The sequence below is a fragment of the Salvelinus alpinus genome, chromosome 11 (genome assembly GCF_045679555.1).
Source record: "Salvelinus alpinus chromosome 11, SLU_Salpinus.1, whole genome shotgun sequence".
Taxonomy (NCBI): domain Eukaryota; kingdom Metazoa; phylum Chordata; class Actinopteri; order Salmoniformes; family Salmonidae; genus Salvelinus; species Salvelinus alpinus.
Window position 1 is genome coordinate 53912591 of NC_092096.1, and position 109975 is coordinate 54022565.

Here is a 109975-nt window from a genome sequence, read left to right on the forward strand (position 1 = left end):
AATTTAGCAGACGCTCTTATCCAGAGCGACTTACAGCAGTGAGTGCATACATTTGTTTTCGTAGCTCCCACGGCAACTGAAGACTGATGTAAGTGACAACAAATTCCTCACATATCTGTCCAGAGAAAGAGAGAAGAGAAAGGAGGAGGAAGATAAAGTTTTTTTTTAAACACGACAACAGTAGTAGTTCGGTACTTTAAAATACTCCATCTGAACCTAGCAGGATAGACACGATTCTGCCTATTAAGCGAAACATACCGTTAACATACCACATCACTGTGTTCTGTTACAATATCATTATTCAGTTCCACACAGTAAAAATGGTTGAAAAACACTTTTACTTGTCTAGTAAATGTGGTTTAGTAGTACTGAACCACATTTTACCAGTTGTGTTAAAAAAAGAAAGTAACAAACATAGTCACTTCGTAGTTCACACAACCAACACCCACTGGATTCACCCCCCCCCCCCCCCCCCCCCACTGGATCAGTTTAAATCAGCAATACGCCATGAAGAACGAGAGGGAGCATGAGCACAAGCTCTAAACTGCAATGACATTCAATATTAGTATCATTAAAAGTCTTTACTTTAATTGTTTAATTAGCCCCGTACCATGTTAGTTTTATAGAGCAGTTTAAAGTGTGAGAACACACACTGAGATCTGGGACTGAATGACATAAAAACGTGTGTATACTGCCACACCAACAACCTCTTTTTATAAAGCTGTGTTTTAGTTATTTGGGTCACAGAGAAGCTATTAAACGACAACTCCCCACAAAGATTGGAAATTGGAATTTGAAAATAAAGACCTACGTTACACTGCCATCTCCAGGTCAAAGGGTGTTACTTCACTGTGTTTTCACCTTTCAACGGCGGTTATGCTGCTCCTGGCTCGTCTTTGGACCCTCATCGGGTTGATCGGGCCGATCCGAGCCAGGTGGTATAACACTATGCACTGGTCCTGTCTCTACAGCTGCCCACAGCCACAGCGATGCCAAGATGCTTTGACCATGGGAACTTGAATCTCATTCTAGTTCTGTGGCTTTGACACCGTGAAGGGTAAAACATGTCTCCCAACAGGTAGGCAGGCAGGAAGAAAAGTAGTCCTTTTTAGTGCAAAATGGTGATAGGCCTATGTATGTTCAAAATAATGGTAGTGGTAGCAATGGCATGATTAAATAAGAATGTTGGCAAAAATGGGCAGATATCTAAATTATACTTCAAACTGGGTCTGACCTAGAATCAGGCTGCAGGCACTGTAGACTTACATCACAGACTACTACCCTACCCTCGTGGACACACTAACAAACAAATATTACAGACCACCGGCAAAGTCAGGTAAAAATAACCAAAAATAACCAAAAGTAGCCATTCCTGCTACTCCCTGGGCAAAACCCTTGCCTTGTTTACAAGCTGAGGCTATACACGCATCTATCATAACCCTAAAAGCGCCAAAAGGGGTCATTTTTTTTACCCCAAATTGGTAATGATTGCAAAGAGACACTGTCTGTCAAGCAGTGAAGCGTTTTATTTTATTAACCGTTTGTAACACAAGTAAATTGTTTAAATGCCCCAAGATGTTTTTTTGTGTGTTTTCAAAGTTATTTGGATCAATTTCATTCATAGCCGATTTTGTGTTTCTGTGTTACTCAGAGGCTGAGAAATTGGCGATTTGAGCTAATCTGACATAACGGTACAACCTAAAATGGCCATCGATAGCGATATGGGCGATATGGGCGATATAGGCGATATGGGCGATATGGGTGATATAGGCGATATGGGTGATATAGGCGATATGGGCGATATGGGTGATATAGGCGATATGGGTGATATAGGCGATATGGGTGATATAGGCGATCTGGGTGATATAGGCGATATAGGCAATATGGGTGATATGGGCGATATGGGCGATATGGGTGATATGGGCGATATGGGCGATATGGGCGATATGGGTGATATGGGCGATATGGGTGATATGGGTGATATGGGTATTAGTGCCATCAGAGTTTTAGCTCTACCTTTGGAACGCTATGGTCTATCAACTCAGTTGCCTCTGATCTGGTGGACTCACTAAACACAAATGCTTTGTTTGTAAATGAATGTCAGTGATGGTGTGTGCTCCTGGCTATCCGTAAATAAAGAAAAAATGATTGTGCCGTCTGGTTTGCTTAATATAAGGAATTTTAAATTATTATTACTTTTACTTTTGATATTTAAGTATATTTAAAACCAAATACTTTTAGACTTTTACTCAAGTAGTATTTTACTGGGTGACTTTCACTTTTACTCAAGTCATTTTCTATTAAGGTATCTTTACTTTTACTCAAGTATGACATTTGAGTACGTTCCCCACCACTGGTAAATACCACCTTCCCGCTTGGTTATGAATGCAGGGTAAGTCCGACAATTTCAGAAGGACAAAAAAAAAGGTGTTCGAAATGATGACATGTTGACCCCTTGGGGTCAAAATTGACCCCATTGGCGTTTCGAGGGTTAAGATCACGTAACATTCACAGACCTTTCTCAATCAATAATACATTGACAAAATGACAAAATCTATTGATTCGTTTCTTTGTATTGACACGTTTCTTTGAATTGAGAGACGAGCTAAAAGTTTTCTTTACTGACCATCATTTTCACTTCTCTGACAGCTTGCACGATGACTAGTTTCTCACATGACTGGCCTATCTGGGTGATGTTCTTTCTCACCTGAATGATCTGAATCCAGGATTACAGGGAATCTTCGCAACTATATTCAATGTGCGGGACAAAATTGATTAAGAAGTTGGCGCTTTTCTCTGTCTGCATTAACAAGGACAACACACAGGTCTTTCCATCATTGTATGATTTTTGTGTGCAAATAAACTCAAGCGTACGGAGAATGTCAAATGTGATATATAGAAGCAGCTAAGTGAGTTGGGTGCGCAATTACGCAGGTACTTTCCCGAAACGGATGACACAAACAACTGGATTCGTTATCCCTTTCATGCCCTGCCTCCAGTCCACTTACCGATATCTGAACAAGAGAGCCTCATCGAAATTGCAACAAGCAGTTCTGTGAAAATGTAATTTAATCAGAAGCCACTGCCAGATTTCTGGATTGGGCTGCGCTCAGAGTATCCTGCCTTGGCAAATCACGCTGTCTTTGCAACCACGTACCTATGTGAAAGTGGATTCTCGGCCCTCACTAGCATGAAAACTCAGATACAACCCAACATTGCAGAGTTATGTGCATCCTTTCAAGCACACCCTTCTCATTAACCTGTGGTGAGTTATTCACACATTTCGATGAACAGATAAGGTTTTATATGTAAGATGGTGAAATAAAGAGCAAAATTATTGATTATTATTATATTATTATTTGTGCACTGGTCCGATACGAGCTCTTTGTCACTTCCCACGAGCCGGGTTGTGACAAAAACTCACACTTTCATTCATATGTTTAATAAATGTATCTTATAGTGTTTGTGTGGCAGGCTTACAATGATGGCAAAAAACAACATTTGAGAGTGCGCTGACCCTGGTGCTAGAGGGGGTACGCAGCTGGAGGTTGAATGTTTGAAGGGGTACGGGACGGTAGAAAGTTTGGGAACCACTGTTAGAGCATAGTAACTGAGTGCAGACCTGCCCGAGAAGCAGCAACGAGCGAACACAGGACAAACGCAAAGCACTCTAAATGGATGATACTCAATTTTATTTTTTATAGATTCTTCTTCTTGTCTAAAACATTAATTTTCCTCAGTCTGGGTACTCAGACAAGGCTTTAGATATACCATACAGTCTTTCAATGACTCCTTTCAAATACTCCAAGCGTTCAATGAAACCTATGTAATGGAGTTAGAAGGGCTAAGTATGCCTCTCAAAGTAGTCATGTCATAAGTTCCTATTGAACGCACAAGAGAGAATGGGCGTGGTACTCACGCTGAGTGTGATGCGCACAGGCATGCCTGTCGAATCACACACTCTTTGTCCACTAGGTGGCATAGTAGCTATAACTGTCTAAAAAAATCAAATGGGTAACAAACAGAGCAGCATACAGTAGGTGACAGTTTCCTTTTGAGAGAAAAGCCCATTGTAGCTGCCTTTATCGCTAGAGTCCAGCTGTTCGACAACAAACTGAGTGATGGGCCTGGAGAAATGTAAGCACTCTCAAATTCATACGCACAGGGCCGGATTACCGAATGGGAGCCCCCACCCCCACCCAACAAATACATAATAACAAATAAATGTTATTTTGGGGAGTGGGGTTGCAAAATGTGTAGAATTTCAAATGTGTAGATAGCAAAATGTTGTAGAACTGCAGGAAATTTGCTGTGAAACGGCAACATTTTCTCTTAGCCTCATGAAAATGTGTATAATGGCACTCTAAAACAGCAAATTTTTTCTCTGCACCATGGCAAAATGTGTTGAAACACAGTAAGTTAGCTGATAAGTAAGAGGCCCCAAATGCAGTAGTCCGGCCGTGCATAGACAGAGCTATGGATGCGACATCCATGATATCAAAATTCAAAATTAAATATTACATTTACATAAGTTTTCAGACCCTTTACTCAGTACTTTGTTGAAGCACCTTTGGCAGCGATTACAGCATCAAGTCTTCTTGGGCATGACGCTACAAGCTTGGCACACCTGTATTTGGGGAGTTTATCCCATTCTTCTCTGTAGATCCTCTCAAGCTCTGTCAGGTTGGATGGGGAGTGTTGCTGCACAGCTATTTTCTGGTCTCTCCAGAGATGTTTGATCGGGTTCAAGTCCGGGCTCTGGCTGGGCTGCTCAAGGACATTCAGAGACTTGTCCCGAAGCCACTCCTGTGTTGTCTTGGCTGTGGGCTTAGGGTTGTTGTCCTGTTGGAAGGTGAACCTTCGCCCCAGTCTGAGGCCATGAGAGCTCTGGAGCAGGTTTTCATCAAGGATTTCTCTATATTCTTTGCTCTGTTCATCTTTCCCTCGATCCTGACTAGGTTCCCAGTTCCTGTTGCTGAAAAACAATCCTACAGTATGCCAGGTTTCCTCCAGACGTGACGCTTGGCATTCAGGCCAAAGAGTTCAATCTTGGTTTCATCAGACCAGAGAATCGTGTTTCTCATGGTCTGAGTCCTTTAGGTGCCTTTTGGCAAACTCCAAGCGGGCTGTCATGTGCCTTTTACTGAGGAGTGGCTTCTGTCTGGCCACTCTACCATAAATGCCTGATTGGTGGAGTGCTGCAGAGATGGTTGTCCTTCTGGAAGGTTCTGTCATCTCCACAGAGGAACTCTGGAGCTCTGTCAGAGTGACCATCGGGTTCTTGGTCACCTCCCTGACCAAGGCCCTTCTCTCCAGATTGTTCAGTTTGGCTGGGCGGCCAGCTCCAGGAAGAGTCTTGGTGGTTCCAAACTTCTTCCATTTAAGAATGATGGAGGCCACTGTGTTCTTGGGGACCTTCAATGCTGCAGACATTTTTTGGTACCCTTCCCCAGATCTGTGCCTCGACACAATCCTGCCTCGGACCTCTACGGACAATTCCTTCGACCTCATGGCTTGGTTTTTGCTCTGTCAACTGTGGGACCTTACATAGACAGGTGTGTGCCTTTCCAAATCATGTCTAATCAACTGAATTTACCACAGGTGGACTCCAATCAAGTTGTAGAAACATCTCAAGGATGATCAATGGAAACAGGATGCACCTGAGCTCAATTGCAAGTATCATTGCGAAGGGTCTGAATACTTATGTAAATAAGGTATTTCTGTTTTTTATTTGTAATACATTTGCAAAAATTTCTAAAACCCGTTTTCACTTATGGGGTATTGTGTGCAGATGGCGGAGGATACTTTTTTTTCAAATCCATTTTAGAATAAAGCTGTAACGTAACAAAATGTGGAAAAAGTCAAGGGGTCTGAATACTTTCTGAAGGCACTGTAAGTCATATTCTTCAAGAATGGGTATATATCAATAATTTATAAGTCCAAAAATGTACATTTTAACTATGGATTCTAGCTTCAAGAAATCTTCAAATTCTTCCAAAAGAGGACAGTGTTTACCAATCTTTTTGACCCATATAATACTGCCTACCACTAGCCAGTGAAAGTTTCTTAGGAATCACCATGTGTGTGTGTGTGTGTGTGTGTGTGTGTGTGTGTGTGTGTGTGTGTGTGTGTGTGTGTGTGTGTGTGTGTGTGTGTGTGTGTGTGTGTGTGTGTGTGTGTGTGTGTGTGTGTGTCAAGGGAAGTAAGATTAGATGACTAAGGTGCAGTGAGGGGAATGATGCCACAGAGAGATTTCACCTTTAACTCTGCTTACTGAATCACATACACTCACACACACACACACACACACTCTATTCAGCTGCTGGAAAAGCACACTACATCACGTTCTGTTCGCCTGACTGGGGCTTTGATTAGAACTTTCCGTTTCACTTTAGTAATGATTGCTATGCAGTTGCTAATATTAAAGATTAAAGATGGGGTGGCAGGTAGCCAAGTGGTTAGACTGTTGACCTAGGAACCGAAAGGCAGCAAGATCAAATCCCCGAGCTGACATGGTAAAAATCTGTTGTTCTGCCCCTGAACAAGGCAGTTAACCTACTGTTCCCAGGCCGTCATTGAAGATAAGAGTTTGTTCTTAACTGACTTGCTTAGTTAAAATATGAGGAAGAGCATATAACTGAAACATGAGGCCTCCTTGTTTCTTCCTCAACTTGTTTTGATTAAAATATGATAATAATTACAATAATAATTATAAAATATAATAGAAATATGGAAACCACATGTTTGACGCCGTTACATTACTTCAATTCAAGCCATTACAATGAGCCCTTCCTCCTATCGCTCCTCCCACCAGCCTCCAGTGAGTCACACGTAATGCATATTTCATATTTCGCACCATGAGCAAGTTGTCTATAACATGACGTCATTTCCATATATGTACTTTCTAGACTGCTTGCATCCATGCATACAAGCAGCACATGTGCAAACACACACACACACACACTCATTCAATAACACACAGGTGAACACATGGAGAGCTGTATCGTGGGAAACGTACACACAAATGCATAGTGTAACATTTCACAGATAAATTACATCTCTACAGTGCCACTACACAGACAGGAGCACACACACACATGTACACACACACACACACGCACACACACGCACACACACAGACACGTACACACTCATTCATTGTGAAACATCAAAACATTCACATTCACCTGACACTATAGCACAGGAGGTTGGTGGCACCTTAATTGGGGAGGATGGGCTCATGGTAATGGCTGGAGCGGAATCAGTGAAACGGTATCAGATACATCACACACACACACTTCATCAATTCTATTTACTCAGTTCCAGCCATTATTATGATCCATCCTCCCCTCAGCAGCTTCCACAGCATTATAGGTAGCCTACACACACACACACACACACACACACACTTCACCACATTCTGCAGTTTAACTCTCCATCTTCCGCTTTTTCTCGCTCATGTAGAGCAATTTGTCAGTTTGCTGACTAAAGAAATCCTCACGCTAGTGCTAAAGTCACATGGTGTCAGAAGGAGGGAGAGAGAGAGAGAGAGAGAGAGAGAGAGAGAGAGAGAGAGAGAGAGAGAGAGAGAGAGAGAGAGAGAGAGAGAGAGAGAGAGAGAGAGAGAGAGAGAGAGAGAGAGAGAGAGAATTGAAGGAAGAGAACGCGAGAGAGAAAAGTCAAGGAAGAGAAAGAGGATAGAGACAGGGGAAGGATGAGAGCGACGGTTAAGGAAGCGAGAGGGAGGGGGGGGGGGGGAGAGGGGGGCAGGCGAAGAGACGCAGGGGCCCTGGCAGAAGGAAGTGGAAGTGGGAACTGGATTGAGCCAGACCTCCATGAAAACACTCCTATCAACCCGTACATGCGGAGGAGGGAGAGGAGAGGTTCGGCGGGGGCATCTGGGGTGAATATGAGACACAGACACACACAGCAACACACACACACACATACTCAGCCTGGTACTGTATAAGGTACATTATACCTCTCAATAGGTGAAAGAGAAACAAGTGGATTTAGGTTAATCAGCTATAGCTAGTTGCTTGACAAAAAGCATCAGACCTACACTGCCTTTTGTCATATACTGGCCAAAATTAAGCTAGATGAAAAGTGAAATACTATTAATATAACCCTGTGTCAAGATATAAACATGTGCAAACACTGCCAAAAGTACCACCCACTAACCAGAAATACACACACACACACGCACACACACACACACACACACACACACACACACACACACACACACACACACACACACACACACACAAATAACAGGTGCTAATGGTGCCTGACATACAAACAAACAAAAGCATTGGCAGACAAACACAGACAAACACATTTTCACTTCGTGCAGAGGCACAATACTAACTATACACACACGCACACGGCACACACGCACACACAGTACACTCTTAGCACTTTTGTTCTAAGCGTGTACTGCATCTCAGTTTGTTTTGGTGAGAGGGTGATTAAGTGAGTGAGGGGTGAGGTGTGTGCGTGTGTGCCGTGTGCGTGTGTGTATAGTTAGTATTGTGCCTCTGCACGAAGTGAAAATGTGTTTGTCTAGAACCTAAAAGGGTACTTCGGATATCCCCAAGGGAAGAAGAACCCTTTTTTGGTTCCAGGTAAAATCCTTTTGAGTTCCATGTAGAACCCTCCACAGAAGGTTCTACCTGGAACCAAAAAGGGTTCTCCTATTGGGACAGCCGAAGAACCCTTTTGGAACCTTTTTTTCAATGAGTGTTGGAAAACAGAGCAGACGAACAGATAGTGGAAGATGACGATGTGATCCATACGTTTGCTTGAGGAAGGATTTGAACATATTGTTCCTGGACCTTGGCGTTCCTCAGCAGCATGGTAAACACAAGGCTCGAATTACGCTCCTCCACTCCTCCACTACACGCCTCTTACACTCCCTCTCCCCTTCATGGAGGAAGGAGAGAGAGAGTGTAAGAGGCCTGTAAAGGAGAGAAGGAGTGTAAGAGGTGTGGAGTGTAGGAGCGTAATTCGAGCCATGTGTTTACCAAGTCGCTGAGGAACAGGAACAACCCTCTCTCTCTCTCTCTCTCTCTCTCTCTCTCTCTCTCTCTCTCTCTCTCTCTCTCTCTCTCTCTCTCTCTCTCTCTCTCTCTCTCCCTCTCTCTCTCTCTCTCTCTCTCTCTCTCTCTCTCTCTCTCTCTCTCTCTCTCTCTCTCTCTCTCTCTCTCTCTCTCTCTCTCTGACGACACAACAGTGGTAGTCCTGATCACCGACAACGATGAAACAGCCTATAGGGAGGAGGTCAGAGAACTGGCAGTGTGGTGCCAGGACAACAACCTCTCCCTCAATGTGAAGAACACAAAGGAGCTGATCGTGGACTACAGGAAAAGGCGGGCCGAACGGGTCCCCATTAACATCAACGGGGCTGTAGTGGAGCGGGTCGAGAGTTTCAAGTTCCTTGGTGTCCACATCACCAACAATCTATCATGGTACAAACACACCAAGAGAGTGGTGAAGAGGGCAGGAGACTGAAAAGATTTGGCATGGGTCCCCAAATCCTCAAGAAGTTCTGCAGCTGCACCATCGAGAGCATCCTGACCGGTTGCATCACCGCCTGGTATGGCAACTGCTCGGCATCTGACCGTAAGGCGCTACAGAGAGTAGTGCGTACGGCCCAGTACATCAAGGGGGCCAAGCATCCTGCAATCCACGACCTATATAACAGGCGGTTTCAGAGAAAATCCCATAAAATTGTCAGAGACTCCAGTCACCCAAGTCATAGGCTGTTTTCTCTGCTACCGCACGGCAAGCGGTTCCGGAGGGCCAAGTCTAGGACCAAAAGGCTCCTTAACAGCGTATACCCCCAAGCCATAAGACTTCTGAATAATTAATAAAATGGCCACTGGACTATTTAATATTTACATTGACCCCCCCATTTGTTTTGTACACTGCTGCTACTCGCTGTTTATTATCTATGCATAGTCACTTCACCCCTACCTACATGTACAAATGACCTCTAACCTGTACCCCCGCACACTGACTCGGTACCGGTGCCCCATGTATATAGCCTCGGTATTGTTATGTTATTGTGTTACTTTTGTTTATTTGGTCAATATTTTCTTAACTCTTATTGAACTGCACCGTTGGTTAAGGGCTTGAGAGTGAGCATTTCACGGTAGGGTCTACACTTGTATTCGGCGCATGTGACAAATAATGTTTGATTTGATTTGATTGGAACTCCGTGTGGCCGTGGCAGATCCCTCTTGTGTTTCGGCAATTAAAATATTTATACCACCAGGTGATGAATCATTATTTGTCACTAGTCATACTGTGGATAGCCCACGTGCTGTAACACCTCCCCCATGTCTAAATAGGTAGACAGGGTTCTGAGAACACATCCGCCCTTCCATGGAAGCAGCTGTATTTTATTTATACTGAGTCATCCCTTGACTTCTTCAGGGCCCATGTTCATACAGAGTCTCAAATGAGTGCTGAGTGTGAGTGCTGTTCCAGACACAGTGTTGCCTTCAGATCATAATGAACAACATATCATGGGCAGAAAAGGACCTGATCTAAGATCAGCACCATTACTCTGAGACACTTTATGGACACGGGCCCTGATGATTTGATTTTCATTCAAATCACAGAAAATGCTGAGAACATACACTACATGACCAAAAGTATGTGGACACCGGCTCGATGAACATGTCTTTCCAAAATCATGGGCATTAATATGGAGTTGGTCCGCCCTTTGCTGCTATAACAGCCTCCACTCTTCTGGGAAGTCTTTCCACTAGATGTTGGAACATTGCTGCGGGGACTTGCTTCCATTCAGCCACAAGAGCATTAGTGAGGTCGGGCACTGATGTTGGCGCAGTTGGCGTTCTAATTCATCCCAAAGGTGTTCGATGGGGTTCAGGTCAGGGCTCTGTGCAGGCCAGTCAAGTTCTTCCACACCGATCTCGATAAACCATTTCTGTATGGCTCTCACTTTGTGCACGAGGGCGTTGTCATGCTGAAACAGGAAAGGGCCTTCCCCAAACTGTTGCCACAAAGTTGGAAGCACTGAATGGTCTAGAATGTTATTGTATGCTGTAGTGTTAAGATTTATCTTCACTGGAACTAAGGAGCCTGAACCATGAAAAAAAGCCCCAGACCATTATTCCTTCTCCACCAAACTTTACAGTTTGCACTATGCATTGGGGCAGGTAGCATTCTCCTGGCATCCACCAAACCCAGATTCGTCCGTCGGACTGCCAGATGTTAAAGCGTGATTTATCACTCCAGAGAACGATTTTCCACTGCCCCAGAGTCCAATGCTCTGGGGCTTTACACCACTAGAGCCGACACTTGGCATTGTGCGTGGTGATCTTAGGCTTGTGTGGAGCTGCTCAGCAATGGAAACCCATTTCATGAAGCTCCAGACAACAGTTATTGTGCTGAATTTGCTTCCAGGGGCAGTTTGGAACTCGGTAGGGAGTGTTGCAACCAAGGACAGATCATTTTTGGACTCTGCGGTCCCATTCTGTGAGCTTGCATGGCCTACCACTTCGCGTCTGAGCCGTTGCTGGTCCTAAACGTTTCCACTTCACAATAACAGCACGTACAGTTGACTGGGACAGAAATTTGATAAACTGACTTGTTTAAAAGGTGGCATCCTATAACGGTGCAACATTCTACTGCCAATGTTTGTCTATGGAGATTGCATGGCTGTGTGCTTGAATGTATACACCTGTCAGCAACGATTGTGCCTGAAATAGCCGAATCCACTCATTTGAAGGGGTATCCACATACTTTTGTATATATAGTGTAACTGCGTGTGATAACAAGGGCCAGGAGATTTTCCCTGCTAGGTCACATGAAGAGGAAACACTCCTGGCCCATGTGATGATGACTTCCACAGCACTACTTATGCTATACACAGTGAGTGTGACTCTCCCACCCACCCATTCCTCCTCCTCACCCCAGCCCCAGCACTCTGCCTATTGCATCATAGCAGTTCCAGGTGGAAACCACAGTGGAACAACTATCATTCACTTTTACAATGGGCCCATCCAATTTATCACCTCAATCAGCCCACAGATTGACCAGATGATGCACATTCCAGTCATAATGGATGGTGGATGTTACTGCAAGTAGTAAAACACACTTGTATTAACAATAAGCAGGTTTCTTTTCTTCTTTCCTTGTTATTGTAGGTAGTTACAGGGAATGGCTTCAAATGCGATAAGATGATATGGACAAAATCGTCTTGCTCTTTTTCCACAAATATAACCCTGATATACAGCCATTGGAGCTTTGCGGCTGGGTCTGGTAGGGACGGTTGTGATTGCTGTAGAACTAACTAATCGAATGGCTTGTTAGGTGAGGTTCGGTTGACTACTTGGCATTCTCTCGGGTCTCAGTGGCACCACAGCCATTACCTTTGTGTTTGCATGTTATTGTTCCAATTTTCCAGCCACTGAGCAGCAAACGAACTGAAAGGCCACGGTTACACATTAACCCTCCATATCTGGAGAATATCCCCGCCTTTCACCTGGTGTTTCATCACCCATAGTGGGGGGTGTGTGTGTGTGTGTGTGTGTGTGTGTGTGTGTGTGTGTGTGTGTGTGTGTGTGTGTGTGTGTGTGTGTGTGTGTGTGTGTGTGTGTGTGTGTGTGTGTGTGTGTGTGTGTGTGTGTGTGTGTGCGTGCGTGCGTGCGTGCGTGCGTGCGTGCGTGCGTGCGTGTGTGTGTGTGTGTGTGTGTGTGCATATTGTTATATGTTATCACTGTGATAAAAGCAGAGGAACCGCTGAGTCAGGACAGGCCGTTGGAGTTCACACTCAGAACACAGAGCACAGCACTGCCACTCACAGTAAAAAGAGAAGCACAGCCACATAAATGTAGATGTTTCAACTAATTATTAAGTGGGTCCACAGCCTTATTTTTATTCAACTTTTCAGTCCAAGTGTTAACTGAACAACAACAAAATGTTGCCCCAAACATAGCTCCAACTTGAGAAGCATTTGGCAAAAATGCAGTCAGTTTAAAATGATGTGTTTTCTCAACTTGTTTCATATGTTCATTCAACTCTAAATTATTATTTGGTAATCTTAACTAAAGATGGCTGTGCAACTGGTTACACACACACAGTGCTTTTATCTTACATATTTGACACACATGCTTACTTTGTGCATGTTCATTTAGACTGTCATTATTACCCAAACATGTCCTCACCTGGGACTTGAACTCACAGAATTCCAATCTTCCAATCCAATCCAATCCACCATGTCTGTGTCAATTTATAAGTTAATTTGACTATTCTTTCATCATTTATTTGATTTACTTATTTAGCCAATTTTAGGTTTTTCTGTATAGTTGTCTAATGTTGGTGGGGCATATTTCTCTGTTTTAATGTTAATCCTTAATCACTATGATCAATTCAATCGTTTTTCTTGAGTGTACTTTTAACAGAGCTGAGATTTACTTTGAATTGCGAAGTGTATCAAAACAGGTGAAATCAGTTATTGGTGGCAAAGCAGAAGGATTGGCATGCTGTGATCCAAGAGGAGTTCAAATCCCAGGTGAGGACATGTTGAATAACAATTACTGTACACTCTTAGAAAAAAGGGTTCTGAGGCTGTCCCCATAGGAGAACCATTTTTGGTTTCAGGTAGAACCCTTTTGGTTCCAGGTAGAAGGGTTCTACCTGGAACCAAAAGGGACTGGGGACCGTCGCTGGAGGGTCCGGACTGGGGACCGTCGCTGGAGGCTCCGGACTGGAGGCCGTCGTGGGAGGCTTCGTGCCATGACTCCTCACTGGAGGCTTCGTGCCATGGATCATCACTGGAGGCTTCTTGCCATGGATCATCACTGGAGGCATCATGCCATGGATCATCACTGGAGGCTTCGTGCCATGGATCATCACTGGAGGCTTCTTGCCATGGATCATCACTGGAGGCTTTGTGCCATGGATCATCACTGGAGGCTTTGTGCCATGGATTATCACTGGAGGCTTCTTGCCATGGATCATCACTGGAGGCTTCTTGCCATGGATCATCACTGGAGGCTTCGTTGTTGGCGGAGGCACCGGATACACTGGGCAGTGGAGGCGCACTGGAGGTCTCGAGCGTAGAGCCTGCACAACCCGTCCTGGCTGGATGGTTATCTTCGCCCTGCACATGCGGGGCGCTGGCACAGGACGCACTGGGCTGTGCAGACGCACCGGAGACACTGTGCGTAGAGCCGGCGCAGGATATACTGGGCCGAGGAGGCGCACTGGAGGTCTGGAGAGCAGGGCTGGCACAACCCGTCCTGGCTGGATGCTCACCCTAGCCCGGCAACTGCGGGGTGCTGGCACAGGACGTACTGGGCTGTGGACGCGCACTGGAGACACCGTGCGCTTCACCGCATAACACGGTGCCTGAACAGTACCACGCTCCTCAAAGCGACTATCTTGCTCCAGACTCCAACCTTTCCAAACTCTTTCGTCCCTCTCCACTGCCAACCACTCCTCGCTCAAACGGTCCAAGAATTCCTCCTCGGTCTCGGACTCACCTCTCAGCACTGACGCCCATGTCATATGCCCCCCCCCCAATAAACAATACAAAAAACAACCGTGAAGCTAAAGGGCTATAGTGCCACAAACAAAGACAACTACCCACAACGAAAGGAGGGAAAAAGGGCTACCTAAGTATGGTTCCCAATCAGAGACAACGATAGACAGCTGTCCCTGATTGAGAACCATACCCGGCCAAAACATAGAAACACAAAATCATAGAAAACAAAACATAGAATGCCCACCCCAAATCACACCCTGACCAAACCAAATAGAGACATAAAAAGGCTCTCTAAGGTCAGGGCGTGACAAAAGCAGTGTGTGTAACTAGTTCCACTGCCTTTTTTTTTTTAGATAAGATGCCCAAATAATAATTTCTAGTTGAATTAACATATGACACAATTTGAGCTAACACATCATTTTAGGCTGACAGAATTCATATGTTTTCTCATGTTAGAGCTAAGTTTGGGACAACTAAAAACATTAAGTTCAGGTAACACTTTGACAGAAAAGTTGAGTATTAAAAGCCCGTGGAGCCAGTTACTCAATAATATTTATATAATATTTAGATTTGTTTTACAGTGCTCCTTTATCCTTACTCTACACTCCTTTCTGCTTCTTCTTCTTCTTCTTCTGCCTTTTCTTCTTCTTCTACACTCCTCTTTGCTTCTAGCCTCATTTCTTCCCCTCTACACTTCTTTATGGTTCTCCTTCTACACTCTTTCTTCCCCTCTAGCTCCCTCCCTGTAATCTTTTTGTCTTAGATATTTTGTGGTTTTCATTTCTCATTTTTGCACGGATCCCTCTTCCCGCCTATCATTCTTCTCTCTATTCATTTCTCATCTGCCAATTATTTCTACCCTCTGTCTCTCCCTCTCTCTCTCACCTCCATCTCCTGTGTGTTAGCAGGCATTGTCTTTCCTTATCTCGTTGCCCTAATGGTCCAGTGGAAAGATCATCAAGCCATAAACACACACGTGCGCACACACTCACGCACAACACACACAAACACACACACACACATGTGCGCACACACTCACGCACAACACACACAAACACACACACACACACACATGTGCGCGCACACTCACACACAACACACACACACACACACATATATACACACACACTGTAGGAGCCTGTCTCTACCTCAGGTCTGTTATGTGAGCCAACAAGCCACTGTGCAAACAGAAAGATCCTTCTTAACCTATTCACTGCTCTGATGCTATTATTCAAAAGAGAAACATTGTACAATGTTATCATTGGCAGACACTCTCATCCAGAGCACGTTACTGTAAGTGCATTAAAATAAGGAAATATACTGTGTTGATCAATTACGGACTATCGTAACTGATTTCGGAGCAACAAAAATAGATTCTCATCATTTCTGATGAATGTTGAAAATTCTTGAAGAAAGACGATCTTAAGCGCTCCAGGGTGTAACCGGGTAGCATGTTAATATGTTGCATGTTTACTTTCTATGAATCTACATGAGCATATTATCATTATGAGTTCCATCTTATATAAGCTACCCAGGAAAGGGTTGAAGTTAGCTGACATAAATATATGTAGCCTCAAAAACAAAGTTCATGAGATGAGTAATTTGCTAATCTTAGAAAATATTAATATATTAGCCATTTCTGAGACTAACTTAGATAGCACCTTTGATGATACAGCAGTAAGAATACAAAGATATAACATCTATAGAAAAGACAGGAATGTCTACATGGGGACTGTTGCTGTATATATTCAGAGCCATATTCCTGTAAAGCTCAGAGAGGATCTTGTGACAAATGAAGTAGAAGTGCTGTGTTCACCTGCCTTATCTGATGCCATAGGCCACCAAGTGCAAACGGTCAGTATCTGGAGAATATGTGTGTGATGTTAGATAAGATCTCTGATGCTAACAGAGAAATATATTTTCTTGGTGACCTGAACATTAACTGGTTATCATCAGGTTGCCCTCTCAAGAAGAAGCTTCTTACTGTGACTAATGCCTGTAACATGACTAAGGTTATCACTCAACCAACTGGAGTGTATATGTAACGGAGACGCTGGGGGTCAAGAAGGAGACGCTGGGGGTCAAGAAGGAGACGCTGGGGGTCAAGAAGGAGACGCTGGGGGTCAAGAAGGAGACGCTGGGGGTCAAGAAGGAGACGCTGGGAGTCAAGAAGGAGACGCTGGGAGTCAAGAAGCAGGTGCAGGGGGTGAGTTTAATAATACAAGAAACATGGAACAATACAAATCAAGAGTAGTGTTTGGACATGAAACACATAACCATCCCTTATCCCCATGGGAACGTAGATGCGCTCAGAAGGACAGGTAGTGGGTGCGGGTTCCCTCTCCAGAGCCTGGCGAATGTCCACATCTATGTCCCAGACCACAGGGGCTACGACTCGAGAGAGGACGGGAAATCAGGTCGTCCGGCATTCGGGTGACCAGTCCATAAGATGGTCGGGTTATGGCGTTGGAGCCATAGGAGGCCGAGGATGATCTTGTGAGCTGGTGTACTAATGATGAAGAATGGAATGTTTTCCTTATGAATGGACTTCAAGGTGAGTGGTGTGGTGATGTGTGATGGTTACGGATCCTAGTGGCTGATTACCAAGGGCTTGAAACGGAAAGGAGAACGGTTATGAGGTGATGTTCAGAGAGGAGGCAAGGGTCTGGTCAATAAAGTTCCCCATGGCACCGGAATCCACTAGCGCTGTAGAAACAGTACATAAGGGACAGCCGGCTAGTGTGATCGACACTGAAATGGGTTTGGCAGAAAAGGATGAAGATGGGATACTCACATCTGCACCAGGAGGTGGAACATAACGTGACTGTCCCTCTGCTCTCGTGGATCCCAAGTTGGGACGTACCAGACACTGCTGAAGATAGTACTCCCCTTGACCACAATAGGGACAGAGTCCCAGCAGCGGGGGTCGTTTGACCCTTAACTCCATGGGTTCAGGCTCTGAGCAGTCACTGAGGGAGGCAGAGAAGCGATGAGGGTACCGACGCTCCCGAAGTAGGTCATCCAGACAGATGGCCATCGTGATGAGTGTGTCCAAGGAGAGGTTATCGTCTCGACATGGCAGTTCTGTCTGGACCTCCTCGCGCAGTCCTCATCTGAATAGCGTACGGAGCGCCGGCTCATTCCATCTCCTGGATGCTGCTACTGTCTGTAAGGTGAGCGCCTACTCGGCAGCGGTCTGGTCATCCTGCCGTAGTTGGAATAGGCGCTCACCGCCCTCTCTGCCCTCCAGTGGATGATCAAAGATACCTCTGAGCCAACAGAGCCATGAACCCCTCATACGAACCCGGCTCCTCCTCTCCTCTCTCCCAGACAGCCGTAGCCCACTCCAACGCCCGCCCAGTCAGCAGAGAAATAATCATGGCAACCTTGGACTTCTCGGTGGTGGGAGCTCCCATCTCGTGCGCAAAATAGATGGAGCACTGGAGTAGGAAGCCACGGCATTTAGATGGAGTTCCGTCATATTTGTCCGGGAGGGACAAACAGACATCACTAACATGGGTGGACTGCTGAATGGACTGGTGTGCTGGCTCGCTGGGTTGAATGGTGGTAGAGTATCCTCCGCTAGTTGAAGGCAACGCCTCTCAGTATGTTCGAGACGTTGAAGAATGCGAAGGACCTCCTCCATAGCCGTCCCCAGTTGCGCCAGCTGGTCGTGGTGCTGACAAAGTAGGTATCCCTGTTCGTTGACCGTCTGGGAGATGTCCAGATTCCCTGCTGCTTCCATTTGTTGAAGCAGTATTCTGCAACGGAGACGCTGTGAGTCAAGAAGCAGGTGCAGGGGGTGAGTTTAATAATACAAGAAACATGGAACGATACAAATCAAGAGTAGTGTTTGGACATGAAACACATAACCAATACTGCCTGGGGAATGAACATAGTGACAGACATAGGGGAGGTAATCAGTGAAGTGATGGAGTTCAGGTGAGTCTCATGAGGTGCAGGTGCGTGTAATGATGGTGCTAGGTGTGCGTAATGATGATCGACGTTGAGCGCCGGAGAGGGGGAGTAGACGTGACAGTATACCAGGACTCTTTTGTTGAAGATGTAAAAAATGTATGTTGGTCTGATTTGTATTAATTGAGAAATGTGACTAAACTGAAATTATATGACCAAAACAAGATAAATGACATTGTAACAGTCCTGACCTGTTTTATGTTGTTTTTTATGTGTTTATGGTCAGGGCATGTGTTTTGGGTGGGCAGTCTATGTTATCTGTTTCTATGTTGGTTTTGGGTTACCTGGTATGGCTCTTGATTAGAGGCAGGTGGTTTGCATTTTCCTCTAATTAAGAGTCATATTTAGGTAGGGCGTTCTCACTGTTTGTTTGTGGGTGATTGTCTCCTGTGTCTGTGTTATGTCTTTCACCATACGGGATTGTTTCGGTTGTTCGTTTCGTTTCGATGTCGTCTGTTACCTGTACGTAAGTTTATGTTTAGTTATGTAAGTTTATGTTCAGGTCTCGTCAACGTCGTTTTGTTATTTTGTAGTTTGGAAAGTGTTTTGTTTTTTCGTGTTGCCATCATTCTTCAGTTTTGTCGTTTATAATAAAGATGGCTTATTTCCCTGTCCCTGCTCCACGCACTAGTAGGAAGGTGCTTATCATTAGCCCGGTGCCTCCAGTTCCGGCACCACGCACCAGGTCTACAGTGCGCCGTATCCGGCCAGAGCCATCCGTCTCCCCAGCGCCATCTGAGCCATCCGTCTCCCCAGCGCCATCTGAGCCATCCGTCTCCCCAGCGCCATCTGAGCCATCCGTCTCCCCAGCGCCATCTGAGCCATCCGTCTGCCAGGAGCCTGCAAAGCCGCCCGTCTGCCATGAGCCTGCAAAGCCGCCCGTCTGCCATGAGCCTACAGAGCCATCCGCCAGACAGGAGCCGCTAGAGCCGTCAGCCAGACAGGAGCCGCTAGAGCCGCCCGCCAGACAGGATCTGCCAGAACCGCCAACCAGACAGGATCTGCCAGAGCCGCCAACCAGACAGGATCTGCCAGAGCCGCCAACCAGACAGGATCTGCCAGAGCCGCCAACCAGACAGGATCTGCCAGAGCCGCCAATCAGACAGGATCTGCCAGAGCCGCCAGCGTGCCATGAGCAGCCAGAGCCGCCAGAGAGCCATGAGCAGCCAGAGCCGTCAGTGAGCCATGAGCAGCCAGAGCCGTCAGTGAGCCATGAGCAGCCAGAGCCGTTAGAGAGCCATGAGCAGCCAGAGCCGTCAGAGCGCCATGAGCGTCGAGAGCCGTCAGCCTGCCATGAGCGTCGAGAGCCGTCAGCCTGCCATGAGCGTCGAGAGCCGTCAGCCTGCCATGAGCGTCGAGAGCCGTCAGCCTGCCATGAGCGTAGAGAGCCGTCAGTCTGCCATGAGCGTCGAGAGCCGTCAGCCTGCATGGACCTGCCAGAGCCGTCCAAACAGGACCTGCCAGAGTCCTTCAGCCGGGATCTGCCCCTTGTCCCGGTGTTGCCCCTTGTCCCGGTGCTGCCCCTTGTCCCGGTGCTGCCCCTTGTCCCGGTGCTGCCCCTTGTCCCGGTGCTGCCCCTTGTCCCGGTGCTGCCCCTTGTCCCGGTGCTGCCCCTTATTCCGGTGCTGGTCCTTATCCTGGTGCTGCCCCTTGTTCTGGTGCTGCCCCTTGTCCCGGTGCTACCCCTTGTCCCGGTGCTACCCCTTGTCCCGGTGCTGCCCCTTGTCCCGGTGCTAGCTGTTTATTTAGGGGATGGTAGTGTTAGGGTGGTCAGTAGAAGGGGTAGACAGAAGAGGGGAGTGACTATGGTGGTATGGGGACAGCGTCCTGAGCCGGAACCACCACCGTGGTCAACTGCCCACCCGGACCCTCCCCTGGACTTTGTGCTTGTGCGCCCGGCGTGCGCATCTTGAGGGGGGGGTACTGTAACAGTCCTGACCTGTTTTATGTTGTTTTTTATGTGTTTATGGTCAGGGCATGTGTTTTGGGTGGGCAGTCTATGTTATCTGTTTCTATGTTGGTTTTGGGTTACCTGGTATGGCTCTTGATTAGAGGCAGGTGGTTTGCATTTTCCTCTAATTAAGAGTCATATTTAGGTAGGGCGTTCTCACTGTTTGTTTGTGGGTGATTGTCTCCTGTGTCTGTGTTATGTCTTTCACCATACGGGATTGTTTCGGTTGTTCGTTTCGTTTCGATGTCGTCTGTTACCTGTACGTAAGTTTATGTTTAGTTATGTAAGTTTATGTTCAGGTCTCGTCAACGTCGTTTTGTTATTTTGTAGTTTGGAAAGTGTTTTGTTTTTTCGTGTTGCCATCATTCTTCAGTTTTGTCGTTTATAATAAAGATGGCTTATTTCCCTGAGCCTGCGTTTTGGTCTAAAGATCCTTCTCTCCTCACCTCTTCCGAGGATGAGGAGAGCGTCAGCCGTTACAGACATATAAAAAAAAACTTTGGAGCACCTTAACAACTTCTTGGAACTATAGGGGGTGCTGTTCTGCATTAGCATATTTTGGTCTCCAAATTAAACTGCCTCGTGCTAAATTCTTGATCGTACAATATGCATATTATTGTTATTATTGGATAGAAAACACTTTCTAGTTTCTATAGCCGTTGGAATTTTGTCTCTGAGTGGTACAGAACTATATCTACAGCACTTTTCATGACAGGGGTCAGATTTCAGACATTTTTACCCCTGATCTGGAGTCTGTTTTTAAGGTGACAGTGAATGCTATGAAGAAACCGACACTGCCTACGTCTTCCTCTGGGTGTCTGTACGTCATCACGTTTTGAATGGAATCGATTGCACAATCACAGCCACTATAAAAGAACAAAACGTAGAGGTACCTCCCTTTCTCGTCGCGCGCCTGAAGCGTGAAGGACATCGGACTTGCCTCATTCCAAATCGTTGTTTAGCCAGCAATATTTCTCTGGTCATGTTTTTACTCGTTATAGTTGTTAAAAACATCATAATGTAGTTAATTTGAACCGTTTTATAGCAATTTATATCCGTTTAGTGCGATTCTGAGGAATTTCTTTGTCGTGCACTTTCTAGCTTTGGGAACGTTTCGGGGTCTCGGTCGTTGTTAGTGGACATTTCGAAGGACAGAGGACATCTATCGACCAAAAGAAGATTACAACATAGAAAGGATACATTGCCCAAGAATCTGATGGAAGAACAGCTCAAAGTAAGCAATATTTAATATGATAAATCGTTGTTCTGTCGAAATATTTTAAACGCATATTTCGCCATTTTGTTTGTTATCGCGTCACTTGGCGAACCCTGTATTGAAAAGTAAGGATAATTTTAAAAATGTCAGCGGTTGCATTAAGAACTAATTTGTCTTTCGATTCCTGTCAACCCTGTATTTTTTAGTCAAGTATATGATTAGCTTTCAATTAAACTAGATCACTCTGAAAGATGACGTCAGACATTTTGAGGCTTGATTTCCTAGTATTTTCATTGTGTAACCACGGTTTTGTATGGCTAAATATGCACATTTTCGAACAAACTGTATATGTATGTTGTAAAATGATGTTACAGGAGTGTCATCGGAAGAATTCTGAGAAGGTTAGTGAAAAAATTAATATATTTTGGCGGTGATTACGTTATAGCGCTCTTTGGCTGGAATCGATGCTCTGGTAACGTTTTCACATGTGGTATGCTAACTTATCGATTTATTGTGTTTTCGCTGTAAAACGCTTAGAAAATCTGAAATATTGTCTGGAATCACAAGATCTGGGTCTTTCCATTGCTATGCTTTGTCTATTCTTATGAAATGTTTTATTAAGAGTAAATTGGTCATACACGTTGCTCTCTATAGTAATTCTAGTCGTCTTGTGATGGTCGGTGCAATTGTAAACTGTGATTTCTACCTGAAATATGCACTTTTTTCTAACAAAACCTATCCTATACCATAAATATGTTATCAGACTGTCATCTGAAGAGGTTTTTTCGTGGTTAGTGGCTATCAATATCTTAGTTTAGCCGAATTGGTGATAGCACCTGAAGTAGTAAGAAACTGATGGAGTTAGAAAAGGGGTGTATTTTGCTAACGTGTTTAGCTAATAGATTTACATATTTTGTCTTCCCTGTAAAACATTTTAAAAATCTGAAATGGTGGCTTTATTCACAAGATCTGTATCTTTCATCTGGTGTCTTGGACTTGTGATTTAATGATATTTAGATGCTACTATCTACTTGTGAAGCTATGCTAGCTATGCTAATCAGTGTGTGGGGGTGTGGGGGGTGATCCCGGACCCGGGGTAGAGGCTCGTTAGAGGTTAAATTATATAATGGAATGAAACCCCAATTCATCTCCATCGTTTAATGAAGTTGATGAGTCATTTATAACTAAACTTTTTGATATAGACAATAATTTCAATGACTATTTCACCGGTAAAGTGGGCAAACTGAGAAGTGAAATGACATCGTATGTGTGTAATGAAGATCTAATAATGAAAGAGAAGGATTTCTGTTTTTGAATTTGGTCAAGTTTGTGTCAGGTTTTGGCCAGGACTGTTCTGGTTTTTGTCACTAGATGTCCCCATTGCACCTTTTTTTTTAACCTTTTGTTTTTTCCTTGCTCTATTATTGTTTGCACCTGTGTGTCGTTCCCTTGTTGGTATTTAAACCCTGTGTGTTCCTCAGTTCTTTGCTCAGTGTTTGTATGTTAGCACCCAGCCCCAGCCCAAGCCTTGTTGTGAACATATATTTTCTCTTGTTGGATTTTCCAGAGGTTCTCTGGTTTTGTTCTGGTGTATTTTTGGATTAGTCTTTTGAGGTTTGTTTTTTCCCTTGCTGTTCTTACCACTTTGTGGATTTTCTTTGTATTTTGGAAGATATCCATTTTTTGCCTCTTGGCTTTATTTTGGACGTTGTGGATTTATATTCTTTGCCTGAAGATCTTGTTCTTTTATTAAACCACCATCTCTAGTACTGCTGTGTCTGCCTCATCTTCTGGGTTCTGCCGATTATTAGAGACTGTTTCTCGCACCGGGTCCTGACAGAAACACTGAGCCATTAAAATGAACCCAGAGGCAGCCAGTACCCAGGACTTTTTTCCCATGCTGTCCCACCACGAGGGGACTGTCCAACGTCACGAAGCTGCTCTGGTTCAGCAAGAGGCCTTAATGGCTGGACATTCTCAACTTCTGTCGGAGATGATGACTTCCATAAAGCAGATTTCTGATCAACTTTCTCCTGCAACTGCTTCTGCTCCAGTTCATCAGATTCAAGTGCCCGTGGCCGTTAACCCCCTGGCTGAACCTCGTCTGCCGCCTCCCCAACGGTTCTCAGGTGATCCGAGTGTTTGTAAGGGGTTTTTCACCCAATGTTCTCTCTCCTTCGAGCTGCAACCCTCGTCGTTTCCCACCGACCGGTCCAAGATAGCATTTATCATCACCCTGCTGTCGGAAAAAGCCCTAGCCTGGGCTACTGCTGTGTGGGATGCCCAAAGTCCCTGCTGTGCAAGCTACTCTACCTTTGCTGAAGAATTCAAGCGAGTGTTTCAAGGTCCTACCAGCGGTCCTGACTCAGCCAAACAGCTCCTGACTCTCCGCCAAGGTCGGCGCAGCGTGACGGACTATGCCATCCAGTTCCGCACGGTGGCAGCAGCGAGTGGCTGGAACGACGAGGCGCTCACAGTGTGCTTTTTGAAGGGTCTTTCCGACACCATCCAAGATGAACTGGCCACTCGGGAACCACCGGACAACCTCGAGTCCCTGATCAAGTTGGCTTCACGCATAGACCAGCGTCTGAGAGAGAGAGAGCTCAACCGTAGATCTCTCACCCTAGCTCCTATCGGTCCCAGCTCCGAGTCTCCACCTTTATCCTCGCTGACTCCACCGGAACCCATGCAGGTTGGACGCATCTCCCAGGCTGAGAGAGACCGCCGGATGAGGGAGCGATGCTGTCTATATTGCGGCAAACCGGGCCATTTCCTCTCCACGTGTCCCGGGCTCCAGGGAAAACGCACTCTCCCGTGCAGGCCTGGGAGGACTGTAACGGGAAACATAACCTCCTCCCATCCATCCAACTCCCGCCTGCTCATTCCAGTTACCCTTTCATGGGACAACCACGAGCTTCCCCTTCAAGCCTTGGTAGACTCTGGAGCCGCAGGTAACTTCATGGATGGTGTCTGGGCGAAGGAGAATGGCGTTCCCTCTGAACCTCTAAGTGACCCCATAAGGGTTACTACGTTGGATGGAAGCCCTTTGGGATCTGGACTTGTCACTCGTGTCACTACCCCCTTGCGACTTTCAGTTTCCCAACACCAGGAAGTGATGAACTTTCATCTGACCTCGTGTTCCGAGTTCCCTCTCGTCCTTGGATACCCCTGGCTTCACAGCCATAACCCTCACATCGACTGGTCTGTGGGCACTATCAAGCAGTGGGGTCCTACGTGCCAAGCCACTTGTATCTTCCCAAGTTCCCCGAGTTCCCCTCCCGAGTCTCTAGAATCCATCGACCTGTCCCGAGTTCCCGAGTGTTACCATGACCTCAAACCGGTATTTAGCAAACAGAGGGCCACCAAACTACCACCCCATAGACCTTACGATTGCCCCATCGACCTGTTTCCCTGGCACCTGCCCCCCCAGGGGTCGGATCTTTTCCCTATCTCCTCCCGAACGAGCTGCTATGGATACCTACATCAAGGACTCTCTGGCAGCAGGCCTCATGCGTCCATCCACCTCGCCGGCGGGAGCAGGGTTTTTCTTTGTGGCCAAAAAAGACGGGGGATTACGTCCTTGCATCGACTACCGGGGACTTAATGCCATAACCGTCCGTAACCGCTACCCGCTACCCCTTATGGCCACAGCCTTTGAGCTGCTCCAGGAAGCAGTGGTCTTCACTAAGCTTGACCTGCGGAACGCATACCATCTTGTGCGGATCAAACCCGGTGACGAGTGGAAGACCGCTTTCAACACGCCTACTGGTCACTACGAATACTTGGTGATGCCCTTCGGCCTGACCAACGCCCCGGCTGTGTTCCAAGCGCTCATAAACGATGTGCTTAGGGATATGCTTAACATTTTCGTGTTTGTTTACTTGGATGACATCCTCATCTTTTCGAGCTCCCTTCAAGAACACACTAAGCATGTCAGACAAGTGCTCAAACGCCTTCTAGACAGCCATTTGTACGTTAAGCCGGAAAAGTGTGAATTCCATTCCTCTCGAGTACAATTCCTGGGATTTGTAGTGGAACCCGGTCGAGTCCAGATGGACCCCAAGAAGGTAGGGGCGGTAGCAGATTGGCCCACCCCCAAGTCCGTTAAGGAAGTTCAGCGTTTCCTGGGCTTCACTAACTTCTACCGCAAGTTCATCAAGAACTTCAGCTCGGTGGCAGCCCCTCTCTCAGCGTTAACCAAGGGTGGCAACACAAGGTTTCTGTGGGGAAGAGAAGCTGAGACGGCCTTCCAAGGACTCAAGCAGCGCATCCTCTCTGCTCCCATCCTGACACTACCGACGGCGGATGAACCTTTTGTGGTGGAGGTAGACGCATCAGAGGTTGGTGTTGGAGCTGTCCTGTCTCAGAGGGGTGAAGACAAGAGGCTTCATCCTTGCGCCTTCTTCTCTCACCGGCTTACCCCGGCCGAGAGGAATTACGATGTGGGGGATCGTGAACTCCTAGCGGTTAAGATGGCATTGAAGGAATGGAGACACTGGCTCGAGGGGGCTTCTCAACCGTTTCAAGTGCTTACGGACCACAAAAATCTGGAGTATATCCAGCAGGCGAAGCGGTTGAACTCCAGACAAGCTCGATGGTCTCTTTTCTTCAGCCGATTCCAGTTTATTCTCACCTATAGACCCGGGTCGAAGAATCTCAAACCGGATGCCTTGTCACGAGTCTACTCTCCTGCCATTCGAGAAGATACTGACATGACTGTTCTTCCTGCCGCTAAGATCGTGGCTCCAATCTCGTGGCAAGTTGAGGATACCGTGAGACAAGCTCAAGCCATCGAACCGGGTCCTAAAGGAGGTCCTGCCAATCGGTTGTTTGTTCCCAAGGCAGCAAGATCCCAAGTCCTTCTGTGGCGGCACTCCTCTCGCCTCACCTGTCAACCGGGCGTAGGTCGCACCTTGGAGTTCATTCAGCGTAAGTTCTGGTGGCCTACCATAAAAGAAGACGTTGCCACTTTCGTCAAGGCCTGTCCCGTGTGCTGCCAGGGCAAATCTTCTCACCTCCGCCCTCAAGGACTCCTTCACCCTTTATCTATTCCCCACCGACCCTGGTCCCATATCTCGTTGGACTTTATTACTGGCCTTCCTCCGTCCCATGGTAATACTACTATCCTAGTCATCATCGACAGGTTTTCTAAGGCGGCCAGGTTTGTTCCCTTGACCAAATTACCTTCTGCCAAGGAAACAGCTGAGTTGGTGATTAACCATGTGTTCCGAGTCTTTGGCATCCCGCAAGATATGGTTTCCGACAGAGGTCCCCAGTTCGCCTCAAGGTTTTGGAAGGCCTTCTGCCAACTCATAGGGGCCACGGACAGTTTATCTTCAGGGTACCATCCGGAGTCCAACGGCCAAACTGAGAGGATGAATCAGGAGCTGGAAACCACCCTCAGATGTATGGTTTCCAACAACCCATCCACATGGTCATCCTTCATTGTTTGGGCCGAGTACGCGCACAACACCTTGTGCTCCTCCTCCACTGGTATATCCCCGCACGAGTGTCAGTTTGGCTATGCTCCTCTATTGTTCCCGGACCAGGAGGCAGAAGTCAGAGTGCCTTCAGCCTTGAGGTTCATCAGACGCTGTCGGCTTACGTGGAAGAAGGCCCGTCTTAATCTTCTGCGTTCCTCACAGCAGTACCAACGACAAGCCAACAGACGTCGCCGTCCCGGTCCTACCCTGTACCCCGGCCAGAGAGTATGGCTCTCAACAAAAAACTTACCGCTACGGGTGGAGTCTCGCAAGCTGTCCCAGAGATTTATCGGTCCCTTTAAGATTGCCAGGAGAGTCAATCCCGTTACTTTTCGCCTGCACTTACCCAGATCCCTTAAGATCAATCCCACATTTCACATTTCTTTATTAAAACCTGTTGTTTTTTCTCCCCTTATCCCGGCAGGCAGACCTCCCCCTCCGCCCCGTGTCATCGGAGGCCAGTCGGCTTATACCGTCCACCGGATACTGGACTCCCGCCGGGTGCAGCGGTCCTGGCAGTATCTGGTGGACTGGGAAGGCTACGGTCCCGAGGAGCGCTCCTGGGTTCCTGCCAAGGACATACTGGACCCTGACCTCATTCATCAGTTCAGGGCCCTCCACCCTGAGAAGGCTGGTAGGAACATCAGGAGCCGTTCCTAGGAGGGGGATTCTGTCAGGTTTTGGCCAGGACTGTTCTGGTTTTTGTCACTAGATGTCCCCATTGCACCTTTTTTTGAACCTTTTGTTTTTTCCTTGCTCTATTATTGTTTGCACCTGTGTGTCGTTCCCTTGTTGGTATTTAAACCCTGTGTGTTCCTCAGTTCTTTGCTCAGTGTTTGTATGTTAGCACCCAGCCCCAGCCCAAGCCTTGTTGTGAACATATATTTTCTCTTGTTGGATTTTCCAGAGGTTCTCTGGTTTTGTTCTGGTGTATTTTTGGATTAGTCTTTTGAGGTTTGTTTTTTCCCTTGCTGTTCTTACCACTTTGTGGATTTTCTTTGTATTTTGGAAGATATCCATTTTTTGCCTCTTGGCTTTATTTTGGACGTTGTGGATTTATATTCTTTGCCTGAAGATCTTGTTCTTTTATTAAACCACCATCTCTAGTACTCCTGTGTCTGCCTCATCTTCTGGGTTCTGCCGATTAATAGTGACTGTTTCTCGCACCGGGTCCTGACAGTTTGTGTGGAAGAGGTGGGAAAACAGTTCTTATCCATCAATAATGGTAAGCCACCAGGTAAGGACAACCTAGATGGGAAACGGTATTGCCACCGGTATTTGCCATTTCTTTAACCAAAGCCTAAAGGAGTGTGTGTCCACAGGCGTGGAAGGAAGCTGAAGTAATTCCACAGCCTATAAATAGTAAAGCACCCTTTGCTGGCTCTAACAGCCAATTGCTTCTTAGTAAATTGATGGAGCGAATTGTGTTTAACTTTGAACAAATACAATTATATTTTTTAAAGAACAAGTTAACTACTGACCTTCAGCATGCATATACAGAAGGGGACTTCAACTGCACTAACTCAGATGACTGATGATTGGCTAAAAGAAATGGATAATAAGATTATAATTGGAGCTGTATTGTTCGATTTCAGTGCAGCCTATGACGTTATTGATCATAATTTGTTATTGACAAAACAAGTTGAAGAAGCTGAGGTCCTAGGAGTAACATTGGGTGGTCAGTTATCATGGTCCAGTCATACTGACAAAGTTGTTGTGAAGATGGGGAGAGGTGTGTCTGTTGTAAAAAAATATATGTTCTTTGTTTTTGACACAAAGATCATCTGTACTATTTGTTCAGGCTCTGATCTTGTCCCGTCTTGATACATGTCCGGTAATGTGTTCAGGTGCAGAAAAGACAGACCTGGCTAAGCTGCAGCTGGATCAAAACAAAGCAGCACGCCTTGCCCTTAACTGCACACACAGAACTGACATCAACAACATGCATCATAGTCTTTCATGGTAGAGAAGAAATGGACTACTTCTCTTCTAGTCTTTTTAAGAAACATTTGTCTGTTGAAAATGCCTAACCACTTGTCTAATCTATTTGCATACACTTCAAACAGACATACATACCCCACCAGCCATACCACTATGTGTTTCTTCACGGTAAACAATAAAAAAAAAAAAATTTAATATGCCGCTCAGTTATGTGTAGAACCATGACATCATGGAATGCTCTGCCACCAGAGGTTACTCAGGCAACAAAAAAAAGCTTTAAAAAACAGATTAAAAAAACAATTGTATCCCCAATGCCTCTCCTCTTTCTAAAGATCTACTTTAACTGTACTGTACATAAGAATATGAAGATGTATACGAATCGTGTGTGAATAGTATTTTTGATGTCTCTTGGTGTCTTTCCTACATATCTCTTATTAACATTTTTATTTTGAATTTAATGTAATATCTTATGTAGTTCTTGTCTATTACTGTTCTGTACTTTGTCATGTATTTGTACATGTGGACCTCAGGAAGTGTATCTGCTGCATGTGCGGTAGCTAATGGGGATCCTAATAAACTAAACATGTCATACTAATTTAAACAAGCCAAGCAGGTTTAGCTCCTCACCTTCGCATACAGTGTTGAAACAAACTGAAACATCAGAATCACATTTAATCCTTTCATCACTAGAGCTCTAAGCACTCAGAACAAAGAACAAGTTGCATAACCTGGACTAATGATTTCTTACAATAGCCTTCAGCGAGGTTCTGTCCCAAATGGCACCCTATTCCTTATGAGACCCTGGTCAAAAGTAGTGCACTATATAGGGAATAGGGTGCCATTTGGCATGCCTGCTCTCTGTTGAGTGGGACAGAACAGAAGTATCACCTACGCTTAAAAAAAATGCTCAGTTAAAAAAAAAAAAGGGTTATTTGGTAACCCAGCGCTGGGTAAATATTGGACAGATCACACGCTGGGTTATTTTGACCCAGACAGTTGGGTTGTTTGGATTAACCAAACATAGGTTAATTTAACCATCAGTTGGGCCTTTATTCACTTTCATACTGGGTTGATCCAACAGCTGGGTATTTTTAAATATAATCCACAGGTTATTTTCAAGAAGCTTGGCTTATTAGGACTGTGTAACGACTCTCGTCGTTGGATGAAGGAGAGGAGGACCAAATCGCAGCGTGGTACGTTTCCATATTTATTGGAACACTTATTAAACACGAACAAAACAATAAACAGAACAAAACCAACGACGCTACAGTGCTGAACATGTGAACCTAGTGAAAACAAAGAACGCAACGAACAGGAACAATCACCCACAAACAAACAGTGAACACAGCCTACCTAAATATGGTTCCCAATCAGAGACAACGTAAAACACCTGCCTCTGATTGAGAACCATATCAGGCCAATCAGACACACCTAAACCAATGAGACACAAAACATAGAATATACCCACCCAGCTCACGTCCTGACCAACTAAACAAAGACTAAACAAAGGGAATAAGGTCAGGAACGTAACAGACTGTGGCTTTCAGATAGTTGTTTTTGGCCACTCGTGAGAGTTAATGTCATTGCTGCTCATGTTAAGATTGTACATTGCAATGTTCTATTTTCCATGAATATTTTTGCACGTTACATGTTTTAATATACAGTTCATAACATTATTATTAACATATTGTAACAAAGTGGTAACTTTCCCTACATTTGGGATATGCATAGGCTCTTGAGGAATCCATACACTTGTGTAAGCCTCATCAAAGCCTCATTCAACCTTAACATGTGATGACAATACAACAGAACAGATGAACCGGAATGACATTTACTCATTAATGACCCAGGATGAACAACTCAACCTTGCTATATTTTAAGAAAACAACCCAACTAAGTGACCCAATGTCTGCAACTCAGCAGTTGGGTCTTCCAAACAACCCAGCATTTTTTAGAGTGTAGTAGGTCTTATTTAAAGTGACGGCACACTGACACACACTGACACACTCACACACACATAAACACACACACACATACGCAACCAATTTGATAGAGCTCGAAGAATTTAAAAAATAATAATGGGCAAATGTTGCACAAACCAGGTGTGGAAAGCTCGTAGAGATATACCCAGACAGATTCACTGCTGTAATCGCTGTTAAAGGTGCTGCTACCAAGTATTGACTCAGGGGTGTGAATAATTATGTAAATAAGATATTTCTGTTTTTCATTTTCAATAAATGTTTTTTAAAACATGTCTTCACTTTTTCATTATGGGATATTGTGTCTAGATGGGTGAGGAAATAAATATCTATTTAATCCATTTTGAATTCAGGCTGGAACACAACAAAATGTGGAAAAAGTCAAGGGGTGTGAATACTTTCTGAAGGCACTGTACACACTGACAGGCACGTATGCACAAACACACAGACACACACACACGCAGAGACACGCTGACACACACACAGACCTAAACACCCTAACTGGCACGCACACACGCACACACGCAAACACCCAGTGACACAAGCACGGACACACATACACATACACACATGGGTGGATTGGCCAATGGCAGATGTGCCGGACAATCTTTTTGTTGGGTGGGACAGTCGAAATGGACAAATAAAAATTACAAACATTTACCAAAAAAATAAGGGACAAGATTTTTTTCAATGATATTTGAGCAATTTCTCTGTTGTCGTTATTATATATTTGAGCATTTGCCTGATCAGTGGGAAACTGCTTGCCCCCCCCCACCCCCACCAAGATGGGCCGGCAATTTCCACAACAATTTGGCGTCAACAAACAGTATGATTGATTCTGCCTGCGGAGCTTTCCAGTGGGATCTGTGAGAAAAACCGGTGGTGCATTTGATGAAGCGTGAGGGAAATTCCCGTCTGACCAAAAGAGGACGAGGACCCACCCAGACCAGACCCTTACTGTGAGCTGCCCAGTAGGAGACACATCATCCGCGAACAATTGAGGGACGGCAACTGATTTCAGTAGGTCAATTTAAATGAATCTGTATAAAAAGAAAAAAAATGATAAAAAATAATATCAAGGCAAGTAACGCATAAAAAGGTACCCATAGTCTTAACGAGAGAAGGCTATTCACTAGTTTTATGAGAAAACTAGAACGAGGGCGTAATGGTACCATGGAAAGCCCCGCTGACAGCTGTCTGTAGATATTTAGAAGAAACAAACTGAGGATGGATTAACAACATTGTAGTTACACCACAATACTAACCTAATCATCTGAGTAAAAAGAAAGAAGCATGTACAGAATAAAAATATTTTTTAAATGCATCCTGTTTGCAACAAGTCACTAAAGTATACTGCAAAAAAAATTCTCAAAGCAATAAACTTTTTGTCCTGAATACAAAGTGTTATGTTTGGGGCAAATCCAATACAACACATTACTGAGTACCACTCTCTATATTTTCAAGCATAGTGATGGCTGCATCATGTTATGGGTATGCTTGTAATCGTTAAGAACTGTTTTTCAGGATAAAAAAGAAACAGAATGGAGCTAAGCACAGCAAAATCCTAGAGGAAAACCTGGTTCAGTTTGCTTTCCAACAGACTCTGGGAGATTAATTCACCTTTCAACAGGACAATAACCTAAAACACAAGGCCAAATCTACACTGGAGTTGTTTACCAAGAAGAAAGTGACTGTTCCTGAGTGACAGTTTTGACTTGACTTAAATCTGAATTGACTTAAATCTGCTTGAAAATGTATGGCATTTAGCCCTTGGCAACGCAGATGCTCGTTGGCGCTCGGGAGAAGTGTGGGTGCAATAATTGAATAACATAGATTTCAAAATGTATTTTGCAACGCTCGTGCACGAGACACGAGCGGTGTGGTCAGCCTGTTAGAGACTTACAGTACCCGGAAAGACTCACAGCTGTAATCACTGCCAAAGGTCCTTCTACAAAGTATTGACTCAGGTGTGTGAATACTTATGTAAATTTGATATTTCTGTATTTCATTTTCCAAACATTTGCAAAGAAAATCTAAAAACATGTTTTCAATTTGTCATTATGGGGTATTGTGTGTAGATGGGTGAGAGAAAAAATATAACACAATGTGGAATCGTTTTTAAAAAAACATGATTTTTTTCAGAATCTCTCACTATCACTTTGTCACGCCCTGGCCATAGAGAGGTTTTTATTCTCTATTTTGGTTAGGCCAGGGTGTGACTAGGGTGGGCATTCTAGTTTCTTTATTTCTATGTTTTCTATTTCTTAGTTTTTGGCCGAGTGTGGTTCCGAATCAGAGGCAGCTGTCTATCGTTGTCTCTGATTGGGAATCATACTTAGGCAGTCCTTTTTCCCTCTTTCATTTGTGGGTTCTTATTTTTGCATTGATTGTTATTTTGCTCTGCAGAACGTCACGTTTGTATTTTGTTTTGTTGTTTGTCGGTGTTCATTAATTAAATAAATAGAATGAACACGTACCACGCTGCGCTTTGGTCCACTTCTTCCCATGACGATCGTGACACTCTTACTCAATTTTAGACATACAGTACACACATCAGACCTGGGTTAACTATAGGTTTAACTATGCTTTGTGGAAAACGTAACTATTTTACCCACGGAACAAATAGTTCGTTTGGAGGTGACTACAACTATACAGATGCCCAAAAATGATTACTTTTTTAAACTATTTGAATACAGATCCCCAAAAATGATTACTTTTTTAAACTATTTGAATACAGATCTCAGAAAGTGACTACTTTCCAAAACTATTTTAATACAGATCTCAGAAAGTAACTACTTTTCAAAACTATTTAAATACAGATCTCAGAAAGTAACTACTTTTCAAAACAATTTCAATACAGATCTCAGAAAGTAACTACTTTTCAAAACTATTTTAATACAGATCTCAGAAAGTAACTACTTTTCAAAACTATTTAAATACAGATCTCAGAAAGTAACTACTTTTCAAAACAATTTCAATACAGATCTCAGAAAGTAACTACTTTTCAAAACTATTTCAATACAGATCTCAGAAAGTAACTACTTTTCAAAACTATTTCAATACAGATCTCAGAAAGTAACTACTTTTCAAAACAATTTCAATACAGATCTGAGAAAGTAACTACTTTTCAAAACAATTTCAATACAGATCTCAGAAAGTAACTACTTTTCAAAACAATTTCAATACAGATCTCAGAAAGTAACTACTTTTCAAAACTATTTTAATACAGATCTCAGAAAGTAACTACTTTTCAAAACAATTTAAATACAGATCTCAGAAAGTAACTACTTTTCAAAACTATTTTAATACAGATCTCAGAAAGTAACTACTTTTCAAAACAATTTAAATACAGATCTCAGAAAGTAACTACTTTTCAAAACAATTTCAATACAGATCTCAGAAAGTAACTACATCTTCCTGGGGACATGCAAACTAACATCATTTTTCACCTTGGCTGTAGTTGATTCAAGAAGGCCGTTTTGGAATATTTAGTATCTATTTGACACTTAATAGCCATATTTTGGTACTGTTTGCATTCTCAGTAACAATAAACATTATTTTTTTTATCCCAGGCCCCCTTCTTATCCCAGGAGGCCTTTTGCCTTTTGGTAGGCCCTCATCGTAAATAAGAATTTGTTCTTAACTGACTTGCCTAGTTAAATAAAGGTTAAATAAAAAATGTATAAATAAAAAACATTAAACTGTTATTGTGCCTTTAATAAAACTGTAATTACATTTGGACCAATGTTTTATTAGCATGTTGTTACATGATACTTTGGAAATTGCATTTTAATTGCATAACAATGAGCGGAGCGTTTTTGTAACTACTGTACACAATAGGAATAGTGACTGTTCCTTAATCCACTTATGTAATAACTCCATTATTATGCAATTATAAAGTCCTCTATAACTACAATGTTGCTATTGTAATAATCACAAAGTTACTACACATGTACAGTATAAGAACTTTATGTCAAGCGTTACCGTATTACCTTATGTCGCACTCATTATGGAAATATATTTGTTAGTCATTTTGAAGCTGCGTAAGAGGTGATTCCATGTCCCTCGTGTATTTCATTCTAGGCTGTAGGCTATATTAAGATTCATAGCTAAGAGCCGTCCAAACCATGTGCTTATGCTCGTATATTTAGACTAATTCAACTAACTGTTGTAGTTTTTGGTTCTTCATCAAATATTTGGCAGCCATCAAATAAATATAAATATATTTTTACTTCTTATACTTGTTCCTGTCATCAGCCGTAGCTGATGGTAGTCCTGTGTATAAACTATATTCGACTACCTCGAGAATTTGAAAAGTTGGTATTTTCAAATAAACTGAAAAAGACAACTATTTTCTGCCCAGGTCTGACATACAAACACACACACACACACAGCATATAATCAAGGATACAAAGAGCAGCACGTCAGCCACACCCAAGAGACACATTAAATGCATTCATAGTGTGCACGGTGTGTTGGGTGTCTGCGTGTGCATGGTGTGTGTAGTCTGTGTGTGCAATGACAACAAGGTCATAGTGGAATTTCATCACCCTGAAGTCAGAAAAATTCACTCTCCACAAGAGGTGCAAGTGAACATGCTACACTTAGACTCTGGTTGCACCTTGAAGAATACGTATGAATGAGAGGGAGAGAAAGGTGGAGAGAGAGACAGTGTAGTACTACGTTTGCTGTGTGTTTTGGGGGGGGGGGATATGGTAGTGTACTGTATGGAGCAGAGGTGGGTGAAGGAACAGCTGATTGCTTGAATATGGGGGAGGAGGGTTTGGGTATATGGAACAGGCTGAACTGAAGGAAGAAAACAAGCTAAGGAAATAGTGGTGGAGAGAAGAGGAGCGGGCTAGAAGCGGTAAAGGGGCGGTCCTACTGTACTCATATGAAGGGATATGTATATTTACCCAATATCTTGCTCACTGCTGAGTCAAACCAAAGCGGAAAGGATACAGCTCGTGTCTGAAGACCAGAAAGGACATTTTTATTGAGGGTCGATTTTGGGGTGGGAAGACACAGCCGTGTGTTTTTCAACAAGTTTTGTTTGTGAGTAAAAAAAAAAGGGATGCTTTAGTCGGGTCTCTCGAGCTCTTGCCTGGAAACAAGGAAGCAGTGAAAGCTATTGTTTTGTGACAGGAGGTTTCTTTCGCAGTATGTCACTGGAATACGCAATTCTTGTTCACTAAATGTACTATTGAATACGTGTTACTTGTTTGCTTAGCCATTTTCAATAAGACGTCAAACAGTGAAAATATATTATATCACAATGAAATCACAAATGTGCTAGTCGCATTACTGGTCAAACGAGATAGAAAGCTATCTCATCTAATGTTTTGTTGTGGTTGCCCGTAGCGCAAACTAGGCATTTGTTTTTTTATTTGACAAAATTCCTTAGTGCGCAAGTAGCGCACGAGTGCAACATTATAACAACAAATACATTGGCATTCTGGACAACAGAAACATGACGATGATACAGAGCTAAAAACAAAGTTTACATAAAGTGTAAGTGCACTGACTTTATGTATATATAAATTACCCATTTGTGTAGTGCGGTGCCCATAATATCTGAAATCTCCATTCGATTTGTTAAGGGTTGAATAGCTATACCAGTATACAGCAACAAGTCAAAATAACTTGTATCTGATCATCTTCGACAACTTTGGGTGAAGTGTCTTGTGCTGTCTTACCAAAGCGCAAATTGAGCCCCTGCGTCCAAGCGCTCTTTAGCTGTCAACTGAGAGCGGCCACAGGCACAGCTGCAGCAGCAAGTGTCAACGAGGACTGAACAACTCTTATCAGAAAAATGACGGACGGACCAAGGCAACGAGGATGTTCATCGGCGTCTGGCGGGGATGCTGTCCCCGGGTCCGGGAAAGAGTCAGGAGAAGGAGGGGTGGCTCTGAAGAAAGAGATCGGTCTTGTGAGCGCTTGCGGAATTATTGTTGGTAAGTAAAAAATAAAATAAAATGGGTATATATAATGTCCTAATTTTGATGTATATTTGCAAAGGTTTGATTGTATGTGAATTATGAATAGGCCTAGTAGAAAATGTAACTGACCACTGCTGCTCAGGTTTGCTGAGAGTTGGTTTGCAGTCAGGTTTATATAGTGAGTTCACACAGACTAGAACAAGGTTTGGGTTAAGTAGCATAAGGTCACCTACTCTATTACTTGTTATTGATCACTTTCAACTTATAATGTAGGTTTTTAAGCTTCTAATGAAGGCTAATTATCATTGATGCCTATTGCATCACTTCAGCAGTTAACGGTCATTCTTTATCTCTCTGTGAGGTGGTTTGATAATCTCTTTGATCTTCAGCGCAAACCGAAACTGTCATGACATTATCCCCATCATTACTGTAAATTAAGATGACTGAACTGACCTTTTTTTGTAAATACAAGTTATTTACACCCACGTTACCAGTAGAATTGGAAACCCGATGTAACCAGCGAACTACGCTACGTATGATTTCTAAATCTGATCACTAAATCTGATCACCAGAGCTACTGTGCCTTCGGAAAGTATTCAGACCCCTTGACTTTTTCCACATTTTGTTAGGTTACAGCCTTATTCTAAAATGTATTTAACATATTTTCCTCATCAATCTACACACAATACCACATAATGACAACGTTTTTTAGAAATGTTTGCTAATTTATTTTTAAAAACTAAAAAAATGAAATATTAAATTTACATACAGTACAGTCAACAGTTTGGACACACCTACTCATTCAAGGGTTTTTCTTTATTTTTACTATTTACTACATTGTAGAATACTAGTGAAGACATCAACACTATTAAATAACACATATGGAATCATGTAGTAACCAAACCACAGACAGTATCACCAGCAAAGCTCCAGGAAGAGTCTTTGTGGTTCTGATCTTCTTCCATTTAAGAATGATGGAGGCTTCTGTGTTCTTAAGGACCTTCAATGCTGCAGAAGTGTTTTCATACCCTTCCCCAGATCTGTATCTCGTCACAATCCTGTATCGGACCTCTACGGACAATTCCTTCGACCACATGGCTTGGTTTTTGCATTGTCAATTGTGGGACCTTACAGACAGGTGTGTGCCTTTCCAAATCATGTCCAATCAATGTAATTTACCACAGGTGGACTCCAATCAAGTTGTAGAAACATCTCAAGGATGATCAATGGAAACAGGATGCACCTGAGCTCAACTTCGAGTCTCATAGCAAAGGGTCTGAATACTTATGTAAATAAGGTATTTCAGTTTTTTTTAAATGATAAATTGGCAAAAATTTCTAACAACTTGTTTTTGCTTTGTCATTATGGGGTATTGTGTTTATGCTGAGGATTTTCATTTTTTTAATCCATTTTAGAATAAGGCTGTAATGTAACAAAATGTGGAAAAAGGTCAAGTGGTCTGAATACTTTCCGAAGGCCCTGTAAGTAGTAGACTCTCCATCATTGGAACAGAAGCATTCAAAAACCCATATGGCACCCTATCCCTTCATAGTGCACTACTTTTGACCAGAACCCTTTGGGGCCTGGTCAAAAGTAGTGAACTGTATAGAGAATAGGGTAACTTGGGACACAGCCTTTGTTGTTTATATTCCAGAAGAGATGAAGAGACAAGAGTAGTGAATTGCTCCCTCTCGGTCTATAGATTCTTCATCATTTAAATATAATTATTCGTTAAATCCACATAGTTTAACCCCCAATCATTAATGTTTAAAAGGATAATGTTTATGACCATCCATATTCATTCAGCCATAGTGGCGGTTGATCACCAGAACCAACCTTGCCTAAACTAGTGTCCTTGATACGGTCACTCATTTACAAACACATCTGGGCCGTATTCATTAATTTCCAAATCATGTGCAATCAGCTGTTATAGACCTATATCCATCCTGCCCTGCCGTTCTAAAATCTTCGAAAGCCAAGTTAATAAACAGATCACCGACCATTTCGAATCCCACCGTACCTTCTCCTGTCATAGTAGTGTGTATAGGTGGCATGGAAGTCAGACGCAGGAGAGTTAGACGGAGTGTAAATGTAGACTTTTACTAAATGTCCACTCGATATGCTCCAAGCACGAAAATATACATATATCAAATAAACATGGGTACGAGGACCCGTCGCACACCTATACAACAAGAAAACAATACTTGACATAAAACAATCTCTGACAAACACATGAGGGGAAACAGAGGGTTAAATACACAATAGGTAATGAATGGGATTGAAAACAGGTGTGTGGGAAGACAAGACAAAACCAATGGAAAATGAAAAATGGATCGATGATGGCTAGAAGGCCGGTGACGTCGACCGCCGAACACCGCCCGAACAAGGAGAGGCAACGACTTCGGCAGAAGTCGTGACATCTCCACTATGCAATCTAGTTTGTTAGCTGGTCATGGGTGCACCTCAGCCACGCTCAAGGTCCTAAACGATATCATAACCGCCATCGATAAAAGACAGTACTGTGCAGCCGTCTTCATCGACCTGGCCAAGGCTTTCGACTCTGTCAATCACCCCATTCTTATCGGCAGACTCAATAGCCTTGGCTTCTCAAATGATTACTGCCTCGCCTGGTTCACCAACTACTTCTCAAATAGAGTTCAGTGTGTCAAATCGGAGGGCCCGTTGTCCGGACCTCTGGCAGTCTCTATGGGGGTGCCACAGGGTTCAATTATCGGGCCGACTCTTTTCTCTGTATATATCAATGATGTCGCTCTTGCTGCTGGTGATTCTCTGATCCACCTCTACGCAGACGACACCATTCTGTATACATCTGGCCCTTCTTTGGACATTGTGCTAACAAACCTCCAAATGAGCTTCAACGCCATACAACACTCCTTCCGTGGCCTCCAACTGCTTTTAAATGCAAGTAAAACTAAGTGCATGCTCTTCAACCGATTGCTGCCCGCACCCTCCCGCCCGACTAGCATCACTACTTTATGCTACTGCTACTCTCTGTTCATCATATATACATAGTCACTTTAGCCATATCTACATGTACATACTACCTCAATCAGCCCGACTAACCGGTGTCTGTATGTAGCCTCGCTACTTTTATAGCCTCGCTACTGTATATAGCCTCGCTACTGTTATTTTTCACTGTCTTTTTACTGTTGTTTTTATTTCTTTACTTACCTATTGTTCACCTAATACCTTTTTGCACTATTGGTTAGAGCCTGTAAGTAAGCATTTCACTGTTGTATTCGGCGCAAGTGACAAATAAACTTTGATTTGATTTGACTACCCTGGACGGTTCTGACCTAGAATATGTGGACAACTACAAATATCTAGGTGTCTGGTAAGACTGTAAACTCTCCTTCCAGACTCACATTAAGCATCTCCAATCCAAAATTGAATCTAGAATCGGCTTCCTATTTCGCAACAAAGTCTCCTTCACTCATGCCGACAAACATACCCTCGTAAAACTGACTATCCTACCGATCCTTGACTTCGGCGATGTCATTTACATAATAGCCCCCAACACTCTACTCAGCAAACTGGATGTAGTCTATCACAGTGCCATCCGTTTTATCACCAAGCCCCATATACTACCCACCACTGCGACCTGTCTGCTCTCGTTGGCTGGCCCTCACTACATATCCGTCGCCAAACCCACTGGCTCCAGGTCATCTATAAGTCTTTGCTACGTAAAGCCCCGCCTTATCTCAGCTCACTGGTCACCATAGCAACACCCACCCGTAGCAGGCGCTCCAGCAGGTATATTGCACTGGTCGTCCCCAAAGCCAACACTTCCTTTGGCCGCCTCTCCTTCCAGTTCTCTGCTGCCAATGAATGGAACGAATTCCAAACATCTCTGAAGCTGGAGTCTTATATCTCCCTCTCTAACTGTAAGCATCAGCTGTCAGAGCGTCTTACCGATCACTGTACCTGTACACAGCCAATCTGTAAATAGCACACCCAACTACCTCATCCCCATATTATTACTTACCCTCTTGCTCTTTTGCACCCCAGTATCTCTACTTGCACATCATTATCTGCACATATATCACTCCAGTATTAATGCTAAATTGTAATTATTTTCGCCTCTATGACCTATTTATTGCCTACCTCCCTACTCTTCTACATTTGCACACACTGCACATAGATCTTTATTTTTTTATTTTATTTTGTGTTATTGACTGTACGTTTGTTGATGTGTAACTCTGTGTTGTTGTTTTTGTCGCACTGCTTTGCTTTATCTTGGGCAGGTTGCAGTTGTAAATGAGAACTTATTCTCAACTGACCTACCTGGTTAAAAAAAGGTGAAAGATTTTTATTTTATTTTTTTAATTTACACCATAGCACAAGGTTTTGCAACATAATACAAAAAGGGCCGTTTCTTATTGGATAAGTTCAGACAGTGCCCCTCCCTGTTTTCTTCTGTTCGTTTGGTGCCAAATGAAAATGACCCTGATCTCTCCTGCTATCTCACGTGAGAGGCCTTATCGTCAGATCACTGAACTCAAACTGCCATGTTCAAACTCTTCCCTTTGTTCTCTGTCTGCTTCGCTGAGTTTCCTCAAAGTGGGCTGAGGGAGTTCTTTATGAGCTTAAGGTACACCTATTTTCCTTCAAGTCCACCTCCACCCCCTTCTTCAGCCCACCCCCCCTCTCCCCTCCTCCACGCAAAGCTGGGATCAGAAGTGAACTTTTGCAGATTTGGAGGAACTAAGATTCCTGAGGTGATACTGCTGTTTTATTAGCTGAGCTGGCTTAGCTTATGTAGCCTGTGAGACCTCTATGGCTTCTATTCATAGCGTTTATGGTAGTGCACTATATGGTTATAAGTAGTGCACTAAATCAGTATAAGTAGTGCACTATATCAGTATAAGTAGTGCAGTATATCAGTATAGGTAGTGCATTATATCGGGTATAAGTAGTGCACTATGGGTGTCATTTCAGACATAGTTAGGGTGACAGTAGGGGAAATCATCATCATCTCTATGGTGAGGTTGGTGTGTTTTGGACTGGGATGAAAGGGAAAGGAAACGGGCAGGTGGGTGAGGACTGAGAGGGGTGAGGAGGGTGAGGTGGGCGAGGAGGGTGAACACTGAGAAGGGTGAGGTGTTTTGGACTGGGATGAAAGGGAAAGGAAACGGGCAGGTGGGTGAGGACTGAGAGGGGTGAGGAGGGTGAGGTGGGCGAGGAGGGTGAACACTGAGAAGGGTGAGGTGTTTTGGACTGGGATGAAAGGGAAAGGAAACGGGCAGGTGGGTGAGGACTGAGAGGGGTGAGGAGGGTGAGGTGGGCGAGGAGGGTGAACACTGAGAAGGGTGAGGTGTTTTGGACTGGGATGAAAGGGAAAGGAAACGGGCAGGTGGGTGAGGACTGAGAGGGGTGAGGAGGGTGAGGTGGGCGAGGAGGCCTAATCAAAGCAATGCAATCAGGAGAGCTCAGAGTCAGGTGGCAGGAGTCACAGTCAGGCGGATGGATGATGGGGATTGCAGTAGCTCGCTGCATTCTTCACTTACTCCTCCTCCTCCTGGTCAAGACCAACTGAGGAGTTTATTTACAGAGTGGAGCAGCAATGCTGTTTGTGTGTGTGTGTGTGTGTGTGTGTGTGTGTGTGTGTGTGTGTGTGTGTGTGTGTGTGTGTGTGTGTGTGTGTGTGTGTGTGTGTGTGTGTGTGTGTGTGTGTGTGTGTGTGTGTGTGTGTGTGTGTGTGTGTGTGTGTATTAGTGAATGTACATGCATGCACCTGTGAGTGAGTGTGTGTGTGTGTGTGTGTGTGTGTGTGTGTGTGTGTGTGTGTGTGTGTGTGTGTGTGTGTGTGTGTGTGTGTGTGTGTGTGTGTGTGTGTGTGTGTGTGTGTGTGTGTGTGTGTGTGTGTGTGTGTGTGTGTGTGTATTAGTGAATGTACATGCATGCACCTGTGAGTGAGTGTGTGAGTGTGTGAGTGTGTGTGTGTGTGTGTGTGTGTGTGTGTGTGTGTGTGTGTGTGTGTGTGTGTGTGTGTGTGTGTGTGTGTGTGTGTGTGTGTGTGTGTGTGTGTGTGTGTGTGTGTGTGTGTGTGTGTGTGTGTGTGTGTGTGTGTGTGTGCGTGCGTGTGTGTCCTCGGAGAGGTTGGACAATGTCCAAGCAGTAGTTGGCCCCAATCCTAAACTCAACCATTAATGGGGAAAATGCAAAACTACCAACAAGCTCTCACTACAGAATTAGACGTTCATCCGCGTTCTCCAAACTTCAAATTTGAAAGCGTTTTTGTTGTTCCTGCTGCTCTGTATTGTTCTATTTCTCCGAACATCAAATGTAGAAGTTAAGGGTAAAGTTAAGGCAGTCATTCTGAATGTTTAAAGCAAGGGTTAAGGTTTTGGATAGTGTAAAATAAAAATAGAAAACAGTGTCCACGGGATGACGCGATGCCCGTCCACAACACCCAAGCAAAACCCAAGCCCACTTGATGGTGATAGTGCTCACTGTTGCCCCTAGTGGCCGATTTCCAAGGCATTTCCTGAAGTCCTCAGGACATGGATAGAAGTCCAACCTTGACACCAATCATCAGCGATCTCCCCGAAACTACACCATAGTACTACACTGCTGCTGACACTATATGTATCATTACATTTCATGTGCAAAAGCCTGAGTAGGCACACGGTTGGACCGAGTCTAAGTCGGAGGGCTGGATAGTCTTGTACACATTACAGCTGTGCTCAGTCTTTGTTTTTCTGGGCTGTTTGTTTGTTCCTCATAGCTTGGTGCTTGGAAGCTGTGGTTAGGACTCTGCTTCTGCTAAAGGAATAGTAGACTAGTGCACACAACACAGCACATTGTTCATGAAAAGGGGATCAGAAAGCTGAAGTAAACAATGTCTGCTTCCCAAATGGGACCCTATTCCAAAGTGGGCACTTGCACACTCCCGTGATGGATTTAAAAGTGTAGGATTGGTGTAGACATTGGCTGGAGGTAGTTTCCGCCATTGTTAAATCTATGACGGGGAGTGTGCAGCCGCACACTTCTTGAAAAGGGTGGATAATCTCTGGAAGCACCAGAGCAGGTAAGAGCCAAACGCAACATGTGTAATCTCCAGGAGAATATAGCCAAAACATCACTGACCTTAAAACGAAGCTACAGTAGTAGGCCTAAAGCTCAGACAAAGCTGTTCAAGTCATGGACGAGGCTTACTTACCAAATGCACCCTATTCCCTACATAGTGCACTACTTTATTTGGAGAAGGGTGGAGAATCGCAGCCTTGGTATCAGAGGTAGGAAGGGAACTCACCCTGGAGGATGAGAGGAGGGAAAGAGGGAAGAGGAGAGAGGAAAACCGCCCGTTCTGGAGCATTGTGTCAGAGTGTGTCAGGGATGTTTCTTTCTCGTACAGTTCACACAAAGGGCACCAGGGGGAAAGTGAGAACAGGAAGCAGGAAGTGGAAGCAAGTAGACAGAGAGAACAAGAAATGTGTGTGTGTGTGCGTATGTGTGTGAGTGAGTGTGTGTGTGCATGGTTGTGTGTGCATCAGGGGTGTTCCTATCCGGTACAATTCACACAAAGGGGAAGCAGGGCGAAAGTGAGTGTGCGTGCGTGTGTGTGAATCGGTGTGCGTATGCGTGCATGCGTGTGTGTGTGCGTGTATGCATGTGTGTTCCACTTCAGTCAGCACTCTGCACCCTTCACACACAGACACACACACATTCCGAATAGGGAAACTAGAAGCTCATCCCACAGATAAGGTGTCCCGTAGTTTAACCAGTCTAAACCAGTCTCTTTTACACTGCTCTCACCAGCTCACCAGTGACACTATAACCTAACCCAGTCTCCTCATTGTCTTATCATCAGTGTCACACACAAAGTTGCTGACCTGATGCATTATAAAGCCGACACAGTCACTGCTCATACAGCAGAGTACCAAAGACCACTGGAGTCAACTATCTTGGAGCAGTCACTTGCTTTTGTCAAGGTTGAGATTTATCATGCTTTTACCTTTCGCCCACTAAGTTAACCTTGCTAAGGAATAATAGAGGAGAGGGGTTTAGGCTAGACACTGCACATGTGATATGTACATACAGTACCAGTCAAAAGTTTGGACACACCTACTCATTCAAGGGTTTTTCTTCATTTTTACTATTTTCTACATTGTATGTATGAAATAACACATAAGGAATCATGTAGTAACCAAAAAAGTGTTAAACATATCAAAATATATTTTACATTTGTGATTCTTCAAAGCAGCCACCATTTGCTTTGATGAAAGCTTTGATGAAAGCTTTGGCATTCTCTCAACCAGCTTCACCTGGAATGCTTTTCAAACAGTCTTGAATGAGTTCCCACATATGCTGAGCAATTTTTGGCTACTTTTCTGTCACTGCTGTCTAACTCATCCCAAACCTTCTCAGTTGGGTTGCGGTCAGGTGATTGTGGAGGCCAGGTCATCTGATGCAGCACTCCAACACTCTCCTTCTTGGTCAAATAGCCCTTACACAACCTGGAGGTGTCCATTGTCCTGTTGAAAAATAAATGATAGTCCCACTAACACGCAAAACAGATGGGATGGCGTAGTGCTGCAGAATGCTGTGGTAGCCATGTTGGTTAAGTGTGCCTTGAATTCTAAATAAATCACAGACAGTGTCACCAGCAAAGCACCGCTACACCATCACACCTCCTCCTCCATGCTTCACGGTGGGAACCACAAATACAGAGATCATCCGTTCACCTGCTCTGCGTCTCACAAAGACACGGCGGTTGGAATCAAAAATATCACATTTGGACTGATCAGACCCAAGGACAGATTTACAACGATCTAATGTCCATTGCTCGTGTTTCTTGGCCCAAGCAAGTCTCTTCTTCTTCTTGGTGTCATGAAGGCCTGATTCACGCTGTCTCCTCTGAACAGTTGATGTTGAGATGTGTCTGTTACTGGAACTCTGTTACTGTTACTGTCTGTTACTGTGAAGCATTTATTTGGGTTGCAATTTCTGAGGCTGGTAACTCTAATGAACTTGTACTCTGCAGCAGAGGTAACTCTGGGTCTTCCTTTCCTGTGGTAGTCCTAATGAGAGACAGATTCATCACAGCGCTTGATGGTTTTTGTGACTGCAATTTAACCTTTATTTTAATTTAACCTTTATTTAACTAGGCAAATCAGTTAAGAAGAAATTCTTATTTACAATGACGGGTTACCCCGGCAAACCCTAACGCTGTTGGGAAAATTGTGCACCACCCTATGGAACTCCCAATCACGGCCAATTGTGATACAGCCTGGAATCGAACCAGGGTCTGTAGTGATGCCTCTAGCACTGAGATGCAGTGCCTTAGACCGCTGCAACAACGTTTTTCATTTTCCGGATTGACTGAATTTCATGTCATAAACTGTTGTTTCTCTTTGCTTATTTGAGCTGTTCTTGCCGTAATATGGACTTGGTCTTTTACCAAATAGGGCTATCTTCTGTATACCACCCCTAACTTGTCACAACACAACTGATTGGCTCAAACGCTTTAAGAAGGTAAGAAATTCCACAAATTAACTTTTAACAAGGCACACCTATTAATTGAAATGCATTCCAGGTGACTACCTCATTAATCTGGTTGAGAGAATGCCAAAAGTGTGCAAACCTTTCATCAAGGCAAAGGGTGGCTACTTTGAAGAATCTAAAATCTAAAATACATTTTGATTTGTTTAACACTTTTCTGGTTACTACATGATTCCATATGTGTTATTTCAAAGTTTTGATTCATTCACTATTATTCTACAGTGTAGAAAATAGTAAAAATAAATAAAAACCCTTGAATGAGTAGGTGTGTCCAAACTTCTGACTGGTACTGCACGTGTAGAGAAATGTTGAAGTGAAAGAGAACATATGACACACACACACACACACAGACACACGCAAACCCTCATCAAACTACACCACTAGCACATTCAAATCTCAAACAGTATCAATATCTTTGACTTTGATCTTTAAATTCTCCACACTCAGCTCCGACTGCAAGCTCTAACATATAACCTTTGGCCCTGAAGCCCTATTGGCTGTCAATGTTTATGAGCCAATCAGTCAGCTTTCTGATTCTCAACCCCTGACCTCTGATCCCTACTGCTTTGTCAGATCTTTGATGGAGCGCGAGTAGTGAACCTGTCTGAACCAGAAACACACACACACACACGCATACAGGCACACACACAGTCTCTTTCGTGTTTCCTTGCTCTATAAACTGACTGACAGTCTGATGCTTATAGAGGCTGTCAGTGCATTGTTCTGATGTTCAGATGTAGTGGTGGCTCCTCCCTAGTACACACTCATACACACGGGCCTCTCGTTCCTCATTGTACTCTGTAACCCCTCTCCCCCTCTTTCTCTCTCTCTCCCTCTCTCTCCCTCAGTCTCTCTCTCCATGACTCCTCATCCTCAGTGCTCACTCAGCACATTGCGTTCCCACTCTGTCTGCTGGCGGGCTGCTCATTGCTTTTGAAACAACATTTTCTCTCTATCTCTCTGTCTCTCTCTTTATCTCTCTCTGTCTCGCTGTCTCTCTCGCTCTCTCTCTGTCTGTCTCTCTCTCAATTCAATTCAATTCAAATCAAGGGGCTTTATTGGCATGGGAAACATGTGTTAACATTGCCAAAGCAAGTGAGGTAGATAATATACAAAAGTTAAATGAACAATAAAAATTAACAGTAAACATTACACATACAGAAGTTTCAAAACAATAAAGACATCACAAATGTCATATTGTATATATACAGTGTTGTAACAATGTACAAATGGTTAAAGTACACAAGGGAAAATAAATAAGCATAAATATGGGTTGTATTTACAATGGTGTTTGTTCTTCACTGTTTGCCCTTTTCTTGTGGCAACAGGTCACAAATCTTGCTGCTGTGATGGCACACTGTGGAATTTCACCCAGTAGATATGGGAGTTTATCAAAATTGGATTTGTTTTCGAATTCTTTGTGGGTCTGTGTGATCTGAAGGAAATATGTGTCTCTAATATGGTCATACATTTGGCAGGAGGTTAGGAAGTGCAGCTCAGTTTCCACCTCATTTTGTGAGCAGTGAGCACATAGCCTGTCTTCTCTTGAGAGCCATGTCTGCCTACGGCGGCCTTTCTCAATAGCAAGGCTATGCTCACTGAGTCTGTACATAGTCAAAGCTTTCCTTAAGTTTGGGTCAGTCACAGTGGTCAGGTATTCTGCCACTGTGTACTCTCTGTTTAGGGCCAAATAGCATTCTAGTTTGCTCTGTTTTTTTGTTAATTCTTTCCAATGTGTCAAGTAATTATCTTTTTGTTTTCTCATGATTTGGTCTCTCTCTGTCTCCTTTGTCCAATTTTCTCTCTGCCACCATTCTTTTTCCCTCATCCATTTTGCACTACACCAATGTTAATCTCCCATTGTTCTGTTTTTCTCTCCTCCTCTTTCCACACACTCTCATTAGAACTGAGAGGCGGAGCAATGAGGGGCCTTAACGGCCTCTGGTGCAAAGCTTACTCTTCCCCATGGGCATGGTAACAGAGTACTCCCACTGGGCACAGATGTCAATTCAATGTCTATTCCACATTGGTTTAACGTCATTTTATTGAAATTACGTGTAAACAATGTTGATTCAACCAGTGTGTGCCCAGTGGGTGGTCTCTCAGTGATATACACTGAGTGTAAAAAATATTAGGAATACACCCTCCTAATATTTAGTTGCATCCCCCATTGCACAGCCAGAGTTCTTGGCACAAACCAGTGCGCCTGACACCTACTACCACACCCCATTCAAAGGCACTTAAATCTTTTGTCTTGCCCATTCACCCTCTGAATGGCACACCTACATAATCCATTTCTCAACTGTCTCAAGGCTTAAAAATCCTTCTTTAACCGGTCTCCTCCCCTTCGTCTGCACTGATTGAAGTGGATTTATCAAATCAAATCAAATTTTATTTGTCACATGCGCCGAATAGGGTAGACCTTACCGTGAAATGCTTACTTACAAGCCCTAAACCAACAGTGCAGTTCAAGAAGAGTGAAGAAAATATTTACCAAATAAACTAAAGTAAAAAATTATAAAAAGTAACACAATAACATAACAATAACGAGGCTATATACAGGGGGTACTGGTACCGAGTCAGTGTGGGGGGTACAGGTTAGAGGTAATTTGTATATGTAGGTAGGGGTGAAGTGAATATGCATAGATAATAAACAGCGAGTCGCAGCAGTGTACAAAACAAATGGGGGGGGGGTAAATGTAAATAGTCCGGTGGCCATTTGATTAATTGTTCAGCAGTCTTATGGTTTGGGGGTAGAAGCTGTTAAGGAGCCTTTTGGTCCTAGACTTGGCGCTCTGGTACCGGTTACCGTGCGGTAGCAGAGAGAACAGTCTATGACTTGGGTGACTGGAGTCTCTGACAATTTTATGGGCTTTCCTTTGACACCGCCTATTATATAGGTCCTGGATGGCAGGAAGCTTGGCCCCAGTGATGTACTAGGCCGTACCTCTGTAGCGTCTTACGGTCAGATGCCAAGCAGTTGCCATACTAGGCGGTGATCTGACCGGTCAGGATGCTCTCGATGGTGCAGCTGTAGAACTTTTTGAGGATCTGGGGACCCATGCCAAATCTTTTCAGGAGAGGACTAAGTACACACCCCTGAGGGGCCCCATTGTTGAGGATCCGAGTGGCAGATGTGTTGTTGCCTACCCTTACCACCTGGGGGCGACCAGCCAGGAAGTCCAGGATCCAGTTGCAGAGGGAGGTGTTTAGTCCCAGGGTCCTTAGCTTAGTGATGAGCTTCATGGGCACTATGGTGTTGAACGCTGAGCTGTAGTCAATGATCAGCATTCTCACATAGGTGTTCCTTTTGTCCAGTTGGGAAAGGGAAGTGTGGAGTACGATTGAGATTGCGTCATCTGTGGATCTGGGGCAGTAAGCGAACGGCAGTGGTACTAGGGTATCCGGGAGGATTCTGTTGATGTGAGCCATGACCAGCCTTTCAAAGCACTTCATGGCTACCGATGTGAGTGCTATGGGGTGGTAATAATTTAGGCAGGTTACCTTCGTGGTCTGCTTGAAACATGTAGGTATTACAGACTCGGTCAGGGAGAGGTTGAAAATGTCAGTGAAGACACTTGCCAGTTGGTCCGTGCATGCTTTGAGGACATGTCCTGGTAATCTGTCTGGCCCCGCGGCTTTGTGAATGTTGACCTGTTTAAAGGTCTTGCTCACATCAGCTACCGAAAGCGGTATCACACCGTCATCCAGAACAGCTGGTGCTCTCGTGCACGCTTCAGTGTTGCTTGCCTCGAAGCGAGCATAAAAGGCATTTATCTCGTCTGGTAGGCTCACGTCACTGGGCAGCTCACGTGTGGGTTTCCCTTTGTAGTCCGTTATAGTTTTCAAACTCTGCCACATCCGACGATTGTCAGAGCCGGTGTAGTAGGATTCAATCTTAATCCTGTATTGACGCTTGTCTTGTTAGATTGTTCGTCTGAGGGCATAGCGGGATTTCTTATATATGTCCGGATTAGTGTCCCGCTCCTTGAAAGCGGCAGCTCAAGCCTTTAGCTGGATGCGGATGTTGCCTGTAATCCATGGCTTCTGGTTGTGATATGTACGTACGGTCACTGTGGGGACGACGTCGTTGATGAACTTATTGATGAAGCCGATGACTGAGGTGGTATACTCCTCAATGCCATTGGTCTGTGCTAGCAAAACAGTCCTGTAGCGAAACATCCTCGTCATCTGACCACTTCCACTTTGAGTGAGTCACAGGTATTTCCTGCTTTAGTTTTTGTTTGTAAACAAGAATCAGGAGGATAGAATTAATGTCATATTTGCCAAATGGAGGGCGGGGGAGAACTTTGTATGCGTCTCTGTGTGTGGAGTAAAGGTGGTAATGAGTTTTTCCCCTCTGGTTGCACATGTGACATGCAGGTAAAAATTTGGTAAAACTGATTTAAGTTTGCCTGCATTGAAGTCCCCGGCCACTAGGTGCGCCGCTTCTGGATGAGCATTTTCTTGTTTGCTTATGGCCTTATAGAGTTGGTTGAGTGCGGTCTTAGTGCCAGCATCGGTCTATGGTGGCAAATAGACAGCTACGAATAATATAGATGAGAACTCTCTTGGTAGATATTGTGGTCTACAGCTTATCATAAGGTACTCTACCTCAAGCATACCTCGAGACTTCTTTAATATTAGACATCGCGCAACAGCTGTTATTGACAAAAAGACACACACCCCCCACCCCTCGTCTTACCACACGCCCCCTTTTCCTTCGTCTTTTCTTCACGCAAATAATGGGGATTCGGGCCTGTTTCCGGGAGAGCAGTATATCCTTCTCGTCGGACTCGTTAAAGGAAAAAGCTTCTTCCAGTTCGTGGTGAGTAATCGCTGTTCTGATGTCCACAAGTTATTTTCGGTCATAAGAGACGGTGGCAGCAACATTATGTACAAAATAAGTTTAAAAATAAGTTACAAAAAACGCAAAAAAAAATACAAAATAGCACAGTTGGTTAGGAGCATGTAAAACGTCAGCCATCAAGTGACATCGTTAAGGGATCATAGCTTTCACCTGGATTTCCCTGGTCAGTCTATGTCATGGAAGGAGCAGGTGTTCCTAATGTTGTGTATACTCAGTGTAGATTACACTCAAGGTTGGAATAGGGATTCTGTAGGAGGTGGAACTGTGCTTTTGTTACACATATTGATTAGAATCCCTCTCATTGTTTTCACTCTGTTCCACTCCCCCAAATTGAGCTCCTGATTTGCACCCTGTGACAGATGCTGGTGTCCCATTGATAACGGTCCCCTCTCCCCTCATCATTAGGTGGTGGAACAGATGTTTTTATTTTATTCATTTAACACCTATTTAGCTAGGCAAGTCAGATGTTCTCTCACTTAAAATGTTCCAACCCCCCTTCAGCTCTTCCAGCTTATGAATGACACTGGTGTCACACTAATAATCGTTCCCCTTTCTCCTCAGTGTCTCAAATAACTGTTTGTGTCACATGAATAACCATCCCCCTCTTCTTCTCTCTATCCCAGGTAATATCATCGGCTCTGGGATCTTTGTCAGCCCTAAGGGCGTGATGGAGAATGCTAGCTCAGTGGGTCTGGCGCTGATCGTGTGGATTGTCACCGGCATCATCACGGCCATCGGAGCGCTGTGCTACGCCGAGCTGGGTGTCACCATCCCCAAGTCAGGGGGAGACTATTCATACGTCAAGGACATCTTCGGAGGACTGGCAGGGTGAGTGACTAGAGCTGTGGTGTTTGGTGACCTTTGACCCACAGCATACAGTACCAGTCAAAAGTTTGGACACACCTACTCATTCCAGGGTTTTTATTTATTTGTACTATTTTCTACATTGTAGAATAATAGTGAAGACATCAAAAATATATTTGCACACTCTTGGCATTTTCTCAACCAGCTTCATGAGGTAGTCACCTGGAAAGCATTTCAATTAACAGGGGTGCCTTGTTATAAGTTCATTTGTGGAATTTCTTTCCTTCTTAATGTGTTTGAGCCAATCAGTTGTGTTGTGACAAGTTAGGGGTGGTATACAGAAGATAGCCCTATTTGATAAAAGACCAAATCCATATTATGGCAAGAACAGCTCAAATAAGCAAAGAGAAACGACAGTGCATCATTACTTTAAGACATGAAGGTCAGTCAATCCGGAAAATGTCAAGAACTTTTAAAGTTTCTTCAAGTGCAGTCGCAAAAACCATCAAGCGCTATGATGAAACTGGCTTTCATGAGGACCACCACAGGAAAGGAAGACCCAGAGTTACCTCTGCTGCAGAGGATAAGTTCATTAGAGTTACCAGCCTCAGAAATTGCAGTCCAAATAAATGCTTCACGGAGTTCAAGTAACAGACACATCTCAACATCAACTGTTCAGAGGAGACTGTGTGAATCAGGCCTTCATGGTCGAATTGCTGCAAAGAAACCACTTACTAAAGGACACCAATAAGAAGAAGAGACTTGCTTGGGCCAAGAAACACGAACAATGGACATTAGACCAGTGGAAAAATTTCCTTTGGTCTGATGAGTCCAAATGTGAGATTTTTGGTTCCAACCGCCGTGTCTTTGTGAGACGCAGAGTAGGTGAATGTATGATCTCTGCATGTGTGGTTCCTACCGTGAAGCATGGAGGAGGAGGTCTCTCTCGCTCTCTCTCTCTCTCTCTCTCTCTCTCTCTCTCTCTCTCTCTCTCTCTCTCTCTCTCTCTCTCTCTCTCTCTCTCTCTCTCTCTCTCTCTCTCTCTCTCTCTGTGTCACTCACTCGCTCACCCTCTTATCTTCTCTGACAACTTCTACCCAGAACATATCATCAAACCTTTGTCCACATTGATTGAAGACTGTCTGTGTGTACATAGTGTTCTCCCAGACGGTAAACACACTGAGATTGAGTTTTGACCTTGTCTTGTAACAGTCTCATGGATACATGAGTATTTTCAGATAGGAATCCACCCAGACAAAACAGCACCTCAGGCTATTGTTAGTGTCCCATTATAGACATCAATACATCAAGAAGAAATGTACAATGAAACATGAACTTCTACCCAGAACCAACTGATATTCTCTGTTTGAAGGCTTTGTTTGGTATGTTAGAAATGGTCTCGAACTGTTTCCTCCAGGTGCCTCAGATGTTTTGGTTTGAAGTTTTTCGGGTCGCATACTGTTTCCCTGTTTCCTTCTCTCTGTGATACCAAGCTACAATCAACGAGTGTTTGTTTGGATGGTGTACTGTATAGGAGTAGGAGGAGGGTGTCGATAAGGACACCCCTGTGTTCCCGGGGGGGGGAGACTCTCCACAGGTCTCCATAGAGGTTTGTGGAAGTGCCCACTCACCCCAGCGGTGCAGGGCCACGCATTCCAGGGGCCAGACTTGGTGGTGGTGGTGACATACAGTCGTGATGACACGCTATCCGCAGTGTTAGCAAATAAAGTCCTTAACTGATGGCTCAGCTTTGGGGCTTTAGTTCAATCTTACAGACTTACTGCTTTGTGAACATTTGTTAACACACACACACACACATACACACACACACACACACACACACACACACACACACACACACACACACACACACACACACACACACACACACACACACACACACACACACACACACACACACACACACACACACACACACACACACACACACACACACATATAGAAACACTTAGACATACATTGGCTCAACACTCGCTCACACACACGCATAAACACACACACATTCTTTGTGAGGGACAACCAGGCTAACAAGGTGGACGCAGCGAAGCGTAATGCTCGCTCCATAAGCTTGTGGAGAATTTGTGGAAAAACCATGTCCTAATGTGGCCTCCTCTCTAGTCAGCTAAATCTCAACTCCCCATTTCCCCCTCCCTAACACACACACACGCACACGCACGCACACGCACACACACACACACACACACACACACACACACACACACACACACACACACACACACACACACACACACACACACACACACACACACACACGCACACACACGCACACACACACACACATTCTAAGTGAATAACCTGTATTCTTCTAAGTGTAGACTCTGCCCCCTTAATTTCATATTTGATACAATGTTATCCAGTCGACCTACTGTATGTGTTACCACACTCTGACCTGAAGCTAGTGTGTGTGTGTGTGTATGTGTGTGTGTGAGTGTGTGTGTGTGTGTGTGTGTGTGTGTGTGTGTGTGTGTGTGTGTGTGTGTGTGTGTGTGTGTGTGTGTGTGTGTGTGTGTGTGTGTGTGTGTGTGTGTGTGTGTGTGTGTGTGTGCGTACATCAGTGTCTAAATGGTGTTCATAACCCTAATTAACCCCTCTGCCTCCATCTCTCCCTCCCTCCTCCTCTAGGTTCCTGCGTCTGTGGATCGCGGTGCTGGTGATCTACCCCACCAACCAGGCAGTCATTGCCCTCACCTTCTCCAACTACGTCCTACAGCCCCTCTTCCCAACCTGCTTCCCCCCGGAGAGCGGACTGCGCCTGCTGGCCGCCGTCTGCCTACGTGAGTACCCTATATCCTGGAGAGAGAGGGGGATGGTGGGGGATGGAGGGATGTTGAAGAGTTGAATGGATTGAATGTGACCGACAGAGAGAGAGAGAGAGAAAGAGAGAGAGGGAGCGTGAGAAAGAGAGAGAGAGAGAGAGAGCAAGGGATGGAGGGAGGGAGGGAGGAAGGGAGACACTTTCAGCTGTGCAACAATTACTGAAAGTCTGAAAAACTCTTTAAACTTTGACAACTTTAAATGAGTTATCCTGTCAACTCTCTGCATGCCAAAGATTCTTTGTTTGTGTTGTAGTAGCGCCACTTGGTGTTTTCGCCATGATCCGAGTTCTCTGACCATGGGTAAAGTCACACATGGATGTGAAAGAGAGAGAGATAGAAGACTGGAAAGGGCGGGAAAAGGACATAAGAAAGAAAGAGGAGTGAAACATCAACAGACTGTTCTTTCACAAATCTAAGAATACGGGATAGGTGCCAGCAGTAGCTACACCTGGTTTACGCCTTATAGCTTTCACCTATCCAATCATATCAGATCTGTGAATGAGAGTGAAGGGCAAAAAGAAGGGAACAACTTTGTGAGGTCACCCAGGGTCAAAGAGCATGTAAGGAAGAGAGTGGGTAAAAGAAGGTAGCAAAAAACACAGCAAGAGTGTAGCAGAGTGGGAGAGCGTTTTAAGACAAACGGATACTTGTGTTTGCTCCACTCTGAGAGTCGTAGTGCCGGACCTCTCTAAGAACTTCACACACGCTGCCCAAATACCACAAGCAGTGCTCAGACAGTCAGAGAGAGACAGATACACCTTTCGAAACGAGACGTTTTGCCGCCAAATTTTTGCCGACATTTCTTTACATCTGAAAAGGTGTTGCCGGCGACAAATGATGTACTTTTATTTCCTCCAACTGACCTAGTAATCATTGCAGTATTGTGTTTCAAATTCCCGCCAACCTCTCAGTATAAATGTCCCCTTTCATCTTACCGGCTTTGGCATGCATTAAATCATGAACATTCTATTGTTGTTCTCCGATTTCAAACTTGTAGCTCATTTAAATAGCAGTCTGGTCCAAATAACAACACTACCTGCTCTATTTTGTGCACACAAAAAAACATCATTTTAAAAATGTATTTAGGAAAGCTAAATCTAGCAAATCTTTATAGAAATGTCTTTGGTTCGTTGCTAACGTTAGCTTCTTAGGTGCCCAATTGTTTTAATAGGCAACATCCCGTGAATCCTATGTGGGTAAAGTAAGAGAGAGGGAAAGAGAGAGGGAGAGAGCGAGATGGGGGGAGAGAGAGAGACAGAAAGATGGGGAGAGAGAGAGAGACAGAGAGGCACGGTTTCTTACTGCCCCTGAACGTACAGTGCACTCTGGATCTGTGACTGGCTGACTGTGTCTTGGGGAGGGTGGGTGTCAGAGATATTCTGTAGGTTGTGTTATACAAGAGGTTTTATGTGTCTAAGAGAGTCGTGAGAGTCCAGACGTCCTTGCTGTCTGTTTTCTATCACAGAGGCCCTAGAAAATCAATATACAATCTATAGCAGGTATGGGGATGTTTTTTTGTGAGGGTACATGTGTTTCCAGTACCTGAATGGTGCTGTGCAGTCACTTACTCTGACTATACACCAAAAAAAATCAAATATACAATACAGTATATATATACAGTGGGGAGAACAAGTATTTGATACACTGACAATTTTGCAGGTTTTCCTACTTACAAAGCATGTAGAGGTCTGTAATTTTTATCATACGTACACTTCAACTGTGAGAGAAGGAATCTAAAACAAAAATCCAGAAAATCACATTGTATGATTTTTAATTAATTCATTTGCATTTTATTGCATGACATAAGTATTTGATACATCAGAAAAGCAGAACTGAATATTTGGTACAGAAACCTTAGTTTGCAATTACAGAGATCATACGTTTCCTGTAGTTCTTGACCAGGTTTGCACACACTGCAGCAGGGATTTTGGCCCACTCCTCCATACAGACCTTCTCCAGATCCTTCAGGTTTCGGGGCTGTCGCTGGGCAATACGGACTTTCGGCTCCCTCCAAAGATTTTCTATTGGGTTCAGGTCTGGAGACTGGCTAGGCCACTCCAGGACCTTGAGATGCTTCTTACGGAGCCACTCCTTAGTTGCCCTGGCTGTGTGTTTCGGGTCGTTGTCATGCTGGAAGACCCAGCCACGACCCATCTTCAATGCTCTTACTGAGGGAAGGAGGTTGTTGGTCAAGATCTCGCGATACATGGCCCCATCCATCCTCCCTTCAATACGGTGCAGTCGTCCTGTCCCCTTTGCAGAAAAGCATCCCCAAAGAATGATGTTTCCACCTCCATGCTTCACGGTTGGGATGGTGTTCTTGGGGTTGTACTCATCCTTCTATTCCTCCAAACACGGCGAGTGGAGTTTAGAGCAAAAAGCTCTATTTTTGTCTCATCAGACCACATGACCTTCTCCCATTCCTCCTCTGGATCATCCAGATGGTCATTGGCAAACTTCAGACGGGCCTGGACATGCGCTGGCTTGAGCAGGGGGACCTTGCGTGCGCTGCAGGATTTTAATCCATGACGGCGTAGTGTGTTACTAATGGTTTTCTTTGAGACTGTGGTCCCAGCTCTCTTCAGGTCATTGACCAGGTCCTGCCGTGTAGTTCTGGGCTGATCCCTCACATTCCTCATGATCATTGATGCACCACGAGGTGAGATCTTGCATGGAGCCCCAGACCGAGGGTGATTGACCGTCATCTTGAACTTCTTCCATTTTCTAATAATTGTGCCAACAGTTGTTGCCTTCTCACCAAGCTGCTTGGCTATTGTCCTGTAGCCCATCCCAGCCTTGTACAGGTCTACAATTTATCCCTGATGTCCTTACACAGCTCTCTGGTCTTGGCCATTGTGGAGAGGTTGGAGTCTGTTTGATTGAGTGTGTGGACAGGTGTCTTTTATACAGGTAACGAGCTCAAACAGGTGCAGTTAATACAGGTAATGAGTGGAGAACAGGAGGGCTTCTTAAAGAAAAACTAACAGGTCTGTGAGAGCCGGAATTCTTACTGGTTGGTAGGTGATCAAATACTTATGTCATGCAATAAAATGCAAATTAATTACTTAAAAATCATACAATGTGATTTTCTGGATTTTTGTTTTAGATTCCGTCTCTCACAGTTGAAGTGTACCTATGATAAAAATGACAGACCTCTACATGCTTTGTAAGTAGGAAAACCTGCAAAATCGGCAGTGTATCAAATACTTGTTCTCCCCACTGTATATTAACTGCCCCCCCACCCCCACCCCCACAAACACACACACACACACTCCCGTACCCCACTCCTGTTTTTGTAAACACACAACCACTAACCATTCATTGGTCACTGGCGATAGACTCGTGCTGCAGCTACTTTAGGAAAGTGTTAGTGGTTGTGTGCCACAAGCCAGCTCCTCCCCTCTCTCTGTCTCCGTGGCCTGGAGTTGCGTGGTGCCTTGTTATGGACCTCCGAATGTCCCAGTGTGTACTCAGCTTACAAACAGCTGAGAATGACTCAGGTTCTCAGAACGCGCCCGGTTTCCCAGGTGTCAACCATGTTCCTCTTAGCCTGACCACATGTAGAACAGAGAGGAGTGGGATTCGTGCTGTTTTGAGAATGAGAGTATGAGACAGTAGGCCTACAGTAGGCTGATTTAAAAAGTTTCCCTGCCCTGCAGCACAGGTAAAAATAAAACGCATGTGCTGCCAAGTGGATATGACTGCACTGTCAGGGGCATTTTGCAGAAATGTCACCGATGTATTCCATTACGTATGTTATTGCTACTGTAGTGATTGCAAACGCACTTGCCGCGTGACATCACCCTGGGAGAGAGCACATCTGTACTGTTCGTTCTTTGTTACATATAGTTCTCGTTTAAATTTAGATGTGTGGTTACACACACACACACACACACACACACACACACACACACACACACACACACACACACACACACACACACACACACACACACACACACACACACACACACACACACACACACACACACACACACACACACACACACACACACTGCTCAACTCATATGTGTGTGTCTGTATTTCCTGTTTATCAAATGAGAGTGCAGAAACAGCACAGTCTTACACTGGCTCTCCCACACACCACTACCACTGTTGTGTCTACAGTTTGTTGCAGCTGTTATTTTGTTAGCCTGATCCAAGATGTGTACTTTATGCGCTTTTTACACTCTATTGTACAACAATAGACAACAGATCTGGGACCAGACTAACCATGTGTTACCGGCTGACAACATGCCCACAGATCAGGCCAAACAGCCCCCTACCCCCTTTCCTCTCACTACCCCCTCGACTTCCCCCAGACCTCTAAACATCACACACTCTTTCACAACTATAAACTACTAACAAGCCCCTCCTCTCTTCCCCTGTTCCTCTCCTCCTCTCCATCTGTGTCTGGCAGAGCAGCCCGTCACTGTTCCTTGGCAGACTGACCAGATCAGCTCGGCGGTATTTCTAGTGTGACGTGTGTGTCATGTCATGTGTGAAACAACAGGGTCTTGACAGGGTTCTGTAAACCGTATTCGGCCCAGACGGCTGCCAATAGCTGCACTAATAATACATCAATTGGCGGGTGCTTGTAGTCATTCTATTTCACACATGTACAAGTGTGTGTTATACACACACGTGTGAATTGGAAATGTTTATTCTGCATATCACAACTACCCCTGAGACACCCACTACCGACGGCGACCCTGCAGCAATTAAGGTTAAGTGCCTTGCTCAAGGGCACATCGGCAGATTTTTCACCTTGTCGGCTGGGGAATTTGAACTAGCGGCCTTTCAGTTACTGGCCCAACGCTCTTAAACGCTAGGCTACCTGCTCCCCCTATCGTTACTATCACGTCTAACATTACCCGAGTAAGTAAGTATCCCTACCCTTGCAACAGTAAGGAAGCAGGTCTGCCAGAACAGCCCATAGACCAGAAGCCTATCTCCTGTTTCTGTAGCGTAATGCAGCTTGATGTACAAGTACACCCCCTGGACAGGACGTTATTCCATTGCGGGACCATGGTGACATGTACTGTACTGCAGTACGAGAAAGGTGGAGGTGGGACAGAGTGCAGGACAGACACGCTGAACCCCAGTCAGTGTCTGTGGATGAACTCAGACCCATGAGCCTTTGGCGCGTGGTACGTGTCAATTGTGTCCGAGAAGTTGAGAGGCAAGGAGAGATGGGGTCCTAGTTCGTTGTGATAGTACAGCCCCACTGGGCACACACTGGTTGAATCCACGTGATTTGCACGTCATTTCAATGACGGTAGCAAAGGTAGCTGCGCGCGTCACCTTTCATGACACGTCACGGCCAGTTGTAGCACAATGTGTGTTACTGTATCTCCCGTCACACACACACCTTCTTCTCCCTCCTTCCGATTCTCTATCCATCCGCTCCTACTGTTTCTGTTTCCCAGTCTCTCTCTCTCTCCCTCTATTCTTCTCTCCTTACGTCACCATTTATAGTACTGTGACCACTAGCTAGTGTCCGTGCACTCACACTGACCGCTGTTGGAAACCCTTCAAAAAAACAGAACAGAAGGGAAATATAGTGTAGTCGTGTACTTCTCCCTTTGTGCATTGTTAGCAACAGATCTATGCTGAGTTGATGAGAATTCTATGGTGAGAATTCCTCCAATCTACTATGTTGTTTATTGTACTGGGATTCGCCATTGTGTTCCTATGTTATTCTGGCCTGGCTAGTGTAATGTAGCAGAGAGCAGTGGAGGACATGAATGAACGGAGCACAACGCCCAGCGTGAATTGTATTGTGTTGATCTCTGTTGTGTAATATTTCTTGTAGTTCAATTTAATTCAAGCTTTATTGACAATTGAATCTTTCAATTGAATATAATTCAAGCTTTATTGACAATTGAATTCAGTTTAATTCAACAAGCTTTCGTGGCATTATAAGTCCCTATCTTATATTTCCACAGCAAAAACGCATAATGATAATAACACATTTAATCAATTGTAACACTCTTTCTTATCTCTCTCTCTCTCTCTCTCTCTCTCTCTCTCTCTCTCTCTCTCTCTCTCTCTCTCTCTCTCTCTCTCTCTCTCTCTCTCTCTCTCTCTCTCTCTCTCTCTCGTTCAGTGTTGTTGACGTGGGTGAACTGCTCCAGTGTGCGATGGGCCACCAGAGTCCAGGACATATTCACAGCCGGCAAGCTGCTCGCCCTGGCTCTCATCATTATCATGGGCATCGTGCAGATCTGCAAGGGTAGGACTAGGCACCGTGTGTGTGTGTGTGTGTGTGTGTGTGTGTGTGTGTGTGTGTGTGTGTGTGTGTGTGTGTGTGTGTGTGTGTGTGTGTGTGTGTGTGTGTGTGTGTGTGTGTGTGTGTGTGTGTGTGTGTGTGTGTGTGTGTGTGTGCGTGTGTGTGTGTGTGTATCACACTCCATACCACAGAGTCTGCCCATCTCGCCATCTCTCTCTCGGTCCAGAGACACCACAAAGACACCAAACCCCACTGACATCCTATCACTGGGTCACTGTGGACTCAAAGTCTGTGTCCCAAATGACACCCTAATCCGCATATAGTGCACTTCTTTTCACCACAGCCCTATGGGCCCTGATCGAAAGACTTCTTTTCACCACAGCCCTATGGGCCCTGATCGAAAGTAGTGCACTACATAGAGAATAGGGTGCTGTTTGCGACACAGACATAGCTTCCCTATTCACAGAGATAAGAGGTCACAGTTCTGGGGCCTCTGATAAAACTCACAGAGCTAATAGAGTTTTAAGGTGGTTTTCATCCCAGTCGTGTCTGTGGGTTAGTTAGCATAACACTAATGAGGGTCAGTTATGAGAGAGACAGACAGAGACAACAGTGACAATAGGGCTGTAGACACAGAGAGAGGAGAGAGGGATTCTGAGTGTTGGTGTAAGAATACAATGGGTGAGAGTATGGGAGAATCACCAACCAGAGAGAGATGGGGACAAAGAGAGAGTAAGAGCAAAAACTGAGGGAGAGAGGCGGGGAAGAGGCAGACAATGACAGAGAAAGAAGGAGAGGAAGAAAGAGGGAGGCAGGAAGAGAGATTAAGGATGCATGACCTGTTCGTATTGGCATGACAACGAAAAGATGAGACTAGGAGGAAAGGACAGAGATAGACGGAGTCGGAAGTAGACATGGTGTGCAAGCCAATAGTGCATACTCTGTCTGTCACACACACAAACACACACACATGCACACACTGCGTCCTTATTGTTATGTCCTATGTGTGACCTGGCAGCTCCCTTATCAATCTGCATTGCAGTAGTAGTGAACCAATTTCACAAAGCTAAAATCTCTACACATCCCCAAAAAATCCTCATTCAAATTCTTTTCATTTTTATAAATACGTATTTCACAAAAATACTAAATCTAGGCCTACACCACCCTAAAATCTAGGCCTACACCACTCTAAAATCTAGGCCTACACCACTATAAAATCTAGGCCTACACCACCCTAACATCTAGGCCTACACCACTCTAAAATCTTGGCCTACACCCCCCTAAAATCTAGGCCTACACCCCCCTAAAATCTAGGCCTACACCACCCTAAAATCTAGGCCTACACCACCCTAAAATCTAGGCCTACACCACCCCAAAATCAATGCCTACACCACCCCAAAATCTAGGCCTACACCACCCTAAATTCTAGGCCTACACCACCCCAAAATCTAGGCCTACACCACCATAAAATCCTCATTCTAAACCCCATTTGTTCGCTCTTCTTCCCCTCTATTCCTCTCTACTCCTCCAGGGGAGTACTATTGGCTGGAGCCAGCCCATGCCTTTGAGCCCTTCCAGGAGTACGACGTGGGGCTGATAGCCCTGGCCTTCCTACAAGGCTCCTTCGCATACGGAGGATGGAACTTCCTCAACTACGTCACTGAGGAGCTGGTTGACCCCTATGTGTAAAGCCCTACTACAATTAGTCCATGCATGTGTCCCAAATTCGATCTTTTGATATTATATTTGAGAACTGGACTGATCCCTATTGAATGAGACCTACATGTCTTTAATGAATGGTCTACCTTTTTGGTCTACCTTTTCCCCATCCCTCTCTCTATTCTGAACTGGACTGATACCTATTACCTACATGTCTTTAATGAATGATATACCTTCCCTCCCCATCCCTCCATTCCTCTCTCTATTCTAGGAATCTTCCTCGTGCCATCTTTATCTCCATCCCCTTGGTGACGTTCGTGTACGTGTTTGCCAACATCGCTTACGTCACAGCCATGAGTCCTCAGGAGCTGCTGGCCTCCAACGCTGTTGCTGTAGTGAGTAGCTCCACCCACCATCCCGCCAGGATCAGGAAGCAGCTTTGGGTTTATTCACGTTCAACCTCAGTATTAACAAAGGCCTCTGGCGCCCCCTTGTCGGTCACAGAGAGATAATGGTCCTTAAATTCAGATTCAACTTTGAATTCTGCTTAGTGGAGTGGCATATCTGTACCATATTATCAATCAACTGATGCTACAATTTTAACTTTTAAGTGTATAAGTATCAAACCTTGTGTTGTAGCTATGTAGCAGTTCATTGAATGTGTAATTGTGTGTTTCACCATATTCTCTTGTCCCCTCTCTTCCTCCGTCTATTCCTTCCTTCCTTCCTTTTCTCCCTCCAGACATTTGGTGAGAAGCTGCTAGGCGTGATGTCATGGATCATGCCCATCTCTGTTGCTCTGTCCACCTTCGGAGGGGTCAACGGGTCCCTCTTCACCTCCTCACGGTATTCTCCTTCACATTATTTATCTGCCTCTTGTATCTCTGTTTTTCTTTATCTCTCTCCATATACAGTACCAGTCAAAAGTTTGGACACACCTACTCATTCCAACATTTGTCTTTATATTTGACTATTTTCTACATGGTAGAATAATAGTGAAGAAATCAAAACTATGAAATAACACATATGGAATCATGTTGTAACTAAACAAGTGTTAAACAAATGAAAATCTATTTAAAATTTGAGATTATTCAAAGTAGCCACCCTTTGCCTTGATGACAGCTTTGCACACTTTGCTGTCATCAAGGCAAAGGGTGGCTACTTTGAAGAATCTCAAATATAAAATATATTTTGATTTGTTTAACATGATTCAACATGATGATGAATATATTTTTGATTTGTTGGTTACTACATGATTCCATATGTGTTATTTAATAGTGTTGATGTCTTCACTATTATTCTACAATGTAGAAAATAGTAAAAATGAAGAAAAACCCTTGAATGAGTAGGTGTGTCCAAACTTTTGACTGGTACTGTATATCTTTTTCTGTGAACTCTGTCTTCTAACTAATTTCTCTTTTTTTTTTATCGATGTACTTATCCCTTCACGTCACCCTTTCATTACTCCGTATTTTGTACTGCGTTAGATTGTATTAGTAGTTAACCTGTCTCTCACTCACTCTCGATCTCTCTCTCTTTCTCTCGAACAGGTTGTTCTTTGCTGGAGCCAGAGAAGGCCACCTCCCCAGTCTCCTGGCCATGATCCACGTGAAGCGTTGTACCCCCATCCCTGCTCTGCTCTTCACTGTGAGTGCTAAATCCTTTCTATCTCTCTCTCTCCATCGCTCTTCCCCTCTCTCTTTCTCTCTCTCTCTATGTATTTACCTTTGACACAGGTGTCTGTATATACACAGTACACTATACAGTGGCAATAAAAAGTATGTATGGAATTACCTGGATTTCTGCATAAATTTTACATCAAATTTTATCTGATCTTCATCTAAGTCACAACAATAGACACAGTGTGCTTAAACGAATAACACATAAATTATTGTATTTTTCTTGTCTATATTGAATACATAATTTAAACAAAATAGATCTCAGAAGACGTAAGATTAAGAATTGTTGACTTGCATAAAGCTGGAAAGGGTTACAAAAGTATCTCTAAAAGTCAGTCCACGGTAAGACAAATTGTCTATAAATGGAGAAATTTCAGCACTGTTGCTACTCTCCCTAGGAGTGGCCATCCTGCAAAGATGACTGCAAGAGCACAGCGCAGAATGCTCAATGAGGTTAAGAAGAATCATAGTGTCTGCTAAAGACTTACAGAAATCTCTGGAAGATGCTAACATCTCTGTTGACGAGTCTACAATATGTGAAACACTAAACAAGAAAGGTGTTCATGGAAGGACACCATGGAAGAAGGCACTGCTGTCCAAAAAAAACATTGCTGCACGTCTGAAGTTCGCAAAAGAGCACCTGGATGTTCCAAAATATTCTGTGGACAGATTAAACTAAAGTTGTGTAGTTTGGAAGGAACACACAACACTATACATATGTGGAGAGAAAAAAGGCTCAGCACACCAACATCAAACCTCATCCCAACTTTAAACTATGGTGAAGGGAGCATCATGGTTTGGGGCTGCTTTGCTGACTCAGGGCCTGGACAGCTTGCTATCATCGACTGAAAAATTAATTCCCAAATTTATCAAGACATTTTGCAGGAGAATGTAAGGCTACCTGTCCGCCAATTGAAGCTCAACAGAAGTTTGGTGATTCAACAGGACAACAACCCAAAATATAGAAGTAAGTCAACAACAGAATGGCTTGAACAGAAGAAAATACGCCTTCTGGAGTGGCCTAGTCAGTCCTGACCTCAACCCGATTGAGATGCTGTGGCATGACCTCAAGAGAGCGGTTCGCACCAGACATCCCAAGAATATTGCTTTTTCTGAAACAGTTTTATAAAGAGGAATGGTTCAAAATTCCTCCTGACCGTTGTGCAGGTCTGATCCGCAACTACAGAAAACGTTTGGTTGAGGTTATTGCTGCCAAAGGAGGGTCAACCTGTTATTAAATCCAAGGGTTCACATACTTTTTCCAACCTGCACTGTGAGTGTTTACACAGTGTATTCAATAAAGACATTAACATTTATAATTGTTTGTGTGTTATTAGTTTAAGCAGACTGTGTTTGTCTATTGTTATGACTTAGATGAAGATCAGATAACATTTTATGACCAATTTATGTAGAAATCCAGGTAATTCTAAAGGGTTCACATACTTTTTCTTCCCACTGTATGTACAAAAGTATGTGGACGCGTGGAGGCTGTTATAGCAGCAAAGGGAGGACTAACTCCATATTAATGCCCATGATATTGGAATGAGATGTTCGACGAGCAGGTGTCCACATACTTTTGGTCATGTAGTGTACCTTATATGTTCATATACTGTACACATATTGACCCATTCTCTCCCTCTCTCCCTCCCTCCCCCAGTGTCTGTCCACCCTGTTGATGCTGTGCACCAGTGACATGTACACCCTCATTAACTACGTGGGCTTCATCAACTACCTCTTCTACGGGGTCACTGTTGCCGGGCAGATCGTGCTGCGCATCAAGGCACCCGACATGCACCGACCGATCAGGGTGAATTTCAAAGAAGACATTTTCTTGGCACTGGGTTCTCGAGGCTATATTTACTAAACGTTTCCAACAAATCTTCATTTAGGATACACTTTATATATACTGTATCTTATTTTTTCTCCAAACTTTTTATTTGACTTTTTAATTGGACGTCCCACTTTAAATCGTTGTCATACATCTATCTTATTATGATTCTTTAGCAAACTACTCCTCTTACACCGTTTAAGCTAGAAATTACATTCACACTTTAAAATGTGTAGACTGGTCTGGATACAACTTTTTGATAATATTTGTACTTTTTAACCTATTACGCTTTTTGTCCTTAAAAAAATGTAATCCTCCACTTGAATTTGATTTCTTCAACCTTCTAAAAGTCCCATTGTTATAAACTTCCATGACTTCAAACATTATATTCATTGTCAACAATGTCATTTTTGACACAAATCAGCTACTTTGACCACTTTCCCCATTGTCTCATGTTAGATAGCGTGACGACCGTCTGCACTGATCTGTCTGATAACGCGCACCCACGGGATAGCTAAAAATACATTTGGCTGTTCTAACGTTCGAAAATGTTACCAAGGTGACAGCGTCCACTGAACCACCTTTCCTAGCTACGTAGTGTAGTGAAGTTGTAGCTAATGCACAAATACGTTTTCAACATATCTGTTCTGCCGTAATAGTGCGCCCAGTTCTACAGCACAGCTGACTGTCCTCTGCGACATTATCATCGTGTTGGACAAATGTTACAAGGTAGCGAGGCACAGTGCCAGCTGTCAGTCAGATACTGTACATGCTGATTTCTGAGAACAGTCCAATAACTTTGGTGCCGTTCAACTTCATCAGCGCGTCATAGCGTCATAGCTACTGTGCGTCATAGCTACTGCGATTTTTTAAATTTAGGAACTAGTGTTAGATCGATGAGCAAAAATCTAGATTTTTAGAGACGAGTTCCACGTCCTACAAGACAGATCAGTTGAGGGACGAGCGTCGCATAGGGGTGTCACATTATGACATCTCGGTCTACTTCTCTGCTATTGTAAATCTGAAATCGGAACACATCCTCCACTACCACAAGAATACTTTTAAAGAGCTAAATCAAGTCCCACAAGTTTACTTAATGTAAAAGTGTCATCTAGTTTGTTTCTCAGTGTTTAATTCCCTTTTGAAAATAGGTGCAAATTTTATAGCTGGTGCAAAGATTTTGGTAAATCTGACTGTAGGTATTTGAGGGCTTATTCTCATTGTGTTTTTGCATTATGACCACCAATCTCTCTCTCTCTCTCTCTCTCTCTCTCTCTCTCTCTCTCTCTCTCCCTTACTCTCTCTCTCCCTTACCCTCACCCACTCCCTCTCTCTCTCCCCCTCCAGATCAGTCTGGTATGGCCGGTCATCTACCTATTGTTCTGGGCCTTCCTGCTCATCTTCTCCCTGTACTCTGAGCCCATTGTGTGTGGCCTCGGCATGGCTATCATGCTGACTGGAGTACCGGTCTACTTCCTGGGTGTCTACTGGGACAAAAAGCCTGAATGCTTCAACAACTTCGTTGGTACGGCAACTTTATTTCTTTATTTAACCTCTATTTAACCAGGCAAGTCAATTAAGAATAACTTCGTATTTACAATAAACTGGAACTTCCTTCAGATGAGTTCAACTTTATTCAACCTTTAAAATCATTGTTGTTTTTATTAACTCAACTGTCTTCTCTGGTCACTTGACATTATGTTACGTATGTAGATTCACAGCGTGTCACTACTAATCTCAGTAGCCACAACCAAATCAGCAATGTTAAGGCTGTTATGATAGACTATGGCCATGTCCGAAATATGTGTTGCCTACTGCTTACTAAAACAACACACTGTGTACTAATCATACTGCATATAATTTAGTATGTATTGTGTAGTAATCATACGTAGGTCTCGAAAGACGATTCTCTTCCTCATTACAGTTACTAATCTAACTATCTAACCCTGTGTATTTTCATGTTACATGTGCCAAGGCTCTATTGTATTCTGTTTATGATGTGATACTTATAAACTTCTTTGTCTTTCTCTCTATATCAACTTTGCATTCACTATACTTTTGCAGTCTTCTGTCATCCTCTTGTTTCCCTCTATTTCTACTATGGATCCACTGACTAGTTTTGGAGTCTACTCTAGTGTCTTAACCACTCCTCTTCTCTCTCTTCAGCCAAGATGACCTACCTGGGCCAGAAGTTCTGTGTGGTGGTGTATCCAGGGGAAACGAAGGGAGCAGGGAACGGGGAGGAGGGCGAGGAGCTGAAGGAGTCCCAGGCTCCTCTCTCGCAAGACGATGGGGAGACACAAAAGTCTGCAGACTGCTAAACACACACCTTTACTAGCCCCCCTCCCCCCCCCACACCACCACCAACTCCTCAACACTCACACACAGACACGCACGCACACAAACTCAGAGAAACATACTCTCATTGAGGTAGAGTCAGAGTTTCAGGTATATCACTATGGCAGAGAGGAGTTAACACTCATAGACTCGGAAATACTCTTTGTGACACACACTGTTTTTATGTGTTCATCCATCTGATTGTATCTTTGTTTCAGTCACCAATGTTGTGCCAAATAGAGGAGAGGAGGAGGAGAGGAGGAGACCTATATAGACCTATATCCGGTCATTACATTTCAGTGTGCCACCTTTCAACGCTACTTATTGCAGAAGACATATCCAACCTGACATCCTCACAGATACACACTCATCTTTTCATCCTCTAATCCTTTCATGTACCCCCTTAACTACTCTTTTTCTTCATCCTCCTCATCTTCCTCCACACACTCCCTGCACACTCCATGAGTGAGAGAGCGCTGGCCATTTTTAAAGTACTCGTACTGTACTGTGGCAGATTCATCATCAGCATTGCTTTTGTGTTCGTTTTTTTTTCTTTTTGCCTCCTTTTGAATAGAATTTGCCTTGTCTTACTGAAAACACACCAAAGCTGTATTCCTTTATTGTCAAAACCATCAAATTCAGATAAATTCTTTGAATGTTCTGTTTCAAATACACTAAATACTGTCTGTGATTCCAAAATGTTTTTTATAATTGTTATAATTGGTTATATCACGTGTCATTGTTATTATATTTGTTTTTTTATGTTAGTTTTAATGTTTTTTTCTGTTCAATATCAATAACTTTTGGGTCTTATTTTTCTTTTTTGCAACAGCGAAGGTATACTTTTAAGAGCCTATGAGGGATCTGGTTCGGTGCCTTAGGTATTGGTATGTAATTGTTATCATTGATGTTGACAGATTATTTCATCCAGATATTTTTAAAGAGATTTTTGAAAAATAATAATAATAATGATGAAAAAAACAAAGAAATGGCCATTTTGAATATTCCAGGTTGACTCAGTGTGTTTACTGGATATCTGAGGAAGATTTCATTAAAGGCAGACAATCAACTCTACAAATGAACAGTCTGATGATTTAAAAGAGTAGAAGCACAGACTAACACGCCGACTACAGTTCTTACACCTATAGAGACACGGACACACACACACACACTCACACAAACACACACTCGCATGTCCACGCCCTGGGAGAAAATTGTCAGAAGTTGAATTGTATGTGTAGCTAAGCTTACTGCAATGTAAATCAACAGCAGTGGTGTGCTGGTGTTGATGTAAATGTCTATTATTAATGTCTATCAATAATGAGGCAATTCAGTATTTTTGTAGATTAATACACATCTATAAATCTACTCTTCAAAATAGTTTGATAGTGCTTTATTTAGTGATGTTTGAATTAATATAACTGATCATGTTTTATTCACAAAATAATAACTGGATAATATTACATGAATGTAAAGTTACGTTTGTTGTTAAAGTGACGTCAGGGATTTAAATACTGAACGAGAAATGTTCTGTTTATTTGTTGTCAGGTGACTCTGTAATCTACAGCATACATACACTACCGGTCAAAAGTCTTAGAACACCTAATCAATCAAGGGTTTTTCTTTATTTTCACTATTTTCTACATTGTATAATAATAGTGAAGACATCAAAACTATGAAATAACACATATGGAATCATGTAGTAACCAAAAAAGTGTTAAACAAATGAGATTCTTCAAATAGCCACCGTTTGCCTTGATGACATCTTTGCACACGCTTGGCATTCTCTCAACCAGCTTCACCTGGAATGCTTTCCCAACAGTCTTGATGGAGTTCCCACATATGCTGAGCACTTGTTGGCTGCTTTTCCTTCACTCTGCGGTCCGACTCATCCCAAACCATCTCAATTTGGTTGAGGTCGGGGGATTGTGGAGGCCAGGTCATCTGATGCAGCACTACATCACTTTACTTCTTGGTAAAATAGCCCTTACACAGCCTGGAGGTGTGTTGGGTCACTGTCCTGTTGAAAAACAAATGATAGTCCCACTAAGCCCAAACCAGATGGGATTGAGTATCGCTGCAGAATGCTGTGGTAGCCATTCTGGTTAAGTGTGAATTCTAAATAAATCCCAGACAGTGTCACCAGCAATGCACCCCCACACCATAACACCTCCTCTTCCATGCTTTACGGTGGGAATTACACATGTAGAGATTACACATGTAGAGATCATCCGTTCACCCACACCGTGTCTCACAAAGACACGGCAGTTGGAACCAAAAATCCAAAATTTGGACTCCAGACTAAAGGACACATTTCTACCGGTCTAATGTCCATTGCTCGTGTTTCTTGGCCCAAGCAAGTCTCTTCTTCTTATTGGTGTCCTTTAGTAGTGGTTTCTTTGCAGCAATTCGACCATGAAGACCTGATTCACACAATCTCCTCTGAACAGTTGATGTTGAGATGTGTCTGTTACTTGAACTCTGTGAAGCATTTATTTGGGCTGCAATTTCTGAGGCTGGTAACTCTAATAAACTTGTCCTCTGCAGCAGAGGTAACTCTGGATCTTCCATTCCTATGGCGATCCTCATCAGATCCAGTTTCACCATAGCGCTTGATGGTTTTTGCGACTGCACTTGAAGAAACTTTCAAAGTTCTTGAAATATTCCGTATTGACTGACCTTCATGTCTTAAAGTAATGATGGACTCTCATTTCTCTTTGCTTATTTGAGCTGTTTTTGCCATAATATGGGACTATCCAAATAGTAAAAATAGGGCTATCTTCTGTATACCCTCCTACCTTGTCACAACACAACTGGTTGGCTCAAACACACTAAGAAGGAAAGAAATTCCACAAATAAACTTTTAAGAAGGCACACCTGTTAATCAATCAATCAAATGTATTTATAAAGCCCTTTTTACATCAGCCGATGTCACAAAGTGCTATACAGAAACCCAGCCTAAAACCCCAAACAGCAAGCAATGCAAATGTAGAAGCGCAGTGGCTAGGAAAAACTCCCTAGAAAGGCCAGAACCTAGGAAGAAACCTAGAGAGGAACCAGGCTCTGAGGGGTGGCCAGTCCTCTTCTGGCTGTGCCGGGTGAAGATTATAACAGTACATGGCCAAGATGTTCAAATGTTCATAGATGACCAGCAGTGTCAAATAATAATAATCACAGTAGTTGTAGAAGGTGCAACAGGTCAGCACCTCAGGAGTAAATGTCTGTTGGATTTTCATAGCCGATCATTCAGAGTTAGAGACAGAAGGTGCGGTAGAGAGAGTCGAAAACAGCACGTCTGGGACAAGGTAGCACGTACGGTGAACAGGTCAGGGTTCCATAGACGCAGGCAGAACAGTTGAAACTGGAGCACCAGCACGACCAGGTGGACTGGGGACAGCAAGGAGTCATCAGGCTCAGGTCCTCCGAGAGAAGAGAGAAAAGAGAGAAAGAGAGAGACAGAAAGATGCATTCCAGGTGACTACCTCATGAAGAGAGAATGCCAAGAGTGTGCAAAGCTGTCATCAAGGCAAAGGGTGGCTATTGGCTACTTTTTTGGTTACTACATGATTCAATATGTGTTATTTCATAGTTTTGATGTCCTCACTATTATTCTACAATGTAGAAAATAGTCAAAATAAAGAAGTTCTAAAACTTTTGACCGGTAGTGTATACTATGGATGGTAGTGTGACCCAGTTTACCAACAATGGCCTTGCTATTTGACCTTTGAAACACACGTGTACACACACTGCTCTTCTTCCGATTTTATAACCAGTTTGAGGCCTTCTCAGTACATTCACACTGCCTTCTCCACACTGCCAAAAGCCAATGAACACTCAATAGCTCACCGGTTTCCATAGAGGGCTGGCTTTATGTTAATGATCCACCACCTTTGTCTTAAGACCTCTTACCAGTGAAGAGAAGATGTCATTCCTTTAGTCTAGATGTCTTAATCTTTCATAAATGTATACACATTCCTCTAAAATCATATTAATGTTATTTCCAATGGTCATTTACTGATCACGCAGATACAAAAATAATGTAATGGATGCAGTGGTATTAATAATGTACAATAATAATACAGATTTGGACCTTAGACACATACTTTACAGTATTAAGTCATTGAAACCAATATACATCTATACATGCAGTTTATGATAAGTCAACCAGTTTGTATAGAGACAGTTTGCCCTCTGCAGTGCTAGCACAAGTAAAAAGTCATGGTATGGGTCGGTGTCTATTATCCTTGTGAAGGTTTAATAATCACAGGGTTCAGGGTCAAAGGTCGAGTTCCAGGGCGACTACCTTGCTGATGTTGCATTGCATCAATCAATGGTTATGTGTCACGTCATCAACTGGGCAGTCAGGCATCAGATTGCTATATTATATCATGTGGTTAGCTGATGTGTTAAACACATGCCCAGGCGTTGTGAGATCTGGCATGCGTCTGCAATGTAGTCTGCCTGGAACTTCAACATATACTGTAGCTCAGACAGGGTATCTTTGAAAGTTGTGTGATATGGATGTGTTTTGTGCCTATATATCACTAGATGTCACATTAACTATATATTCTACTGTACATACTGTATGGAAACTTACCACAGGAGAAAAAAAAAGTTTTTTAAAGTGGGTAATGTATCCTCTTTATCGACATAACTGTGCATTATCAATTCATTACCATCAGCTCGGTCACCTCAGAAACAATATGGCTTTACTCTTACAACAGAAGGACATTGCGATGCATGTGCACAGGGTTGACGGCTTTGTATACATTCATGGTAACCCAATGTTAAACCCAATGTGTATCATTTGTGTATTACTGACGAAGAATACCACAGGTATAGCACTTAAATATCCCCATTTTGCTATTTCCTTCAGTAGAATATTCATCTTTTCAACTATTATGCGTTACCAATGAGAACATTGTAGTATCAGACCTACTGTTCTGCTTACGTTGTAGTATCAGACCTTCTGTTCTGCTTGGTCAATATTAGCCTGGTCTTAGATCTGTATATGCAACCCTGACTATCACTGTGGTAGCGTACAATGAATGGCTAAAGCACAGAGACTACAGATAGAACCAGGCTACTCAATCACTGCCTCATCTAAACTGATGCGCTATTTAATAACACCAAGTAATTGCCTCCCTTGACACAGACCAAACAGAGGACTGCAGGCCTTCAATGGTGGTTCAGGAATATACAGTAGAAGCCTTGGTGTGTGTAGTACTGCAACATAGAAATAAAATAGGTAGATTCTATTTTTATATATTGCAAAACACACCTCAGTAAATCATTGCCCACCTTCTTGTCTATGCTAGCCTGGTTAAACCACACTGAACGTTGCGCTCACCAAGTGAAACAATGGTGAGCGCAATAACAACAAATTTAACCAGGCTATGGCTATGTCTATCTATGTGTTGATGTAGATGGACGTGCTAAAAGCCATGCAATACATGATGTGAAGTCTCACTACGTTTTTGTTCTAAGCAATATGATTGTGACCCCCATACTTAATCCTCCTGGCACCATTGGGTTCCTAATAGACCGATAGTTAAAATAAATGAAGCTATTTTTTTATACTTTTCTGCTGCAAATGATTTTTGACTGGATCGTAAGTCCAACCACCTCCCTTACACATAGAGCCAGGAGATTTTCTTGATCACATGACAACTGTTTAACTGTTTCAGCATGAATGTACATATAGTAACAAGAGATAAATAAATATATACTGAAGTATATTAATTGTTGATGACTGGCGTGGCGTTTGTATTTTTCCTACAGAACGTACCTTTCAGTTCTATAACATTAAACACATCATTAATGACAACACGACACTAGTCACTGATAACTGATGTTTTTTTTTATTGACAAACTAAACCATTACATTCATCTACTTAAAATAATAATTTCTCACTTTCATGCATTGTAAACGTAACATCTGCATCATCAGTTTGATGCACACAAAAGAGGGAGGGACAGGAGCGAGTGCTGACATGGTGATAAGTCCAAAGGACAAAACCTTCTCTTTACAGATATGAAGCAGGGCCCTCATATTTTAACATTAATGACACATGAGTGATTGTAACAGGGTAATATGTCTCCAAGAAGGTCTAGGGTTGAGAGAGGGCTGAAGTTGCCCATAAGCACTGATCTATGGTCAGTTCAGCATTTGTAGCCCATAATGGTTATGGTTTGGATTTGAGGAGGTTTAAGCTGATCCTAGATCTGTGCCTAAGGGCAACATCTACTGGGGCCAAGGCGGGTGTGGTGGTTACAAGGCAAGCAGGAGGCTCGTGGGACAGTGGAGGACCTCCCCTCCTCTTAGCGCAAGGACCAGGTGTAGTACGGAGCCTCCCTGGATCTTGTAGTCTGCTGCTGTCTTCTCATCGTTCCTGAGGGAAAGAAACTGATATTAGGAAGAGAGGGACAATTTCATTCTCATGCACAAACTGTTATTTTTGTGTGTGTTGTTATCTGACCACTGACTAGAGAGAATGTCTGTGGACGTGTACTCTTCCTAGGAAGACGAGTTGCCTCCTACATTAACAATGGTCCAGTGCTGTTGCCCTAGGTCTGGAACTTCCAAGACTAATGCAGGACAACCACTTGAACACAGAGAATATATAAGCTAAGGTTTCTTTTACACGTGATTAATTCCACGATGTTGCCTCTGTGCCTTACATTTGTTTCCCACTGTAGATCAACCTCTGCTGCTGAGGCGGAATCCCCTCTTTCTCCTCCACTCGCTCTTTAATCCTCTCCACCTGACAAGAGACGAGCCAGAGAATACACACACTGAATACATAATATCACTGTATGGTTTCACTGAGGGCTGTGGCATATGCGCACGCACACACACACACACACACACACACACACACACACACACACAGATAAGGAACAAAGGGAATACTGGGAAAAATTCTAGCGCCATACCTTGTCTGTGGGCTCTATGTCAATCTCAATTTCTTTCCCAGTGAGTGTCTGACAGACATTGATAAAATAGTTAGTCATGTTAAAGTGGATGCCTTCATAACCAGCACGCGTCAGTTAGTTACTTATGATCTAAGTTATTCGATTCTTATTTTATGGACCCATGTAGCTAGCTAGCTACTGACTGTGTGCACTGAGCAGCTGAATTAAACCTAAGCTAGCCAAATTGCTTGTGTGGCTGCATATACTGTACGTGTCTGACGTTCTCTTACCTTGACTTTAATCAACATTTTGACTTATTTTGTTTTCTAAATACAATTATACTATAACTGATTTGGTATCTGTGTAATATCAGATAAATGTGGTATCCTGCTTAGCTACAACATGAGACATTTCTACACCAATCTGACTTTGTCGCAAAGAATTCAATTGAAGTTCCTGTGTTTCTCAGAAATAGGTCCCACTATTCTCCGTGCTCACAACGAAAGAGTTCCGCGATGTGCTTAGTAAACTACGGTGTTACGTTTTCTCCGTCAAAAAGTTGTATTAGATTAAATATGTTTATTTAAATAGTTTAGTTACTGTGCGAAAAATCCCTAGAGGTATCCCCATTGCTACTGTTAAAAAAATTACATTTTCGTAGACTTAAAAAAAAACTTACGTAAATGAGTCTTTATTTGTAGTCTTTTCTCAACCTCCACTGCAGCAAAAATATCACAGATAGTCGAATAATAGAACTACAATAATGGCTTTACAGTAAAGACCCGTCCTCTTAAACATTCATGCCTCGCATTTGTAGCGGAAACAGTGCTGGTGAAATGAGATATCTTTCTCATACATTTCATAACGGTAAGAAGTTTATGCCTCATTTCGTAGAGAAGAACATGGTTACTAATATAATTACATCTAACCGTACAGATATAGGGAATTTAACCTCATTTGGCGGTTTTGATTCAATATTAGCTAACTTTGAATTTTGACAGGACCATCGAAATGACAGCAGGATAGCCTGTACTGACTAGATTTTTTAGTAGCTACGTTACATGACCAAAAGTATGTCGACACTGCTCGTCGAGAATCTCATTCCAAAATCATGGGCATTAATATGGATTTGGTCCCCCTTTGCTGCTATAACAGCCTCCACTCTTCTGGGAAGTCTTTCCACTAGATGTTGGAACACTGCTGCAGGGACATGCTTCCATTCAGCCACAAGAGCATTAGTGAGGTTGGGCGATTAGGCCTGGTTTGCAGTTGGCATTCCAATTCATCCCAAAGGTGTTTGATGGGGTTGAGGTCAGGGCTCTGTGCAGGCCAGTCAAGTTCTTCCACACCGATCTCAACAAACCATTTCTGTATGACCTCGCTTTGTGCACGGGGGCATTGTCATGCGGAAACAGGAAAGGGCCTTCCCCAAACTGTTGCCACAAAGTTGGAAGCACAGAATCATCTAGAATGTCATTGTAAGCTGTAGCGTTAGATGGCGCCGAAGAACATGGTTGACGTTTTAAATTCTCCCAACCAATTGTGCAATTTAATAATTTTTTTTGCGTTTTGTGTAATTTATTTCGTAACTTATTGTGTACATAATGTTGCTGCTACCGTCTCTTATGACCGAAAATAACTTCTGGAGATCAGAAAAGCAATTACTCACCACGGACTGGAAGAAACGTTTTCCTTTAACGAGTCCGACGAGAAGGATATCCTGCTTTCACTGGAACAAGCCCAGATCCACGCATTTTGCGTGAAGAAAAGACGCCGGAAAAGAGGACGCAGATCGAGGATCCTTCTGAGAATCCGGAGGCGAGCGAGCAAACTCCCAATGCCTTCCATTCTCCTTGCTAACGTGCAATAGTTGGAAAATAAAATTCATGACCTACTATTAAGATTATCCTGCCAAAGGGACATTAAAAACTGTAACATCTTATGTTTCACCAAGACGTGGCTGAATGAAGAAACGGACAATTTAGAGCTGGTCGGATTTTCCATGCACCGGCAGAACAGAGACGCTACCTCTGGTAAGACGAGAGGTGGGGGATGTGTATTTTTGTCAATAACAGCTGGGGCGCGATGTCTAATATTAAAGAAGTCTCAAAGTATTGCTCGCCTGAGGTAGAGTACCTTATGATAAGCTGTCGACCACACTATCTACCAAGAGAGTTCTCATCTGTATTATGCGTAGCCTTCTATTTCCCACCACAAAGCGAAGCTGGCACTAAGACCGCTCTCAACCAACTCTACAAGGCCATAAGCAAAGAAGAAAATGCTCACCCAGAAGCGGCGCTCCTAGTGACCGGGGACTTTACTGCAGGCAAACATAAATCAGTTTGACCAAATATTTACCAGCATGTCACATGTGCAATCAGGAAGAAAAAAAAGCACCAGCTGTTCTGCATGACTGTGTGATAACGCTCTCGGTAGCCGATGTGAACAAAACCTTTAAACAGGTCAACATTCACAAAGCCGCTGGGCCAGACTGATTACCAGGACGTGTACTCAAAACATGCGCGGACCAACTGGCAAGGGTCTTCACTGACATTTTCAACCTCTCCCTGACCGAGTCTGAAATACCTACATGTTTCAAGCAGACCACCATAGTCCCTGTGCCCAAGGAAGCGAAGGTAACCTGCCTAAATGATTACTGCCCCGTGGCACTCACGTCGGTAGCCATGAAGTGCTTTGAAAGGCTGGTCATGGCTCACATCAACAGCATCATCCCAGACACCCTAGACCCACTCCACTTCGCATACCGCCGCAACAGATCCACAGATGACGCAATCTCAATCGCACTCCACACTGCCCTTTCTCAATTGGACAAAAGGAACACCTATGTGAGAATGCTGTTCATTGACTACAACTCAGCGTTCAACACCAAAGTGCCCACGAAGCTCATCACTAAGCTAAAGACTCTGGGACTAAACACCTCCCTTTGCAACTGGATCCTGGACTTCCTGACAGGACTCCCCCTGGTGGTAAGAGTAGGCAATAACACGTCTGCCACGCTGATCCTTAACACTGGGGCCCCACAGGGTTGTGTACTTAGTCCCCCCCTGTATTCCCTGTTCACCCACGACTGCGTGGCCAAACACGACTCCAACACCATCATTAAGTTTGCTGACGACACAACAGTGGTAGGCCTGATCTCCGACAACGATGAGACAGCCTATAGGGAGGAGGTCAGAGAACTGGCAGTGTGGTTTGATTTGATTTGAAGATTTCCCTTCACTGGAACTAAGGGGCCTAGCTCGAACAATGAAAAACAACCCCAGACCATTATTCCTCCTCCACCAAACTTTACAGTTAGCACTGTAGGTGTAGGTGGCGTTCTCCTGGCATCCGTCAAACCCCAGATTCGTCCATCGGACTGCCAGATAGTGAAGCGTGATTCATCACTCCAGAGAACGCGTTTCCACTGCTTCAGAGACAAATGGTGGTGCGCTTGACACCACCCCAGCCGACGCTTGGCATTGCGCATGGTGATCTTAGGCTTGTGTCTAGCTGCTCGGCCATGGAAACCCATTTCCTGAAGCTCCCGACTAACAGTTATTGTGCTGACGTTGCTTCCAGAGGCAGTTTGGAACTCAGTAGTGAGTGTTGCAACCAAGGACAGATGATTTTTACGCTCTACGCGCTTCAGCACTCGGCAGTCCCGTTCTGTGAGCTTATGTGGCCTACCACTTTGAGGCTGAGCCGTTGTTGCTCCTAGACATTTCCACTTCATAATAACAGCACTTACAGTTGACCGGGGCAGCTTTAGCAGGGCAGAAATTTGACAAACTGACTTGTTTGAAAGGTGGCATCCTATGACGGTGCCACTTTGAAAGTCACTGAGCTCTTCAGTTAGGCCATTCTACTGCCAGTGTTTGTCTATGGAGATTGCATGGCTGTGTGCTCGATTATATACACCTGTCAGCAACGAGTGTGGCTGAAATAGCCAAATCCACTCATTTGAAGGTGTGTCCACATGCTTTTGTATATATCGTATTGCTAGATAGTCCCCCGTTTTTTTCTGGTAATAGAATGCCTTATGGACTATCTATGGATCACCAGGTTTCCATCTGTTAGACACACGCAATATCTCAGACACCACTGGTCCGATTTTGGCGAAACTTGATGTGTCTTAGATCGCCATAGAGAGCCGGCATTTACAAAATTACAATGATTGTCCCAAGCGACAGCGGGAGCTCTATAGTAATTAACTAAAATTCATTAGTCACAAGCGATATCTCATTTGGCCCATTGTGGATATTCTGTTAATTTGATAGTGATGATCTTAAAATTACTTTAAACATTTTAAAGGGTGTATTTTTTTTCTTGCCCCACTGTCACTAAAATGAACAGACCATCAATGGGATTTTATGCAAAAATGTGCTTACTCTGCTGTTTTCTGTGACCTATTTGTTATGCACACATTGTTTATCACGTTCTCCCTCGTTTTTCCTTATGTTTGATTGGAATTTGTATAATCATACAATTACAAAAATGTGCATTTGTGTATGATTTAATACAAATATTGTGCGTTAGTTTGAGTGAGTGCGTGTGTATGGGGAGGGTTGTGGAGTTGTAACTGATTACATGTAAGTTGTGGGAACGTATGTTTTTGGTTTGACATTGGTTCTGGGAGCAAGTCCATATGTTTCCTGACTGGTAAAACTGATTTACAAATGTATTTAAACGCACTGAGAACAGAAGTGAAAATGTAGCCTGTTCTGGGAACGTTTATTTTTAGGTTGCAGCGAGGTTCTGAGAACGTTTTACTATGGTTCCTTGAAAGTTTTCCTGGGAGGTTTTATTAACGGTCTGAAAACAAAAAGTCTAGGTTTTTTGGAGGTTTTTGTTTTTCTTAAAACTTTTATTGAATTCCATGTTTTTTTTACGCATGCAAAGCTGTTAATTTTAGTCTATTCAAACCACATGTGTCAAACTCATTCCATGGAGGGCCGAGTGTCTGCGGGTTTTCGCTTCAGCCTTGTACTTGATTGATGAATTAAGGTCACTAATTGGTAGGGAACTCCCCTCACCTGGTTGTCTAGGTCTTAATTGAAAGGAAAAAACAAAAATCCGCAGACACATGGCTCTCCATGGAATGAGTTTGACGCCGCTGATTAATTTAACTAGAACCATGAGGAAACCTGTAGGAAATATTATGCTGAAGTATTGAAATTCCCACATAATATATATGTTCTCTTAACATTCTCTAAACTAGCCTATTTGAGAACATACCCAATGTCAAACCAGTTGGAGAACGTTCCTAGAATATTACCAAAATTTAAATGAAATGTAACCATGTTTTAACTTTTAGGAAACGTTCTGTTAAAGTAGCCTAATGAAATACCAAGAAAATAATGTTTTTTGTCAAGTTTGTTAAATGTGCTGAGAATGTTCCAAAGCCAAGCAACTATCCTGCACCATTCCAAGAAAGTTGTGAGAAGGTTGTATGCAAAATAACCATAGGACGACCATACAGTACACTCACCAAGCTCTAAGAAACATATGGTTATCATAATGTTATGTTAGCTGAGATGTAATCTGATTACAAAAAACCCTGTAATTTTAATCAGTTACATTACATGCAAAAAATATTGTAATCAGATTACAGATACTTTTGAAAAACTAGATGATTACTTCTTGGATTATTGTTTTATTCACTTAGGATGTTTGTTCCACCTGAGCGAGTCTGACCACAAGTCAGAGACCGCTATGATGACACACCAGATGTATTTGATGGATTATTTTTGTCTTCTACTAATACCTTTTAAGGGGAAAGTAATCCAAAAGTAACAAAGTAATTACGGATTTGGGTAATCCAGAAAAATACGTTACTGATTCAGGACAGGTAACTAGTAACTGTAACTGATTACATTTAGAAAGTAACCAACACAACCTTGTGTGTGGGTTGGTATGACAGCCTGTTCTATTCTGTTGTTCGTTTTGTCGACCTCATTGCAGACAGCAGACAAAGATACAACGTGCCCATACTACAGATAACCAGCAGTAGAAATGCCTCGCATTGAGAATGACATCAAGTTGGACTTCAAGGACGTACTTCTCCGTCCGAAACGAAGCACACTCAAGTCCCGTAGTGAGGTGCATAACTCCTTTGTCCTATTTTGTACTGTTTATGTATTGTTCTGTTGTGTTCAAATACCCGTTTGTACCAGACAAACACAGCATATCGCTCTTCAATAATAATTAAGTATTTTTCTCTAATTATAACACGTCTGTCTGTCCCTCCGTACGTACGTCTGTCTTTGTCTTTTTGCCTGCCTGCTTTTCTGCCTGTCTGCCTGCTTCTCTGCCTGTCTGTCTGTCTGCCTGTCTGTCCTTCTCCTCCAGGTGGACCTGATGAGAAGTTACACCTTCAGGAACTCCAAGGGAAGCTACAGAGGAATCCCCATTGTTGCAGCCAACATGGACACCGTCGGCACTTTCGAGATGGCTCTGGCTTTGTCCAAGGTATAGACATAGAGAAATACATAGTGTGTGTATATACATCATTGGGTATAGATACCAAAAAGCAATCATCAACCTCCTCCCTCAGTCCAACCTTCTAATACTAAACAACCTCTACTCCCACAAATATCCCCTCCTGGCTCCCATAGAAAGCAAATTACAAATACAGTACAGTGCCTTCGGAAAGTATTCAGACACCTTTTTCCACATTTTGTTACGTTACAGTCTTGTTCTAAAATGTATTAAATAGTTTTTTCCCCCTCATCAATCCACACACAATACCCCATAATAACAAAGCAAACATTTTTTTTTTTGAAATGTTTACTAATTTATTAGAAATTAAAAACTGAAATATTACATTTACATAAGTGTTCAGACCCTTTACTCAGTACTTTGTTGAAGCACCTTTGGCTGCGATTACACCATTGAGTCTTCTTGGGTATGACGCTACAAGCTTGGCACACCTGTATTTGGGGAGTTTCTCCCATTCTTATCCGCAGATCCTCTCAAGCTCTGTCAGGTTGGATGGGGAGCGTCGCTGCACAGCTATTTTCAGGTCTCTCCAGAGATGTTCAATCGGGTTCAAGTCCGGGCTCTGGCTGGGCCACTCAAGGACTTTCAGAGACTTGCCCCGAAGACACTCCTGCATTGTCTTGGCTGTGTGCTTAGGGTCGTTGTCCTGTTGGAAGGTGAACCTTCACCCCAGTCTGAAGTCTTGAGCACTCTGGAGCAGGTTTTCCTCAAGGATCTCTCTGTACTTTGCTCAGTTCATATTTGCCTCGATCCTGGCTAGTCTCCCAGTCCCTGCCACTGAAAAACATCACCGCAGCATGATGCTGCCACCACCATGCTTCACCATAGGGATGTTGCCAGGTTTCCTCCAGACGTGACGCTTGGCATTCAGGCCTAAGAGTTCAATATTGGTTTCATCAGACGAGATAATCTTGTTTCTCATAGTCTGAGAGTCTTTAGGTGCCTTTTGGCAAACTCCAAGCGGGCTGTCATGTATGTGCCTTTTACTGAGGAGTGGCTTCTGCCTGGCCACTCTACCATAAAGGCCTGATTGGTGGAGTGCTGCAGAGATGGTTGTCCTTCTGGAAGGTTCTCCCATTTCCACAGAGGAACTCTAGAGCGCTGTCAGAGTGACCATCGGGTTCTTGGTCATCTCCCTGACCAAGGTCCTTTTCCCCCGATTGCTCAGTTTGGCCGGGCGGCCAGCTTTAGGAAGAGTCTTGGTGGTTCCAAACTTCTTTCATTTAAGAATGATGGAGGCCACTGTGTTCTTGGGGAACTTCAATGCTGCGTAAATGTTTTGGTACCCTTCCCCAGATCTGTGCCTCGACACAATCCTGTCTCAGAGTTCTAAGGACAATTCCCTTCGACCACATGGCTTGGTTTTTTCACTGTCAATTGTGGGACCTTCTATAGACAGGTGTGTGCCTTTCCAAATCATGTCCAATCAATTGAATTTACCACAGATGGACTCCAGTCAAGTTGAACAATGGAAACAGGATGCACCTGAGCTCAATTTCGAGTTTTATAGCTCTGAATACTTATGTAAATAAGGTATTTCTGTTCTTTATTTTTTATAAATTTCCAAACATTTCTAAAAACCTGTTTTCACCTTGTCATTATGGGATATTGTGTGTAGATCTGAGGATTTTTTTTTTATTTCATCCATTTTAGAATAAGGCTGTAACGTAACAAAATGTGGAAAAAGTCAAGGGGTCTGAATACCTTCGGAAGTCTCTGTACACATAGGTTTAATAACTTTAAAGGTGTTTTTAAAGTAAGTGTTCTTGTCTCTCTTTCTCCCCCACAGTTCACACTCTTCACTGCCATTCACAAGCACTATTCAGTAGATGACTGGAAGGAGTTTGCAACAAAGAATCCAGAATGTGTACCGGTACGTTGAAACAATATCAGTTGTAATCCAAAGTATGACTCCTTGTAATAACTGTATGACAAGACTCCTCTTGTTTTTTAATGTGTTCATTTGGTCTCTCTATCTCTTTCTCTCGCTCTCTGACTCTCGCTCCCTCCCGCTCTCTTAGAGTATGGCAGTCAGCACAGGGACAGGTGAAGGGGACTTTGACAGGCTGGGTGAGATCACAGCCGCTGTGCCTCAGCTCCAGTACATCTGTGTGGATGTGGCCAATGGCTACTCTGAGCACTTTGTCCACTTTGTTAAAGATGTGCGTCAGAAGTACCCGACACACACCATCATGGTCAGTGACTCCTCTACGCTGTCTTTTCTATTGGGCGAACTCCGGTTAGGCCTTTTGGAGTGTTTTTACAGTGATGATATTGATGATAGTTGATACATCTCACACTATTCCCGAGGGCTCTTGTCAAAGTAGTGCACTCAGGGTGTCAATTGAGGCCATATAGGACTAGTCAAAAGTAGTGCACTATATAGTAGTGCACCATTTAAGACACTGAAAGTGATTGTGTTGTCTTTGCCACAGGCGGGGAATGTGGTTACTGGGGAGATGGTGGAGGAGCTGATCCTCGCTGGCGCTGACATCATCAAAGTGGGCATCGGACCAGGTGATGTCATAAACTGGGGACTATCACATTGCTGTTTTTCTGGATCGTCGTATTGAATTGAGGCCTTAGTGTGATCATACTGATAAACACCTAACTTTCTGCCTGTATGTATGTCTGTCTGTCTGTAGGCTCTGTGTGCACCACCCGTAAGAAAACAGGGGTGGGTTATCCCCAGCTGAGCGCTGTGATAGAGTGTGCCGATGCTGCTCACGGCCTGGGCGGACACATCATCTCTGTAAGCCTCCATTATTATTATACACCTATAGTTATACACTCACATCCTTTTGGCTCAACAGTCTTTATAAAACGTTTATACACCCTGAACTTCATTATACATTTGGAAAGTATTCAGACCCCTTCACTTTTTCCACGTTTTGTTACATTACAGCCTTATTCTAAAATAGATTTTTTTTAAATATAATCTCATCAATCTACACACAATACCCCATAATGACGAAGCGAAAACAGGTTTTTAGACATTTTTGCTAATTTATAAAAGATCAAAAACAGAAATACCTTATTCATATAAGTATTCAGAACCCTTTGCTATGAGACTCGAAATTGAGTTTAGGTGCATCCTGATTCCTTTGATCATATTTGAGATGTTTCTACAACTTCATTGGAGTCCACGTGGGGTAAATTAAGTTGATTGGACATGATTTGGAAAGGCACACACCTGTCTATAGAAGGTCCCACAGTTGACAGTGCATGTCAGAGCAAAAACCAAGCCATGAGGTCGAATGAGTTGTCCATAGAGGTCCGAGACAGGATTGTGTCGAGGCACAGATCTGGGGAAGGGTACCAAAAAATGTCTGCAGCATTGAAGATCCCCATGAACACAGTGGCCTCCATCATTCTTAAATGGAAGAAGTTTGGAACCACCAAGACTCTTCCCGGCCAAACTGAGCAATCTGAGGAGAAGGACCTTGGTCAGGGAGGTGACCAAGAACCCGATGGTCACTCTGACAGAGCTCCAGAGTTCCTCTGTGGAGATGGGAGAACCTTCCAGAAGGACAACCATCTCTGCAGCACTCCACCAATCTGGCCTTTATGGTAGAGTGGCCAGACAGAAACCACTTCTCAGTAAAAGGCACATGACAGCCCATTTGGAGTCTGCCAAAAGGCACCTAAAGGACTCAACAAGATTCTCTGGTCTGATGAAACCAAGATTGAACTCTTAGGCCTGAATGCCAAGCGTCACGTTTTGAGGAAACCTGGCACCATCCCTATGGTGAAGCATGGTGGTGGCAGAATCCTGTTGTGGGGATGTTTTTCAGCGGCAGGGACTGGGAGACTAGTCAGGATCGAGGGAAAGATGAACAGAGCAAAGAACAGCGAGATCCTTGATGAAAACCTGCTCCAGAGCGCTCAGGACCTCAGACTGGGGCAAAGGTTCACCTTCTAACAGGTCTTGGCTGTGTGCTTACGGTTGTTGTCAATGCAGGAGTGGCTTCGGGACAAGTCTCTGAATGTCCTTGACTGGTCCAGCCAGAGCCCGGACTTGAACCCGATCGAACATCTCTGGAGAGACCTGAAAATAGCTGTGCAGCGACGCTCCCTATCCAACCTGACAGAGCTTGAGAGGATCTGCAGAGAAGAATGGGATAAACTTCCCAAATAGAGGTGTGCCAAGTTTGTAGCGTCATACCCAAGAAGACTCAAGGCTGTAATCGATGCCAAAGGTGCTTTAACAAAGTACTGAGTAAAGGGTCTGAATATTTATATAAAAGGTGATATTTCAGTTTGTTTTTTTACATATACATTTCTAAAAAAAAATATATCAAAAAAACTGTTTTTGCTTATGGGGTATTTAAAAAAAATCTATTTTAGAATAAGGCTGTAAGGTAACAAAATGTGGAAAAGGTCAAGGGGTCTGAATACTTTCTGAATGAACTGTACATACACAGTGAGCTCAAAGTATTGGGACAGTGACACAAGTTTTTTTGTGTTGATTTGGTCTCTGTACTCCAGCACTTTGGATTCTAAATTATACAATGACTATGAGGTTAAAGTGCAGACTGTCCGCTTTAATTTGAGGGTATTTCCATCCATATCTGGTGAACCGTGTAGAAATTACAGCATTTTTTGTACATAGTCCTCCCATTTTAGGGGACCTAAAGTATTAGGACAATTTCACTTATAGTGTAGTCAAAAGTGTAGTATTTTGTCTCATATTCCAAGCAGACAATGATTACATCGAGCTTGTGACTCTACAAACTTGTTGGATGCATTTGCTGTTTGTTTTGTTTGTGTTTTTGATTATTTTTGTGCCCAATACAAATGAATGGTAAATAATGTATTGTGTCATTTTGGAGTCACTTTTATTCTAAGAATAGAATATGTTTCTAAACACATCTACAATTAATGTGGATGCTATGACTCATCATTATTCACAATTCATTCAGGACTATCCGTAATCACTGTAGCATCCACATTAATGTACAAGTGTTTAAAACATTAGATTCTTATTTACAATCAAGGTGTGTCACTGTCCCTGTACATACAAAGATTGTTCCGAGGACAGAGACTTTCCCTGAAAATGTGCATTATTTTATTATTCCTTATTTTCTTTTTCTCTCATAAAGGATGGTGGATGCACTTGCCCTGGTGACGTTTCCAAGGCTTTTGGTGAGTTTTGTAACGGTCAAATTCGATTTTTCAGCTCACAGAGCACACAGTACTTACTTTAATCAGCCTTCAACCATGTACAGAGACTCTACAACAGAGTACTATGTGTCTGACCCCTGCTGGATTTGCTCTGCATTTTGATTGGCTGTGTGCTGTGGTTGTGTGTGACTCACAGGTGCCGGGGCGGACTTTGTGATGCTGGGCGGGATGCTGGCCGGCCACTCAGAGAGCGGGGGCGAGGTCATCGAGAAGAACGGGAAGAAGTACAAGCTGTTCTACGGCATGAGCTCCGACACGGCCATGAAGAGACACGCCGGGGGTGTGGCCGAGTACAGGTCAGAGATGTTACTGGCAGCAAAGCAGGAAACTAGCAGTTTTTATCTTTGGCGCACACTTTAGGGAAAGAATAAGACTAACACACTTTAGGGAAAGAATAAGACTAACACACTTTAGGGAAAGAATAAGACTAACACACTTTAGGGAAAGAATAAGTAGTAAGTCAGTATTGGACAAGTAAGCCTTGTCTGAGTCAGAACAGCCCATAGGGGCATGCCAGGAACCTATCTCCTGTTTCTGTAGCATGAGGCAGCTTGATGTACATGTACACCCCCTTGACAGGACTCTAATCTGGGGAAGCATAAGAGATCACGAAACCATTCCCTCTTTCTTCCCCCAGGGCATCTGAAGGGAAGACGGTAGAGGTAGTCTACAAGGGTCCTGTGGACGAGACCATACGGGATGTCCTGGGCGGGGTACGCTCCACCTGCACCTACGTGGGCGCAGGGAAGCTCAAGGAGCTCAGCCGCAGGACCACCTTCATCAGGGTCACCCAGCAGCTCAACACCGTCTTTGGGAACGATAACTAGGCGAGGTCCAGGCTGGTTCACACACACACATACACCATACCGTTGATAGTAAGAATCAGTCATTTGAGAAACTTAAACCTAGGATAAATGTTTGGTTGCCAAAACCTTTTTAGATAATACTATCAAACAATCCCTTATCTAAGAGTCATATTTAAGCAAAAGGCATTTGGGGGTGTGGTATATGGCCAATATACCATGACCAAGGGCTGTTCTTATGCACGACGCAACGTGGAGTGCCTGTATACAGCCCTTAGCCGTGGTATATTGGCAATATACCATAAACATTTTGTCATACCAATCAGCATTCAGGGCTCGAATCCACCCAGTTCATAATTCAACTTTAAACATATTTGACTTATTCTAAACTGCCATAAATGTACATTTCTTGGTAATAAGTGAACTGAGGGCACTTCAGGACGAATTTCTCAATCATTCCCATTCAGCTCCGGGGGCCGTGAGTACAGGCTTCTCTCAATGTCCAATATTTTCTACCGCGTCCTATCATTTCACATGATCTTGCTCTCTCTCTCTCTCTCTCTTTACCTCCCAATCCCCCATTTTCCTAACACTTCTATGCACATCCCTGTTTTTCAAGACATCTCATCGCCATGCTGTTTGAAAACCATATGCCATAAATGAATATACAGTATTTCACTGTATGAAGTATGTACTATATTGAGATTGCAAGCGTTAAAAACATCTGCTTTTATTATTGTAGATAGTCAACAAATTCTGAGTCAAGTGGACGGGCTACATACAGTGAAGAGATTCAGATGTTCATTATAATGACCAATACCGCTGATTATTTTATCCTTTCTTTTCAAAATAACTTAAATATATATATTGCACTTAATGATTTGCTATGATTTAGTATTCCAGTCGTTTTCCCCATAGCAAGTTAGTTTTTCTGCTATTCTCATGCGGACCAAATATTAAAGCGAGGAGGAAATAGATACTGAATGAAAATAATGACAAACAGGTGTTTCGTGTACTGTACAGCTACAGCAGCAACTCGGTCAGTCAAATTACACACAGCATGTTGACGGGAAACTGTTGTAGAATACAAAATGTAGGGTTGCAAAATTCCTGTAACTTTACCCAAATTCCCAGGTTTTCCAGAAGTCCTGAGTGGAACTTGGAAGATTCCCAGTGTAACGGATGTGAAATGGCTAGCTAGTTAGCGGGTACGCGCTACTAGCGTTTCAATCAGTTACGTCACTTGCTCTGAAACCTAGAAGTAGTGTTGCACCTTGCTCTGCAAGGGCCGCGGCCTTTGTGGAGCGATGGGTAACGATGCTTCGTGGGTAAGGTGTTCTTAATTTAATGGTTAAGGTGTTGGCTTGACAGTCGCTGGACACGGTTCGAGTCCTTGTCGGGGCTCTCTCCTGAATTCGCGACAGTATGTTTTGACGGTAAGGAAGGCAGGACAGCTTGGATTGTTACCTCGACTTACTGTTCATTTCTCACTTTTGTCAATTAGACTAGATTGCATGGAGATTCCATCAGTATTCACATTATTACTTTACTGGATATTCAGTTACTTTGCTAGAATGTTGTCTATGCATTATTGTTTTAACAGTATGACATATCAAACAGTACAGTTTATTTATGTACTGTATTTTATATACTATACTATATTACGTGGATATTTCTGTCATGTTAAGATTTACTCTTAAAATGAACAATGAACTAACAATAAACAATGCTCTCTGAGTCAAGATCACTTTCTGAATCAAAATACAACATGAATTTAAAAAAAACATAAGCCTACGCAACATTAACCAATTAAACAGTTGTGTAGCAATGAGGTTTGTGCTGTAGGCTATAGGCCCAATACATTGTCACTGCATATTGGCAATGCTTGAATTGCCCTGCTAATGTTGTTCTTCTCAGACCATTTTGAAATCATATTTAAACATGTTAGGTGTATGATCCCACTGGTAATTGATCATTTGTTGTATTACTTGTGAGGCACAGCTGAGTGAGCATAATAATTACATTATTTTTTTTTTTACTGGACTGATGGCCTGCATCTGATGGTCAGTCTGAGGGGAGGGAGCAGCTGTGAGGTTGCCTCTCACCGTCCCTACGCTCTACCTTCCCTCCACTGAGGAAAGGGGACAGTTTTCCAGCTGATGTCAAAACGTATTTCTGCCTCATGCACAAATTAATGTTGTTACCCCTATGACCAGAGAAAGTGAAATAGTCCTTCATGTTAGAAAAGACAAGTCGCTAATAATAACAAACGCAAGCTTATCGGGAACACTTTGCCATCTATACTTCTTCATTGCAGCTGCAGTGATGGTTGTAGCGTGAGTGGAAGCAGGGAGAACGTGCATTTTATGGCTTAACATGTTGACAGTGCTGAATAACAACTTAAACATGAACTTACTCATAAAAACATCAGCTCTTTGATGTATTCATGGAGTCTCTCTGTAGTCAGGGTTTTAAAATCTCACAGTATACATTTTGCTGTGCATTCCATGCTTATTTTTAGTCTCTGGCTCGAGGAAACTGTGCAGATAGGTGAGCTCAGCTAAAGTGTTGTAGTCCTATAGGTGCACTTGATTTGCTCTCTGGGCCTGCAGGGTAGGCAGAGCTCTATATTCAGACACATGAAATGGTTCAAAATGGGAACACTTTGCCTTCCTTTTGCTGGGACTGCTGAATAAAGTGCACCTACCGCCAACTGTACGAAATAAATACAATTAAATAAGGAACGCTAGGCTTCATCACAAAGTTTCTAAACCCAGAGAAGCAACATCGTGACACTTCCGGGAAAGCTTGCGAAGCAGACCAGGCCTGGGTTTGAGAAGTCAATGAGAGAAGTGAAAAATTCTACTTTAGCTGTTCATTTTCTGGATTCGAGACAATGTCTTAAGTAGTTGAACATGTTATTACTCCAACCTCGTCAAAGTAACAAACTGGGACGTTTTAATTTTCGTTAAAAAATACTTTATATCAAATGAGTGCCTTTGATTTGACAGCTTGCACATCTTGCGCTGTTCGACGCAAGATCGTTGTTTTCTTTTACCTAAATGCTTGGTGATCGACTAGGAATGCCTTGGAGATGGACCGGTCGATGGTGACCATTGCTCTAAAACAAACGGTGAAACAAGTCATATGGAATGCTCTTTATTGGTCAGAACCAGGGGCGCAACTTTCACTGGGGCGGACATGTCATTCTGAAATTGCATTTTCAGTTTTACTATTGGAATGTGATACAAAACCAGGCGACGGTGTGCTTTAGGACCATGCGGACGACCCCGAGCGGTCGGGTAGGCTGTTTGGAGTGTTTATCCGACTGGTCAGATCTGACAAGACTGAAATAACAACAAATGTGGCTTAAAAACGGCATGACATGTTTGACTAATACCAAAATATATGAAAATGAATCATCCTGGAAAACACTATGAAGTAAAGTAAATATACAGACATAATGAAAACTAGTCAGTTACACACCTTAAGAAAATGGCAATGTATTCCTCAGACCTGTTTGTAAATTAACCATTTCACAATATCTGGACAGAAACCACAGCATTTACATTCAATCAACTGAATATTTACATTATTTATTGTACAATGATGAGGTCAATGAAACGTGATTAAGGGACATGAAAAGATGGAAGTTCAATGGAACAACATTGTGATAGGTGGGTAATTTAACTAGCAGGGGGAGACAAAGTCCTGCCTTGTATGTTAACTGAAATCTAGCCAGTGTAAGACACAATATTTTTTATTTTGTTTCACCTTTATTTAACTAGGCAAGTCAGTTAAGAACAAATTCTTATTTACAATGATGGCCTACCACAAGGCAAAAAGTCTCCTGGGATTAAAAATTAAATAAAAATATAGGACAAAACACATATGACAAGAGAGACGCCAGAACACCACATAAAGAGAGACCTAAGACGACAACATAGCATGGCAGCACAATAGTCGGGATCCAAACTGAACTCAATACATTTAAGATATTGCCTAGACAAGCTCACAGAATTCCTCTATATACGGCATACCATTAACCCTCTCACACTTGCACATGAGACCCTGGTGAGACTCACTCATTAGGTTCCGGTGGTGGTAAGACTGCTGTTGAAACTGATAGACCTCTCCACATGGGCATCCCCACTGCTGCGCTCCATACTGTCTGGCAATGGCTGGGTCACCTCCTGAGAACATGTTACTCTGGCGAATGGTGCTTGTTTAATAAAGTTAGGTCAAAGCCGAATCAATGGCTGCAAGATCACATAATGATAGTATTCTACATAACATACCCAAATATAGTAATAGCATAGTATAACATTACTGGAAGACAAAAAACACCACCAAATTCCTTAGGAGGTTTTAGGATGATTGTGCACGTGGTTACATGCTTCTCTCATGTGGCCAAAACTCAACAGCGTCTCAAGAAGAGCTAAATCAGGGATGCCAACTTGGATAGGGGTGGGGGCCACAAAAAATCTGAAGTCTTCATGAGGGCCCTCAGTGGCTTGCGGGTCTGAGTACCCACATCCATACCAGCACATGCAGTCAAAGCCGGCCCTAGCCTTTTGAGGGCCCTAAGTGAAAACTTACGATGGACAGTGGGAAATGTGAACGGACTCGAGGTTGGGTGACCACCAAAATGTGCGTAAAGTAGTGGTAAAGAACGTGATTCGAATCTTCAGCTCCAATGTGTCATTAACACAGCAACATTCATAGGCCGTGTTCGAGAGGCTCAAACCCGCAACGCATCATGGGTAAATTGTGACTGACTGATCTACAAATAATAATGAGTCGTTTTGATGAAAGGTGCTTTGTAGATCAGTCAGTCAGCAGTCGCCTGCAGTCGTTTTGATCCTCTTAAATACGGCCAATATTATGTCTAAACCCCGCCCATTTCTAGAATTTATCTTCTTAAAATTGTATTTTTAACCTAATCCTAACCACACTGCTAACCTTATGTATAACACACATTTTTTATAACTTTTTGTAGCAAATTTGGACTTTGTGGCTGTGGAATCGGTCAGTGCCATCCTGAATCATTGAGAGTACCTACACCATTGAAGTTGACATTTTAAATGGTTAAAGTAAGAGTTAGGTAAGGGTTATCGTTTAAGTCGTTTGTAAGTCTCTGTACTTTACTATTTATATTTTTGACAACTTTTACTTTTATTCCACAACATTCCTAAAGAAAATAATGTACTTTTTACTCCATAAATGTTCACTGACACCCAAAAGTACTCGTTACATTTCATATGCTTAGCAGGACAGGAAAATGCTCCAATTCAAGCACTTGTCAAGAGAACATCCCTGGTCATCCATACTGCCTATGATCTGGCAGACTCACTAAACACACACGTATGTCAATTATGTCTGGGTGTTGGAGTGTGCCCCTGCCTAGCCATAAATTAAAATAACAAGGAAATTGTGCCATCTGTTTTGCTTAATATAAGAAATGTTGGATGATTTATACTTTTACTTTTGAAACTTAAGCATATTTTAGCTATTACATTTACTTTTGATACTTAATTACATTTAAAACCAAATACTTTGAAACTTTTACTCGAGTAGTATTTTACTGTGTGACTCACTTTTACGTGATTCATTTTCTATTAAGGTACAGTATCTTTACTTTTACTCATGTATGAAAATTGGGTACCTTTTCCACCACTGTATCTAGTGGAAACCGGGAGAAAGGGATCCAGGGCATAAATTAATGGAACTCATGTTAGATGTACAACACAGCCAACAGGGGGAGACAAAGTGCAAGTTTACATGTAAACCTGAATCCATCCATCCTGTAATCAAAAATAATAATCGGTGGCATGTAGCTAGGGTTGACGCTTAAAGTTAGCTAGCTACGTGGTCATGGATACGGTGCCCATGGTATGAGAAACAACACTGAAGCACAGCAAACAGCCATACTGTGAGTTCGATTAATGGTATCTAATGGTAACGTTAAGTACTGTTAGATAACTATTTGTTGTTGGGATAATAACAGTGATAAGTAGCGCTAGTTAGCTAACTATAAATCCCAGTTAGCTATAGTAGCTAGCAAATAGTTAGCTAGCAAGCTAGCATTGTTGGTTAACAGTAGCAAATACTGTAGCTTACTTACATTGCATTGCACACACCCAGTGGTTAGCGCGCAGACGCATGATACGCACACATGCACGGAATGCATATACACACAACAATGACAAACACATGGATGGAAGTGTAGCTAGCTAATTTGTCCAAAGCAGTTCTAACTATAGTAGCAAACTAGCTAGCCAACTTTGTTTTTTACATTATGAAAAGAATATACAAAAAACGTAGGAGTTTTTAAATTATATATATCCATTACCATAAGAGTGCTGTGATGACCAGAACAAAGCGGACAGCAGAGCTGGACAAGCATCCAGATCCAGCTGCTAAGCTCACAAAGAGTGAGTTAGCTCCAGCCCTAACATCAGCTACCCCTATACCACAACCACGGTACCCAGCCTCCATCCCTGACCCCACTCCCTTCCCTCCTGTAGGCCCCGCTGACAGCAGCAAGGGGGGCACAGGGATAATGTACCCCAAAAGTCAGGGGAGGGTAGGCACAGCGTCCCCCTACAATCTTGCTCCGGCTCCCTTCGACCTCAACCAGAACCACGTGGTGTGTCTGCCTCTGGTCTCCGAGCACCTGAAGCTCCTGTGGGCGTGCTCAGACCAGACCCAGGAACTGGACGGCGTGGCTTATCTCATAGAGGCCTTCAACGTGTTCCCATACCCGACGCTGGGGGAGACTGCGTCGCTCGCCCAGAGCTGCTCTCTGCATCTGGACCAGGTATAGTCCCCTGTACAGTCCCCAGTCCTCTTGCCCTGATACATGGTTGTCCACTTCTAGTTGACTTCGACATAGCATGGGCAAACTACCAACACATGGTCCTTGCTCAGCTTCTTTCCATTTGCAGCCCCTTCCTGTAGTCATTAGGAGTCAGCAGCACATTTCTTGTGAAAACAACCAATCTTATCCTGTCCTTATCTTAGGTCAGAGTGTGGTTCATGGTCCAGCGGCTCCGCTATGGGATCAGCTGGGATGCAGAAGAGATCTGTATGGCACGGTGCAAGATTTGCGGACCAAACCAGGCGAAGGAGAAGGACAAAAAAGAGAAAGAAGAGAAGGTATTGCCTCCCCTCAGTAAGGAGGATGATAGGAGAAACAGGAGCGAACATTCACCTGTGTCCACCTCCAATCAGCTTAGCAGCCTGTCCTTCGAGTCCTCCTCACCCGTTCCTCGAAAACGCCGTAAACGCCACCCTGTTGTTGCACCCAATAACTCCAATCTGCAACACCCTTCACCTCCAGTCCCTCTGTGCTTAGTGGCGCCCCCCACAACCACAGGGCAAACCCTAGAAGCCCCCGACAAAACCCACGAAAACGTCAAACCCCAGAGGCACTGTCAGGATTTTCACTCAGAGCTGTGGCGGAGCTTCGGCTGTAACACAAATCCTCCGAAGGAGGAGCTCCAGCGTCTGCAGGCCCTCACCAGGCTCCACATGAAGTACATCCGCAAGTGGTTCTGCAACCGGCGTTTCTTGCTCCACCACCGCGTCAAGGCCGACCCAGAGTCTGAAGAGAACGGCCAGTCGCAGCCCAACGGCCTCCTGTCGTCACAGACACAGCTTAGTCAGCGTCTGACGCAACCACCACCGCCAGCTGACAGCAGGGTCAGACCGTCACCGACGAAGAAAAGGGTCTGTCAAGTAGATGATGTCGACTTCCTAAGCAGGAGCCGCAATGGTAACCATGTCCATGGCAACCCCGCTAACACCACCCACCAGATTAGGTCAAACTTGAAGGTGAAGGAAAAAGAGAAAGAACCAGCGGAAGTACAGAAGAAGAAGACGGGAGCAGCAGACAAAGAGAAAACGGACAGAGCTGGAGTTAAGAGATGGGAAAAGAACATCAAGAAGGAACTGAAGATGGAGCGGAACGCGGTGGGGATCACCAAATTCATCGATGACGACGGAGAAGAGCAAGTTATCAAAATGGGCCCGTGGCCGAAGAACAAGACAATAGCCCAGCTGGAGCTCCTGAGACACTTCTTCCTCACCTGCCAGTGGCCCAACAAAGGGGACTACACGCAACTGCAGCAGCAGACAGGCCTCTCGCGGAAGGCTCTCACCCAGTGGTTCGGAGACACCCGCTACTACGTCAAGAAGGGCATGGAACGCTGGATGAGTGGGGAGGAGCACCGGAAGGTCCTGGCGCAGATTAGGGAGAAGCAGAGGCAACGGCAGAGGGACTGGTTGATGACTGAGGAAACAGGTCCATCGGGGTCCTCCTCCGTGCCGTCTTTGCGTACCGTGACTCATAGTGCTAATGGGGAGGCTGGTAGGGAGGAGGATGGAGCTGGGACTTTGAGACCTATGAATGGCGTGAAGCTGGAGTGACCGCTGGGACAGACTTGGGGGTACTCGATAGTATAAAAAGGCTTCTTCTCCTTGTGCTCTCTCGTCTAGGAGTACTGATCCAGCATGGCCTAACAGGTGAAATGTTATTTGTTGAAACTTGAAATCGATCTGAAACTCACCTGTCTGCAGTGGTGGAGAAGGAAGCTGAGTATTGAGTCACACCCCTGCTGTAATGCTGGAGAGGCCTGGAGGGTGCTGAAAGGGGACTGTTGGGCTACATATTAGGAATTGGTACGAATGAGGCAGCATTCTGTTTGTATGTTACAAGTTGTTGATTATGTTTATGATCTAGTCTACTTTAGTTGTAGCACTATTGAAACTGGCACTTCCTGTTCAGTTATTCATTCAAATGTCAATTCATGTTTCAAGCCCCATCACGGGTTTATGCTGGGAAGTTTCTATGACATTGCATTGATGTTCCTTGTTTGATATGTTCAGGGTGTAAAGAATTGGGGAAACTACCAGACCTGCGACAACCTATGTCCTTGGGTGCGTCCCAATAATCTCTCCTTCCTCCTGAGGTGTGCACTTGCGCGTTCATTTCTCCCCATAAAGTTAAAATCATTGGATTGATGTAGACATGGGCTAGGGGTGAGTCCATTAAGGGAAGTGAACAAGTGCACACTTTGGGAGAACAGAGATTATTGGGACATAACATAAGGTGTGTCCTTATCGGTAGTAAGAAAGTCGATCATTTATTTTGACTTCACTAACTCCGCTATAGCCTGCAGTATCAAAATCTCAGAGCTAGCATGTTGAGTCGTATCTGGTTCTTTGTGTGGTGAACAGGTTTCTTCCCTTTTGTGAATAAAAATAACTGTTCTCCTTGTTCTGCAATTGGGTATCTTTCTTTTATATTTTGGATCGCGAACCTCTACCTTGTTGACAGGTGACTGTCTGAATGTAACAACTGAAAGCATTTATTGAACACAAAATGAGACAGTGATGAGAAACTACAAAGAAAGTAAAACATTTATGCCTACTCTTTTTTTTCTTATTCAATTCCTTACTTTCATGGGAAATTCCCAAAATTTATAGAAATAGATGCATCCTATTTTACAACACGCCCATGTGAGTAATAGTCTTTCTGCACATAGCTTCATCACAACCTTGCATCACGCTATCATACACATGGTACAGTATTTAAAATTCAACAGACAAATAGGAATGTTGCGCTGCAGCAATTGGTATTACTACGAGTGTGGTTGTTGTGTTCAGCTTTAATAAACATTGGATCTCTTCTCTTCTTCATTGATCCTAGAGCAATACTTTATAGGGCCATGTCCTAACTTGAGCTCGTTTTAAGATTGGACCTGTACATAGACTCAAAAAGCCTTAATTACAGCCTCAACTGTCTCAGTTCCAGCACTCTGCAACCTCCGCCCTCTGGGGCTGCCAGAACTCTGCTCCCTCGATGAGCCGCTTGATCATATTAGCTGAGGAGATTAACATGTGACCTGCCGCCTGGAGGAGGGTGGAGGCCACGCGGAGGGCCTCTCTGAGAGAGAGAAGGGGGAAAGAGAGAGTATTATAAATTACCATTGTTACAGACACATTCCACCAGGGACAAGACTTCCTCCCATTCCACTCTACTCTACTCACCTGAGGACTTTCTTGGGCCCCAGACATTTGAAGTCGGCGCTGACAGAGTACCGGCCTGAGAAGGTGCCCTTCACGTTCAGGGAGCCAAACACATCCTTGGGGTTCTGCCGGTACAGGTCAAAGGTCACGCAGGCTATATCCTTTCCTGTCCGCGGCTGGTTGGGGTCTTGGGCTTTAGAGAGCGTTGTACCCTGTAGGTTTAGCATAGGATATGGTGTGAGAGGGAGAGACGCTCCAGGGTTAAGTTTCCCCTAAGTACAGATCTAGGATCAGGTTAGTAGGGGAAATGCAAAGCTGACCCCGAGATCAGCACCCTACTCCAGGAGAGACGGTAGCATTGTTGGTTTAGAGCTCACAGCGCCCCTCTGTCTATATGTGTAGGCCATCTATCTGATGCTGTCAGGTCAAAGAGTATAAGATTGTTGCCACCCGTAGCATTGAATGCAAGGGATGCCAGCTAGCGTTTGGCCTCCCTTGATAAAAAAAAGTATCAAATAATAGCCAATCAGCGTTGAGCTAAACCGAGTGAACTCAACTGTGAATGGTCCTGGCACACAAAAAAAAATGTAAAGGGAAGCCAGTTTGGATTTGGCTTCACTCCAATCACATCGAGAGCAATAGGTCACTGACAAAAACAACTTTAATTGTTATATCTCGTTGTGTTGTTGTCCTCCAGTGGCTAGCTAGCTAAAATTGTCCATTTCCTAAATTAGCCATGGATGAAGACAGGGATTTGGACTTGTGGTTTTACTTCAAATTCTCTGTACTGGCCAATGATTATAATGGCGATTCTGATCCAACCATAAATGTATACAATGGTCCCCTGGCCTGAGAGGATGTAAGTTTAATATGTAGCTAGATGTAGAAGGCTAACATTAAATAGCTAACATTGCCCATGAAAGGAAGTTAGGTTAGCCAGCAAGCATTTTAGCCAGGTAGCTTAAGAAAACAAAAAATACAAGCGTGTACTGTATGACATAGACCATTTCGTCAACATGAAAGAGAGGATGGCATTGGCGTTTTTCAACAAGTAGGGTGAGTCAACATGTTTTTTCTACTTGCACGAATGCACACACAGATACATACACACAGAAATCAGAACCATGGATAGCCACATCATATTTAGCTTACGCTGATTGGACTAAATACAGTTGTAACTGTATTAGACTAATACAGATTTGATGATGTTGAAATGGTGCTAGAATGGTGGTAACTCCATGGTTCTAAATCAATAGTTATTTAGTAGTCTGAAAATATTAACTTGCTTGACCATGCTGTAGGTCACCTAACTGTTTGTTACATGTGATATGCTTTGTGGACTTCACCGGACAGAGGTTGCTCTCCGGTTTTGTGATGAAACAAAGGTGTGGTTTAATTTATTCTGCCACTGTCTTTTCTTATCGTCTCGGCATTAGGCCTATATATCACAGTCGCAAGGCATATGAACTAGCAGGTTATAGAGCACACAACGCAATTATCACAACACGTAGGTTGTAATATGGCTTTTTTCTGGCTTGGCTTCCCCAGTGATTTTACCCATGCACTGCTACTGTTTGTTTCGCGCTGGGGCCACCCATACGTAAAATGTATGTATGCATGCATGACTAAGTCGCTTTGGATAAAAGTGTCTGCTAAATGGCATATATTATACATTATTAACCAGGAAAAACTCTGGGCCTTTAAGATTTTCCTGATCGGGTCATGTGGGAGAGAAAAACTCCGAACCCTACTTATCTTTAATCATCTGACAAGGGTGTGCACACATGTACATATTGTGCTAACAAAACACATTCAAGTTGAGATACCTACACTACTGGTCAAAAGTTTTAGAACACCTATTAATTCAAGGGTTTTTCTTAATTTTTACAATGTTCTACTTTGTAGAATAATAGTGAAGACATCAAAACTATGAAATAACACATATGGAATCATGTAGTAACCAAAACATGTGTTAAACAAATCCAAATATATTTTATATTTGAGATTCTTCAAATAGCCACACTTTGCCTTGATGACAGCTTTGCACACTTTTGGCATTCTCTCAACCAGCTTCATGAGGTAGTCACCTGGAATGCATTTAAATTAACAGGTGTGCCTTGTTAAAAGTTAATTTGTGGAATTTCTTTCCTTCTTAATGCATTTGAGCCAATCAGTTGTATTGTGACAAGGTAGGGGGGTATACAGAAGATAGCCCTATTTGGTAAAAGACCAAGTCCATATTATGGCAAGAACAGCTCAAATAAGTAAAGAGACACAACAATCCATCATTACTTTAAGACATGAAGGTCAGTCAATACGGAATGTCAAGAACTTTGAAAGTTTCTTCAAGTGCAGTCACAAAAACAATCAAGCGCTATAATGAAACTAGATCTCATGAGGACTGCCACAGGAATGGAAGACCCAGAGTTACCTCTGCTGCAGAGGATAAATTAATTTGAGTTACCAGCCTCAGATATTGCAACCCAAATAAATGCTTCAGAGTTCAAGTAACAGATACATCTCAACATCAACTGTTCAGAGGGGACTGTGTGAATCAGGCCTTCATGGTCGAATTGCTGCATAGAAACCACTACTAAAGAACACCAACAATAAGAAGAGACTTGCTTGGGTCAAGAAACACGAGCAATGGACATTAGACCGGTGGAAATGTGTCCTTTAGTCTGGAGTCCAAATTTGAGATTTTTGGTTCCAACCGCCGTGTCTTTGTGAGACGCGGTGTGGGTGAACGGATGATCTCCGCATGTGTATTTCCCACCGTAAAGCATGGAGGAGGAGGTGTGATGGTGTGTGGGTGCTTTGCTGGTGACACTGTCTGTGATTTATTTAGAATTCAAGGCACACTTAACCAGCATGGCTACCACAGCATTCTGCAGCGATACGCCATCCCATCTGGTTTGAGCTTAGTGAGACTATCATTTGTTCTTCAACAGGACCATGACCCAACACACCTCCAGGCTGTGTAAGGGATATTTTACCAAGAAGGCGAGTGCTGCATCAGATGACCTGGCCTCCACAATCCCTCGACCTCAACCAAATTGAGATGGTTTGGAATGAGTTGGACCGCATAGTGTAGGAAAAGCAGCCAACAAGTGCTCAGCATATGTGGGAACTCCTTCAAGACTGTTGGAAAATCATTCCAGGTGAAGCTGGTTGAGAGAATGCCAAGAGTGTGCAAAGCTGTCATCAAGGAAAAGGGTGGCTATTTGAAGAATCTCAAATATATTTTGATTTCTTTAACACTTTTTTTGCAACATGATTCCATGTGTTATTTCATAATTTTGATGTCTTCACTGTTATTCTACAATGTAGAAAATAGTAAAAATAAAGAAAAACCCTTGAATGAGTAGGTGTTCTAAAACTTTTGACCGGTAGTGTAGATCAGGACATACCTACCGGAGGGGTTTTCCATGTCTGTCCAGGTTCCAGGGCCATGAGGACTGTGTTGTCTGGCAGAGACATCAGGAAGTCTTCAGAGTCCACCACTGTCCCATCCTCCTCACACACCAGCACCACAGCCAGACTGGACAAACACAGCATCAAAGCCTGGCACACCTGGGGTAGCAACAAAGGTAGATATATTCAGAGGACATACAGACACAGTGTATGTATTTTGAAGGCACAAATACATTCTTCTCTGGCAAGTGCTCCAGATCCCAGACCTGTCCTTATACAACTACAGCCCAGAGCTTTTCCTGGTCAGGTCACATGGTCACTCATGGCCTTATAATAAAAATAAACCCCTTTTTTCTCTTTGTGTATTTTCATCATGTCCGTCTCTCTCTCACCCTCTCTCTCAGCTCCTCCAGGGTTCCTGCTGTGATGCCCTTCCTGGTGCCCCTGTCATGGGAACACACCCTGAACGGTCTCTGATGGGCAGGGGCCGACGACCACACCCGCCTGGTCACAGACCTGTGGAGGAAGAGGAGTAAGAAGATGTTCACAAGGCCAGACACAGCCAGCTTGATGTAGAATTTGCCTATCCTGGTCCCAGATCTGTTTATGCGGTTTTATCAACGCCTACGGTCATTGTCACGCAAACAGGTCTCGGGGAAGGCTTGAAGTTGCCCTATTCTTGTATCAGATTACCACACACACCAATCCTAACCAGAACCATGAAGGGGATGTACAACCTGACTGTATCAGCAGTTAGGGACAACTTCTACCTAGTCCATAGATACAAATGCACTATGGAAGATTGATTTGGTATACAAATATTTCACTGAGAGCTAGTAAGAGTGATAAAATGGCCGAGCAGCCACACACAAGCCTAAGATCACCATGCACAATGCCAAGCATTGGCTGGAGTGGTGTAAAGCTCGACACCATTGTACTTTGGAGCAGTGGAAACGCATTCTCTTCCAGCGATGAATCACACGTCGCCATCTGGCAGTCCCACGGACGAATCTGGGTTCGGCGGATGCATGGAGGACGCTACCTGCCTCAATGCATAGTGCCAACTGTAAAGTTTGGTGGAGGAGGAATAATGGTCTTGGGCTGTTTTTCATGGTTCGGGCTAAGCTCCTTAGTTCTAGTGAGGGGAAATCTTAACACTACAGCATACAATGGAATTCTAGACGATTCTGTGCTTCCAATTTTGTGGCAACAGTTTGGGGAAGGTCATTTCCTGTTTCAGGATGACAATGCCCCGGGACACAGAGCTAGGGTCCATACAAAAACGGTTTGTCGAGATTGGTGTGGAAGTGCACAAAGCCCTGATCTAAACCCCACCGAACACCTTTGGGATGAATTGGAACGCCGACTACGAGCCAGGCCTAATCGCCCAACATCAGGGCCCAACCTCACTAATGCTCGTAGCTGAATGGAAGGAAGTCCCCGTAGCAATTTTCCAACATCTAGTGGTAAGCCTTCCCAGAAGAGTGGAGGCTCTTATAGCAGCAAAGGGGGGACCAACTCCATATTAATGCCCATGATTTCGGGAATGAGATGTTCGACAAGCAGGTGTCCACATACTTTTGGTCATGTAGTGTAGCTCTCGAAAACTGAGGCATTCTGCCTTCTCCTTACAGGTTTAAGCGATTAGCTTCGCCCACGACTGGCTCGTGTGAACTACAATCCAGACGCTGTGTTTTAAAGTTTAGAAAAAGTCAATAATCATCGCTTGCGATACGGGTTTCGAAACATATGGCCCTTTCATCAGCGAGAAAGAACCCTTCAAATAAAGAAATATGCAGTAACTGTAGCAGTTTTGCACAGATCCATACAGCTATGGGTGCCTCCATCCGAATAAACTACACTTCTACTACACAAGCGCTGTAACATGGAGAAATGGCTGTGAGCACTAACCCTATAAAGAGGTGTGTAGTAATTTAAACTTTTGTTTTTTGAAAAAAAATTCTCGCTGATATGATACTTCTTTATGTCTCCAAAACAGTACCACAAGTGATGTGTGATAATGTTTACAGCAAGCGTTGGGGCATTTAGTCTCTTCTGACCGGGGGAGTTTTGCTATCGTCAATAGGCGCTACAGCAGTTAACATCTATGAATGTGGTAGTAGAGGCAATACAGTGTCTGTGAGACAAAGTGTGGAAATAAGTCCAACTCCAATTAGAGGCCTCAATTATATAAATGTTCCAGTGGTTTGTTGTCACTGTGCCTTTTTGCCAACTCCCTAGGCCAGGGTTCCCCAACTGGTGGCCCGAAAAAGAAAAAAAACGATATATAATTATTTTTATTTTTTTTCATTGTTGGCCATAAAAGACTGTAAAAACACCAGGAAATCAGCTCCAAGTGATTTTAAATTGGGAAATCTGTTCCCAAGTATTGCATAATAGAGAGACATACTGTATGTGATCGTATACAAATAATAATAATTAATTGGATTTATATAGCTCTTTTCTATCAACTGAGGTACTCAAAGTATTTACATAGTAGGGGGAAACTCACCTCATCCACCATCAATGTGTAGCACCAACCTCAGTGATGCACGGCGACTATTTTGGTGCCAGAACTCTCACCACACATCAGCTATCAGGTGGAGAGGTGAGAAGTGATATATGCCAATTAGGAATGAGGGGGATGATTAGGTGGCCATGATGGAATTTGGACAGGTTGGGGATTTAGCCATTAAAACGGGGTGAACACCCCTACTCTTACAAGAGCTATGGGAATTTGAATGACCACAGACAGTCTGGGCACCCATTTTAATGTCCCATCCGAAAGCCGGCACCCTACGCAGGACAATGTTCCCAAATGTAATCAAGATTTGAAATGATTATGTTTTAGTCAAATATATAACTTTAGGCTTCTTGGGGTCAATTTGCAGTCTACATTTTTTATTATGTCCCGGTCCCCCAACCACCTGCACCAGAACAAATTGGCCCACGGCTGAATCTGCACTGAACACAAATATAAGCGCAACATGTAAACTGTTGGTCCCACGTTGCATGAGTTTAAATAAAATATTCCAGAGATGTTCCATACGCACAAAAAGCTTATTTATCTCTAATTTTGTGCACAAATTTGTTTACATCCCTGTTAGTAAGCATTTCTCATTTGCCAAGATAATCCATCCACCTGACAGGTGTGGCATATCAAGAAGCTGATTAAACAGCATGATCATTACGCAGGTGCAAGGACACTAAAATGTTTGCAGTTTTGTCACACAACGCTACAGATGTCTCAAGTTGAGGGAGCGTGCAATTGGCATGCTGACTGCAGGAATGTCCACCAGAGCTGTTGCCAGAAAATTGAATGTTCAGCTCTCTACCATAAGCTGCCTCCAATGTTGTTTTAGAGAATTTGACATTACTTCCAACTGGTCTCACAACAGCAGACTACATGTATGGAGTCATGTGGGTGAGCGGTTTGCTGGTGTCAACGTTGTGAGCGTGAGCAGTGCCCCATGATGGAGGTGGGGTTATGGCACGGGCAGGCATAAGCTACAGACAACAAACACAATTTGAATACACAGAAATAACGTGACGAGATCCTGAGGCCCATTTTTTGTAAGGTATCTTTGACCAACAGATGAATATCTGTATTCCCAGTCATGTGAAATCCATAGATGAGGGCCTAATACATTTTTCAATTGACTGATTTCCTCATATGAACTTTAACTCCGTCAAATCCTTGACATTTTTGCATGTTGTGTTTATATTTTTGTTCATGGAACGTAAATCGGAACGGTATCTCGAAACACTGCGGCACGCCATTTGCACACACTGTATATAGACTATTTTTTCTATTGTGTTATTGACTACGCTTGTTTATTCCATGTGTAACTCTGTTGTTTGTGTCGCACTGATTTGCTTTATCTTGGCCAGGTCGCAGTTGTAAATGAGAACTTGTTCTCAACTAGTTTACCTGGTTAAATAAATAAAAAAATTGTTCATTATAGTTGATGAGCCCTACCCTGGCCCTTCAACAACCCACACCTAAACAAGTAACCAACGGTGAGTGATAAAGTATACAATAGCGTGCTTACCAAATCAGAATCTCAAAATATAACAATTGATTGAACAATTGAAATTCCAATGAGATATTTTATATCGTAAATACTCAGAATGAGCTGTTGCAACCCAAAATGTGGGAAATTAGGAGGAAGTAACTACTTACTTTATTAGTGATGACGTTGTCTCCATATCCCACTTTTTCTAAATCTTTTTTTGTTTTTCCTCCTGTTGTTGTGTCAGTGCTGTGGCCTCTCGATTTCTGCGTGTCTGACTCACCAATTTCTTTTGGATGGACTTTGCCGTGAGTGACCTATGACGATGAATCAGATAGAGACGCATAGAGCAACGTTGTCTCTCCGTGTGCGTGCGTGAGAGAGATGATAACATTGACCATATAATTTACTGTGGCATGGCATTCAATCCACATTTGTAAAACGTTTTACCTTTCAGCAGTTTTATACCCTCTTTCAGTGAAGTTACGATAATACTAATGAAGAGCATACGTCACTAGTAATGTGAAACGGTGGCTTTCAGAAGCCTTTGGGGCTTCAGCAAACTGTGCCGAAAAGCGGAGAAACGGTTCATTACTCGGAGATTAACACAATGCAGATCAGTGATACCTGCTGGTCAACAATGAAAATCAGCGTTCATATAAACGTTTTTTTTCTCTCCATAATATCAATCAAATCTTAATGCCGCAGTGTTTCGAGATACCGTTCAGATGACGTATCATGAACAAAAATCCTAACTACATCGTAAGTATGGTATCAACTAGAGGTCGGTGTTTGAAACCAACTTGGAATCGAAGAAAACACCGGAATCATAGCGAAAGTAGTGGGATCTCTTTTTCAGTAGCACACGGTTTGAAAAACTACTTGATGAAACGAATCTTCAGAGTCATTGATTGCGTGCTAATGTTACTTTTACCGCATTCAAAACAACTGTGATCTCGGAAATCTATGGTTTTCGACCCGTGTGTTTAAAACAACTGTGAACTCGGAAAATAAACGAGCTCCCACAGGGGAAATTGATTTGACCTGTTAGTTATCCAACTCGTAAACTCGGGGCTCTTTCTAGAGCTCTGACTTTGCGTCATGATTTAACCTCGTATTTTTCTGAGTTCCCAGTTGTTTTGAACATGGAAAAAGACCCAAACAGCGTTCCTTATGTCTGGTTCAAAACAACTGGGAACTCGGGAAAAACTAGGTCAAATATTGACGTCAAAAGATCATCAGGCTGGAAAGTCTGAGCTCAAAAACGAGACCCGAGTTGGATGGCAGAGTGGCGCAGCAGTCTAAGACACTGCATCTCAGTGCAAGAGGTGTCACTACAGGCACCCTGGTTCGAATCCAGGCTGTATCACAACCAGCCGTGATTGGGAGTCCCATAGGGCGGTGCACAATTGGCCCAGCGTCGTCCGGGTTTGGCCGGTGTAGGCCATCATTGGAAATAAGAATTTGTTCTTAACTGACTTGCCTAGTTAAATAAATATAAAAATAGATTTTCCCAGTCAGAGATCATTTTTTCTGAGTTCCCTGTTATTTTGAACGCACTGAAGTTGGAAGTCAGATATTTCCATTCAGATGAAGTTCCAACACAAAACTGAATGAATAATATTCAGTCTGAAGCCAAAAAGTAAAAGAAAATAATCTCTAGGCAATTGTGTTATATAAAGCTAAGAAAATAAGTATACTAAGCTACCAAGCTGCTAGGACAGACAGAACAGTGTGAAGTCAGAAGTGTGAACATTCTTGAGCCCAACAATAGCAGGAGAGTTTCACAGACCCCGACCCAAATGCAGAGGCCTTAGAAGCCCCAATGGCTTATCCCTGTCCAGAGATCAATACAGTACCCCATGGATATTAAAAATAACCCTGCAAGGAATAACTACAAAAAAACTCCTCAAAGACAATCCAGAGACACTATTTGCTGACTACTACAAAGAGGGGAATGTAAGCAATTTTCACACAAACCATCCCCTGTCATGGCACAGTGCTAATAAGAACTACCCCAATGTAAAGAGAGAAGGTATTGGCCCAGGAAAAGCTCTCACACTGTGACGACTCCCCCATCCTGAGTGAGCCTGATCACACCTCTTCAAACTGTCCTGCAGACGAGGATAGTCACCCCCTCAGCACTGAACACACCCAGGTCCCACAACTGCACCGCTTCTCCATCATTGAGAGGGATACATTCACAGAGCTGGAGAGAGACATGGTGGAGCTCAGAGAGCTAGTCCACACAATCCAGACAGAACAAGCCTACAAAACAGACCAGGGCAACCAGCTAAGACCACCCCAAGCAAACCCTGGCCGAACCCTATATAGGCCCCCCCATATCAGACCTATGCAACTTCTGCCCACCCCATGCCCCCCGCCCCTGCGGCAAGGACCTCAACATGACAGCAGGACATATGACCAGGCCGTGAGCAGAGCAACAGGCCCAACTCCCACTATTACACCCGTCCAAGCCCCATCCTGTGACTTAAGAAGTATGTATCAGATGCTCAACATGCTCTGCTCACACCTACTGTGATGGTCCGGGCCTAAACCACACAAAAACAACACTAGACACTATGGAACAGAAAGCTTTTACTATCTCATCCTGGAATATACAAGGTGTGAGGTCATCTGCTTTTGGCCTAAAGAGCAGGAACCCAGACTTCATCAAAGAAATTGGAAATACAGACATTGTCATCCTACAAGAAACATGGTATAAAGGAGACGGACTCACTGGTTACCCTCTAGGTTACAGAGAGCTGGTAGTCCCATTCACCAAACTACCAGGTGTGAAACAGGGAAGAGACTCAGTGGGTATGCAAATTTGGTATAGAGCAGCCCTAACCCGCTCTATTAAATTAGTCAAAACAGGAAAATGTTACATCTGGCTAGAAATTAATAAGGAAATGATCTCAACAGAGAAAAATGTCCTTGTGTGTTACCTATATCCCCCCAATAGAATCCCCATACTTTAACGATGACAGCTTCTCCATCCTAGAGGGGGAGATCAACAATTTCCAGGCTCAGGGACATGTACTAGTCTGTGTCAACCTAAATGCCAGAACTGGACAAGAACCCAACACCCTCACCACAAAGGGGGACAAACACCTACCTAGAGGTGACAGCATTCCCTCCCCCATATGCCCCCATAGACACAACTACGACAACATAACCAACAAAAACGGGTCACAACTCCTGCAGCTCTGTCGGACGCTGGGTATGTACATAGTCATCGGTAGGCTTCGAGGGGACTCCTATGGTAGGTACACCTGTAACTCATCTCTTGGCAGTAGTACTGTAGACTACTTTATCATTGACCTCAACCCAGAGTCTCTTAGAGCGTTCAGTCAGTCCACTGACACCCCTATCAGATCACAGCAAAATAACACACTACTTGAACAGAGCAATGCTCAATCATGAGGCATCAAAGCAAAAGGAATAGAATAATATTAATAAATGCTATAGCTGGAAGGAAAATAGTGTGGAAATATACCAAAAAACAATTAGGCTACAACAAATTCAATCCCTTTTAGACAACTTCCTGGACAAAACGTTCCACTGTAATAGTGAAGGTGTAAACTTGGCAGTAGAAAACCTAAACAGTATATTTGACCTCAGCTTCCCTATCAAATCTAAACATTTCAAGCAGACAACCTAAGAAAATTAACAACAATGACAAATGGTTTGATGAAGAATACAAAAACCTAAGAAAGAAATTGAGAAACATATCCAACCAAAAACATAGAACCAGAAAACCTGAGCCTACGCCTTCGCTATGGTGAATCACTAAAACAATACAGAAATACACTATGGAAAAAGAAGGAACGACATGCCAGAAATCAGCTCAATGTAATTGAAGAATCCATAGAATCTAACCACTTCTGGGTAAATTGGAAAACTAAACAAACAACAACACAAAGAGTTATCTATCCAAAACGGAGATCTATGGATAAACCACTTCTCCAATCTTTTTGTCTCTATAGCATATAACAAAGAACAAACAGCAAAAACATATACATGATCAAATACAAATCTTAGAATCAACTATTAAAGACTACCAGAACCCACTGGATTCTACAATTACAAAGAATGAACTACAGGACAAAATACAAACTCTCCAACCCAAAAAGGCCTGTGGTGTTGATGTTATCCTCAGTAAAATGATAAAATATACAGACCACAAATTGCAGTTGGCTATACTGAAACTCTTTAACATCATCCTCAGCTCTGGCATATTCCCCAATATTTTTAACCAAGAACTGATCACCCCAATCCACAAAAGTGGAGACAAATTTGACCCCAATAACTAT

The 109975-nt window shown here is 43.5% G+C and overlaps 5 protein-coding genes across 6 annotated transcripts; 3 read left to right on the forward strand and 2 right to left on the reverse strand.

Moving 5' to 3' along the window:
* The first annotated feature begins 36729 nt into the window (after positions 1 to 36729).
* Positions 36730 to 69875, forward strand: slc7a8a (solute carrier family 7 member 8a). Its single transcript, XM_071333559.1, has 11 exons — positions 36730 to 37020; positions 52024 to 52228; positions 54869 to 55020; positions 61172 to 61297; positions 62826 to 62979; positions 63225 to 63348; positions 63696 to 63799; positions 64504 to 64600; positions 66290 to 66439; positions 67808 to 67985; positions 68627 to 69875. Exons 1-11 carry the CDS (start codon positions 36879 to 36881, stop codon positions 68779 to 68781), a joined length of 1587 nt encoding a protein of 528 aa, XP_071189660.1. The 5' UTR covers positions 36730 to 36878; the 3' UTR covers positions 68782 to 69875.
* Positions 69876 to 74635: 4760 nt separating this feature from the next.
* On the reverse strand, positions 74636 to 76272 carry LOC139534424 (ubiquitin-like protein NEDD8). The gene is made up of 4 exons (XM_071333564.1): positions 76003 to 76272; positions 75734 to 75781; positions 75479 to 75561; positions 74636 to 75189 (listed from the first exon to the last, which is right to left on the reverse strand). The coding sequence occupies exons 1-4, from the start codon at positions 76018 to 76020 to the stop codon at positions 75069 to 75071; spliced, it is 270 nt and encodes an 89-aa protein (XP_071189665.1). The 5' UTR covers positions 76021 to 76272; the 3' UTR covers positions 74636 to 75068.
* Positions 76273 to 76450: 178 nt separating this feature from the next.
* Positions 76451 to 89937, forward strand: LOC139534422 (GMP reductase 2-like). Its single transcript, XM_071333561.1, has 10 exons — positions 76451 to 76579; positions 81684 to 81814; positions 82064 to 82183; positions 84003 to 84086; positions 84235 to 84408; positions 84649 to 84730; positions 84859 to 84965; positions 87316 to 87358; positions 87534 to 87693; positions 88035 to 89937. The coding sequence occupies exons 2-10, from the start codon at positions 81728 to 81730 to the stop codon at positions 88222 to 88224; spliced, it is 1047 nt and encodes a 348-aa protein (XP_071189662.1). The 5' UTR covers positions 76451 to 76579; positions 81684 to 81727; the 3' UTR covers positions 88225 to 89937.
* Positions 89938 to 94443: 4506 nt separating this feature from the next.
* Positions 94444 to 96760, forward strand: LOC139534421 (homeobox and leucine zipper protein Homez-like). The gene is made up of 2 exons (XM_071333560.1): positions 94444 to 95020; positions 95224 to 96760. The coding sequence occupies exons 1-2, from the start codon at positions 94568 to 94570 to the stop codon at positions 96628 to 96630; spliced, it is 1860 nt and encodes a 619-aa protein (XP_071189661.1). The 5' UTR covers positions 94444 to 94567; the 3' UTR covers positions 96631 to 96760.
* A 789-nt stretch (positions 96761 to 97549) lies between these two features.
* On the reverse strand, positions 97550 to 106740 carry LOC139534423 (lipid transferase CIDEB-like). Of its 2 annotated transcripts, XM_071333562.1 has the most exons (6): positions 106110 to 106740; positions 105830 to 105976; positions 102039 to 102162; positions 101647 to 101805; positions 98254 to 98444; positions 97550 to 98149 (listed from the first exon to the last, which is right to left on the reverse strand). In XM_071333562.1, the coding sequence occupies exons 2-6, from the start codon at positions 105853 to 105855 to the stop codon at positions 98008 to 98010; spliced, it is 642 nt and encodes a 213-aa protein (XP_071189663.1). In that variant the 5' UTR covers positions 105856 to 105976; positions 106110 to 106740; the 3' UTR covers positions 97550 to 98007. The 2 variants fall into 2 exon arrangements, with proteins under 2 accessions (XP_071189663.1, XP_071189664.1); XM_071333563.1 differs by lacking the exon at positions 106110 to 106740 and having other exon boundaries at positions 105830 to 105980.
* Between the last annotated feature and the right edge of the window lie 3235 nt (positions 106741 to 109975).

Bases quoted from the DNA above. Each gene is read 5' to 3' on its own strand.
- slc7a8a (XM_071333559.1), top strand. From the start codon at position 36,879: ATGACGGACGGACCAAGGCAACGAGGATGTTCATCGGCGTCTGGCGGG. The intron at 52,229-54,868 runs GTGAGTGACTAG...CTCCTCCTCTAG, and splicing joins ATCTTCGGAGGACTGGCAGG to GTTCCTGCGTCTGTGGATCG. The intron at 63,349-63,695 runs GTGAGTAGCTCC...TTCTCCCTCCAG, and splicing joins CCTCCAACGCTGTTGCTGTA to ACATTTGGTGAGAAGCTGCT.
- LOC139534421 (XM_071333560.1), top strand. From the start codon at position 94,568: ATGACCAGAACAAAGCGGACAGCAGAGCTGGACAAGCATCCAGATCCA. The intron at 95,021-95,223 runs GTATAGTCCCCT...TCCTTATCTTAG, and splicing joins GCTCTCTGCATCTGGACCAG to GTCAGAGTGTGGTTCATGGT.
- LOC139534422 (XM_071333561.1), top strand. From the start codon at position 81,728: ATGCCTCGCATTGAGAATGACATCAAGTTGGACTTCAAGGACGTACTT. The intron at 87,359-87,533 runs GTGAGTTTTGTA...TGTGACTCACAG, and splicing joins TGACGTTTCCAAGGCTTTTG to GTGCCGGGGCGGACTTTGTG. The intron at 87,694-88,034 runs GTCAGAGATGTT...TTCTTCCCCCAG, and splicing joins GGGGGTGTGGCCGAGTACAG to GGCATCTGAAGGGAAGACGG.
- LOC139534423 (XM_071333562.1), bottom strand. From the start codon at position 105,855: ATGGAGACAACGTCATCACTAATAAA. The intron at 102,163-105,829 runs GTAAGTAGTTAC...CTTCCTCCACAG, and splicing joins ACAACGTCATCACTAATAAA to GTCTGTGACCAGGCGGGTGT. The intron at 101,806-102,038 runs GTGAGAGAGAGA...TTGCTACCCCAG, and splicing joins TGGAGGAGCTGAGAGAGAGG to GTGTGCCAGGCTTTGATGCT.
- LOC139534424 (XM_071333564.1), bottom strand. The intron at 75,562-75,733 runs GTATGGCGCTAG...GTCTCTTGTCAG, and splicing joins ACATAGAGCCCACAGACAAG to GTGGAGAGGATTAAAGAGCG. The intron at 75,190-75,478 runs GTAAGGCACAGA...TCTTTCCCTCAG, and splicing joins ATCTACAGTGGGAAACAAAT to GAACGATGAGAAGACAGCAG.